Here is a 121,672-nt window from a genome sequence, read left to right on the forward strand (position 1 = left end):
ACCCTGCTCAGCCAGCCAGCAGCCCAGACAAATTGCTTTCCAAGCTGTGTAACACCAGGCTGAAACAGAGGAAAATGTGAGTACAGTACGTACAAACCTGACAGCAGAGCAAGAAAAGCATTAGACAATAGCCAGTTCCAAAATGATTAGGTGGCACCTCTGCTTGCCAGACATAGACAAACACACATGGAAATAGGAAAATAAACTTTGGGAAACATTTTGAACATCAGAATAAACCAATTGCACAGCTGCTCTTTTTTTTTCCCCCTCTAATTGGATGTCCTTGTAAAACTCTAACCTACAGGAAGATAACAAATAGGAAACAAGGAGAACTTGGAGATCAAGAGTCACCGCAGCCAGAGTCACCTTTAGACAAAGCAACTCTGGCTGGTTTCCTTTACCTGTGGGAAGGAGCTTTAGGCTCAGCCCATGGATTGAGTTTCCTGGGTATTTGTCATCAGAATGTGGCATATCTGGAGAAACCAAGTACTGGGAATCCTTCCAATGCCTCTCAATGGAAGGAACAGTTAATCTATGGGGGCATTGATTTTAAAACCCTGTGTACTCCATTACAGCCTCAACTAACCCACCTTAATGGGAAAATGATCACAGTTTATCCCTTGCTTATAGCTAATAGAACATAATAACTTGAACTGTTCATAGGATTATCCTTTGTTATAATGTCAAACTCAGAACCATTTACTACACTAAAATCTAAAAAAAGATGTACAGCCACAAAGAAGCAATTCTCTGTTCTCCAGTGCACTGACAAACTTGGTAATTTGGATTTACTAAAACTGCATACACACGCAGAGGCACAAATTGTTTCAGTTTAGCAATTTCAGATATCCAGTTCTTTGATAGAGATATAGAAAATATGTTTATATGTGAGGGAATCTTCTTAGGAGTTTAGTATTACACTGACTGTGGGTCAACACTGGATTTGGATGGCATTTGGTCTGTGCATGCTACCTGCTCTGGGCTTTCCTTTCTTTCCTGGTCTACACTTCACTAAAAATAAACAACACTAACATTCACTGAGGAGTGTTTTCATAAATCTGCACAAAGGAGTCATCTAAATCTCATACAAAGTAAAAGGAAAGCCTCACAGACTTCACAGCATCCCTGACCTTTCCCTCACACCTGCTCTCCTCCTCCTACGCATCCATGGATGCAGAGGCAGAAGATTTTCATGGCAGAAAAACAAAGGGAGGCATCCGAGTCCTTCATCCTGGGTCACATCCCTGCCTCAACAAGATACCATTTAACCTCAGCCTGAACCTGATTTCCATGGGCCATGGGAACAGTTACATAACAATGAACAGTCAAAACACAAATAGACAAAGACTTTACAAATCAAAGCAAAGGTAAATTGTTAACTGTTATTTTTTAAAAATTCCTTTTGTCAGTAGCTTATCTTGAACTAAATCTATAAAACCACAACTTTAGCATTACCATTAATCCATTAGTTCTGATACTGAGGAGATAAGTTCTTTAGTATCCTTTTATTCTAAATAATTTAAAAAGAATGAGTCTTGAGGAAAAGCTGCAGCCTTAAGAACATATCCCTGTAGTGTGGCTTTATACTTTGTAAAACTATCAGTATGTGCCCCTTGTACAGCTAGAGAATTCTCAGGTTTGACACTTGTCTGCAGGACACTGTTGCTATTTCATTTTCTTAATGCTGCAATTAAAGATTTTTCAAACTATTCCTGATAGCACAGTCAAATATACTGCAAAAGTTTTTTTACCTCTCTGAGTGAAAAACATCAGTATGATAATTGTAGGATGCTATATATTGAAGACAACCTAAAAATCTCAACATGTCAGATGTACTCCCTCCTCTTGTCCTTTTACAAATGCTTAAAATTCCCTCACATTCCAGCTCAGTTACATCTAAATGGAGCATTGCATTCTGTTTAGCAATATGTAAAATAAGATGATAACTCATAATGCAAAATCCAATCCCAACTTAATGTGGTGGTAAGAGAAAACTGCTTTTATTCCCTTCATCACATAAACATGCCATGTGCCTTCACAGTGTTACATGTGATGCAATTCTGCAGCTACAGATGAACCCAAATTCAATAGAAAATGTAAATCAGAAAGAAAACTTTTATGGTCTATGCAGTAATAAAGACTGACCCTGGTTCTTCATGAGGTTTTTTATAGACCTCCTCCCTGCAGAAGATATCCAATGGCAGGAGAGTTCTGAAACTCAGAGCCAATAAAGAGCACAGAGAAGTTGAATAATCCCTCTGTAACTGTGTTGGACCTTACGCAGCTTGAGAACTTTTTTCCCTATAAATTGACTCTCTTACTCATCTTATTCTATTTCAGTAAATCAAGGGATGACTCATAGAAAATCAGAATCCAGGCACAACAAAGATACCATATAACAAGTCATTTAGTTTATACTGAGAATGCTGGCAAATGTATATGTATACATGCTGACTGCTCCCCTGAGCAGTCACTGAAGCTTTTACTGCTGGATAATCTCATTTTACCTTAATCAATGGCACTGTGACATTAGATTTTAAAATAGGTGGGTTTGCCTATGGTAATAATGCTGTACAGCTGACTCAAGAATAATTATTAAGGATGAAATTGAAATTAAAGATACATGCCGACTGCCTAATTTACTTGTACTTCTTAAGAACTATTTATTACTCATTTAAAGAATATTTTCAGACAGATTAAATTAAAAACACCATTTCTTTCTATGCCAGGCATGTTCAGAAAAAAAACCCCTGCATTTTAGTTCTGAATCCAGCATTTGAATAAGCTGGGAGAAGCACTAAATTAAAAAATAAAAGTTGACAGGGCTCAGCTGTCACCTGGCTGACATCTCCTGTCCACATCATGACCACAAAGCTGAAATTGGTTTGGATTTCTTGTGTTGTTTATTGTCTGGTCCTGCTCAGATGTAACAGTGGCATTTCTGAGCAATAACCAAAAAACGGTATTACATGAGAATCTGGAGACATGGTGCAGTATATGGCAGAAGGTAAAACTGCTTCTGCTCGTGCTCTTCAGCATGTTACATATTAGTAAGATATAACAGAATTTATGTGAGCTTCATAGCACACAGTACATGATAATTGCACTCCAACCTGGCTTGTGAGTTTACACAAATGCTAAAGCCTCTCTCATTGTGTCAGTAGAGATCTTTGTGAAAGACAGCAGACAGGGTAACTTTCTGTTTTAAGCTGAATGTTTCATGTTCTTTCTCTCATATCAAAGTACAGTCCTAAACCCCTTGCAGCCCAGGCATTCCAGATTAAAGCCTGAAAGCCTGTAGCCCTTGGATGTTGCATCAAGTGGATCAAACATTCCAAACCAACCTCTGGACTTTGCAATGCATGAGTTCATTCTAGTTTGTCTTCCACTTTTCTATTCTATTCTGCTTAGAAAGTTCTTAAATTGGTCTTATAAACGCACCATCTGAGTACATTTCTGAATCATGTTCTATTTTTGCCCTGTTCCCTCAAAATAACTGATCCATGCTGTAGCTTTTGGTTTGGGGCTTTGGTTTATCTTAGAAAGAGTTGTTTGTACTTTGAGGTTCTATACTTACATCAGAAACCACAGAGATTTTTGACACTACAGTTTTGGTCTGAACTCCAAGAATTGTCAGTCTCTGCTCTCCCCAGGATTACAGGAAGGAGTGTTTAGGATCATACTCTCTGCTTCTGAGCTTGTGCCCTGAGCATTGGTATGATGCCCAACTTTTAGACTTGCCTTCTTAAAGGTATTCTCATTCCTCTTATTTTTTTCTAAGAGAAGGAATAAATGTCTTACATCTGTCACTAAAACACTCTGTGGTGGTTTTTGTCCACCTTATGAACAACTTTGCACATTATCAAATAGTTCTTATATGGGCAGAGAGCCCTTCCTTTTGGAAATGTTATAAAAGCAACTCAAGCCTGAATGCAGGTGGAAGGTTTCACAGAGTCCTTCCTCTTGAGCAGCAGTCAGAGAGCTGCTTCCCCTTTACTGACCACACTATTTCAAGTGTTAACGTGTCCAACATCACTGCCCTCTCTCCTGGTGGCCTGCCCCCTATACACAGACTGAAAGTGGGTCAAGGACCCATTGAAGAATTACAATTCTAATCAATGTTTGAGTCAAAAATCCAGAGCACTACTGAATATAGATGTCATTTGACACAGTAAATTACAGTTGATGTATAAACAAATAAATAAAATGCCCAAGTGTGTAACTGAATTTCCTGCTTTAGCACAGATAGGCCATGAGCAGAGTGAATTTCTAATTAAGAGAGAATTGCTATGGTAACCAGAGGTGGTCACAGATAATTGGGTGTGAAACCCCATGAGGCCTCATGACAGAGGTGTCTGCATATATTATCCAGCACACTTTCTGTTTCTTAAATAGAACTACATTGTCAGGTCAAACAATATGTTTTGTATTTTAGATGCCTTCTTTTTGAGCAACCAAAGTGCAGCTCATAAGGGGTCTCAGGTCTTCAAATGCTATCAGAACAGTCCCTATGCAAAGAGAAACTGGAGTGAGGATTCTTAGCCTTAAATTACTCTCAGTGGGGAGTTAAGAAGGTGTTTGACTCTGTTTGCTATGGGACAGAGAAGGGACATGGCTGCCTGTGTTGGCAGAGCAGGACAATCAGGGACAAAGGAACACTGCTCTTCACAGTGGGACTGTGCACACTGTCCAGCCCCATGATTGTCTTGATACTGCATTGTATTAGTTAAAACAATTATTATTTAAAGTTGATATTTTGTTATCACAATTCATGGGAAAGCAAAGGGATAATCACAGAAACTGAATTATTCTGTGCAACCCAGACCAGTCTGATCAGACCAGAGGGGATGCTTAAAACTCACATTGCATCAGCACAGTAACACCTGTATCAGCAACCAATTGTGATTAAACAAATTTACTTAAATTTACCGACTTAAGCACTTTCTTTCAGATAGTTTTGTGTTATCTTAGCTAATTAGATATCCATTATCTATGTAATAAATTGTATATTATCTGTCTAATTAGCCTTGATGAATATTAAAGGAAAATCTCATTATTTCAAATTGTTGTTCTGGCACAAGAATTCTAAGATTTGTATTTAAATCTGTTCTTGAACATGTGGATATGAATGAAAGGTCAGCTCTTTGCTTTGCAAATCCCCATTTCTCTGTACCAGCTCTACTTAAAGGGCACAGAGCTACTTCAGTGCATCCAGTGTCCCTCTGGTCTGGAGGAACTGTGTGAATTCTCAGGACAGGATGAATTCGGAAATGGGTAGGATAAATAGATCAACTCCTGCAGATTTCCAGTACTGCTGCAACTCAGAGAAGTTTTGAAACTCGCTTCTTCTGAGACCTTGAGCATCTTTTAATTTCCCATATATTGATGGTGGTTCCCAAGGTGCATTGGTGCATACAGTTTCTCTATAACCAAGGACTCAATTAACAAGCCATAACACATTTTCATGTCCCTGTTATCAGCAAAAACAAGATCATACCTGTTCTGCATCTTTAAATGAGGCAGTGGGTTATTAGTCTCTCTGCATATCTGAAAAGGCTGCTCAGCCACTCTGAAGGTGCAATGTGTAAACACAGTAGGGCATTAAAGCCATCAGGAATTATCTGACAGAAAAATTGTCAAAGGTAGTCAGAGCTCTTAGTCTGCAGTGATAGTGCCAATCTAGCTGTGTTCTGCTGTTTCTGCATGTCCAGATTTCCCATTAATTACACCTCAGCAGGAGTTCTGCATACAGCAGTGTGGTCAAAGACATTTTCAGTCCCTAAGGAGAAGCAGACTATCACAGTGTACCCTCTGTCACACAGGGAGGAGAGCCCTGCCCGTGCTGATTAAGTACAGCAGTTGACAGCAGATGTTATTTGTTAATTACTGACACATCCAAAGGGTCCTATGGCTTGACAGCCTTGGTAACAGATCCATTACCCACTTTGTTTTATCTCATTATGAAACATATGGTGGCAGTTTGATGTAGTACAATTTTAAACATTTTTTTAATGTATTCCTACCTTGAATTCCTCACTCACTTTTTTCATTTCTTTTTGATGGGTCAGAACATGTGCTTTCTTTTATTTTCCTTTTTTCTAGTATCCAATTACCTTGTGTTTTCAACTGCTCAGAGGTACTGATGTATCTCATCTGCCAATTAATTTTTTTTTCACCTTTGAAAAATATCAACCAAATGGTTTCCAAAAATGACAATTATATCTAATGCATTGTTTGAAATTAAAGTACCACTGCAAAAATGGCTCTCATGTTTTTAACTGCTTGAAGCCATACATGTATCACTTTGGGTGCACAAAGAACTGTGTGTTCCATCACTGCATTAGACAAAAGCCCACTGAGAATTTGAGCTGCTTCAAGATAAAACTGAGTGGAGTAGCTAAATTGTATGCTACAGAGTATTAGTGTGTATCTAAAGCTCAGATCTGAAAAGCAGATCCATCAAACTGCTCAGCAGCTCAAATATAAAGGACATTAGTTTTTTATTTAGTCTTACAGTTAAGAAATACACTTGCTTGTGTACTCCAGTGGGAACAAGGTCTGTCTCCAATGACAGACATCTGAGGTGTTACCTGCTTTGATTTGTAGCTAGAATGTTACTTAACTATATAAATTGTATTTGATTTTCTACTTCTCTATAACCTATCTTCTCTCTTTGGAAAGCACCTGAACATTTTCCTAGGAACAGCAAGGTCAGCAGGACCAGGGCAGTGACTGTCCCCCTGTCCCAGCACTGCTGAGGCCACACCTCAAGTCTGTGTCCAGTTCTGGGCCCCTCATGACAAGAACTGGGCATGGAGGTGCTGGGTCATGTCCAGGGAAAGAAACAGAGCTGGGGAGGAGCTGGAGCACCAGGGGCAGCTGAGGGAGCTGGGGGAGCTCAGGCTGCAGAAAAGGAGGCTCAGGAGGGACCTTCTCACTCTCCCCAGCTGCCTGGGAGGAGGGTGCAGCCTGGGGGGATTGGCCTCCCCAGGAACAGAAGGAGGGGAAATGGCCTCAAGTTGTCTCAAGGAAGATTTAGATTGGATATCAGGAATAATTGCCTCACCAAAAGGGTTGTCAAGTCCTGGCACAGTGCCCAGGGAACGGGCAGACTCACATCCCTGGAGGGATTTCAAAGTTGTGTGCAGGTGGTGCCTTGAGAAGGCTGCTCTAGAACAGAGGCTGGGCAGAGCTAAAGAATAAAGTAGGGATTAGTTAGGAGGCCTCAATGATACACCTTGGGCAGCACAAGAGCCCAGCCAGGGCTGCACCCAAGGTAAACCTAGAATGGTCACAAAATGGATGGCCAGTCACAGGGTCTCTCACTTTTGTAAGTTCTGGTCCATTTGCATATTGAAATTAATTGTCCAATTCCAGCTTTAGCCCATGGAGTCCCATCCTTGTTTTTCTCTCTTCAGTCCATGTTGTTTATGCTCTTGGGGGCCTGAGATCTGGATTGGCTGTCCTTGGTCCCAAGCTAGAGAAGGAATTGTTTTGTCTCCCTGCTCTGTGAAGAGAGCTCACCAACATTTAATATGAAGTTCAGAACTACACGCTAAAGCAGCACTAAAGAATCTGGAAAATATAAAAGCTAAAACTTAAGGCATCACATATGGCACTTAGGGACATGGGTTAATGAAGGACTTGGCAGTGCTGGGGGAACAGTTGGATTTGATGATCTTAGAGGTGTTTTTCAACCTGAATGATTCAATGATTCTATATAAAATTGGGAATGTTAATAAACATAATTTAATTTCCAACTAGAAACTGAAATATAGAAACTGTCAGTGTAATTGGCACATGTTGAAGCATCTTCCTTCATGGATGATTTAGCACTTGAAAAATAGGGAATAAAATTAAGAAAAAGCAAAATACTTATAAAAATTAGGCATTTAAAAGTAGTATTAACCTGATTAAATATTTTCTTGCTATATTCACTTAACCTGTAAATATTTTTCAGAGATTGAAGCTATGTAATAGCAATATGAAATCTATCCTATAATACAATAATTCCCAAAAAAAGGCATTGTTTCTGACAGCTCTGGTAGATATTAGTTGGAATTATTAAAAACAGGGTTTTTTCATGCAAAGTTCCACAGAATCACAGAATATTCAGAGTTGGAGGGAACCCACAGGGATCATGGAGTATGAAGTGAATGGCCCACACAGGGATCAAGGCCACAAAAAGTGTAGAACTCACTCTGAGTAAAACAAACCCTTGATGTACCTCAGCTGACTCTGAACAACACACAGCACCAGGAATAAAATTAATCATGAAAATATTCTTAATAGGAAAATTGACTAGTTAAAATCAGAGCTGAGCCCTATGCAAGGGAATTTGTCAGACACGAATTCTAGAAAACTGGGGAAGGGCAGATCTTAGTGATGCAATGGAGAATCCAAAAATATCACTAACTCAACACAAGCAGGTGTAAAAAGTGAATCTCCAAGCACACAAAAAGCTTCCCACAGAAAGACCAAGCCTGAGGTCCCACAGCTCAGTATTTTTAACAAGTGCAAGTGCAGAGGCTCACCCAGAGCACAACAGTTTGCTCAGCACCCAGCTCTGAAGGCAGGACATCTGTTAATGAGGGGCCCACGTGACTGAACCAATTACAAGCTGCATATGAGTAAGGCTAGAAGGTGACATTAAAAATAAAGACATTTAGCAATGACAGTGTAGGCATAAGGTAAATGCACTTGCTGAGCATCTTTAAAATACTGGGAAATAAGAAATATTGGAAATGACATGGATATTGTTGAATTGGAAATAAAGAAAAGTAAGTTATCACCATGGTTCTTAAACATCTCCCATAATAAAAGCCTGCTGTCCCAGTGCAGGTCAAAAAATGGCAAGAATAATTCAGAAAATAGGCATCACACACACACAGACACAATCTGCATGATGATTTTCTAGAACAAAATCAAGCACGACTTGCAATATATCAAAATGTCAGCTATCTATTTTAATTTTGGGAATACAGTAAGTTCACTACAATACTTAAAAGGTCATTCAGAAAGACTGAAGTGCAGTAGCAAAAATCTTACTCTAAACATTATCTTAAAAATATCTTTGCTCTTTCTTCTGACAGATCGTTTGTATGAAGAATTTTCCTTATAGCCTTAAAATTTTTAGGGAAATTAAAAAATATATAAATAAAAGCAGAAAACCCTCCAGAGGTCCTTTCCTGAAAAGAAAAACTTTAAACTCTCTAGGCCCATGCAGAAATGCCAAGCTGTTACAATTTTCCAAACACAGCCTGGAGCTTTGCCTGGATGCACAGAAAGATCAGTAGTCCCTTCCAGTGACCTTGTTCTTCCCAGGATTTTAGAGATGGCAACTAAGCAGCAGCATCCCAGCACCTGGACAAGGCAGTGGAACCCAGCACATAAAGGGTTACAGCCTCAACCCTGTGCTCTCCAGCCCAGGCCTGGGAATCTGCTTGTGTCTCCCCTAAAGATCAGATTTTACCCTTCCCAGGCAGTTCCAAGGCTCAGACTGCGCAGGAAATGAAGCTCCAGGGGCCAAGGAGCTGCCCCTGGGACCAGACACGTCTGCAGGGCTGAAACTCCACCCCTGGGGTCTCTCCAGCCCATACAGTCCCATCAACAGCCTGCAGCTATTTGTGCTCTAGTACCTCAAGCAGACAGAAAAGGAAAAAAAAACCCAAAAAACCCTTGCTTGAAACTATTAATTTAAAGTTAATAGCATAACTTTGCTTTATGATCCTAAGTAACAGATATGAAAAGCAAAAACAAAATCCTAAGGACTGCCAAGACTAATTAAAAGTTCTGTCATCTAACTTCCATAGTGACACCTAACCTGTACAGATTTTAAAAGATGGAGATAAACATCACTGTGAATTTTACAATAAGTGTCTGTCTTTTTTTAACATGAAGACTTCAGCTAATTAGATCACTCCAGAATGGCACTGGCTTGAAGAATTGTAATTTAATTAAGCAGCAGGTTATTCTGTGAGGATGAGGAATCTAGCAACACTTTATTTTTGTTAACCTACAGCTTTGTCTGCTGGAAATTGATTGAATGCATTTAATGCTTCCTTTCTAAAGGAAGCATTATATGCATTTAATCTTCTTTTTTCACATGATATGGAAGCATCCAGTTATGAAGTGGATATGAAAGTGCCAGTTACGACACAGTGATGAACTGGATGTGAATTGCCAGCTGTATCATGGTGCAATAAAAGGAAATCAAACATTCAGATGTGGACTCTGAATGTAAAAATGCCAAACCTCACAATTGTGGTGGCATTGCCTGGCATTGTTTGCCTTCCTGTTTGAGTGATTTATCTAACTTGATTATAAACTGAAATGTTTGAGATGATTTTCAATAAATACTACTTCTCATGTGAAGAAATAAGATTTGAACAAAGTCTGTTATGAGCATACATCATTCTAGAAATACACTGAAAAAATGAACATAAATCAAAGATGAAATTACAAAACAACTGAATAGGACAAATAGGATGTAGAAACACTCTGCTTCAAAGAAAAGATGTTATTTTTTTATTTTCTTCCTGGTAAAGTAGCATATTTTTACCTGGTTACAATAAAATTACCACAGGATATTAAAAAAAAAAACAAGAAAGTATTTAGAAAATTTTATATATATACACATTTGCTTAAAAATTCTATATGTAAACATTAGCATAGCAAGTTAAAATAATATTACAGCTTATTAATACATATGTGAATATTGTACATATATATGCTTAATTAATAATATATTTTCTACAGTTTAATAGCAACAACAAAAAAAATACCTCCCCTAGGTCAAGAAGGAATTTCAGCTTCTTCAGTTGCCAACAGGTTTGGTCCCAACTCCAAGACACTGAATTCTTCATCTCAGTGTTAACTAAGAAGGTAAAGCACAGCCTTTCAGAACTGTATTTTCAACCACACTTACATTTTTATAGTGTTTAGTGTCTTAAATGATTAACACTCAAAAAATCCACTTCCCACAGTTTAACTACTGTCATGGCATGGAGATGGTTTCTGAAATCTTGTTAAAAGAACTCATTCCCCTACAGGGAAGTGCAATAAATTCTGTTTTGATGTGATAAAAAACAGGTTTGTTTTTTTTAAGTCTGGTTATTTGCAGCAATTTGTAAATTTGGAAAAGTCACTCCTTTCTAAACATTTCAGTGCTGTTGTATAGAATAAATTCATGCCATTATGAATGAAAAACTAAGCCATCAATATTGATTAAACTATGCCCTCATAATTTTTGTAGAAGGAATTCATAAATAATCTAAGTTCTCTATAACTGGATCATAAAAATACAGTTAGTGTAGAGTGAGAAATAAATTGAAATGTACAATGTCACAGCACTGTAGAACAATAGGTTTATCTTGCATTCAAAATGTGAAACACAAGCAGGTTAATCAATAGTTTAAAATATATTTTGTATTTCATATAGATATTTTCCTATATTAAAGTGTTTCTTTGAATAAAGAATGCTGTGAAACTACCAAACTTCCAAAATAATAATCAAGTCAATATTCTATGTGATGCAGGGTGCTGACTGAAATACCCTAACCTATAGAAAATGAAGGAGGGAAATCCTTTACTTTCTAGAATTGCTTAATCACTTTTCCAGAAGTGACTCAAGATCCAGTTCAGAAGCATTACATTACTGTTGTTTCCAAGGAGAAAAATGTGTTTGTGTGTGGAACAGGTTTATTTTCATATACCCTAGAGTTCCAACTGGAGGAGCCTAAGGTTGCTTCCAAGATTTGCAAGGGTGTATAGCAGCAGGATTTGGTTAAAAAGTGGGATTTTTTCCTTTTAACCAGCTGTTCCACAGGTTTCTCACTGTCACTTCAAGCAGGTAACTGTATTTCTATCCACAGGTACATATTATCTCTTCCCACAATTCCAAGACATTGGATGAAAAATGTTTCGAGGTGGGGGGTTTGAACCTTTGAAATGGCACAAAACTTCTAGCAGATCTGAGATCCCTGCATTCTGTGAAGGAAAAATAATGACATCAATATCAGAAAGCACCAATTACTGATTCTGGTAATAAAATACCAGGTTCCTAATCATTAATATGTCCTGGCAGAAGCATCATTAGTTCACTGGGGATTCACCAAGTCTCATTTATTATTAGCTTGCTGCTCTGAGTCAGTCAACCCCATTGTTAGAGGGTTTGTATTAATTAATTTGACAGCTACCATGTAGATATTATTCTGTACAATAAAACATGACTGCTACAAAGAAACACCCCACCTTAGCAATAGGTCACAATTTTGAGCCAGTAATCTTTAATACCATTCTGTTCTTTCTCTAAATGCTTGTATTAATTCAATCACAATGGTTTATGACTTGCAGTAGATTCTGTAAGGTAGCATAATTTGATTACAACTATCACATCAACAATATATTCCATTTAAAAGACTGGCTTTGAAATTATTATCTTCCTAAGAATATGTGACTTAATGGACATATCAATTTAAGCCTTTATAGCTACGTCAATATCCTGCCTCATATGAACCTTGCAGATTTATTACTATTATTATTATTATTGAGAACTTTGATTTAATTTGCAAAAGCCAAGTCGACACATTGCATTCTCTATAATGAATGAGAGAATCTCTAAATAAATGAGATTCTGAAAAACCACAGTCAGTCTGTGAATACTGATGGAGACATCTGCAAAAGCTGGAAGAACTCTGCCTGCTCTGTGTTTCTCAGGGAAGGGTTCATGGTGGAGGTGACTGGACAGCAGCACTGCAGTAGAAATTGTGCCATTTTTTACAGTTTATTTTGAACAGTCACTAAAGGCTGCAGAGGAGAAGCCCTGATCTAAAGACAAAGCAGGAATGAAATGCTAACAAGACCACAAATTGCTCCAGGCTGGCTCTACCAGCCAGGAACAGCTCCAGGCCCAGCCTGTCCTGAGTCCTCATCCTGGGATTACAGCACTGGCCACTGGTGCCAGCAGGAAGGGTCAGTAATGAATTAATTAATAATTCATTAGTAATGAACCCAGCAGCTCATTGTGAGCTGCCCACTGAGCACAGACAGGGGCTGAAGAGCTGTGAGTCAGCCAAAGGAAGTTTAGAACTGTACAAAAATTGTAACTGGATGGAATTGGGTGAACAGGATAAGCTGATAAAATCACTCCACTGGCAGAATCATTGTTACAGGGATTTCAGATGAATAATGTACTTACTTGGGGTTCCTAATACCAACTGGTCAACTTTCTTCAAGAGGCTTTGCTGGTTCTGGTGAAGGAACAGAAGTGGGATTTCTAACAGATATACAGGACTCTCAGACAGAGCCTTTCAGAATGCCTTGAGGTGGTAAAAAATTGGGCATTCCTGTCAGCAGGCACTTACTGACACTCATGCAGGTACCTCTGTAGTCTTCTACATAACCAGGGATATAAAGTGGGAATGCCACCTTGTGAAGAAAGGCTTTCATTTGATTATTTGCTGGAATTTTAGCAGAGCTTTCGAAAGGATTAATAATGCACCCATGATGGTATCTTGTATCACCAAGTGAACATTGTTTGCAGACTGTCATCTTAGCAGCTGATACACAATTCAGCTAAAGTTAACAAAGAGCAATTTGTACATGGTAAACAAGTTTAGTATCTTTATGTGATCTACATACATACTCTAAAAATTACAAGAAGAAAGATAATCAGGAATGAAATAATTTTAAGAGCCAAATGCAGATACAAAAAAGTCCTTTTAAACAACTAAAAAGAAACTCAGTCTGCAGTAAATGAAATTCCTTACCATTTGCAGTTTGCTGAATAAGTACTTGAATCTGTGAATTATTTCTTGAAAATGAATACAGCTTCATGTAACAGATACACCACAAAGGTTTCCACACAGTGTTCTTTCAAATTTACTTGCAATTCAGTGTTAGTATATGTGCCATATTTCTACTAACCAAGTCTCCACTTTCTGAAAAATGAGTTAAAATTGTTTCAAAGTGGGACCATCATTACAGCTACTTCTCTTTCCAACAAAGACAAGTTAAATCATCAGCAGTGCATCAGGCTGAAGAGTTTGGAGAAGATACTTAACTGCCAATCTACTCACTTTCCTTTCTTCCTAAGTGAGTGTCCCACTGTAACTAACACAAAATACCAACAGTAATTAATTTGTCAATGAACACACAGCAGGAAGCTCCCAGGCTGGCCTTTGGGCTTTTCTCTTTGTCTGTGTGGTACCTGACATCTCTTACTGACTGGGAAATATTGGTTCATTTCTGTGATGTGGTTTTACTTAGTGGTATTTCACCTACTGAAATTTCTGACCTGGAGAGTGAATCCCACTCCTCTCTGCCACATTTTGCTGTTGAGTGCAGTCTGGAAGTTCCACATTTCAGTGCTGGGAACCCTGCTCGGGCAGCGCTGGTGCCACTCCCTGTGGGTAACAAAGCCTTTCTCACCTGAGAGGAGCCACTGGAAACAACTGAGCACTGACCTGCCCAAACAGCACTCACTGCTCACAGCACTGCAGAACACAAATTCCAGTTTGCTGGAACTTTATAAAGCACCGAGGTACAAAATCTGTTATTAATCATCAGCTTGGTTTTTTCCTGGAGAATAATATGTGAAAATTTAATATAATGAATGGATAGTAAAATGACAAGATACATCAATTTAAGTAACGTTATCCAAAAAAACTTCTGAGAGGAATGATGTTCTTACATAAAGGAAAACTAGAACACAATTAATAGAAAATGTGAACATACACTGCTTAAACTTAATGAAGAGAAGAAGATAGCTAAAACATAATTAACTGCCTATGGCAGTGCAGCTAATGGATGCTGAACTGGATTCCAGTTAATCCATTTCAGGACTTCCATCACTTGTAACAATTCTTGTCAATTTTTTAGTTACTCTTACAGTAGTAGCATTACAAATTACTTTTCAGAAAGAGGTGATGGGTAACAGGCACTTTCATTACAGGCAATTTTTAAGTATCACCATATGAAGGGTATTACAAAATCAGATTAAGAATTCCACCCCGCCCTGTTAATGACGGAGTGTTCTGTATCAGAAACCACAAATTAATAACAAAATATAATCCAAGACTTAAAAGCACTGTTTTGTACCACATTACTTTTGTGTATCCTTGTGGTGGTTTGTAGAAATGAATAATATGGCACCTGCCTTACAGCAAGACTGAAATTTCACTAAAAATAATTACATTCTCTGATTTTAAAGGATTACTTCCCTCAGATGAATGCTATTGAGACTATCTATCTAGAAATGTACAAAAGCTATTTTTCCACCTGTAATGTTTTTCTCATCATCTACACGGTGAAGTTTTTTTAAAAACCTTTGTGTGTCAGAGGTTGACAATAAAAAAAACCAAAACAACCCAGTCTTTCTATTTACAAAAGGTAATAAATTAGTGAGGTTCTTTTAAGTACATCCTTCTGACATATTAAGTAGAGATAATCATAAAGGTTCTTCTAAGGAGAAAAAAAATAGTCTTGACATGAAGCCCACATCTCTCTGGAACAGAAAACTGTACATGGAAAAGGGACAACATAATACAAACAAGGAATTCATTGTGACAGAAGGACTTCAGAGGAACAAAGGAGAATTTGTGCAGTGCAGCTTTACAAAACAAAGGAAACGCCGAGCAGTTTGCTGAGCTCTGGTGAAGAGCCCTCGTATTCTTTGAGAAAGTGATTGCTGCCTTCCAAAGTAGTTAATCAGGATATGACCCTTGGTAATGAATGTCTCTTTTCAGGATTTAAGTTGATGCAGCTGTAGTCTCTTCAGGAGCTTAAATTATAAATATAGGCTAGGAAGGGATGACAGAACCACTGCCAGTACGTGCTGCCCACGGTGCCAAGGGCAGCAGGGTCAGAGGTCCCCGCTCTGAGGCTCCAGGCTCCGGGACTCCCGGGGGTGGCCGCGGGACAGTTTGGGGAAGCGCGTGCTCACTCTGGAGCGATTGCTTTTGCTCACTGCTTCTCCAGAGGCTGGGATATCACTAGGGAGACAAAAAACAAACACAGAACAGCTCATTTATGTTCCATGGAAATTGTTGTGTAGTTACTTTCAACATGAAAAAAGCAGATGTGTTATGAGAGCCTGGCACATGACTGCAAAGTACAGCACACATCTTCAACACCACAGAATTGCATTCTTTCTACTGGTGTCTCAAGTGTGAATTACAGAATGGGCTCTTTCAGAAATGAGAACTAGTAGAACTTTCAATACTTTATGGAAGATTGCAAGTTACAGGATAAAAGCGGATCTCTATGAGTTGCAGATCAGAAATGGTGGGAAAAGCATTTTGAAGTGATAAAAGTACAAGCAAAATAGACGAGCTTGGATGATGCTCAATTAACGATCCTCTAATCATGGATGGATGTATCATTACACGATGAAGTACATTGGTAATACATCCCTGAATTCTTCAGTCTCTCCTGACCCACAACAGACTACAGTCTTACATGAATGAGCCTTTTGCAAAAGACTCTGAGAAGAAGTACATTAAGTTCAAAACCAAGCAGTAACAGAAAATTCCAGCTTACCTAGGTGACATTCAGGCTATAGACTCCTCGGAAAACTACAGTATAAAGGGATAGCATTGTACTTTTGCCATTCTTTTACACGACTCCACATGGTTTTTAATTAAACTACTTACACACAGACCAATAAATAAAACTAAGTTTTGGATTTAGCAACTCAGCTAAGCAATAAAATTACACAGCATACAAAGTCAAGCTTATTTTCCTAAGTGAAAAACCCCAACTTTATCATATCTATCTTCAGACTGTCATAACAAGTCCAGAAAGGAGAAATTGCTCATCTGCACTTCCAGTCATATTAAACAAACACAGACATATTTTAAAACAATCCCCAAAGTTCTCTGTGCAGTTTCTTTTCCTGCAGAGTGACGTTTCTCACAGACAGGCCAGTCCCTCCTGCCAGAGCCACAGGCACACTCACGCCCCACTGAGGCATTTGGAGCACACACATGGGAGAGATGTCAGCAAAGCAAAAGCCTTTACCAAGCCCTGGGATTGACTGGAAAATTCACTCACAGAGCACTTCTGCAAGAAGGGCAGCTATCCTGCCCTGCCTTTGGCTTCAGAACTACAGTGCACACACAGCTGCCCCCACAAAGGGAAGAGAAAAATACAGTATGGAAAAGTTATGTGCAGTTCAAATGCTAAGCAACAGAAAATAAATTTTTGTGGGTTTTTTTAATGGCAGAGTATTTAACTAGTCTAAATTTCTAAGCAGAAAACTCTGAAATAGCTTTAGTTAAAATAATAAAGGATTTTCTTAAAGCAAGATTCACCACATTCCTATTATAGTATTTAGTCTTCCAAGGTAACTTAGAAGTTCGTTGTGTGAAAAAATTCATAAAATACCTGTGACATACCTCCTCCTCTTCTTCAATAACCAGATTAATATGTTAGATCTTTAATTCCTTATTTTCCTTGTCACTAAAATAAAAAATCTAAAAATTAATTTAGCCTATGTTATTAATTCTTGGTAGCCAAGGATAATTGGACTTCCAACTGTGACCCTACAGTTTCTTACTCTGAAACTCAGCAATGCTATCTAAGTTGCTGTAGAGAATTCTGATCATGTGAATCCAATTTCAGCTGTGCTCATTACCATGGATTTCTTTTAGTAACATGAATATTATTACTCATAATTTTTATACTATTTATAAAATTGAGCAATGCAGTGTCGATACTGTAATTCTTGTAAAAGAGAGCATGTGACATTGACTTCAGAGGGTTGTGATTTTGTTTTAACACATGTATTTTTCAGAACATGTAAATGTAAAATAATCTAAATATCAAACATATAACGGAATAAAATGAAATGTTCACCTCACTGGGTTTTGCTCATCTAAAGTAGGTTAATTCCCCAGCACAGTGGCCACTGCTGACGGAGCTTTGGCTGTGTGAGGCACAGGGGATCCCTGGCAGGTACGAGGGGTTTACCTGGCAGCAGAGAGCACGAGTGGAGTGCAATTACTCTAATTTGGTGATTGCTTTATGGAAAGCACATTTTAATGCACAAGCTCCTCCTGCTGGCATGTCCCCAAAACGACATCAGTGCCAGCCCAGTGGAGCAAAGCTACTCAGAGGGAAAAGGGCAAAAGGGGCAGAAGGAGTTCCCCTAAAATGAAGAGAGATGAATTAATTTCAGTCTGGCAGGGCTGAGGTAATCAGGTCATTTAGGGTAATTACATGAACACCAATGTCTGTGAGCAAAGGACAGAAATTGCAAGTAATTCTGCTAATTTAAATGATGCTACTCCACAACATGATATATCTAATAACTAAATTAGAGATTAATTTATCTTAAATGTCTTAGTTAATTTTTATAATGGCAATCTAAGACACATCATTATCTAATGTAGGTTTACAGAAATCAATGTATAGCTGAGGAATTACAGCTTCATGCATCCAGCATGAAAAGAAAACTGGAGCTGAAATTGAATTGATCCACTTCCATGGAAACAGATGTTCTGTGGGGAAAAAGTTTCAAGTATTAAAAGAGCCATAAATTTAAAGAGTCTTTCAGCCCCCTTTTCATCCTCCCTTTTTCCAAACCTGATGGGAGAACCACCCATCTCACTTGCCTGCTTCAGCTCTGGCTTTCTTGCCAAAATGACCAACCCAAAACACAAGGTCAGCAAGTAGGAGGGAAAGAGTCATCTCCCCTCTGTTCTGTCTCCTGAGATTTAATAATTTAGTTCTGGCCTAGAGGTAGAACAATACTTTCACAGTCTCTGGCACTAACCAAGACACTTTCTAAATGCATTGACAGTTCAAGTGGTCAAATATCCCACCAACTCCTGGGCAGAAGCATGAAGACCTTAATGTGATTCTGTCCGTATTTCTGGCAAATGCACATGAAGATGGAATTGAGACAAATCTTTTTGCCACCCACTGTTTGGGATGAGGAAGGATGAATAAGCCATTACCTACCAGGTTTGCAGATCCTCTTGTTTGTCACACTCAGTAAAAATAGTCCCTAGGTTAGTCTGGGGGTGCTGAGTTAGCCTCTAGTTGATTGGTTTACTCACATTAAAATACAACTTCAAAATACCTAAATCTAAACCAGGGAGTAGCTGTGCTGCAGTAACTCTCCCAGCCCTGCTCCCCAAGTCCCTGAGGTAAGTTCACAACTTATCTAAGCCTACACCTGTCCCAGCTACACCTGTTTGGCTTTAATAAACATTCTGCTTTTCATTCTGTTCCTTCTGAGCCTCAGAAGCCTCAGCAGGGTCCAGGCAGAGAGGCTTGCCAGGCACTGCCCTGTTCAGCAGTGGAATGTCCACATATTAAAGGCTCAAGTTCTTTTCTACATTCTCACCTTGGCCCATTCTGAAGAAAACAGCAACCTGCTGAGGCAATCAAACCCCTCCTTCCCACGGGGTCATTGTTTAGCTTTTAAGCATTCCTGATTGATCTGCCCAGCGTTTGTTTGGCAAACGATTCAGTTTCATTGATTTTGTCTTGGTGTCAAGTTCTGCCTGAGGTGCATCTATAGAAAATAGCTTAAAATAACCGGTCCTTTTCATCAGCTGCTGGTTTATTCATACCTTTGATTTATTGCTCTCCCTGTATCCAAATGCAAACTGTATTTTGTGGGGTTTTTTTACATACTCGGTACATGGAACTGCAGCATTCTCTTGGCTGATGTTGTGAGTGCTTACATGAAGAAATTTATTTCCCATCTCAATGCCTATTCTTCAGGATAAAATTAGAGAGAGAAGTTTCTGATAAAAATAGGATAACGTATCTGCAATTGGAGATACTTTTGTATCAGCCAGAGATCAGAGAACAGAATAAGCACATCTTGGGAGTGCAACAAAGCTCAGGATCAGGCATTTCATGTATCTATCTATAGATCTATCTCACACGTAAATGCCTCCCTGGAGACATTCATAATTCTAGTTTTACTTCAGTTATGTTAAACACTTCATGAAAAAAGGCATTCACTGCCAGGTAAAGTTGGTGACTTTTGCCAGCTTCTTGTGTTAATAATTCTTTGTTAGTCATTATAATAATCTAATTCTGGTAATAACCTCAACAGTTAATGTGGTGCTCAGGCAGGCAGGTCCTCAAAAAGGTCCTGTTCAGCAACACCCATATCAGGAGATCCTTATTAGACAATTGAGAACTAATTCTGACTTGACAATGCAACATATCTCAGCACCTTCTGCCAATTAAAATCAGATAAGACACCTGTTTAGTGGCATTATTAACTAAGATTCTGAATTCATCAAATCATTTCAGATACTGTATTAACTCCTGCTTTGCAGTCAACTGAATAAAATCCTAGTTCCAGTTGGTGAAGTGTAAAAATAATTGGAGACACATTTTCTGCCACCGCTCCCAATTTTGTAGAAATTAAATATAATTATTAATGAGAAGCTGTGGTCTCCATTTATTAATATAAACGTCTGATTTGGATGTTTAAAGAGTCAGTTTTTAACAGAAGAGATAGAAAGACAATCCCTCTATAGCACACTTCAACACTGAAAATCCTGAAGACACTATTAGAGCAAAGTTGTCAGGTTACAAACTGAATAATCATTTCCCATCAAGATTAGATCTGAAATGAAATTTCAAAAAATGAAAAGCATTAATTCTAATACTCTGTCCAACCATTTGGTTAATCTACAGCTCCTTTACTTCCCCATACACACTTCTATACTCATGGTGTATTTGATCTCTTCTTGCAGTGAAATAATGACACATAATCATGTTTCTATTTGTTACAATTCAAATTACCCTGACTTGAACATTCACATGCTACAAATCACTTTCCATTTCAGCATGAAGACTTTCTTCATCAGCATCTTCACTGTCATTTGAATTTTCCTGTAAACCATGACACTGTACTTGACTCTCACAACACAACATTTTTCCCCACTAACTTCATTTTGAAGTTGGCATACTGAGATGGTTACTGTATCTAATAGTTCTGTGACTGAATAATATCTGTGTTCTACACTCTTTCACTCAGGAAAGGCTCAGAACCCTGCAAAGGTGACCTTTCATCACTTTCCATCTAAGCAATACTCAATATTCTCATTCCTGGGCTTTCCAGTGCACAATGGGAATGGTGACTCCCCAGGTTTTGTGATGCCTCAGACAGAATAAGGGAATGCATGGACACTGTGCTCTGCCAAACAACCCCTGCCCAGCTAACTAGGAAGTCAGAGACCACTACTCACATATTTACATTCATTTATAACTTAAATATTTCATTTCTGCATTCCTGTGCTTAGTTGAAAGGCAGGAAGTTTGGCTGTTCCATCCATTTCCATCTGGAAATCACCAACATTCAGCTCTACTCATTCTCCTCCTGTCAGGGGTGGCTCTGTGTGAGCAGCACATCCACCACCCCCATTTTGAAATCCTCAAAAGGGGATTTCATGAACAAGTGGTTCAGAAGCAGAACATGATCCAGGGTTGTTTATGTAATAACAAAAGGTGAGATTTGCTTTCAGAACAGTGTTCAGTTCCTGGATTTGGGGTTTCCTGCTAATAATTATCTTTAAGGAAAGCACAGACAGCTAGAATACATTGTTATTGAAAATACTGAGGAAACTGGAGACAGAAGACATGCATTAGGATTCACAATGCATCATACATGAAAATAAACTAAAACTTCTGTTTGGCAAGTAGCAATTTCCACGTGCTGAGGCAGCAGTACATTACCAGGCAGGCACTTCCTCCCTATAGTCACAAACTGTTTGCACACAATGGTTTTGACATGGAGGGCAGACAAATTTAATTACCAAATGAGCTTTTAAACAGCATATAATCAATACAATTGGCATTGGGCATAACAACAAGGTTTACAGCAAATGCCTTCTCAGACACCAGGACACCAGTAAAGCCAGTGGGGCCAGTAAAAGGAGTTAAGTATTAACACCCCTGAGCTCTCCACATCTAGTTTACACAGCACAAAAAATGAAAATAATTAATCATGTTCCATGCCAAGCATGGGGAAAAAAATGTTTATCATCTCCTCCAATTTGCTCAATTTTGCCAATATCACAGAGAGGAAAAATCTGAAAGCTTAAAATATTTCTTCTTATCTGTTCATCCCTATCATTTACTTGATCCTGAGCTCACTAATGTACTGAGACTAATGGCAGTAAAAAACTTGGTGCCTACTCCTGCCTTACTTTACCACATCAGACCTTCACCCCCTAATTTCAGCACCTGGGAAGAGCAGCAGTTCCCCAGTCTCCTGTTTTTCCATGGGCTGAGGAGCAAACAGCTCCTGGTGCTTGAGCTCTGCCTGGGCCATGGCCCTGCTGGAGCCAGCTGGCTGCTGTGTCCCTGCTCAGGGGCTCTGTCCCTCCACTCTCCCCAACCCTTTTCTAATTCCAATTTAGCCAGGCAGGAATATCTGCCCCAAAGCACTGGCAGGTGCAGCTTTCAGTGGGTTTAAACAGTCTCCAAAGGAATAATGTGCTCTTTGCTTGGGTTTTTCCAGTAAACTGCCCCTCATAAAAACCTGCACAATTACCATCACTCTTTTATTTTTAAGGACAAGCCCCTTCTTTTAAAATTACCAAATGGAAGCAAATGGAATGACAGAGAAAAGTTGTGATCAAAACATGTTGTTTTGATCTTCCAAGGAAGTGCTTCAGTTTTAATTGCTCCATCAAGTTAAGAGGTATCAGCTGCTTCTCTGAAGTATCTTCATTTCTCATGAAGATTACACATGATATTAACATGTGCAAAGGCAGGAGAGAGCTGTTGTGACCATTCTCAGAGACAGATCCAGATTTGAATCAACGTCACAATAACAGCTATGAATATAAAAAAATGAACAAACTTAGAAACTGCTCCAGGAATCATAATCATAACTTTTCTGGAAAATGTGGTGACAACAGTAACATGAAGAACACTGCTCTACAGCAATCACTCCTTCTGGGTTTTATTTTTTAAATACTAAGGGCATGTTATTGCATTCCAGCCATAAGCTTGATACTTATAGTGATCCATGACCTAAAAACCTCAAAAATATAGGCCATAATCTCAGCCCCTGGGAGCTTTTAAATTATTCTTCTTTTTAGCCTATTATTCAGTATTCCGAAGATAAAAAAAGAAATTCCCACTGACTTGGATAAGCCCATAGAAAAAAGTACATCTGCACCTGGCAAACATAATCACAGGGTTGAGACTTAGTATAGTGAAATTAGATCTGTGATCTCTAAATAAACAAAAGTAATCAGGATGGGGAAATATGTAAATAAATGAGTACCATCAACAGAATAACAAGGGAAATGCTGACTTTGTTCTTGGTAATGAAGACAGAAACTAATGTTTATATTTAATCCAAGACAGAAAAGGAAGCTCATGGAAGAATGACACTGCCTAGTAAATGACTACAGGAGCCAGCTTGGGATGCAACAATCCTGATGGATCAGACAGAAACTAAACAAGATCAGGCTGGCCAGCAAAAAGGTGACCACAGTAATCAGCAACCAAAATCACATTTTCTGTTTAATCATATTTTAATTATTTTCTCTGTAAAATGAAAATGTCTGTGATAAATGCAGCTCATCCTTTTTTTCATCTTGACTCCAAATTAGGTTAACAGGCAGCAAAATTTGCTACTGACTCCAGTGGGAGTTCAATGCACAGTGCATTGCTGGCCAGGAGCTCCTGGAATTTGGGGTCAGCTCTCCAGGTATCATTAGGTTCACAGCCTTTAAAATATGTATCATCTTGGTCCTTCTATAACTCAGAACTTTGACAGAGTTCAAAATAAAGATAAATCAGATTTGCAATAATATTTGCCAGAATATTAGAGAAGAATCAATTTAGGACAGCAGTGAGCAGCCATGGCTGTGTCACTGCTGGCAGCCACTGCAGTGCAGCTCCAGGGCTGCAGTGACATTGCTGCAGCTGGGAGCTGCTGAACCTTCTCAGTTCCAGCTCCTGGAGAAGCCTGGAAATGGCTGCTGCTGCCCAGAGAATCTGCTTCTGGAGGCCAGCTGAGTTTTGCCCCAGAAGGAAGCTAGCAAAGGATCACAGGATGACAGGCACTTCCCTCATTACCTATGAAATCCCCCTCTTGTTTCTTTGAGTTTTGTGGCTTTTGGCCACATGAAGATTTTGCTGTTAGGAAGAACAGCCAGCTTTGACAGAGGACACCTTACTGCTCCAAGTCCATTTTGAAGTAACCAGTGACTCCCTTTCCCTGCTCTGGCAGCTCAGTGAAGTCACTGGGCACTGTCACAGGTGCTCATGCCCAGCACCAGGCTGTGAGATGGAGCAGAATTTTCTCTCTGTTGGGGAAGCTCTGCTTTGCCAGCAGGAGCACAGCTCCAGCAGTCAGGAGGGGAGGTTTGTGCCTGCAGCTCCCCTGTGCTGGCCTGAGCAGCAGAGAGAGAGGCTCTTTGTGCCCTGCTCAGGTGACACAGCACCTGAGTGCAGTGACAGCTCCACGGGCAGACAGGAACCCTTCTCACCTTATCCCTGCCCTGTGCTCAGCAATGCTGGGCACTGGATTTGCTTGGAGTCTTTAGGATTTAGATGCATTTTGACTCAGCTGCAGCACTACCAGTAAAAATATGATAAAATATTCAGTCTGCAAACCAAGACCATTTTCTTACCTTTTGGTCATACCTGACAGTTCTCAATAGCTGATGCTTTAGGATTTATCTCTTTTATTATACAGGAGCCTTCTACTGAAAGGTTTCCAACAGAGTCAGACATTTAGAGCTGCTCAGTGTATATATATATGATTTACTGTATTATAACTAATAAATTAAATCTCTTATAAATAATTAACTTATGAGTCCTTAAAGATCAGAATAAAATTTGAGAAACAAGATTTCAGAGGTCAGATAGCCACAGAACAGTAAGAAATGGACTCTGCTGTTTGCAAGGCCCATATTTCTGACTTTCAGACCCAAAGATTAGCAGGTCTCTTTTTAACACATGAGTTTTACTAAACTCTTAAGTGTAATTGTGTTACACCTCTAAAATCTTAAACTAAAAATAAATCTTCATACTGCTGTTGGTAATCAAACTGTGAAGCAATGTGTAATTAATATGGGAAGATTTGGAGAAAAATTACTTTGGTCTGCTCTTGGAGATGGTGATCTCCCCATCCCAGCACAAATCCTTCCTGGAATTTGTTTAAAACCAGGTTATTTGAGCAAGAGGAAACTGCAGAAGGCTGTTTAGTGATACAGCAGATCTGCATTAGGAAATGAGCAGCTCCATCCTCCCAGAGCAGCAGAGCCTGGTGTCAGACTGAGGTTGTGAATACACAAAGTTCCCTCTGGGTGCTGTCCCTGGGCCATGCAGGGTCAGGGTGGATTCCTGAGCCATCCCTGCTGCTGCACATGGACCAGCACTGGCTCAGGATGCTGCCACTGCTGTTCTGCACAGACCTCAAGAGTTCAGGTCATTTGGCCTTTCTGAACTGACATTTGGCCTCCTTTGTATCTACAGAGCAGGTATTTGGAGACCTCTGAAACAGTCTAAAGTAAAAACAAACCAGCCAAAATCACCTTCTTTACCCACTGGGTAATGATGTGAAGGGCCATGGCAGGGAAGGAAGGCTGCATACTATGAATTTTTTGTTATTAATAGACAAGTACCTCTAATTACATCGAGTTATTCTAGGACATTTCAGCTAACTGCTCATGAATTCTGCTACCACCACACAAGTACCAAACATATTAAAAATATACCACAAAAATAGGATCTGTAATACAACAGAATTGAATGGATGATGTTTACAGCTGGCAGATAAGCAAAACCAGGGAACAAAGCTTCTGTAGGATGTTTTGAATTTCAGTGATGGCCTGTAGCTAATTCCTGCTGTTTTCACAGGAAAAACTGATGGCTGCTGCAATATTTCTCAATACAAGTTCAAATAAGGAAAAGAAATAACCCACCTCCTTTTGAAAAACTGTGCAGATGGGCATAAACAAGCTTGTTATGGTCTGGATTAAAGCCAAGTACATGCAAAGTACAAAGATACCTCCCTTATGAAGATTATTTGTTTTATTATTTGAAGGGATGCATCCATTTATCCATTACTGTCAGTGGTGCAGAGAAAGGAGCATGAATAAGCACTGGAAGACTGCAATATAAGATGTATAAACAGATTGCTCTAAACCACAGTTTCATGACTACTCCTTACTGCTTCATATGCCAAGAGAAAGGAATAAAGTTTATTTTCCATCCTCTGCATAGCCTCTTTCATTCCTCAAAATCTCTTCCACTGTGGAAAAGTAATTAAACTTAATCTTTTGTTTTATTCCCAGTGAAATAAGCACTACAGAATAATTTTTCTTGCAATACTCCAAATCTAACAGTTACATGAAGAGGAAAAAAAAGTCATGTTGTTTCATTAGCAAATTATTTTTTAAAAAATCATTCTACTAATTCTGCCATTCAAGCAATTATGTAAAATTTACATATGGGAATACATTTGCACACACTCATTCTGATTTAAAGAACAGTGCATTTTCAATAATTATTCCGCTTTTTTCCCCAGCATAACAGATTTCTCAAGGGCAATTGCTCTCAGATATTGACATTTCAGGGGATCTGGAGCAAACATCATAAACTCATGTCTGAGAGCTCAGCTGGCAATACCTCTGACAATGCATTACAGAAATCCACCATGCAGGCACTGTTTGCAAATGCCATCCTGTGCCAAGAGTGCTTGCAGATGTCACAGAGAAGCACCCAAGATGGAAAAGGCCCTTGGCTGAATGCAGAGCAGCTCCTGGTGCCCCAAGGCCTGGTGTGCAGGGGACAAACACCAGCAGTGCCCTGGGACGGTCACCAGGCAGGGACTTCCAGGGGCCATTCATTGGTTTTCTGCACCAGAAACCCTGGAAATGCCATTTTGCATTTCAGAGTGTCAGAAAGGCAGCTTGGTGACACAGCAAAGGCTGCTTGGGAACTGAAGAGAGAACAGAGCTGTGGCCTGACCACAAGGAAACAGAGCCAAGCTGGCAGGTCACAGAACTCAGACCCTGCTTCCCAAACAACAAATCCCCAAATCTGCTCTCCCTGCAGGTGCTGCCTTGGTGATCCAATGCACAAGTGCTGGTCTGGGAGTTCTTCTACTCTCCCACATTTCAGAAACTCCCACAAGAAAAGTGATTTTTCAATGGTCTGTGTTGTTGGCAAGCATCTCTATCAAGCTTCCCCTGTCAATAGAATTCAAGCTGAAAATGCCAAATTAAAGTCTTTCTCTTGAACATACACTCTGAATTTCCACAACTGGTTTGTACTCAAGTCATCTGTTATAAACTGTGTCTATCACTTTCATGACTCCTTGTAAGATTTTACTAAGTAGGGAATTAAACTCACAAATCTCCAGTCTGGGTTGTGCAGGTCACACTAGCATAGTTTAAGTAATATATTTTGCCATGCAGACTGGTTGAAGAGAGTAAGAAGCCCCTAAGTCCCCTTCAACCCATCAGAGAAAACCAGGAGTAGAAATAACTTCAGTTTTGTGAGAATAGCATGGCTTCAAAAACATCCAAGTGCCACAATTTCATGCTTTGCAACTTCTGAATATATTACAAATACAATATATATGATAAATACAGTATTATTTGGTTTGGTTTCTTTCAGTTCCATTAATCAGTTTCTATTCATTCTGTGAACATATATTTAAAGAAATATTTCCCTCTTCAGCTGTATATCTCAAATTCTAATTTCAGAAAACAGAACCAAAAGAGTAGTGGGCTATGAGAACTTACTGATGAGGGAGGCTCAGCATGCCATGTGCCCTGAGCCCTCCTGCCATCACACCTACCTGCACCCTGCTTCCAGCTGCATGGGGAATGGAACTTGAGCAATTTCTCCTCCCTTCAGCCCTGTGCCATTGCCACAGAGGGCTCAGCTGGGGATCCAGGCTGGCTGGGTGCAGGGGCTCAGCACATCCTGCCAGGGGAGCCCCCAGGGCCTTGTCCTGAGGAGCAGGAGAGGCAGCTCAGGGTTCTGGATCCCGGATCCATCTGCACTTGCACACAGACTGCTCTGGCTGGCCAGATGGCTTCTTACAAAACAACATGTTCACATCAACAGTGTTCAAAACACTTTCTGCTGGAAACTTGTTTTCTGTCAGGGACCTGCAGATGGTTCCCTTCCCCTACCTGTAAGTTCTCCAAAATACATCTCCTGAACTGGCTGTTATGCAATCTTCATATGCTGAGATTTGACTGTGAATATCTAAAGCTGGCAATTTTCTTAAAATAAGCTCCAGAAAGAGAAACTTAACAAGCAATTATAGATCAGCTAGTTTAAATGCAGCTGTAGAATAAATATTACAAACTGTTTTGCAGGATTTAGTAGGCCAAAAAGTAAGCTTTAAAAATTACAAATTCATTACAGGGAACTCATGCAGATTTGGGTAAGGCCAGGAAATTGGCTCAAGAAGGGCAAATATTGTGAAAAGAACATTACACAGCTCCACCAGAGGTGTCTGTGGGGTGTGCACGTGACACAGTGAGGCACCTGAGCCAGCCCTGAACAACTGTGCAGTAAATGGCTCCTACCATCCACATGTCCCATTATGCAGTCATACAGAGGCAATTTAGTGTACTCTCACCTGCTCAGCAGCTAAAAAAATACACCGAGAAAAAAATTATCTTCACACCAAATTAAAATATTCACTTTGATTTTTTTTTTGGCTCTTTGATGACCTGGATGCCACATCAAAATATGCATTACGATGCAACATAATTCTATATGTTTGTGGGTTTTTATATTGCAAATTCAGTGCCTATTTTAAAAGACTGCATTAATTTTGGGGGGTTTGATTGAAAAGGGACAAAAAGACCCAGTTTTGGTAGTTCAAAGTGTGGGAGGTCCCACATGCTGGAAGGCAGACCCTGTCATGCAGCAAAGACAGCAAGAACACAGAGGCATCTGCACTGGCTTCCACTCCCAGCATTTTAGCACATTCTCAGCTATTGATTGACCAAGTTGCAAACTCCTCTGTGCTCTCCTGCTCTGAAAAAGTCAATTCCACCAGAATAATGGAGCAAATTGTTACAGACAAAGAGGATAACTGGGAAATAAACTGCCCAGACATGTCTAGCCCTATTTACTAGAAAAATAAGGATAACACATAGAAAAAAAAGCTTTTTCATTAAATTAGGTGTATCACTGAAGCAATTTTTAACAAGAATCCTACTCAATCATGCCAGAAACTGGTTTACATAGTAAAAGGAAATAACTAGACAATTGCAAAGACATTAAAAGCTTACTTTTACTAGCTAGCTTCCTTTACAAATTATGCCTACTTGTTAATGAACAAAACAGAATATGAATCTCTAATAATTACTATTATTTGAAGGGAAGAAGAAACAAAATGCCCTGTTATATTTCTTAGCTTTTCAAGTAGAAATATGTTCAAACTTTCACCAGGAAAGTTTGTATCAATCTTGTAGAAATGTCAAACTCCTTCAAACATGAAAATCTTGATGTCAATATTCTACAGTTGTCAGTAATCAGGTGCAGACTGAGAGAGTAATGGAGAGCAGGTTTACACACATTGGTTTGTGTTTGACTGTTTTCATGGTTATGCTTTGCAACTCTTGACTCATTATTTTGCATGAGAACTAAAACATGCATTTGTTTTATCCCAGATTTAGGTACAACACCGTGGCACTGCTTTTGGAGACAAACACAGCACCAAGAGCTCTTTAACCCAGCACAGAGCTGCAGAACAGACAATCTGGGGAGTGGGGCTGCCACTGAGGCTCTGGGCAGGCCTGGCAGAGCTGCTCTGGCACAGACTGAGCAGCAGCCACAGCTGAAAGGCAAAACCACAAAGCCCAAGGTGCCAACGTGCTCCCAGCCAAGCACAGCCCTGCCCAGGAGGGACCCTGTCCTCTCCCAAGGCACAAGGACCTCCTGCCTACATCCTCCCACAGAGTTCATGCACAGCAACCTGACACAGACAATATCACAAATATCACATGGGCCTCCTGCCTACATCCTCCCACAGAGTTCATGCACAGCAACCTGACACAGACAATATCACAAATATCACATGGGCCTCCTGCCTACATTCTCCCACAGAGTTCATGCCTTAGGCCTGGACAATGAGCACAGTAAACTGACACAGACAATATCACAAATATCTGCATTGTAAGCATTATTAAAATTGCCACCTGGATTTGATTTTGTATTTGTGTGTGCCCCACACATGCACATTTCATAATTTCATGTATCTGCTAACACTCTCATGATACCAATGAACAGTTGTAGCAAAGTTTGAGAATTGCACAAAGAAATTGTTTCCTACTGAGGAAATCCAGATTCTAGGGTTTCAGGATGAGTAAAGTACATATACTGCTGAATAGAGAGGATCAACATATAAATTACCTCAGAATCTACTAAATGTTTACATGAGCAAAAAATTTATTTTAAAGTATGCAGACTTCATGAAGTTGAAGATAAAAGACCCTGTGCATTTTCCAGGTTTCCAGTACTTAAAAAAAAAAAAAATCATCCTGAATTATGCTGAAGGCACTTCACAAGAATATATTCAGGCTATGAAACAGAGAATGAAAGCTTACAGAGCTGAGGATTAAAGGATGAGGGGCAGTTTTGTCCCAGCACAGAGAACAGCACTGAATGCCCACCCAGCTGGTCAGATAACCCAAGCAGAGGGATCTCCCCTTGCCAGGCACTGACACTGCTCTGTACAGGGAGCAGCACTGAATGCAGAATGCTCACTGCACCAGACCTTCCCACCCCAGCATCCTGCATGGAGCTGCACCTTTATACACTGTGAGAATATTCCAAAATACCAGAATCACTCATATATATTTTTTCAAAGCTTTTTTCAGAAGACAAAATACCTTCCTACAGTAGTGTTTAAATAAAAATTCTGTGCCTATGGTGAACACCGTTGGTTGCTAGCTCAGCTACCATTGCTATTTCAAAAAAAGAAAAAAATCCCAATACCCTTCTAATGAAATGGCTTCTTCTATGTGTGCATAAAATACAGTAAAGTAAAATAAATCCTGTGTAAGTGCTCTCTATTTCTACATTCTTTTCCACCATTTTCCCTTTTTCACCTCATTTTAACATACATTCTCTTCAATCAATCCAAACTGTCTCACTCAGTCTCTCGTTCCCATTACATTTTACAGCACTCCTCTACTCTTATTCAACTCATTTACTCTTGCATTCCCTCCTTTCTCCAGTTTTCTTTCTATAATAATTCACACTGACAGCCACAAGACTGTCACCCACTAAAACCCAGCTATGGTTTGCTCCTGTTTATGCCCAGTTATTCTCTCAACAAACTCCTGAGCTAAGTTGTTTCTATGTTGGTGAGTCAAACCTCTGCTGTCCAGAAATCATCATTCCCACAGCTACCCATGGAAACCAATTCCCTCCTGCATTAACAACATCAAGTCATCCCTTTCCAATCAATTCACCTGCTCATGTTTCAGTTTGCCCTTGTTTCACATTTCCTTTATTACAATATAGGCCTCAAGTCCCTGTTGACTTACTCTGGTTTTCAGCCACCCAGACCTCAATCACAGTGTGACACTGCCCAAGCCCAGAAAATCCTGAGCAAATCCTACTCAGTATTTGACAATTTTTTATTCTATTGCTCTATCTTCCCAAATCTATTTTGTGAAAAAATCCAGTATTTTCAGTACACTCCTCCAGGCTGAAAATCTCATTTGAAAGTTGCTACTGAACAAGTCACTCCAGTTAAAAGAATGACTGGTGAACAACTGAACTGCTGCAGTCTGGACTTTTCCTGTTTTATGCACTGCTGTTAAATTAATTTAAACTAACATCTTGACACTGTGCTCTGCCCTTTAACATGTTATGATAATGACATTTTCTTGGGTTAAATTCTATTCCTGTATGTCATTAATTCAATATATTAACCAGTGCTGATAATCAGAAGGGAATAAAGTAAGAATATTGATAGAAACCGCAGTGCTTACAAGAAAGGTGCAGCAATTCTATATTTGAATGTCAGGTGCAGCTGTCATATGGCTCATCTGACAAGACCATCTTTATTCTTTTACTCACTTAGGACAGCCACACCACACTAAAAGAAAAGGTCTAAAGATGGCTGTCAACATAGCTGAAAGCAAAGAAAAAAAAGTAAACTGATTGTTCCATACTTTATCTCAGAGTAAAGTGCTTTCATGCTATCAAGAATGAGGACAGGACTTTGAAGTTCTGCACACTTAACTATATTAGCATTTCCAGCATTCCACTTTTCATAGCCCAGATGCAAAAATTTGTTCCAGATCCAAAAATGGCATAAGGAGCTTTAAAAAATATTGGATCCATTGTTTATGAGTTAGGTGGGAACAAAATAGAAGCAGGATTTTTCTGTGTGTTTAAAATTAGAAAGTTTCTGATTTAGCTCACCAAATCCACCTTGGCAACTCCCTGCCAGACACCAGTGTGCAGTAAATATGCTGACAGGAATGGTGTGCCCAACCTCCAAAGTGAAACTTTCTTTCCTGGCTCCAGAGCCCATTTTTTGCTACCAACTTCAGAAACACCTGCTCAGTGCAGAAACGCTTGAATGTATAAAGAATTCACTTTTTAACAGGGGAGTGCATGTGACTTGTAACCAAGGAAACAGGACCACTGCTGTAATGACACGAAACTTAACTGGCTCTGTGTTCTTTTATCAGAAAAATCTTACTATCTTCTTGCACTGCTACAAGTTCACAAACCTCAGAATTTAGAAACCCTGTCTTTTGCTAAGGACTTGCTGAGTTTGTTGGCAAGCAGCAAAGGAGCAAGGAAGGAGGATGTGCTGCTGAGAATCACAACTCATCCCTCGGAATGATCCTTCATTACAAAGCCTGTTGTTAACTCTGAGCAAAAAGGGTAGAAAGTAATGATAGAATTCATGGGGCCCAATGAAAAAAAAAATAAAAAACATTCTAAAACATCCTGATCCAGCCAGTTCCTTGCAAAAGGCAGATGGGAATTGAACATCACAAAATGCACAGCACAGTTAAAATCTCCTTTTGTAGAGCACTGAAGTTTGCTCTTACATTGACTATGGCTGTTTTCAACATACTCTGTTTGTTCCAGAGCTTTATAAATTGTGTGATTATAAAGGAAACCAATATTCACCAGTTAGCAACACACAAAGTGCTTGCTGTCAATCTACTTGCTTTCTATTTTTGTCCCATTTTTTCAACCAATGCAATGGAGAGCATGTCATGTACATTCCTACACATGGAAAAGAAATAATAGCATAGCCTTTCTGTCATTTTTTTCAGTAATTTTAAACATAATTCTTATTTTCTCAGGCAGCATTAAACAAAAGTTTATTCCAAGGTGACTGCAAAGATCACAAGCCCTCAAATGTTTCCAATGGTGACTGGGGACTATTCAATCCTTGTACAGTATGCACTAAATTATTCTTCTTATAAGCACTGTAAAGGTCACTCTGAATATAAAGAAGCATGATAAAAATCTAATTGATGGAAATATGCTCATAAACACCTATTTGTGAGGCCCGTTGAACAATTCATAGTAATTAACTCAGCAAAGCAAGTCTCACTGTCTTTATTGAGATGGTAATTGGTGTACGTCACACTATTTCAAAGTGAAGTGATTCTTTCTTTTTTTTTTATGGTAAGGCTCAACACTGGGGCAATAAATACAATACATAAACCCCTTCAGTGTTATGTAGGGGTTATGATGCTGCTGAAGGGCATCCCAGCTTTACTGAGCATCACATCAAGACAAAAATGCCAACACCTTTCCTTTGAGGTGTCTCAGTCCTGGAACACTGCAACACTGAGGTGCTTCATTAGGGTGAGCTTGGAGGGATGTGTTTCTGTAATACTCTCACTATTACCCACCCCTGCAGGACTAAGTCCTTGCAATTGTACTTGTGAATACCCAAACACTTCTGACTCGGTGGTGCAAGACTGAGAAAATGCAAGTGAGAGCAAGAAATGGTAGCAAAAGGAAGAAAACTTCAAGAGACATAAACAGATTCTTTCACCTGAATAAAACTTATTTGCATTGGGCACTGCTGGCAAATTTAATAAGACCACCTGCTGGAAAAGAAACAACCTATAGAAATGCAGCTGAGAGAAATAAAGAACTAAGAAAACCAAACATATTTTCTAGTCCTTTTTACTTTAACAATTGAGAAGAAAATCAGCAACTACAAAATCGTTTTAAAGATCTCAAAACATATATTCTGACTCCAAATTTTGACTTTTAGTTTTTATCTGACATGTAAAGGATTACAATGTTTTGATAAAAAAGGCATATCTTGGTTATTCTATAAGCCTCATGCAAATCAATAGGGACTATGCAAAATATTCTTCCTGAAAAAAAATGTCATTTAAATTCCAGGGAGCAGTAACTTGACTGGTAACTTCTGTAAAACTACCAACAGCAGAACCAAGTTGAAGTCAGAAAATATCATAAGTGCTGATGGTATTTGGAATATATTTCCATCTACAGCAACTGCCTGAAGATTGGGACTGCTATGAATGGTATTGACATGGTAACTACCCTTCCCCAGCTCAGGTCAAAGATTTCAGAACTTGTTCCAACCATTTAAAAAGACAAACCACTGGTAAGAACAAAATCAGAGGATGCAGGACAGCTCTTTACCCTGTGCAAAGCAGCAGCAGAGTTGCAGTAAATGCTCCCTAACACACTTGAATAATCAATGGGAATGTGTTTCAGTTTTTCATGTCTTATACAAAGCTTTAATTATTTCACAAATCACCTGTCAAAGCCCAGATAGATCCATTGTAAAATGAAAACCTCCAATCATATCATCTCCATATGTTTGGATAAAACCAGCCGTATAAGCCAAATGACTCCAGTAAGCCTGAAGTACCAGTGTTTATCCACAGGTACTTAGTGTTCTCAACCTCTCTTGCTTTTAACATCAGGGATCCCATGTCTCTTTATTCCTGCATTTTCTTGCCCACTTTATCACTCTTTCTATTCCTCCTGATGTATTTTTTTCTTTCCTCTTTTCCCTCTCAACTACGCAGAGCAGGGAAAGGAAAAATCTAAGACATTTGAAGAATGCCATGTAATACACATCTTCAAAATGTGCAAAACCACAGAACACAACAAGCAATTCTTGCAGAAGGGAAAGAGATGAAAGTTTGAATTTTCATATACTTTGACCAAACAATTTTTGCCCTACTTCTTCATATTTCACTTAGATCAAAACATGCATGATGCTTTTTTTAAGTCTGATGTCAAGCATCATAGGTTATGAAAGACTAAAACCAAAACTGTCAGTTACAGAGTGAGGAATGCAGAATCCAAGAATAACAGTGAGACAACTCTATGTTTGTTAAAAACAATCCACTCAAATTCAAGTATTTTAATTCTACCACCAACAAGAATTCCACAAAAGAATATCACATTTTTGCACTGAAACTTCCTGCATTATCTGAACACGATCATCAAACTTTAGATATCTAAGATATTTTTACTTCAACAATCATCAGTGCTTGGCAACACAGCTCAACTGAAAGATAAATATTGTGTAATGTCTCTACATTAGATCAATCAATTAATGTAGCAATAAATTAGTTTCATTAGCACGTTTCAGGCATTAGAAGGTGCTTTACTAATTAAAAGTCCCATATTTAAGCAAATGCTATTTCTAGTTTGCTCATGTAAATTTTATTCCAGAGTACCTATTCTATCAGAGAGGTGATTCCTGTTACACAGCACAGCTGGGTGTGCTGGGGGCACTGGAGCCAGGCACAGGCTGCCCCCCAGCACTGCAGGGTGACCCAGCTGAGGGCTGCCACTCATTCCAGTAAAGGCACAGATGTGCACCCTGATGGTTCACAGAATCACAGAATGATGAGGTTGGAAGAGACCTCTAAGATGAGAATCCAACCTATGCCCCAACACCTCAACTAGCCTATAGCACCAAGTGCCATGTCCAGTCTGTCTTTAAGCACATCCAGAGATGGTGATTCTACCACCTCCCTGGCAAGAGCATTCCAGTATTTTATTCTTCTTTCAGTGAAAAATTTTTTCCTAATATCCAACCTGTACCTTCCCTGACATAGCTTGAGACTGTGTCCTCTTGTTCTGTTTAAGAAGTGTTATGCCATCACCCACTCAGTTTTTGAGAAATCAACCAATTCAAAATTGTATTTAAAACTTCCTTACTTTGCTTCAATATTATTTTACAGAATTTCAGGCATTGCTTGTTTGCCTTTCACTTATTGTTTACCTGAAGATGCAATAACAGCACAACAGTCACACCTCTATCTTCATATGCAAATACATTCATGTCTGTGTATTCAAAAATCTTATTTTAACTAATATTCATGTTTCTGTGAAAAGGTTTATGTTGATTCTTCACACTAAAACTGTGCCACATCTGCTGTACATGACCTATCCCTTGTGGGGATGAAGTCATTGAGTGAAATATAATTGTTACACTAATCTGTACTTAACTTTGAGCAAATGTTTTTATCCCTCTAAAGCATCTCAAACCTAACTTTGAAAGGGTCAATTGTCAATTTCTTTAAAATGAACCCAGAAATACAACATTTACAGGTGCCTCACAGTAACTTTTCTAGAAGATTTATTTCATTTTTGCTTGGCAACAACATTTTAATACTTGTAATGGTATTGTAGAGAAGTTAATGTTCTTTTTATCTCCCATAATACCTCTAATATATACATTTAAATGTTCTCAATGACACACTGACAGGTGCAACTGAAACAGAGATGAGAAAACTGCCAAATCCAAACCAAACTAAAATTCTTCAATTCTTTGAGAACAAACATCTATTTGTCTACAGTATTTTAACTTCATTGTCTGCAAGACCAAAAGCAGATACTTGCCTTTTAACACAGTTTAGTGCTAAATAAATCTGAGAGGAGTATTCCCAGGATGACATCCTTGTTTGAGTTACTGATTGGCTGGCACTGAAGTTTGCCTATCAGTCTCTCTCCATCACATTTCTCATAACTTTACCTTCTAAGAGAGTGGAAACATTTTACAAAATGAGAAAGAGGTAGAAATAGTATTTTTTTTTCACTACCACTTAACTTGGTGACTCAAAGACAACTCACACAGAACACCTAAGAACACAACTTATGCTATCAAATATGCTCCTAGTAATGTCACCCAGGGGAAATGGAGACAACATATTTTTTTGAAAATTACAATCCTCTAATCATCACAAAGAACTGATGACTCTTTGGTGTTCAAAAACATCCTGCAGACAACAGAACCTGCTGGTGATTTACTGAGCAGACTCTGCTTTTGTTAAAGCATCTGAGCAGCTCCCACAAGGGAATAAATGTCCAGCTTTGCAGCTCAGCAGAACATAAAATTGTTATTTAGAAACCACTGTAGCATGTACCTGTGGCCTACAGTATGAGATAAAGTACTTAGCACAGCAATTCCTGAAAACATTCACCAAATTGTGTTTATACCATTCTTGCACGCATTTTTATCCAAACATTTGCACTGCCAATGCAAAAGAACCAGCAAAGTGGGATAATTCTCTGCACAGCTACCAAGTGGGGTCTGTGTTTAGGAGCTTCCCACGTTCAGACTTTGCTCACCGGTAACAAACATTGTGTGAGCAGCTGTAATTTAGCCAACGCTTCTTTGTGCAGGGTGGATGTAAAGCACAGCTCAGGTTAAGATTATATTCCAGATTTACAGAAGATTTGAGGTTGGAAGGCACCCATGGGGATCACTGAGCCAATCCCACAGGGCTGCCCAGGGCGGGGTCCTGCCAAATCCAAGCATGGAGTGTGAGCAGCCTCTGGGCAAACTGCTGGAGGGTTCCATCTCCCTCACAGTGGGGAAAAAAAGGGTTTTATTACTTTCCCTGCATTTCAGTTTGTGCCCATTATGAAGACGTTGGAAAGAAAATCTCTTCTACAAAATTAGGACAATTGATACAGAAACCAGAGCGACAGAAAATTGGACCATCACAGAACTTCAGAATTCTTTTTCCCAACTTTTTAAAGCTTTTAGCTTCTTACAGACTGGAAATATATAATCTATGTAAAGGTTTATATTGAAAGACTCAATAATTCAGTCCAAAGAAATGTGATTCTTGTTGCCAAAGATCCCTTCTGTTTTTATATATATTTACAGAGAGCTAAGAGTGTGTGATAATTTTTCATATTGATAAAAATGTGATTAAAACACAACTGCACTTGTTATAACCAGCTTTGTTTATCCATAGTGAACCAATAAGTGCAAATAAATGTTCATTTAGTAAGTATTAGCAGGAAGGCCTTCACCAGCCAGCAGATGTAGCAATCTAATTCAGCAGTGCCAATTCTTGATTTAGGTACTGCTCCACATGGACTGAAAATTTGTCTTCTGATGTCAATTTTATTACTGCAAAGAATTTTTTATTCAGCATGTAAACTGACAAATTAGCAGAGTCAGAATCTATTTTTTATATTAAGACATGAAAATGAACTCTAAGGGAAACTCTTTGACCAATCCTGTGACTGAGCCAACACAGAATCAAAACTGAAAAACATACAAACTGAGATTACAAGTGGTAGAGACTGACAAAAGAAAAAATACATCAATGACAGTTCACAGCACAAGGATTCAGAACAAGAGACACTTCCACAAGTCACAAGGAGCATTTGATACCACGATGGGAAGAAATGTAGCAAACCCATCACATCATTGTACTGCAAACTGTTACCTGAGTTTCAAAATAAAAAAACCTCTTTCCTCTGTAAGAGTGCCAGGCTGTTTCATACAGATCAATGTAAATGTTCTTCCTTGTCAGATCTGTGCCTGACTGTATGGAATCACTGCCCTTGAAAGGGAGGAATTCCAAAAGGAACAAACAAGAAAAATTTTAGGCAATATTCATTAACAGCGTATTCAGTCTTAGAGATATTAATCTTATGTTCTGCTCACCAAAATCATATTTTAGGATCACAATCAGGTCTTAAAAGTGATTAATTAAACTGACCCTATAATTTCTATCCATAGGACGCCTAATGAGACAAACTTCATGGGATTTTTCATTTGCACACTGAAGCCTGGTCACGTAATTTTGGAGTGAGAAGAAACTCTATAAGACCAAATAATTATTTTTATTTTACATTTCATTGCTTCCTAATGTCATCTTATTACAAAGCTCCCATACCTTCTTGGTGATTTCTCATGGGCAACTCCTCACAGCACTGACTCCTCCTTCCTCACAGCAGAGCCAAACTCCAACTCTCTCCTCACCCAGCTCACCCACTCTTTTATAGCACTCATCCTCATTGGACACAGCTGTGGCCTGTTCAGGGCAGGCCTGCTCCTAATCTTTGGTGATTAGTACAGCTGCAACTCCTCGGGAGAGATTACCTTCTCCTTCTGCACTATCTTCATTTTCTTACATTCTACCCCCTCACATCCTAACAGACAGATCTAATGCTCTGGAGATTTTTTATGCATATCAGGACTGTAATTTTTTTCCCCAGACTGAAGTACCACTACTGCCTACAGCACAGTCCTAGGACTAATAACTCAATGTTTTGTAATTACTCCTTCACTGATAAAGATGCAACTAACTGTACATACATTTGTGCTACAGAGAAAAATTAAATATATCAGAATTTCTGTATGTATTTACAGTGTTTTACAATAAAATATTATTAAACCTAACAGGATATAGTAATTGCAAGTACAGTACAAAGGTTACAATTGATTAAAGTAATAAACAATTCACAGACTCCAAGATATTTCAGATCTCCTGTTGATGAAGCTCAAAATCGATTATGGAAAGATAATACTGGAGAAGTTGGCAATCTGAAGTGGAACTGAAATGCATTTTCTTTCAGATGCTTTTTAAACCCCCAGAAGTGCCAGGTCATGACTCTCAGATAATAAAGGCCATGGAGAGTTCAAATAGTCTAGAAATGATGGCACTTTCAGACACTGACAGAAGGAGCACATTTTAGAAAGGTTCTTTTTATTAATTTAATGCTGCTGCTGTAGCTGCAGAAGAGTCTGATATCTCAGTAGTAAAATGCATTAAAAAGCCATTTTGTCTGCTGCTGTAGATGAAGAATGTAGTTATTTTGCTCAACAGCTGAATTTTTCCAGAATCCCACTAGTATTCCCTGAGAAAACTATCTACTCTAGCCAAGAGAGAATGCTGATACACATGTTATATAAGAAAAAGTTCTCAGGAAATAATTCACAGATACATGTAGGAACAGAATCTCTGCCATAATGTCCAGATATCACAGAACATTCCAATCCATTCTCTCATGCAATGTGTTAAGAATTATGAAATGGCCAAACTTTAAAAAAAACTTCCAAAAATAAAGGTTTTTTGCCACCTGTGGAACACCCACACCAGGGTTATCAGCAGTGCAGTGCATCACAGGGGTGTTTAGGAATGGGTGATAAATAGTGTTGGCCAATTTTTTTCAGCAAATCTCTCTCTTTAGAGATAACTGCATTATTTTGTAACACAATGCTTCACTAACTAAATTGTACCCATAGAATGTTGGAACTTAAATGTGCTCTCAATAAAACTGTGCTCTTTCTGTGAAATTGATTGACTCTCTCCCTACATTACATTTATTAGAAGAAATAGAGTTGGAGGGTTTTATAACAGGGACATGGTACTCACTCAAGACTTGTGCAGCAGTGGCAGAACCCATTACAGGAATTGTGATTTTAATCTGGTCCCGTGCAGGTCCCCATACCTGGCACTTCTTTTAATGAACAGAAACGTGAGATCTAAATTCTACTTACACACTTAGAAAAGAGATAAAACTAAGTATCAGAAAGCCATTGTTTAGGGCTGAGGAGTAAGAGGACACTTTTCTCCCCTCCTGCTTTAGACACAAGTGGCCAAGAGATTATAAATATACTGTTCTGGAAATGGAATTTGTCGGAACCAAAAAATAGTGTAATAAATTACTTTTCTAACAATAGTGTATTAAGATTTTTTAAAACCCACAAAAAGAGGAGTATAATGGCATTTACAATTTCACTTTACAATTGCAAATGTATTTGATATTTGCCCCTCTCTTCTTTAAAAAACAAAACCAATTACAACATGAAAGATAACTTATTTTAAATTGCTCCAAAAAAAGCTACACATGGGCACCTCAACTGGAACTTTAAACCATCTCCATCTCTCCATTTCTCAGCTCTTAGTCAAATTCTAGACAATAAGTTCTTAGGGAGCAAAAGACAAGTCTCTTAAGAAGTTTTCCCCACAAACATCACTTCACCATTTATAACACCATCAGCAAGATGTCTCATCAAATTGACTTCAAATCCACAGAAAAATTGGAAACTCATGAATGCCACAAAATGTATCTTGGCATTCTTCCACTCATCTATTACATTTTCTAATAAATAGAGCTTTCTTGAAATGCAATTTCAACTTGAAAATCTGACACACACTACAAAAGACCAGGCAATAATACAACTAAATATGTGTGCTGTGATGAAACATATTCATTTGAAATTGGTCTTGAAGCTGCAAATGAATCCACCCATGGGTTCACAGGCATGGATGCACAATCCCTGTGCAGAGGCGCCTGGACAGCAAATTTCACACGAGGACTTACTGTAAATGAGTGTTCAACCTATACATAATTTGTGCAGGTGTAGGACTGACGAACCATTACACTGAAAAATTACTAGTGAAAGAACACGATTTTCAAAAACAAATTTACATTAGTATTTTTTCCTAAATAGTTTTAAATATTTACAAATACATGAAGAAATGAGTTTAAAGGGAAAAGGGACAGCTTTACCAGATTATACGCCTTGTGTGATGGTACATCAAAGGTATATCAAAATTTAACAGACAACTGTTATTTCTGGACATATTTAACTTGAACATTAATGAAATCAAACATGCATCAGCAGACTGCAAAATTCAGCTAAAAAGAGCTCAACAGCTTGACTTTTTTATTTGGTTAGTAAGGACCTTAATACTGTTCTACCCCCATCCAAAACAAAGGTTAAAAAATAATAGAAACCCCACAGAAGCAAAAAAAAAAAAAAAAAACCACAAAACTAAGGAAGACCAAATAAAATAAATTGAAAATACCTAATGTTTAAAGAGCATGTATGGATGCAGATTTTAAAGTCATTAGCTATTTCTGAAAGCTTTACACTGTGACTTTCATTCAAAATCCCCATTTAAATAAACAAAAATAATACTGTTTCTCATATATTTCTTTAAATATAAAAAAAGCACCTGCAATCTGAACAGGAGCCTTCTATTTTCAAAAAAGCACTGATTTAAAGATTTTAGAGATGCTGGCATTATATTTTAAATTAATCTGTGATGAAAAAGCCTTAATATTTTCTTGAGTACTTGACAGATACTTACAGAAAAAAGGGCATCAGCTGAATAAGTGTCTCTTTTTTGGGATTGGCTGTGAATTCTGGCACAGTTTGAATAATTTTGTTCATTACATTCCTTAGGTAATTTTGTAGCTGCTTGCGTCGCTCTTCTACAAACTTTGCATCCTAAAAATAGAGAGGAAAAATATAAATGGCACAAAGAACATGTTTCTCAACTTCATCATATAACTAAACAGTCCTGGTAAGCCTAAAAATCTTTATTTTGAAGATCTCTGTTATTATGGCTATATAAATATGTTATGGCAATACGCAAAAATCCCTTGACTCTGACCTTAGAGATAAAGGAAAATCATGAATCCTAATAAAACCTGTGTCACAAAAACATCCACTGACAGGATGTCAGATCCTCTCCCTGGCAGAATCTGTCTTCTCTGGACCATAAACCACTGCAATCTTAGAGAGGCAGAGCAGCACAGCAGCACAGAGGCTGTGGCATAAAAATTTATGCCATGTTTTTTGATATCCAGAATCAACAGTCTTTGCAGGAGGAAATGCTGACTTACTCCCACAATGTCACCCCAATTCACACTTGTTAGATGTTGGGTTCACAAACTCCAGACTGGTCAAGTATTTGTCCAGTATTTTTATGTTATTAAATTGTAATTTTGTGATGATGTCTTCATATAGATTTTTTTAAATATTATATCACACCTCTCATTAAAATGTTTTACTGAAGTTTCTGTAGCATTTTACATCCAGGATATTATACTCTGTTGGCCCAAATAAATAGAATAGTTCTATAAACTTCACGTTCTGCTGATGGACCTAGAAGTGAAAAGTTTATCCCAACCAAGATGCCAGGCATCCCATAACTTCCATGTCATTGAAACCTTTTCCCTGTGAGGGATGACAATGACATGGACTATAATCTAAAGGTGCCACATTTCCCAGGAACAGGGAGCTCTCCCAGGTTCACACTGCCATCAGGGGCTGGATGCTTTATGCTCTGTCTCAGGCAGGCTGGCACAGCTCACCTGGTTAAATGGCACAGGATGTTCTTCAGGCACAAAGCCAAACCTATTATTAGACAGCTACAGCTCTCAAAAACAACCATTATCTAACAGATGTGTCTATCCAACCTGTATTATTTATGTCTGTAAGAAAAGGAATTGAAATTTATTCTTGTTTCTTGGGGGGGAAAAACCAAAGCCGCCAACAAAACACCATAAATACATTTGACAACACTGAATAAATTCATTGAATGGAAAAGGTTCAGCCCATGCTGCCATGCAGGGGATGCAAATCTGAAGGTTATTGCTTCCCTAGATAGAACAGAACAACACCATCAAAGCAGGGATCCTCCTTCAAGTTCAGGAGGAATTTGCTGTAGCATTCCTAGAACCTTCACTGACATTCTGTTCTTCCCTCTCATTAGAAGTTACCAGGAACAGGCATATTTTTAGGAATAACAAATCGGACATAATTGTAGGGACATAACAGAGTAAGATGTAAGAAACTGCTGAAGACATCCATACTTACAGACTTCAAAAACTTAAGCAGTGCTTACGATGTTTAATTAAATTCATTAAATTCCAAAACATATACAGATTAATTTTAATTTTGTTTTCTACATATCAACTTACACAGATGTCCAGTCCTGTTTTAACATTCCAGTTCTACATTAATACATTCATTCAATGTAGTAATGTAATGAAAAATTAATTAATGTATTCATTAATCAAATAAATTAATTCAATGGAGATCTAAGTGAAAATTAAAAAAAAACTATATATTATATACATTGCTATTTCATTTTTATCAGTCACATTCTTTCAGCAACATACACACCAGTTGTGTTGCAAGTGATTTGAAACTCATCCTCTATTAAACCAACAAAGTTGTGGTGATGGAAATGCCCCCAGGCCCCTCTGCAGGGTCGCCTGCCCAGCTCCCAGGGCTGAGAGCAGCTGCTGGGACAGAGCAGAGCAGAGCCTGCCCCCTGCCCTGCTGCAGGAGGACAAATCTGTGCAACTGAAGCTAGACAAGCTGTTGGGAACATTAAACCAAACATTTTAATTCATGATGTCACATAATATTACCACAAAATGGAACTATAATAATAAATAAATGTGTTCTTCAATGCTAATTAAACAATTAGCATTGAATAGCACCTATGTAACTACTTTTTTTTCTTTTCACTAAGATTTTAGTTCCCACTGGATTTTTTGGTGAGGCTCAAGGAACCCTTGTGTTCCCCTCTCTCCTCTCTGAGGATTTAAAGCCCCACTGAAAGGACACTCCTTTGCTGCCACCAGCTGCATGGGCATGAAGACAAGGCAGGGACTCATGGGAGATGTCTGGGAAGAAAACAAAGTTTGTGGAAGGGCTTTGGTTCTGGAAGCTTTAACCACGTGAGCAGAGGGGACATTTGGCACCTGAGCCCCCCTGCCCCAGGTGCTGCCAGGCTGTACCATGGGCAGGACAATCCTGCTTTGCTCCAGGAGCCACTCCCAGCTCAGAGCCCTCCCAGAGCTGCCTCACCCTCACTGCACTTGTTCATTCTGTTCCTTGGCTGCTCTCAGTTACGTTTTCACAATAAAAGCTCCATTGTTAAATACCACATTCCCAGCTTTTTCAGTTCTGAAGTTTTTTTGGTCACAAATCTTCCACAACAGTATTTTCAATTCTGAAATTATTTCAATTATGTTTAAGTTTTCTCTTAAGCAGAAGTTGCATTCCTTTAGTATTATTTCTGTACTGCAAATGTGTTTAACAAAAAACATCTTTCACAGGAAGGACTTTGTTATAGACATGGAGCCAAATGCTGAATGTAGGTACTTTCCATCCCTTATGTTACTCTAAAGAGTCTCCTTGACTACAGAAAACAAAGGACTTTTCTAATTAAGACTGCCAGGACATGCTTAGGGAAGGCACTTTTTGCTGTTTACAGCTGAACAAATTAATGCTCATAACATGGCTATTTTTCTGCCATTTGTCTAAGAAAAAGGCAAAACACCCCAGAAATAAAAACCCAGCCTGAAAACAGTTTAAAATGTTCTTTTACTCTGACATGAATTTGATCTGTAAAACAAACACCAAGCAATCTACCATGAAATTCTGTACCATGTACTAAGGCTCGTTGTCCTCACCAGAAGCAATGTAAAGCAAGGTCAAAATGATTCAGCTCCAGGTCTGCACTTTATCATTAAACGTGCATTTTGCAACAGCAGGTTGGCTACTCAGAGCAATGATTTTAGCACAGAGCTGTTACTGCCAAGCTGTTGCAGTAATAAAGAGGTTTTGTCACAATATAGTAAACAGAACAACTGGTAACAGAAAAACACAACTGGCTCAAAGCCTGGCCAATTTTTTCAGTCTTAAATTACAAAAAGGTACCTATAACCTTCTTTTCATTGGGCCCAATTATCCCCAGCAGAAATCTAGATAGTACTTTATACATTCCAACTTGTAAACAAACACCTACTTTTATTTACAAGCAAAAAATACAGGGAAATTTTTTGCTGTGGGTTTGTATCAGTGACTCCCACCTCCTACTTTTAGTATACATCTTTGGTGATTTTATGAGTTGATAGAAGCCTACATTTGCATTTGTACTCACACAGAAAACAGCAAAGATCTTCCCCTAAGGTTCAATAAACACATTTACATACACTTGACGTGAAATGTACTTTGAGGACAAAGTAATTTCGTTAAAATTATCAATATATTTGCAAGAAACCTTTGCATTTTCACATTATTAAAGGTTAGATTTCACACTTTCATTTTTAGGGAAACAAATACATACACAGAAAGATAAATTAGCAGTACTTAAATATTAAGACCCACTTTTTCACTGAAGTTTTCAGGCATATTTTCTAAAAAAATAAAGGTGCTACTGTTTCTGCACTAGAGTGAAAGTAATTTACTAACCTACAGTTCAAGAGCACATAGTTTTGATTAAGAGACCACAAAATTTCAGTTAACAAGCAAAAAACTTCTTCAGATTACAGAAGCATCAAAACACATCTGGTAAAATATTTTTAATCTGCAATTCATGTCTCCCAAAATGTTGTATGAGCTTCTTTTTGACTGATAATTTGCCACGTCTCTTCTGCCCATAGCAAAATCCTAGTATCAAATTACAAATATCTAAATATTGTAATAGATAATGGAAAAGTTATAGAGTCTCAACATATATTAGAAGATGCTGTTAAGGTGTAAAACCAAGAAGCAGAGTCTTGATGCACCATATTTTATATCATGTTCTTTTGCAGTTTTTCATTACAAGCCAAGTTCATTCCCACTTGCAGTTTAAATTGTTTCACACAACTGCTGGTCTTTTATACACACTGCTAGTATGGAACAGATGGTGAAACACTGATATTCTTCATTATTAATGGGACAGCTCGCTTAAGATGTTTCAAATATTTTCCAGGAGCTTTTGGAAATGCTATGATTGCCATGGTTACCTGCCATGATTTAGGGACAGATAAAACACTTTTAGATTCTGGGCTTGGTGCTGCTGCAATCAACATCAAACTTGCTGCTCCTGAGGTTCTAACCATCACTTAGCATTTAACCAACCTCCTGCTGGTAGCACAGGGGAAAAGACAACCCAAACAAAATCAAACAACAAAACAGCTGAGGGCTCAACCAAGCTCAATTAAGACAAAAGGAAATATGAAATAAAAGCAAATATGGCTTTAGGACTTTAATCAGCCTCTGATACCACACAATGCATCCCATCCTAAATGAAGCTGACAATAATGCTATTCAAAGTTGAACCTGCAAATGCAGAAATAAACTCAGGTTATTCTAATGTAGCCTAATCTTTTCCATCATTTTGGCCAACTAGTCTTAGCAAAATTATCATATCAGTTTTTATCTATTTATGAGGCACCAAATGCTAACCTCAAAATGAAGCTGGCAGTCAGAAGCTGAGATGGGAGCTAATTAAATATTCAATTGCTGAGTCATTCTCACTAGTTGTAATTAAAAGTTATATAGCAAATATTCACTTTACAGACTGACACCTTTTCACAGATCACAGTAAAATAAAACTTCAGTACATGTGTCCTTAAGTATCTATTAAACATAGCATCATAAAACTTTTAGGAAGGTACAGTTTCCAAACCTAAATATACCAGATGTCACAATATTACACAAAAATCATCTCAAAATTATTGAAACTATATAAACTTTAAATTTCCATCTTACTTGTATTGCCAGATTCTGTATGGCAGAACCAGACCAGCATTATACAACATAACAAAGGGATACAATACATGAAATTGTCATTTTCCCCATCCCAGTGTGAGATTTTTTTGTCCATTTACTGTTCAGTGGAACAAACAGCAATTTAAGAGAATGAGATACAAAGAAGAAATCAAGGAACTGTCAGTTTTGAAAAGAAATCTATTTTCCTTTAAACAGAGATTTAGTACATAATTGTAATTATTACTCTGTGTTTCTCTACTAAAATAGCTGATGCATTTCCATCTCCAGCTCTGGGTTCATTTCAATGGTACCAGAAAAGTGCTTTTAGATAAAGGAGTTTGAAAAAGGCATTGCTGCAAACCCAGCCAGCAGCAGACATGCTGAGTGTGAGCTACAGTCCTGCAATGCCCTCAGTCAAGCACCAATTTATTCAAAGCAGCATTTTAAATATGCCAACAGAAAAAAGAAAGCTTGAGAATAAATCTAAAACTGATCTCTTTTTACTGTTGTGGTTAATGCCACTGTCAGCAAAAGAACTTGGTAATGCTATGCTAATAAAATCCAGTGTCATCTAAATATTTTGTTATTTAAAGACATATGCCAACCACGTGTTAATTTGTCAACTGGTCAGGAATCAACTGTTAATTAAAATGCATCAATAAAAAACTGCAGCAAGACCCCTAGGGCTCATCTCTTGCTCAGCTATTGAATAGGGAAACACTCTGTTTTCTCCTCAGATAAAGTATTAGCAGTCTACCCTATAATTTTATTCAGGAGATTCTCCAAACTACAACACAACAGTTCATGAAACTGAGATCCATTTTTTCACTAGCCTATATTACAGTAATAACTATCAATATTAGTTAAAATGTGTCTCAGTTCAGTGCTTCTCTCCAACACTGCAGTTTTCTTTCCTAATTTCATTCTTTAATCTGGTTGAAAATGCCCTGAATACCAATAAAGACAGACTCTGAATTTAAAATAACAACAAAATAACCCGCCTCAAAATCCTTTAGAAACACGCTACATACACTGCTTACAATGTACAAGCTTCTATACACAGTAAGCTTACAGTGATGAAAAAAAATCAATAAATTGCTTTAAAAATCAATAATGAAACAAAAACTTAACTCTCATGTAAAATTCTAGATTCTTCTTTAACAAAACTCTCATTCATATACATTCTGATGGGATGGTTCTGTTTTCTAAAATACAAGTTGAATTAATGAGGAATATTGATATTAAGTGCCCATAATTTATTGTGCCTTCATGCAAAGATGTTTTAAATGATACAATGAAAAAAGCCAAATTTTTCATGCAGGAAGTGCCTACAGTATTTCACATGATCTGAAGTATTTAACAGTTTGTAGTCTTTTTAAAAAATTAACAATAAATATCTTTGGTACTAGCAACTACCCAAAAAGCTGCATAGCAACTAAGATTAAAATTTTCCAATATTTATAAAACAATACATTTTGGGAAGGAGAAGAGAGGTGAAATCAAGCACAACAATATGTAAGGAAAGGGAAAAATGTGGCTAAAATCTCAAATTCAAAAAAAAAGTATTACTTTTATTTTTGTAATTAGGTGTCCCTGTTAAGATTTCTCTGAAAGGAAGCTTATTAATCCAAGTAACTTGGTAATTTAGCATCACCACCACAATAAGAAATAAATATAGAAAATTTATTTTTATATTTTCATTTTATACCAGGAGGCTACTAGAATATCTAAATGACGCATGAGTTGTTATAAAACTGCCATATTTTTATCTAGCAGTTGTCCAAGCAGCATGTAAATTACTTTCCTTTTTTTCCCCATAATGTCATGATGCAAAGCAACACCATCTGAACTGTTTCTATGGGCTCTATATTCAATAATTTGTTAGAATAAATTGCTTCTCTTGATTATAGCATTACAAGACAGCAAGAATAAAAACATCTCTTGACAGGCAAAGTTTTGTTTTGTAGACCCTAAATAGTCTGCATTCCTTCTTCCTAAACTTCAACAGCAATTAGCAGGAAATTTTTCTAACTTGAAAAGAAAATGACTCAATTCACTATTTCATTGAAATGGTGCCCTTGAGCACCAAATGAACAGATTAATTCAGTGAGACATTCTGATGGAGATGGAGAAGCACGAGCTGGAGAACTGTTTACCTTTTAAATTAAAGCCCTGAAAATGAAATGTGCTGCTCTGCACTCTGCTCAATTTAACCTTCATGCCGAGTTTCAGGTAACCCAGACATTTCATGCCACACTATGGCAAGCATTTACTATAAAGTATTTGTCATATAAAAGCCAACCATTTCCTGCTGACTTATTTCTCTTCTCTTGGATACTGATATGACAAAAAAATGGAAATGAAGAAGAACTGAATGCTCTTTTCTAAGTGCTGTATACATAAAATATCAACTGCAGTCTTATGCAGTAGAAAACCCAGAGGATCTGGATTCAAAATCTGAAATACTCTGTATTCCCCCTTAGTGAGCAGGTGACAGTGTTAGGAAACAGGTGGGCTGTGACTAGAAATCTTAATGACTATGCCAGGAGTCACATTATTTTTATTTCCATTTGTATGGTACCACAACTAAGTTACATATTTGAAAACCAATTTGTATTCATTTAATCCCAATTGCTATTTTAAAGTTTCTTTGAGAATTGAACTTTTCAGCTACAAAGTAACACAGTGAACTTACAACCCAAAGTTTCTTTTGTGGCTTTAGAATGGCACAAAAACTGTGGTATATTATAGAATTATCACATACAACCATATATGAGATTAATTGGAGTTCCTTTCCCAGTTTGACCACAATACAAATGGGTCAATTTCTCTCCCTTTCACCCACACTATAGCATGAGCATATCTGTCAAATATATAAGCTACAGTTTTTCCTATAACCCACAAGGCAAAAGACTGTATGAAAATAAGTCAATACACTAGTTAAGCCCACTAAGAAGGTTGAAAATTAAAATCTACTTACTTTGAAAGTCAAGAATACAGAATTTAAGCTTCTATATTACAACATAGCTAAGTAGCATTAGTGAAAGCAATATTTAACTTCAAATTTTTAACATATAACTTGAGGATTTATATTTTCAAGGCTTTTCTCCTTTAATAAATGTATCCCAATTCTGAAACATCAGAGTCATAATTTTCTACCAATTCTACTAGAAGACTTTGGATATCAAAGCTTAGTACCAAGAAACATTATTTAGCCCCCTGTCCCACATGCATTAACAACAAGTTTTGCTTTCTTCTCAGCTCCCCCTGCCAGTCTGACTGACAAACTAATCTGATGAAAGATGGTTCCTGTGAGCTCCTAAATCTCATAGAGGACAAAAGCAGATATATCTGTACTCCTGATTCAATGCAAGCCAAACACATACTTAAATTTTAGGATGCCCTGAATTGTTTTGCTGAATTTTGACAGAAAAACAGCCAAATCTAAAATGAAATTGCTTCCTCCTCTAAGATTCTTCCTGCACCATCCTATTTCAAACATTCCATATGTCTTCTGTTGTTGTTTATGTACTAGTTAAACAGGAATTGTTATACTTCCCATTTTCAAATACCTATTTTATGTGGGAGCGGTGTGTGTGTTTCTTAAAAAACCTTGTTCCCCCATCATCTGGTCTAAAAGCAGCTTTAAGGGCATGCTGTCTGTGAATAGACAGGTCCTGCTCACCAAAAATGGCAATCAGCTTTTGCAGGAGAGAAATGGATGACAGAGGTTACACAGCAATAACACCATGTGAAACCCTTAACAGCAAAAATGCTAACACTCAAACTCTAATTTGAATGGCTTAAAATTTATTTTTATATAAACTTCATATTTATGTATTTCTTCATATATATATATATATATATACACACATAAAGCCAGACAACTCTACTTGACAAACTTCCTTAAAAATCAATAAACACTGTAAGCACAAGAGCAAGCTCTATTGTTTTCTTTTACTTGCAATAAAATCTTTACCTTTTCTTCTTTTTAATCCTAAAATAGTTATCCTGCAGCCTATCTTAAACTCTTCACTATCTTCAGCAACAGGCAAACAAACTCTGATAAAACTTTACTGTTGGGAACAAAAGAAAAGGAATCCATCTGCACTCTGTGAGCAAAGGCAAGTTTCCACAGACATAATGGGAGAAAGAGCTCCTGGGAGCAGAACTTGCAGAATCACAACACACATTCCTGAAGGCAACTTCATATAGATCCCAAATGGGGCCTGATGTTGCCACATGCATGCTCATGTATGTCAATATACCAATAGAATCTTTTTCAATACATGCACATGATATTTTTTAACTTTTTTAAATAGGGACATATACAAATTAATCTACATATTAGGTTAGCCACTGATGGGTGAAAAGTAGCTATTCGTTTTATTGAAGTGACATTTGAAACATTTATTTTAGAGTTCTGTATTGTTCCCCCAGTGCAACTGAGAAGTCACAGCAAAGTCACTCTTCTGATCCCAGCAAAGTGCTGTGTATCTTTTCCATGTGGGGTATCCAGTATTTTAAAGGAAAGCAGAGGATGTCATGCAGTCAAGTCAGCACTCAGGGCAAAGCTACCTGATTCAATTTCTCCTCACTTAGACAATCAGTGAATTCAGGTCTTCAGTGGAACCAAAGAACAATTTCTATTTTGATATGCCCTCTACTGGGACAACACTCTTGCAAGAGGATTCTTAATTAGATCTTTACTCAATTACTATAATCTGCCCAATGTAGAAGCAGCAACTGGGATTTTAAGGCTACTGCAATATTTAAAAAATTAGACTAGTCAGTCCAGTAAATATTCATGTATTAATATTTCATTATTATTTTGAGAGACACCAACTACAACACCAGCAAAGGTTCAGAAGCCAAATGTAAGCTAAATGTTATCTTAAATGAAAAAATTTAAATTGTACTTGTATGCAAAAACCTACAGAGAACCCTTTCCAATCAAGTGGTGATTGTACAGAGCTCCTCCTCACGTGCTCCCCAGAAGCAGGCACACTACATAGAAAATACTGAGCAAATCACAAACCAGGCTGATACATGGGGAACATGTTTTAAAATTACAAAACCTGAATAGTTCAAATGTTAACAATACAGCTGAAATTTGTAAGTTTTAAAGAAATTGATCTGCATGCTAAAAAATAATTAAAATATACGTTGAGTATATGACATGCCTTACACACGTAACACAAGGGAACAAATGTATTTCTTGTTTTACTCAAACAAGGCAATGAATTGAAAAAAGAACTCTTATTCTTGTCAGGATACTCATAAAAATGTTGACAACTATCTGCTACCAGCACTGAAAGATCTTTAGTTGAAAATACACAGCATAGGGACTAGTATATATGAAAATTAATACATGGACTCTTGCCAGCACAATTATTTTCCTTCAGTAAATATCTAACTTGATTCAAAGCAACATTTATAAAAGAAATTACTCTCATCCCTGCTTTATTTTAGTTCAAACTTTAGTTCAAACTAAATTTAAATGTTAAACTAATATGCTGAAAATGAGGTTACCAAGCTGAAAGGCAAATACACACTCTTCTTTGTAATTGCAAAAAGGTTACTTGTCCAAAGCAGTATTCTTTCCTCTTTTCAGCTATTTTTCAACTAATTGGTTTTCTGTTATTAAATGTAGGCTTCCTCAAGCATTAAAGCTAGTTTTTAATATTACACACATAATTTGTTGAAATACCATGAACATGAACTTTTAAGATAAATTGTCTCAACTGAAGGAAAATAAATGAAAGGCAAAAATACATTACAAACATAATGATCAAGATTTATATTATTATTATTAATGAGTTATAATTGTTAAATATTTTCAAATTCCACTGCTACTTGATGAAGACATATAAAACTTGATTTTCCAACTTTTTAAAATACTCATTCAGCTGAAATTCTGCTTTTTTTTTGCATTTTCCCAACATCAAACTCTGCAACTTAGCATTTGAATCTGACCTCCCTGTCTGCTACTGCAGTAATCAGGGAAAATATGTATGAAAATTAATATTTCTCTGTATTTTATTCTACATTTCTCTCTTCTAGTAAAGTTCCCTCCTCTGAGCTCCAATATTTTGCATAGCAAAGCACTGGACAGTATTGTATCCATCTGCAGGAGAGATTCCAGGACATTCTGCAGAATATGGTGTCCTCTTGTGTTCCTGGAGGTTCCTAAATCTGGGGAATGTAACTGAACATGAAATTCAGTGCTGGTTTCAATTACAGCAAGACCTTTGGATGCCTCTGACATCTACAAGAAGCAAATCACCTTCATTAACCCCACAGTACAGAGGGCACTGAAGGGATGCAGTGAATAAACTCATTCAGGGTATAAAAGCATCAATGCCATTTTCCAAAAGCTATAAAATGATCATTTTTAGCCATTTCCACATGGAAGACTGGTTTTTACCAATATGTTATTTGGGCATCTAACAACACTGAGAAGTTGCAATGGATATGAAAACCATAGACTGATATAAGAGATACTTTTGTTAGCAGAATTCAGCTACTGAACCTCTTCTTTAGGCATTGAGTTAAGATTGTATTGATTAATCTAGAAATGGAAAGACAGCTCTAATTCTATCAAAACCAGCAAAAGTAATATCATGAGAAAAAATATCTACTGAAAACTAACTGCATATTTAAAGGTAAATGGGCTGTGGTAGCCACTACATCTAAAAAGCAGCATTGAAAAAAGTAGTATTGGCAATATCTCTTCTAATGTTCATTACCAAACACTTCCATGTGTAACATCCTGCACAAATGCTCATCCTAAACTGAAAGTTCTGCAGAATTCCAAGACAAACATTCCTGTTGTCATCTTATTACAGAGGTTCCATACTTTTGTCTCCTTACCACAACAGTTCCATACCTTCTCGGTGTTTCTCATGGGCAACTCCTCGCAGCACTGACTCTTTCTTCTTCTCACAGCAGCCACTGACTCCAGTTCCCTTCTCACCCAGCCACCCCACTCTTTTATAGCATCGTCTTCTCATTGCTTACAGCTGTGGCCTGGTAAAGTCAGGCCTGTTCCTGATCTTTGATAATTGGCCCAGCTGCAACTCTTTAGGTGTGAGATTACTTCCTACACTATCTTTAGTTTCTTCTACTCTATCCCCCTACACATTCCCACATGAATTCATTAATTTTATACTAAATGTTTAAACCTTCAACTGGCCATGGAAAACAGGGCCATCTCAGAGCCTTTAACCCATCTCAGTCAGTCAGCACAGTTATTTTCCAAATGGTACAATTTCCAAAGGGGAACACATCCTGTGACACATAGAAAATAGCCCCACTAAAAGGACAAAAATCTGCCCGCACAATGTGCTGTACAAAACAACTCCAGTGTGACAGACTGAGTCTTGCACAACTGAGGTGACAATGTCACCCTGTGACTTGCCATGTCAAAACCACAGCACTGCCCCACATCTCATCACAGGAGACTTTCAGGAGTGCAATGGATGGCACCCACTTCTCACTGTAAAGAAAAAAACCCTTTCTCTGAGATCTGATAAGTGGTTGTGGGTTTATGCAAGATTAAGGTAGAATTTTGGCTCAAAGCTAAAGCACCATAAGAATAAGCAATGCAAATTTTTTAATGAGTTGCTCAACTGATAATTTTGTATGCATCAACTGTGCAACTGAAGTTGTAACTCAATTAGTATTTAAAGTAATTAAAGATGAAAGAGTATCCAAAAAAGCTTAAAAGGCGTCTTTTGTAATTTACTGAAGTGGCTGATACTCCATCACTTCAAAAAAAGGAGAATTAGTTACGTAACAAAGAAGAAAATGCCTGGGTTCCATTACAAACCCTTCCACTAAAAATTAAATGCAAAATTCATGATCTTCTAATAGATGAAAAAAAAAGCAGGAAAGCTCTTATAAGTACTTCCATTTCCTCAGTCAGCAGGCAATGAACCACAGTAACTGGACCTTATGCCAAGCAAACAGACACATGGATTTTATTGACACATTTCCTATATATATGTATCACCACCACCAGATTATGTGCATCACTGCCATTTCACATGTGCCAAACTTACCTACTCATTTTTACAAAATACCTGGGAAATCATTGGAAGTCAAAGTTACTATCTTTAAACATTCATAATCCACATTCACTGACATCTGAATGTCAGTAAGGAATTTCTAACTTTTTTCTATTTCTTTTTTAAAATTCATATTACTTCATACAAATTAGCAAAGATTGTTTTTCTAACACAGACAAAGGACAATTGTGGCATTTTAATAATATACCTTGTACTGTGATCATAAACCAAACACAGTGTCATGAAGATCTGAATTTTGCAGTCATTATGTCAGCTGTCTTTTGATGACTACAAGGATCACTATGGCTGGAGTTTCTAAAATATTTTATATAAGACCTCAGTGACACAAAGGTAAAAAAATAGTAAAAAGAGAAAGTCCTATGTAAAAGCTAAAAAATTTGCTTAACCTTAAAATCTCTAATTTAAGAACCCAGCAGTTTAGTAAAGATGTTTCAGTCATAAACACAATTTAAATCCCCAATATATTGGAGATTTTACTTGTGATAGCTAAAAAAACTTTTAGATAATTCCTACATTGCAAAGGAAAATTACTTCAATTACTTCTCAATCCTTACTGGACTTGCAGTGTACATTTCAAAGTGTATTTATGCTCTTGATCAGTTGGAAGTTTTGATGATTAGAGACTTTAATTACATGGCACTACATATTTACTACATACATACTACAATATTTACTGTTTCATTTCAAAATCCCTATATGACAGAAGAACACAAATTCCCATTTTAAAATGGCAGGGCTAAGACACAAAGACACAGATTACAGGAATTAAGTACCTATATGTCTTTAAAAAGCTGGTTTAAAGAACTGAAAGGTGTTGGTGAAGAGTGCAGGAATTCAAGGAATTTAGATTGATATGTTTTGAAATTTAGAGAAAGATTTGATTAATTACTCACCAGTGTTAATTGCTGGCATTTTTTTGGAGAGAAATGGAGAAGAGACTTCATTTTACATACAAGGCTGTCTAGCAGAGTGTTTGAGGGTTTGTGCATTTGTGTACTACACCAATATTCCATTCAATAAAACTTCTCAGTAAGTGGAAAAACCAATGCATTACCTACATCAGTCAATCTCCAGCTGGCAGGGGGAAAGTCTACGAAAATAGCAGCTACTAGCAGGTGTGAAAATATTCGAGTCACCTCATTTTTTGTGTATCCATAAGAGAGGTTTTCCCCCAACTTCTACTGATACTGTGAGTATAAGTACCTTGTTTCCAATAGCCTTTTTTGGTGGGAAGTTAAAAGTCCTCACTTGCTGGTACTTATTCTGTAATTTCTGATGCAAGCTTCTGAACTCTGCGTACCTTCGATAGACATTCCACTCATCATCCTTTATCCTGATATAAACCTGCAAAACACAGGGAAGGGAATCGTGTAAAGACAAGCAGGCCTGGTGTGTGTCCATCACTCCCAAAAGCCTCCTGGATCAGCACCTTCATATGAGACACCACAAGCTCCAGGACCCCACAGCCCCAGATCCATGGCTGAATGCATTTGCTGTTGCTGTCGTACACATCATGAACCTCATTCTATCCCTTCTCCCTTTTCCTCCTCTTTCTCTCTCTTTCTCCTATTTTAATCAAGACAAACACAGCTTGCTCATTTTAACATGACTCTGGGGCAACCATGGCAGCACTTCTTGTTACCATGGTTTCCAGCAGATTCTACTACACAGTGACCAAAGGGAAAAAATAATTTAATACCACTATGAAATTGATTTCTATGTCCTCAACACAGTTTTTCAACTTTGTAAATTAGCTTTGTAGCATCGGAATTGCAAAACCTAATTTTATCCAAAGTATGAAACTTAATTTACTTCTTAACAAAATTACATTGAAAACTAAACTAGAAATTTTATTGTTTGGAAAATAAACACAGTTCATTCTTTCAGCTTGTATAGGACATTAAGTATAATTTAACACAGCTGTAGTTTTTGTGATTCTGTTTTTGTTTGCTACTCATTATTTCATGAGCCTATTACCAATTACATGCTAAATATTCGCTTTCTCTAGGAAAATGTCATGCAGAAGTGAAATATACTTACAGAAAACTGAGATTTCACTCTTTCCTAGGGAATGGCACAGTTTAAAAGAATGCTGAAACAGCACAAGTCAGAAACTCTAAACCAAGCATCAGAAGTTAAGATCCAGAATGACCTTTCCCTCTGCTCCTTCAATGCAATCTGTAGTTTATTCATTCATGCATGCATGTGTGTGTGTATGTTAATAATCTCAGTATTTTACAACAGGAATTAAACTGGAACAGTACTGATGACGCTGCCTTGCAGCTCCAAAATCCCCCAGTAATTTAGTAGTAAATTGTAAGGCAAATATCAGGAGAACACTTATGTAAAAAAGCAACACCAACCACAGTCACACAGAGTGGGCAGTAACAACTGTATTTTTGTGGAAACTAGATAAAAATAAAATTTGGATTTTGATGTGGCCAATTTCAACACTGAATTGCAGCTTTTCCTGGTGACTGAGGTATGGTCCTTCTCTCTGAGATATTGCAAGTCCTCCAGAGAAAAAAATCAATTTTTCTAAGGATTGGAAGTATTTCAGAGATTAAGTTCTCCCACAAACATTGCCCATGCCTCTTTCTGAGGCTCTCTCTTCAGACACCTAGTTTCTCAAATTTATAGGAGGCTTCTTTGCAACACTGCAAATACACTGTATTATGCAGATACCATGCAAATTTTGTCAAATTAGAATATTTCAGTGTAGAAAACACTAATACATTTACTACAGGAAGGAATGCTATAATTCCAAAATTAGCACATCTAAATTGAAAAGATCCAGCGTATTGTGAATTACAAATGCATATGTAAACAAAAATTCAACTAGTTTTGGTAACAAGAATTCAGATACTGTAATGAGGGAACCACAATAGTAAGTCTGCAAGAACTATTCAGAATTCTTTTTCACTTTGAAAACAAAGCCAGAATAATTAAACACCTACAAGACTATCTGTTTTAACAATTGAGTACATCTTTGAAGGCAAATAAAGGAATACATGAAATGCAACTATTTTACATAATTCTAATCAAATCTATTTAATGTAGTAAAAATTATATTAAAATCTTTATTCACCCAGCTCTAAGGACTCTCCCTGCCTATTCTCACTTCAATCAGTATATATTATTTGTAATTCTGTATACATTCCCAAGATTCATGTCTCAATCTCCCTGCTGGGGGCAGGAATGACAAAAAAAAGGTTAAATTATTTTAAACTAAGTTATTTAATATGGAAATCCTAATTTAACTAAGCACTTATCTTTGCACATGTGATTTGATGAATCATGCAGTTTAACATTACCTGCTAAGCTGTAACCCATAGTTAACTAACTAAGGAATCTGTACACTGTAATTGAAATTTTTCAGGACTGCAAAAACATAGATTGATTTCTTAGATAAAACTATTGGAAAATTTCTTACTGCTCTTCTAGGTACATAGATATTGATTTCATTTAAACAGCAAGAAACAAAAATACAACATTTGGAGCCCCGTGCCATATTGAATTTATCGACAATCAACTAATAGACTGTGAAAGGTATATTAAAGCTCATGATGCAGCACACATTTAAACTTTTAGTATTCTAATAATATTCTCAGAGGGGAATACTATTCCCAAGCTACGGGATTGCTACACACTTAATGCACATTCACTTGGGAAATCAAACTAAGTAAACACTAAATGTAGAATTATTTGGATAAACTTATCCTAGTCTAGTCACTGAAGGCATATAGTTATCTTAGGGCCATGTTCTAGAAAGTTGAAATTACTACTTTTAAATTGATCTGAGAATAAACTTGAAAGTTTATTAAATAATTATATTTCCTTTCTGATTCCCCTGTTTTCCTAATATCATCCAATTCCTAACCTACTTAAATAATTTTCAGGGTAATGAAAATGTACATACTAAATCAAAATCACTGCTAGAATATTTACTTGTAGACAAAGGATTTCACTTTAATACCATCTTGAATATAAAAAATTAAGTAGTTTCTGTTTGTTAGTTAAGAGCACTTTCTGCTTGGGTCTCCTGCGCAAAGATTGATTGGTAACATTTCTGTAGCTATGAGCTATGGCAGCTCTACGAAAAATTTCAGTTAATAAGTATGTTTAATGAATTAGTCTGTTATTTTCTCATCACAAACATGTCTGAAGTCAGAGATTGGAGAGCAATAGCAATAACAGGTGTAATTTAATAGTGTTTGTCAGTCTACTACCTGCTCACATAATATTACTGAAATGCCAAACATCTTCAGAGAATCAATGTGAAAGCACAAGTTCAATGATTGCATACTTCAATGAAAAATCCTGCTCCCATGGTACTGGGGTTTGAGCCAGAAGTTTCTTAACAGGTTAAGAATCTTTAAGCAGTTCTGAGTCCAAAAGGCTGTTAGCAAGTCCTGGTAACAGCCTGCTACCAACTGACACAGCTCATCACCTCTTACATATAAAAGCCTGAGGAAAATAAAGGACAAAAGCCAAAATTCTAACTTGCTCCAGCTCCAGTGTACACAGACCAAATGCTGTAATCAACACTCATCCTTCTGATCTGCAGAAGTCCCAAGTGGGTGCTTCTCTTTTCTGATGCAAAATATTGTTTGGTATGTTGAGGATTCACTTTTTTCTCTCTCCAGTACAGCTGGCAGCAAGAGATACTGACTGAGATATTACAGACCCTTCTCCTGTTGCAGTGACATCCATGATGTAGAATTCCAGATTAAACATCAGGAAGAATATCCCCTACACAGTTACTTCTGAATCTTGCCTGCAAATGTGGCTCCCATTTCCTGGCAGGATGGACTGAATAGATAATGAAAAATGAATTCTAAGACAGAGAACTCTATTGATGGGAGCTCCACAAATACAAAAGTGCTGAAGCCAAAGTCCTTGTGAGTCCTAGTCCCATTCCAAAGGGAATGGAATAATATTAAAGGAAGGTGAGCAGTGAAAACTCTATTAAACCACATATAAAAATGGCACAAGATACAGGAGAACTCAGGACATTTCAGCAGCAGAACACTTCAAAGGACACAGAGAATACTGAGAATGTCTGTAAAGAATCAGTCCTAGGCTGGATAAGGTCAAAGTTTTGAGCACGGAAAAAAATGATGGAGAGCAAAAGGACTGCAAAAAGAAGCTACACTAAGGAAGCTCCTGTGACATTTACCAGCTAAGTAAGCATTAAAAGAAGGGGGGGGGGGGGGGGGAGGGATGATAGAAAAACTATTACTTCTGTATTACTGTAATTCTACTGTATTGATGTATTTCTGACTTCCCTTCCCTCACAAGATCCTCTTGTTTGTTACATACTTTCACATCAATGCCCAAGCATGGGGAAAAAAGGAAAATTAGCAACTGGTTTGGTAGGGACAACCCAATCAGCATGAACACAAAACCAGAACAAGCTAATTGGCACCACCATTTTTTGATGTTAACTCAGGTAATCTTGACTGGTGAATGTTTCCCTTACATTGCTTTTAAATAACACTACAAATCCTGGAGTATCATTAGTCCATAGTTTTACACTTTGGAAAATAAAGTTGTTTTTAATTGTTAAAACTCTGATTCAACTTTAATACACATCTCAATTATTCAGGAGCATGAAGAGAGATTTTGATCTCTTGAGTTTACTATTTAATAAATAATTGTTTTCAGGGAATTGAAATTATCTTTTTTCCTGTTAGAAAAGCAGACTATGAAATGGGAGTAATGTATTTCAATCTACTTAAGTTTTATCAAAATTATGTATTTCTGCACTCAAAGCATATAGAATAAGTAAAAAGTATTCATGAAAAAAAGTAAGAACCAGTTTCATTTTACTTCACTTCTGGACAATGGGATTCTGTTAAGAATACAAATTCAAGCTCAATTCTCCAAAGTTACCTCTGAAGTGTGAGAAATGAATACAAATGCAAGTTATATTTTGAGACAGCTGCAGGCCTGCATTTATGGTTAAGATCCCCCTTTGAAAATGATCCAATTTAAGAATTTTCTGCATAATGAAAAACAAATGGAACAATGAAACTTTTCAGCTGTGATAGGAGCAGCTTTTTGTGTGCCATAGAGACATAACAGGAATTAGAGTGAATAAGCTTTTATTTCAATATGTGCAAGTGGATAAAATGGTCAAAGACTACAAATACTTCAATATAATTTATGTTAAATCTTCAACTTTCTGTTATTCAGGTCATAAAAATGAACAATATAGTGTCAAATATATGACACATCAATATCAAAGCACGGACCTTAAAAACAGCCAATATTGTTCCACTAAAGAGAAAAATGTCACACATTTTAGGCTTATGCACTCAATTACAGACATGCAGAGTAATGATCACTGCTCCTGCAGTCACAGTCCTGCTTTATTCACCACAGCAGCACTCAAGTGACTGGCCACTAGAGAACAAAGGCAACACTGCCTCCACTTTTGCTAACATGGAATCAGTATTTTCTGTCTTTTTATATACAAATCAAATCAGCACAAAAAAAAAAAACACTCAACGGATAATAAGCTCATTTTGACAGTGAAATATGACTTATAATTACCCAAGATAATTAACGTCATTTCACAAACATGCACTTTGAACCACACAGTCATTGCAATGCATGACAACCACTGCAGGGAAAGAAGTTTCTGCAGAAGAGAAAATAGGTAAAATGACACTAGTGCTGCCCTTTTCTCCAAATAGAATACTGTGGGTGCTCAGGCAAGGGAAAGGAGGCTATCTCATGCATCAGATTCTAAAATACATAACATCACTAGTATTTAGTTTAGATATTTATTTATTACAAATTACTTGCTTCTTTCTGAAGTAGTTACAAAATAATCTGAAAATAGAAATTCTACTTTTACTTTCCTAGGATTTTTTGCATCCAGCACTTCAATAAACAAATCAATGTAGTAAGCTGTAATTCTGTTTTCTTTAGAAAAAGAAATAATTACAGAAGTCTCCAAGGACTGATCTCATCTTTCTATACCCCTTCCATATACCCAGTTATTTAAAAGTTTTTCTGCTTTATGCTTCCTCTTATGCTTCTTTGATGCATCCTTGGGTCCCACTGCAGAAAAAGTGAGATTTTCAACCTTTTTGGCTCACACACTCTCAAATCACTCTGAGATGCCATGAGCATAATCTTTCTTTCAAATTCTCCCTATCATTCCAGCTCATTTTCTTCTCTACTTGCCCTGAGCTGCACTGAAAGGGAATATGATTAGAAGGCTATTTATTTCTCCTTTTTGCCTGCTTAGCTCTGCAGCTGCTGAAGTCATCCAATTCATCGTGTGTCAGAAAAAATAAAATGCAACTTTGGGTTGAATTTTTTGGGTTTAGTTTGTTGCTTACCTTTCAACTCCTAATTGCCAGGCCATTGCCTTCCATTTTCAGCCTTCGAGGAAATACCCAAGCCGTGCTGCCTTGCAATTAAATTCAAGGTCAACAGGCCCAGCTGGCACATCCTGGACTGTGCTTTCCCTGTTTCATCTCTCACTCAAAGTATTTTCTGGGCACTGTCCTCCTCAAACCCTTTTGGGTATCAGACACTGTTCTCCTCCATCTCTTTGATGTTGTGTTTCTGTGAAAATCCTTCCCTCTGAGGCTGGAGCGTGTCCAGAGCAGGGAACGGAGCTGGGGAAGGGGCTGGAGCACAACTCCAGTGGGGAGCAGCTGGGGGGGCTCACCTGGAGCAAAGGAGGCTCAGGGGAAGCTCCCCACTCTGCACAACTCCCTGACAGGAGCCCGGAGCAGAGGCAGGGGCAGGCTCTGCCCCCAGGGAACAGGGACAGGACAAGGCTGTGCCAGGGGAGGTTTACACAGAATGATGGGGAAACTTCTCCATGGAAATGCTGCCCAGCACAGGCTGCCCCACCAGCAGGGGAGCCACCACACCTGCAGGAATTTAAAAGCCATGAGGATGTGGCTTCTGGGGACATGGGTTAGTGGTGGCCTTGGCAGTGCTGGACTCAATGATCTTAGCAGTTGGACTCAATGATCTTAGAGGTGTTTTCCAACCTAAATAATGCTGTGATAAAAGCCCTTTCATAGGAAAGTACACTGCTCTTCCTTCACAGAGGAAGTGCAGAGAAAAATAACAGGTTTTAAAACTTCATTTAGAGTAAAATAAAATGAATTATAAGCAAATATGTCAGCCAATACTAAACAGCAAGACTGAAGATAGTCAAAGAATAAAAAAATTGTAAGAAATGTTTATTGATTATAGTCTTAGGGTGTCCTATTCATATGCAAATAGTAGCAGTCTTGTCTGATTACCATATTAATCTTTGAACTTATTTGGTTTATAATGTAAAGTGTTCACTGCTCCGCAAACAAGGCGGATTTGCAAGAAGCCATTTAAATATTGATATCACTTTAGGAATCATAAAATCTCAGTTTCATTATCTTAAGTGTCAGGCATTGATAATTATAGCAACAAAAGGCATGACTAATGGCATTTGCTGTACACTTCACAGGAAAGTGGAACCCACATGTATATGAAAACAAGATACTCTACAGTTGAGAAATATGACAAAATAATATTACTGCAATAATCAACTTGCTTTACACACTAAAGAAATTGCATCTAACTATCACCATCTAGAGGTAAAATGAAAATGGCTTTTTTTTTTTAATTCTGATTTGGATTCTGTCTGTATGCCCATGAATATATTAGACAAGACATTATTTTCTAATGGCGAGCAATGTTTGCCACACAAAAGACATGGGCATCAAACTGCAGAGATCACATACAGCAGTCATCAGAAAGCAACCTAGAGAAACTAAATTGTTTCTATCTAACTAGAGAAAACAGTTTGTTTGGAAGAGAAGACTTGCCACCATGACCCTGGCTTTAAAAAGTTACCTAATATTTAAATTGTCTGTTTAAAGCCCAGACTGGGTTTCCTTAAGTGTGACTTGGTACAAAACAAATGAATTTCTCCATATATGGCTGTGTTCTGTAATGTTTATAACTAATCAGTCTGCCACCCAGTAATAGCCATCAGAAACTCTGTAAGAGAATGAACCTCTGAAGCTGCTTTTGGATAACTGCCTAATGCTCTTGCTGCAGAGATGGTTATGAGTGTCTAGTCTGAGCTCCTGTCACAGCCTGGATCATTTCATCCACTGAAGTCCAAACAATCCTTATGACTTGTTGCTTGGTAATAAAGACATCAATTGGTCATCTAATTATTTTTTCTACTCAGGTGCAAAATTAATTGTACTAGTAATCTGTCAGTGCTGATGAATGGCAAGACAGGAGTCAAGAACTAAACCTGAAGCAAAACAAACTTGAGCAAGTACAAATAGAGAGGATGTGCTCTGAAAACATTTAGAATGAGCTTGCCATGCACAAAAGATAAGAATTAGTTGGAAGGAAAGATATTTTGTCATCATACCTAATATATCTCCATTTTAGGACTAAATTAGTCATTATTAGCACAACATCCCAAAGGCAATTCATGTTTAATTAAAATCACCTCCAAGTTTTTTGCACCCTGCTCTTACAGCAAGGCACACTGATCTCAACAGTTCAGAAAATTCCTTAGAGAATTATGAAATGTATTTTATCCAGAACACTTAAATATAAACATAAGGTATAGCAGTATTTATTATTCCAAAATATCACTATCTAGGGATTTCCTTAGAAAGAAGTCACACCTTTGTGTTTGGATTGATTTTTCTTCAGTTTAATTAGCTCAATTATTTTCTAGTATTACCCCATAAACTTCCAGTATTACCCCATATTATACATTGTGGAGAAGACCACTGCCATGCACTTGTTTTGAAATTGCAAAGCAATAGTTTCAATGAATGCTCCAATTTGCATTTTGAAACAGTCAAAAACGTCTCCATATCCTTCATGATTTGAAAGATTGCCATTGTATTCTCCTCTCAGTTGCCTTTCTTGCAGGCTGAGAATTTCTAATATGCTCTGCCAGTGAAAAATCTTTTTTTTTCCACCCATATTATTTGGAGTTGATATATTTCTTTGGAGAGGAGTAGAATTGCACACAGATAAACCAGAGATTATACATAACATAATAGCATTTCATATTTGTCTATTCCTTTCCTAATAATTTGTAACTACTTGGTTTTTTTAGACCTCTTTAAATCCTTTTTAAAATTATGTCAGATTAGCTACTTTAAAATCTGGGGTATGCAAGCCAGAAGCTATTTATCAGTCACTTTTCAGCTATTTCACCTTTGAATTCCTGGTGCACTGCATGTGGAGATTTATGCTTTATTTATTCAAGAAGATCTGCTACTGGCATTTCATTTAAAACAGACAATCTGCTATTCTCCACAAGGAAAAATCCAGAATGAGAATAACCCATAACAACTCCATGGTGAACAGAGATTATAAAAATATGCATTTTTCTGTTACTATTTTATATTCTGAGAAAGCAAGTGAAAAAATATTTTTAATTGCACTCAATAACTGCACATGCAATTCTAAATTGCTTTCCCCCTAAAATTTATACCCCCTCTAATTGTTCTAACATCCACAGTTGAATGATACAGATCCCCAGCTCTGTTAATTTTTAAGACAGTAACAGATAGTGCTAAACTGGGGCACTGAATTATCTGCTGCTCACAACTGTCCCCTTGAACTCAACCATTCAAATTGAGCATGAAATTTGGCCACGTTTCCAGAGCTTGTTTTGAAATCCTCAAGATTCATAACCAGTTAATTCTGCCAGTTAAATATTACTGCAAGAGTGCAGTGTAACTCTACAAATACAGAGGTCTGATTGAAATTTCCACATCTAATAGGATTAATTATAAAATGCTGCTTGCTTTCAGAGTCCACAGTTTTATTTCTGAGCTTGTCCAGAATCCTTAATCCTCAGCAGAAATTAAAAAAACTATTTGATGGCTGAAACTATGTGACAAGTATGCTGGTGCTGGAAACTTTTCCTGCTATGTTTACTGAAGAGCAACATCTGGGTTTTTTTAAGGATGAAAAATGCACTGATTTTGAACATCCAAAACAGATGTGAACATGACACAAAAAGAAATGCTTTGAAATGCCCTTCAAAACAGCACTACAAATCCACATTAAATTTAAAAACATAAAATTAAATTTTAAAAGCAATCACAATAAGAAAACTCCTGCAGGAGTCTATTCTTATCCTGTCCAAGTCCGGCCTTCTTGATATGCAAATTAACAGGTCATTAATTTCTTTTTCTGGTTTAAGAAGCACAAGTGCAAAACTAGCATCGATTTCAAAGAGGCACAGAAACCCATATTTACTTCTCCTAGTTCTTATATTCTTTAGAAGCTTTTTGAAGTCCATGAAAACAGATAACAGACACTGTGGAACTGATAAGTTGATAATTTTCCAAACTAATTGAGATGCTCTGCAATTGTATCCACCCTCCTCTTGCATTCACCCACTCGTACAGCTACATCCAGTCAAACTTCATGACAAATACTGAACCCTTCAGTAACCTAATTTGATACAGAGTTACAGGTAAAACTTAAAACTCATTAAATTCTTCACAGAATTCACAGAATAGGTAAGGTTGGAAGGGACCACAATGGACCATCTGGTCTACCCCACCTGCTCAAGCAGGATGAAAAACAACACAGAGCAACTTAGGAAAGGAGCACTAGAAACCAGAGCTCTTCTGGTGGACATGGAGCTGCATCATCATTAGTATAACAGGTGGGGTGAGATCTCGATGCTTTTAAGAATTTCTGTGTTGGCAGACTTGTGTCTGGGTTTGAGAATCTGTAGCCAGTGACAGCAGAAATATGTGAAAGCCAGAAAGACAAAAATATTACACTTGTCAACAAGTTGGGTTTTCACACACCTGTGCATCTCTATTTGATTGATTATTCAGTGCTTTTGAACAAATTACTAACTGTTCCCATCCTGGTGGCTTTTCTTTCCATTACCTCAAGTCTTATTTTTCATTGTCTTGTACTGGCCAAAGGGTGGGTGTTTTCCTGTATTTTTCAACTACCTGCCAACACTTCATAAATGATTCAAAATTCTACAAAAAAAACATCATTCAGAGTGAGAGGAATGTTAACAAGCTTCAGCAATCTTGTTCAGAACTAAGTACGTGTGGCTGAAACAAAAGTGGAGAAATTTTGCAGCTGCTAACAATCCACACAAAGAAATGTAAATAGCCTAGGACAGCACATTAGTGTGTTTGAAGTTCACCCTGCCATTCTATCCATAGAGGGGTCACTGCTCTGAAAGCAGGAATCCAGCAATCAAGGAACAGTATAAAATTGCAATGCTTCAGCTACAAGTCAGGCTGGAGCACAAACCCCTAAATTCTGACCTGCCTGAGGCAGAACACAATGTGAACATGTTCAATAACACACAGTGTAGAATTGTTTCATTATTCAAGATGTTTTCAAGTGAGCTACTACAGTAAACCACATCTGTCTGTCAAGCAATGTTTCTGGTCATTGTTATCCCCAAAACTGAAGTAAAACATGTACATGCATACTGAAGAAGGCTTTACTGATTAATATTGAATTGTTAAACTCCCTGACCAATGGAGTCATCTTATTAGCATGCTTTTAAAGTATTAAACTACTACAAGTCAAGCCTCAAAATATGCTATTTGAATAATCAACACAATCCTATGGATGAATATATATGAAGTTACTGCTGCTGCTCATTAGCTGATCTCTAATGAAATTATACACAGAGATTTAAATTATTAAAATGTACTACTTCAGTCAGAAACTTCCAGACAAAATCCCTGTTCAGCTGCCTCACTCACCTGGTAAACATGGAATGCATTGGCAGCTTTGCCACGCAGGAAGACTGAGGGAATCCAAACATTAATGAGAGCACGATTGGATCTGAGGAGGAGAGAGAAAAACTTCAAACAGGGAATCATATTTATGTATAAGAATTGCAAAGCAACTACATGCAATGATTTAAATAATGATCAAAGTAATCAATAAAGCAACTTAAAATTTCAAATGAAGAAACAGAAAAATTGGAGTTCTGCCTGAACTTTTTTTTTTATGTTCTGAATCTAAAAACATTCCCTAAAATTAACCCAGCTGAAACAATTCTTTCTGCAGGATTTCTGGGGTTTGGGGCTTTTTTTTCACAGCATGCATTTGACAACATTTGATTATACACATGAAGCAAAAATTATTCACTTCAACAAATTCAACATTTTCAGCCACAAATCTCAGGTAAAGTTCATTAAATAACAGAATAGCAGTGCACAATTCTGCAGAAGCCATTTCCATCCATTCTTTGTCATCCATCTCTAAATTTCTACAATTCAAACACATCAGCTACATTTTCAACCCCTCATCCACAAAAGCAAGATTCATTACTTTGACTACTAAAGGCAAAATTCCAAATCAAAACACTCTCAAATGATCTGGGGTGGGCTCCTAGTGTGGGTTTTGGGGTTTTTTGAAGCATTGATTAGGAGCTATTCTGTAAATGAGGAAGTCCACCACATGATGAATAGCAACCAGCACCCTTCAAACCCAGAGCACTAAAAGCAGAAACTGCTCGGTGCTTTGGCAGAATACCAACACCTAGGGCATTTAAAAAGCACTCCAAGGGAATCTTGCTAAATCTAAACTCCTCGAGTTCAGCATTATTAACTACACTGTGGCATGGACTGTGCAGCTCTCCATGCTTTTTAACAATGGAACACCACAGCTAAGAATGCAGTTATTGGAAATAGAGGAAAAGCAAATTATTGTATCTCTGCTTATTCTCCTTTCCCAGAGATGGTATGAAGAGAAAAATTTGTGAATTATGAAACTTACATTTCAAAATCTGATAAACTCTGATCTTCAGATGTTTGACTTAAATCTCCAGGGACCTTTATTTACAAAACAGAAATAATTTCCAAACAGTGGCTATTATATTTTCAATTAAGAAAGCATAATATTATAAGGAAATTACAATTCAACATTCAATTCTATAAATGCCAATAAAAACTATTTCTGACAACCAATAAAAGAAAAACAAAATCCTTCAAGAAGATTGTGAACATGTCACCCTTGTGAGTCCTTTATGTTAGAATTTACTACAGTTTTGTAAAGAAACAAATTGGGGTTTGTAAAAGCAGTAGTAGTTTTGAAAGATATAGAAAATGCAGGCAAGAGCACCATTATTAGGGCTTTATGTGCAAAGGATGGTAAAACAAAGTACTTTGTGTGTATAAGCCATTTATGGGAAAATATGAAGCACATAAAACCTACTGATCACTTTCTTTTACAACCAATATTCTACCAAGGGAAGGACACAAGAACACTTTATTTCAGCTGTGCTCCTATAAAACATGATATAAGTACAAAAGTTCATAATGAAGCCATGATGGACTAATACCTGCAGAATCAAAGGAAGTAGCAGCTGTTAGAGAACCAGATTGCAAGAGCATTTAGAACAAAACAGAAGTATGTTTTTACCTTACTTTACAACTAGAATAAACATAAAAGTGTATTTTCTTTTCTTTAAAGGAAAATGTAAAATGTAAAGCATAATCTGGAATAGTTAAGAGGAAAGGAATTGTTCAAAGCCAATTCTTCATAGATCTGTTATTTCTTACAAGCTAATGGGTATTTCACCACGTGGAGCATGTCTGAGCTATTCCAGAGGGATATTCTGCAGTGCAATAAACAAATACTCACTGGCCCTCTCAGATCAATGAGCTCTTGTCTCATCTGGAACACCAGAGCTTCCTTGGCCATCAGAGCACGGTGCAGCCTCTCATTGAATTCAATCAGCTCCCCATGCATTTCAGCCACCTGAAAAGCAAAGCCAAAGGATAACTGTGATCTGAATTGAGGAAAAAAAATCCCACTATGTAATTTCTTACATGTATATCAATTTCTTTTTACTCTTCAAGTACTGCTAATGTGGTAGTCTGAACTGATCATTAAGAACAGACATTGCTGTAATTTTGATTCATGCTTTGAAATGTAGTTTTGATATTGAATAGGACAAAACGCAACTTCATGTCAAATTTTATTCTTATCACTCTAAATCACATGACAACTGATTCTAATAAAACACCCATTGACTTCTGTTCTCAGTTTAATTCTTTGATGAATGCAGCACTTAACAGGTACAAACTAATCACATTATTTTGAACAGGCAGTACTGCAAAATGCACAAACTGCATTAGACCTGGTCAATAATTCATAAGTGATGTATTCTTCACCCTTAGCTGGAGTTTTAATAGGAATGGACCTAGAAGTCAATCGCTCCAGGCAAATCTGTGACAGGTCAGAGGAGTCTAAATACCAGAGTCAAGCTGTGGCACAGGTTGCTCTCACAGGTAAACAGAGTGGCCTCTTTGGACACTGAGTGTGGCTGGGGCTGTGCTCTGCATTTTAAGTCAAGAGAGCAGGAAGAGATGCAGGATGTTGTGAGAGTGCCAGGGGCTGGGGCAGTGAGGGCGATGGAAAGTCCCAGCAGTCAGATGTGGGCACTGCTGGGCCCTCCCCTGGGCTGCCCCAGGAGCATGGTTAAACCTGCTCCTGGCTCCACGGCTAAACCTGCTCCTGGCTCCATGGCTAAACCTGCTCCTGGCTCCACGGCTAAAACCTGCTCCTGGCTCCATGGCTAAACCTGCTCCTGGCTCCATGGCTAAACCTGCTCCTGGCTCCATGGCTAAACCTGCTCCTGGCTCCACGGCTAAACCTGCTCCTGGCTCCACGGCTAAACCTGCTCCTGGCTCCATGGTTAAACCTGCTCCTGGCTCCACGGCTAAACCTGCTCCTGGCTCCAGCACCTCTTGGAATGCCTCCTTCTCCTCCTCATCCCCCACCCAGAGCTGGAGAACAGCAAAGGCAGCAGGGTAACAGCATGAGAGCACAGCTGAACAACATGAATTTCAATCCAGTCACCTCAACAATAGCACACAGACTTGAACTACTGCCAAATCTCTCAAGAGTTCATAGTTTCCCTCCTAGAAGCAGCTTGTTACTATCTGTGAATTTCACTATTTCCTTTTTCTCAATTACTCTGCCTTCTCCCTCTTCCCCAGGGAAGTTCCCCAAAATAGTTTAATTTAGTGCCTGCTTTTAATTTTGTGCTTTGTTCCACACAAACCTGCGTCCTTCACAGAATCAAAGCAAACAAAAAAAGCCTAAATTTGACAAGCCAGAATCTGACATCATTGATTATAAATAAAAAACAAAAATAATTTTCATGAGGTGAACTTCAAGCATTCTTTTCCAATTTCTTTTTGTATTAAAGGGAGTCCTTCAAACCCAGTAATTCATCACTGAAACATATATGCAAAAAAGAGCTAAACTACATGAACAATATACTAGAGAAAGCAATAATATAGTATTATTAATTCTACATAAATGATTTTCCATCCTAGCTTAACCACTAATTCCAATTTAATTTGGGTGGTGTAACATTTAAGAATACCAGGTTAATATTAACAGGTCACTGTTAATTCCACAGAGCCTGGGCTGTAAGGCAGAACTTCCTTGCATTTCAAGTACAGAGATACAGCAATGACTAGTTGCAAAATCACAGAGAAAAGCTGCAATACTGCTGGTTATCAAAAGCAACATAAAAATTTACAAGTGGATCTCACTAGTTTGCATATTTGAAAACATGTTTGGTTTTTCAGGGCCTGTCTATCAGAAGAACAAAATCCAGACTGATGTGTGACTATTTTGTCTCTCTGATTTGGATGTCCTTGAAATAACTTTCTACTTGCAGACTCAATTAACATGTAAATTCAACAACTCTCTCAAAACACTACAAATAATGCAAAAATCTGTAAGTATCCCTAGCAAAGTTAAATAATAAAAAGGAAATTTAACAGCAAATAAAACACCAAATCACTTGTTCTATATTATCAAAAGTACAACTGGCATTATTAGCAATTAACTGACTTCAATACTTTCCCTTGTCAAAGAAAAATGCATTACCATCACAGCAAATCAAAAGGAGCAATGAATAACAATATTAATTTAAGTTCCTTTAATTTTTCCTGCATCAAAGTCTGCTAAAACAACAAAGAGGTCTCCTTATAATTATATCCTTTCAGTTACATTTTCATAGAGTCACATCCTCCTTTACTCAATCCACATTGAAGCTTAAGCAATAAATTTCCCTGCTGGGACTTCAATCATCTTCACAGTTGTTTTTCTTCATAACAATATGCTCAAAGCAAAAAAATAAAGAATAAATAAGCTCAGTTTTCCTTGGACAGAGGATCATTTAGATTTGCTCCTTCCTATATGAGAAAACAGTTTAAAGAACCCAAACCCTTCTCAGGAAGGTGAAGTGAGGATAAAGTAAACACTTGAGGCTCCACACTAACTCAGCTCCTTACAGTTGTCAGAAGGATACCCAAGTGCCTGAGAGCACTACAGTTACACTGCCCAGCATGGCCACAGTTCAGAGCAGCCTCCAGGGAAAGGACAAAGAAGGTATTGCCTCATGTTTCACAGCAAAGGACCAAGCAGTTCACTAAAAACAGGCCAGGAATGTTTCACTAAGCATCTAACAACACAATCAATCTATCTTGGAAAGATATGCTTCTGGATATGCTTCAAAACCAATTAGCAGAAAATAAGCTGAAGTTTTCATCTCAAAATAAACTGGGAACTGTGCACATTCAGTGAAATTCTTACTCATGTTTGCAATAATTCCCAGTCTTGGTCAGTTGTGTCCAGTCCCACCAGCATTTACTGAGACTGACACTGCTTGCCATGCTCAGAGCCTTGGAGAAGGGCTGTCACAGGGGTTATGTCCTGTTTGGACTATGTGAGGATCCTGTTGGAGACTAGTAAGTGAAAGAGATGCAACCTCTCTCTTCCCAATATCACTGGTAAAAAAGCTTTTCTGTAGTTACACCCAGAGCTGCGTCACCACTGCCACAAACTCAGAAGTGCCAGCACCAAACTCCTGAGCACGCAGAACAAAGGTGGAACAACTGAGGAGGCTTCCACAGCACAGGGAGGTTTCACCTGGGTTCTTAATTAAGATATTTTCTTGATAGATAGGTACAGAACACAGGAAAGGAGTCAAAAGAACTCAAGCAAAGGTAAGCATTAGGGGAGAGAATTACTTTCATGTTGTCATCTTATTCCAGGGGTTCCACACTGCTGTCTCCTTATCACAACAGTTCCATACCTTCTTGGTGTTTCTCATGGGCAGCTCCTCACAGCACTGACTCTTTCTCCTTCCCAAAGCAGCCACTGACTCCAGTTCCCTTCTCACCCAGCCACCCCACTCTTTTATAGCATCTGCTTCTCATTGCTTACAGCTGTGGCCTGGTAAAGTCAGGCCTGCTCCTGATCTTTGCTAATTGGCCCAGCTGCAACTCCTTAGGGGTGAGATTACTTTCTACACTAGCTTTATTTTCTTATATTCTATCCCCCTACAGTTGCACATGGTCCTATGAGAAAAGGAGAACCAAGTATGCATGTTTTAGAAGAACTGTATGAAGCTCTTTGATCCATGACCTGCATTTTTAGTCATCTTCATATTAATCAGTTAATGTGGGAATCCAATTTCAGGGTATTTTGGGAAAGAGAAAGACATAGAGAATTCTTTTACTTCTTATAAAAATGTTCTTTTAATATTTAATAGCAGATATAGGTATTAGATACTACATTTCATTACATTTTTTTCTTAAAAATAATTTGTATTCAAATTTAGGATGAAACCCTAATCTATTTTTTTTCCCTTTAATGAATTTTATATTAATCTTAAAAGTAAATCTTGCCTTAGGAACTTTTTCTAACATGGTCATATCAACAGAAGTAGTAGCTTCTATCAGCCATTTCCTTACTGCAGTATTCAATAAGCAATACAAAAATGAAACATGGTTTGCAATCAGAAACCAGCATGAAAGCACAGAAAAAGCTACAGATTCCCCTATGATAGTAGATTAAGCTCAACTGCCAACACAGCCATGCCTGTAATTATGTATTGTAACTTACACAATACCTCAAATCTATGGTCTGGGATGATTTCAACTTCACCAGCAGTTAAAACCAACTTGCTTATTTAATAAAATGTTCATTTTTTTTACGCTGATATTCATTTTAATATCAGCGTATGAAAATGTACCCCTGTTAGGAAAAGTACTTTTAATTATCTATCTGAAGTTTTTTATTTCTGAAGAAAAAAAATCAGATTTATATTTTACATTCCTGAGGAAAAAATATATCAACTAAGTAAAAAACCTATTTAAGCTTCAGACCTTGTTCTACGATTAGGATTCCATAAAATCTGTGCAGTACAAACTTTACCTCAATCAATTTCCTTTCATAAGAACTGGCCAGTTCCTCATTGTTTTCTGCTTGCTTTTGCTCTGGAATTGTAAATTCACCATCAGTGCTCCAAATGTTTGGCAGAACTATAACAAAGAGATACCTCAGATTAAAAAGTAAAATTCCATAAATGTCCAGGATAACCTGTTTAGAAATAACATCTCCACAAGAAACAGTTATTAAAAACATGAGAACAGACCATAATATTAAGCACTATTACAAGTACTAAAATACAGATTCTGCAGGGACCTTTTTTGGTAAGAAATATTTAGACTGAGATTTTAACAGAGAAGAATGTAAACCAAAAGCATTTGGCTGTTGTGTGATACAGCTGTCTAATATATGTAGTACCTGCAGTTCCTGCCCCAAGCCTTCTAAAACTTATGTTTCTCTTTTAAGCCTTTTTTTTTTTACTGGGCTTCCAAAACAGCATTTTATATTACTTGTACAGACTGCTTACATATCAGAAAAATTACAGCAAACAGGGCTGAGAATGAACATTCCATACTTCATCCAGTAGTTCATGATTTTTCAGCAAGCAGAATCAGCTGGAGTTCTTCCACTCCTGATAGTAATTGTCTAATTTCTTCCTAAAGCCTTCCAAGAAGGGAGATATCAGCTTCCCTGTATAACCTATTTAAATGTAAGTGTTCTTCTCGCAAAGGTTTTCCTGATAGCTAATCAAACTTCCTTCACCTGCCATGGCAGCCCATTACTTCTTTTATCTGTAGTGAATGAAAATTACAGATTATTCTATTCCTGTTCCCAGCTATCATTTCAGTATTTGAAGATCACTTTAAGGCCTATTCTAAGTAAATTTCCTCCAAGTTACACAGAATCCAATTCCACTTTTCCTCATTGCTCATGAATTTCTAAGAAAATAAGTTAACACATAAAAGTAATACCTAATAGAAGAGGAGTTAAACAAATGCTTTCAACATTCTTCAAAATCTGAACTATATATACAACCACTATTAGGTAGATAGAAGAGACCATAATTTATCTGGCTAAATATTTTTGAGCCTGGGAACTGATTTTTGCTTTGAGGAAGAATTAGAAGTTTATTATTAAGTGAATTTGAAAGCTATTTTAAGATCTTTTTCTTGTAAATGTTGCTTCAAGTTCTTCAGCCAGACTTCTAAGATCAGCATTTTTATAGAAATATTCTATCTAAGCAGGTTTAAAAAATGGTACAGAGCCAACTCCTGCTGATGACTGAGAAATGAAGATGCTCATTTATTAAATATTTAAATACCAATATCCAACTGCTCAGGCTACAGCAGTGATCACTCATTTTGAAAGCTGATAGCTCTGACTTTTGGGTAATTTATTTATAATCACATTTGCTGAGTGAGGTTTTTGGCCTTTTTAAGTCTCCACAAGGCAAAATATCAAGCTGAGTTTCATTTATTATTTTAGGAAACTATTTAAAAGCCATATTCAATAGCATTTGATCTGATTATTGTAGAAAACATATAGAGTCTTCATTATTTATAGTAATAAAAATAACAGCAGAAACCCAATTTATTGACTCTTTCAAAACCGAGTCACAGAAAATCTGTGTTCTAAAATCTACAACCCATTTAAGACTTTTTTCATACCATTCAGAAGATTAATTATAATTAAAATTACTCATTACATAAACAAACCATGGGCGCAATTGTTTTATAAATCTGGTAAAAGAAAAAGCTCCTTTTGTTTCTCTTGTTTTTTGCAGCTAGTTCTCAGGGAATATTTACATGCTTATGTACTTTGAGTCAGAGACAAGAGTATTACTAAAATTTCACCTACATTTTCAATGGCAGCTAAGGAAAAAAAAGTTAGTTTTACAAAAATTCAACATGTAAAGTTACAATGCAAGAAAAATTTATTACAAATATTGTATGAAATACATTCCGGTCACTAGTGATAAATATTATAGATAATTACTGTGGATTGATTAAGTATCTTTCCAGCATAAAGCACACGTGTTCATTTTTAGAAATGTTGGTACTGTTCCATCCCCCCTTTTAATCTATAAAATCTGACCATCCTACTCAGTTTCTATTCTTATCACTCACTAATCTGCATAATTTTAACATGGTGGAATATAGCTAGCCTAGGAATATTTTTTTTTCTTTTCCTATAATTATACTCATCATGGAAACTGTCACTACCTAATGAAGCATAATTTCTGCTATTATAGGAAGCCTCAGCCATGGTTTTCATGAATAATTCTTAATATGAATCACTACACTGCAGCAAAGTCGGAAGTAAAAACATGTGTTCTCACTAACAAATATCCTTTTAGGGATGAATGAAGCTCTGAAACTCCAGATAAGTACAGTGGCTAACTCTGAAGAATAGCAGTATTCTCATTCATACAGCCACTTATATGACCAAAATATTCACAATTTTAAAAAATTAGATGGTGCCAATTTCTGAAAACCCATCCCAGCTGTCTGAACAGCTTCTGCAGCCAGTGGAAATCCAGGTCCCACCAGAAGATTCAGAATCAAAACATCAATTGAGCCCCTCATGGATGCTTCTATCACAGATCAAGGAAAACCAACAGGTAAAACTGCTGATAACTTCAATCATGCTCTTTCAGTTACAAAATCTGCTCATTACTACTCAGTACAGTGTCTATTTCAAAGAGTCTGCAAATACTGATTTCCAAAACAACAGTATAATCTAGAGATAATACTTTTATTTTTATATTCCAATATCACACAGATTTTTGTTTAAGCTAAATCAGCTTTTTCTAAAAAATTTCTTACAAAAAAAAAGTAAGACCACCTCATCTACCAGAAAACGCTCTGTAAAAATGAGTACAAAAATCAACATATGTATTTTTCTCAAAAGGAAAACAAATCAAATATGGAAGGTATATTGGAAGGTATTACTCCCTGAATGGCAGCACACAGAAAAACAAATCCTGTGCATGGATTCTTTCCCCCCCTTCATTTTATCCTTACCTTCCACTGTTTGACCTTCTCTTCTGAGCATTTGGACAGCTCCTACATACTTCTTAAGCTGCACTTTTAGCACCTCATTTTCTCTGTTGATAAAGAAAAACAGTAAATAAATATTGTTTCCCCAAAATAGATGAAAAGTCCTTTTCAGTGGAAACAAACAGACTCACTGTTATAATAAGCTTTACCTAAGTTGTGTCACCATGATGCAAGGAAAAAATTAAATAATGCATCAATAGCAGAGTAGCAGGAAAATTAGTTTTCCAGGATCTCATAAACACATCATTGAAACAGATTATCTCATAATCAAAACTTTTCCATTAATTGTTTAAATTCGATTTTCTGTACTATGCTACACTGATGGCAAACAAACTACAGAGTCTAAATCTAAATCAACAGTCAACTAAAACATAAGGATGGGATGCTACACAAGGAAATTCACAATGGCCAATGTAAAATGAAATCATTATTTTACTAATTTGCATCTAATTGCAAGCAAATAATAATTCAGCTTTAGAAACAGGCTTGATCATTGTAAGAAAATGGCAGCACTCCAGCAACAATATTCAAGGCAAAAGTTTCCACAAACCATTGCTAAATGAAAAGCATAAGACATGAAATTGAGGTAATCCCTTCAGCTGTCACACTTCAGTGCCTGTGCCTGTCTCATTTCTCTTATTCAAAGCAGGTACTACCATGGCTCCACTTAACAACATTAAGCACCTTAGTTCATATTTGGGGGGAAATAAAAAGAGCTCCAACTGATTGATTTTAAACAAAGCTGACAAATCACATGTCTGAAAATTCAATTATCTGTCTAAGCCCATTCAGTTAAGTGAGTACAACAGAAAAGTTTATATACCAAAGAAGCATAACTAAAATGTGTTGCCAGACTGTGAATTCAAACTACCTTTATTTTTCTTTAAGATAATCCTGAGGTAGAAGTATGTAGGTGCCACAACTGCAGCACAACACACAAGGACCCCACAAGTGTTAGAGAGAGGAGAGAATTTGGGCTGGCAAGGCAAAATTGTGCTCCAGGCACAAGAAAACCTGGACATGGAACACAGCACAGAAAGCTGCAAGTAGATGACACAACAAAGAAAAGGCATTTTATTCATGGAAATTTATTTAAGAATCAGAAATATTCAAAAAAACACACAAGTATGTTTGATGGTCCTTATCATACTAGATATACACACACACATAAAATACACATATTTTATATATATACACACTCAAATTGCTGCTATGAGCAATGCTACACTGCTCCTATAAGGAGCCTTGACTGGCACAATATTCCCATTCCTATGGATTTCAAGTCAGCTTGCTGAACTTTGTAACCTCAATTTTATTCAGCATTTTACTAGGAGGTTGCTAAATAATTGAGAAGCTATTGATTACTTGGCAATTGAATTTTAAGAGTCCTTGATGATTTTTTGCATTTGATGATGTTTTTCATTTCTGAGACTCCAAAGAACAAATCATTTTCTCCACCAGAGACAGACACTGATATTCAGAGTAAGGGTAAAAAGTATAAAAAAACCAGTTTAATCCTATATACAGTATTAAAACAAACTTAAATAACTGATTCACAAAAAAATTTCTATGACAACTAAACAAAAAGGTTTCTCACCAGAATTGTAAGAATGTCTGCATTAAAATAACTGTGTACAGTTACAATATATTAAGGAGTCTCATGAAATAACTCTGTATCACCTCATTTCTACCTAAGAGAATAGACTCAGTGCCTTCTAAAATTGACTTAAAGTTGATACAGTACAGATGAAGTTGAAAAAGACTTTAATTCATTTAAGGTTTTTGATACAAGACTGAAATTCAAAGCAGGATACTATGGCCCAGTCACAATTTTCTAATATGCCTCTATCAGGTTATTACTTATTCTTTGCGATCTCTGACTCATTATTATTATTTAGCTGATTCCAAAAAGGGCCCGTCCTGATGTATATGAATTTATATAGTTCTTTTAAACAGAGCATATTTAAAAAACATTTAGTAAGCACATGTTGAAAAGTCTTTAATGACTTCAAGAGGTATTTTATCAGATATATTCCTAACAAGCATTTCACAGGAAGATAAATTCCTGTCCAGGAGTTACAGGTCAGATCTGCAGACTGAAGGATGTTAAATACTTCTTTATGCAGGCCCTGCTGTGCTGCAATGTATCCAAACTGCAACACCCAACCTGAAGCAGAACTGTTCACCTGTTGTGAGCCCAGAGCTCAACACAATATTTTCAGTATCTTTAAAGTGCTCCAAACAGTTCCACGTTTAGTGCTGAAGAATGAGCAACAGGACTGTAAGTACAAGTTGAAAGGGATAGAGAGGAAAAGAAAAATTTAAAAATAAGGCTGAAATAGCCAACAAAACTAGGGCAGAACTGCATCACTAAAAGCACATCCTTCTCCAAAACCTCAATTGTACCAATCTTCCCTTTCTCCAAAAGCTCAATTGTACCAAACCTCCCTGCCTGATCACTTCTTCCATTTCATAAGCTGAAAGACAGATGGTATTATGTGCTGATATAGGGGAAAATGACAATGATAGAGGGTGACATTGTAGTATTCCCACAAATTACTCATTTGCTCAAATAGCAAAGCTGTAGTGAGTGTTATTGTTTAGGCTTCATAGCACATATATAGGAATGATCAATTATATAATGAGTGTTAGTTGTCAAATTCCCTGCCTAATTTTGAATGAAAAATAATTCCTCTCTATTTTATTATTTTAAAATTAGCATTTAAGGAAACCCTGTCTGAAAGAAAATCAAAACTTCAGCCAGAATGGTAAATTTTTTAGCAACAAAAAACAACCTCGTGTTTAAGAAGCACAGACTTGCCTGTTTTGCATTCAGTGAATGAACATAGAGTATACAGTTTTTGTTGCAGACAAAGAGGCCTTACAGGATTTATTTTCTTATACCTTAATAGAAAAAAAGAAAGAAACAAACCCAAATAAAACTCCACCACACATCTTGAAAACGATATAAAAATTCTCTAGGGCTTCTGTAAAACGAGCATGGTAAGAAAAGAATTTGAAAAAGAGTAATTTCTCTTGTATCTCAGTATAGTGGCCTGAATGTAATTAATTTTTGGCACAAATATCAGACTCTAGCAAGTGCTTTCTGTGAAGCTTACTCCAGAAAGGTGTCTCATTCCTAAATCCAGCATTGGGAAAAATGAAATAAAGCAAAACCAAACAAACTACAAGAATAAAACAGATGTCTATGTTTTGATAAAAAAGTTAAGGTTTTAAGGAAATACTATAAAGGTACCAAATATCCAAACAATAAAAGAACCTGCAGGAATTAAGAATGAATTTAAATAAACAATGTCCTGCAACATTATGTAGAGTCTGAAGCAGAGGCTGAGCCAGAGGACTTCCAGAGGTGCCTTCTAACCTGAATGATTCTACTATGAGGAGATGCAAGATCACAGTCAGTTGTCATCAAACACAATTAAATAAGGAAAATGAGAACTGTTGCTCATGGAAATAGAAGTTGAACTGTATACAATATAATGAGATTATATAACAAAACCAATCTCCAGACAAAAAACTTTAATGAGGAATGATGTGCTAAACTTAACTGCTTGTCCTGGGCTGGGGCTGCTCATGGGCCATCACTGAAAGGCTCCCTCAGAGATGGAGGCTGGGTGCTTTTCACCTTGTTTAGTTCTTCTCCTTCCTCCTCCTCATGCTACAGCTGCTTCTCCTCCTCCTGCCCCCACTGATGCCCTGCTGCCAAATATTCTTCCTCCTGCTCCCTCTGGGAAGCTCCTTTGTCCCTCACTATGGGCTGACTTCCAGTGGGTTTTTTCATGTCCAGGAGCCACTGATGACTTGTGACATGTCACCAACTAACTAAGCAGGAAGAAAAAGTCATTTAATATAGGAATATTCAAATTAGTTTTCACAAGCAGGAACAAGAGATATTTTTCCTCTCTCTAAGAGCTGCTAAAGGGAAGTGATGGAACCATTTCAAGATGTACCACACATGAGTTCACCCATCACTGAAGGGCTATGGCTGTGAAAGAAGTGCTGCAAAACAGAATAACAGAAAATGCCAAATCCAAAAGCAATGTGGTTTAAGTAACACAGACAGTAGGTAGAGGAGGCATATCAGGTTAAAGAATCTACAGCAAACAGGAGGTATGTAGAAGTGTAAGATGAAGTAGAGACAAATTCTCAGCCCCCATTTCCCCACACAGTGCATTTTCATCTTCTCTATCTGCTTTTCTTGCTACAAAGCCTGTCCTTTGTAATATGCTTTCCTCCAACATTGCTGAATATAGTCTAAGAATATGCAATCTGAGATTATCCAATTTCACAGTCAACTTCTATAAATTCCTTTGCCTTGCAAAGGGATGTAATAGTATTCCACACAGAAAAGAAGAATCTCAATTTAAAAACTTTAGTATTGCCAAGAAGCCACTGGCACAATATGTCCACACAATTTGAGAAAGGTTCATTGAAAAGAACAAAAAAACCCCAAAACAAACAAACAACAAAAAAAGGGGGGAAACCCCAAAACCCAAAAAAACATTATACTAGAGAGACTACTGAGTGTATTCTATCAGAAGACTAGCAAACAGATTGAACCTGAGCCTGCTCCTTTTGGAACAATACAGCAGCTGTTATGAAAGACTTTTTCAAGTATTTCTCATGGAACAATGAGATTACTTCTACTTGAAACTAAGCTCACCTAAGACTTCTTCCATTTCTCAAAGAGAAAGTGGGAAACTTGGGAAAATGTCTCTCAGTAAACTAGCATTTTATCTGGGAGGCCAGAGGCTCTTGGGAGGGTCCAGGAGAATAGCTGAATCACTGCAGATTTCCAGAAGCCATCATTTCAGCACTGACTGATGTGTCACTGAAATTTGTGTTCTCAAAGCCTTCAGGAAGCTATTTATGTCAAATTCTTCAAAAGAGCTTTGGGGACACACATAAATATCAGCTCTCATAATCTGAAAAATAGTCATTCATCAAATCACAACAGTCAGATTGTTACTGAATGATTTCCCTTGCCTTAAAATATTCAGAACATCACAACTGAAAATTTTCTACTCTGGTCATGTGATCAATTGTTTCCAAGGGAAATAGTGAGATTTCACTACTTCAAAATATCAAAAACTTGGTTTCCTATTACTCACCTAACATATTATGCAGCACTCAAAAAGCAATTCCAAACTTTCTGTTACTTCAATTCTTTAGATTATTCAGCTTGCTCAACTTCTTGGTTTAAAGTACTATTTATTTTAAAAATTTACTACTCTTATTACTGCAGCAGCATCACCTACAGCATACAAAGTGAACCAACAAAAATTTAGAAGAAAAACTTATATTCCAAAGAAACTACATGCAAAGTTTCTTGTGCTAGGATGTTAGAAAATGAGTTGCTATGAATCATTAAAGAAATGCCTCCCAAACCCAAAGTAACTGGTGACACATGAATTTATCATGCCTCAGCAGCTCCCAACACTGTTTTTATCACATGACAAGGCAAACTGACTTTCAGAAGAACAATCAGCACAACACATCCATATAGCAATAAGAGGAATTACACAGACTTATTTAAAAATACCTCATTAGTCTAAGTGAGCATCTCTTCAGGTCTGGTTATAAAAGCTCCTTATCTATTCTTTAAAGAGGTATGTGCATGACAAATATCTGATTCACCCATATGTCACTGCAAATTCTAAAATTGTGGGGGAAGTGAGTCAAAGAAATATGAATATACAACTCCTATAACCTGAAACATGAATATTAAATGATGAAGTATTTGCATTGTCTCTACTGCCTTACAGCACATGCATGTCAAACCCACTTATTCATATCTCTCCCTCCCTCAAAGCAAGTCGTTTGGTTTGATGTGTCATCAAAAGCAGAATTAGTAGTGTCCTAAATACCTTTATTTTTAAGAAAGCTTTATATTTATCACTTTCAAATAGGCAGTAAAAAGCTTAAAGAAATCTCAGCTGTGGTACTTTGTGATTGACACCAAACACACTCTGCTCGTGCATGCAGAAAACCAACACCTCTCTCTGGGTAAGGCAAATTATTTAACTCTTGGATTGTTTGTTGTTTACTATACACATGAATCACCCCCAAGATCTTGCACATCATGCTTACTCTAGAGTTTATTTTGAATTGTAAGAAGCAAATCACACTATTACAGCAGCATTTACCTTCAAAAGTCCTTCTGAAGCTGAATCCCAGTTAGACAAGGAGAGGGTTAAAATTCTTTATTTCACTGTAGCACAAAGTCAAGCTGGAGGCAACTCAATACTGGGGCCAATGCTGTTTAACACCTTAACATCACCTGGGCCAGAGCACACCCTCAGCAAGGTCACAAACACAAAACTGAGGAGCAGGGACACTGTGTGGCTGTGCTGCCACCCAGGGGGACAGGGACAGGCTGGAGAACTGGACTCAGAAAATGTCTGTGAAATTCAACAAGAGTAGATGCAGTCCTGCATCTGGGGAGAAATAGCTCAGGACAGCCAGACAATGCTGGAGGGCTGGAAAACAGCTCTGTGGAGGAGGATCTGGGAGCCCTGGGGGACAGGAGCTGAGCATGAGCCTGCAATACCCCCTCCATGGCAAAGCCAGCCAAGAGCAGCCTGGGCCCCACAGGAACAGCACTGCCAACAAGTCACTGCCAACAGTGCTGCCCAAAGGGACTCAGGAGTCTCCATCTGTGCAGATATTCAAAGCCTGACTGGAAATGGTCCTGAGAAACCTGTTCCAGCTGACCTTCCTGGAGCTGTGGGAAAAACAGCTGCACCACTTCAGAACTTTGTACTTGCTTGTTTATAATGTTTAGCAGGAGCTATTGCTTACCATGGGACTTTTAGTCCTAAATCACTTCTGTTCTTCTGCAAACTTAGCTACTTGAATATTATTTCCCTTCTATGCAGACTGTTATTCCCTTGTTCCCCTGCAGTTATTTCCCAAGACATTTGCAGCAGTTCTTACCGTGCCAAGGCCTGGACCTTGGTGGCATGTCTCTCCTCCTGCTCTGCCACCTTCCTCCTGCAGTTCTCCACCTCCAGCCTCAGAGCTGCAGAATGCTCCATCTCTGCATCCAGCAGGTTCCTCAGGGATCTGCAAGAGGGCAGCAGCCTCTCTTTAGGACACTGCACACACTATCTGCTAATTAGAGTATACTCCAAGAATCACAGAGGAGTGATACCACTGATGTCATCCAAAAATTTCATTAGTCAATTTAATAAATTCACCTGATTTGACTATACAGAGATGTTAAAAGCTAAAAGGAACAAAAGGTTGCAAATGTTCATTATTAACTTGTATTACTATCCTGTCAACAAGCCCAAAGCACAACTTAATGTGGGATCTACTGCATCAGTATGCAGAAAGAATTTGTTTTTTTAAAAAGTTGGTAAGCTGTTTTCAGTACTTCAGTGCAAGTCCATACATCTTGGGAATAATCTATAAGCAATATATTTATAGCAAGACAGGCAGGGCTCTTGTGTCTGCCAAGTGCACTGCCACAGACCTCTGTGTAAAAACCCTTGATGAGATAGCAAAGGTCAGCATGATGCATAATGGTAAAACCCAAAGCATCCTGGTCCTTCTGCCAAAAAAAAGCCCACAAAGCTGAATAAGGCAATAACTTGCAATTATGGGAGTGGGAAGAATAGGAGGAAGGAAAATGGGATCTGTTGGTAAGCTTAGCATTAAAAAACCCAAAATACCCTTACTAAAGCATTGAATGCATTTGTATTTTCATTCATCTAACAATGTGTTTCAATAAACTAAATAAATACAAAGTATGTTTGATGGCATTTTATATAAGCAACTGATCATTTCTACATTTACATCATCATTGTTCCCCAAGTGAACACAAAGACAGCCAGAAATGAAAGTCACTTTCAGCATTACATTGTGAGCCATCCTACATCACTTTTTCACCAGAAGGGAAAAAACAGAAATTTTCTGAATATTTGCATCAGGAGAAACTTTTGCTTATTTGGAAAGCTATCTTAACAGAGCTTCAGAATCTCCTGGCTACAAGGTTTGCTTTTGAAAAAACTAAAACTGCAAAGGTCCCAAGGTACAAAGAGTTACCTGACTCAAACTAAAAGCAAAAAGTTACCTTCAATACACTATTCTTCAGTATCAACATTTAAAAAGCGAATTATTAAGTTAACCTTTCAAGGAAAAAATAATATATACATCAAAAAGGTTACAGAAATATTATGCATAGCTTTACAGAAAGGACAGCTTGTATAAGAGAACAGTTTGTTTTTTTTAATTACAGTCCCTCTTGACTAAAAAACACAAACTACCTATTCTGTTCTTCCAGCTCATCCTTTCTATTCATCATGGCCACGATAGCTTGACGAAGTTCATCTAAAAAAGGAACAAAAAGGATTAATGTCTGTGTCCATTTTTGCTCATTTCAGATCTAGAAGTCATGCACACAGGCAGCACACTTAAGATGATGCCAACATAATTTGCTATTCAGGAAAGCACATAAAAATGCTCTTAATCTCATCACTAATTTGAGCAATCTTTCAAAAGCGGAGTTATTTAACACCACATCAGAAGTATTGATCAAATCAAATTAGTCTGCATCTGGCTTTAATACAAATGTTTACAAGTGTGCCTGTGGTTGCAGCTGTTTTGTTTTCACAGATGTAGGGCAGAAGCACCTTTTCACCACATGCCTATTAATGAGATACACTGTTACTTGCTCAGCTTCTCCAAATTGCTTCTTCTCCTGGCTGTAAATCCTGCCACAGGAAATAACTGCTACAGGGAGATGGGAGCAGAGATAATGGCATTGCTTCCTCATGGCATTGTTGCTCAAGTTCAGCCCTAAAGATGATGAGGCTTCTGAACCTCATCATTTCCTATTAAATCCTTTCTATCTTTTTACAAATACCATAAAAATACTTTCTGTCATTAAATCAAGAATTTTTTTTAAACAACCAACAGAAGTTTAGAATTTTTAAAGATTTCCTTTGGGTTAGGTTTAACATGATACCAGAACAGCCAAATACCATACTGAAAAGTGTCAGCTCCAACAATTTCATTAACAATTTCACATATATTAATCAATAATTTTATAAGTGCTACAAGGACAAAATTATATAAAACCATCCCTCCCAACATTTAAGTGAAATGTTTATATATAATAAATCAGCCAATTTTGTTCTGCAATTATTCAATGCAGATGCCAGTAAATTTCAGTGTGCTTTTACTGAAAACACACTAACAGAACTGGTATTACTTGAATTCTTCAAGCAAGCAAAACCACTGGACAACTTCTTTCCCCTTTACATTCAGTACACAGTATCTTTCACCTGTATCTTTCTTAATATTTTCTATAGTTACAGAAGGTTTTGCCCATTTAAAAAAAATAGCATTTTCCTATGGCCCCATGGAGTCTGACAAACTCTAGTAGTGGATAAAATGCAAAAGATTTTATTATATCAACCAGATGTTGACAGTCAGTGCTGCAGACATTATGATTCCAGTCTGGCCTTGGTAATCTGCAGATAAATCCCACCCTTGCAGGACTGCAGAGTTCAGCAGAGTTCTTGTGTCATTTGAAATCAGCCAACCAAAATTTCTTCATGCTAGATTTTTTTCCAAAACATTCCTGAGATTGTGGCCAGGAAGAAAGCAGATGATCAGTTTTCTGCCGACTCCATAATACCCATATTACACTTTAAGAGCTAAATGACATTAGCAAGAAACATTTCAGTAGGCCATTAGAGGGAGTTTGCACTTCATTAATTCAGCATAAAAAGGATAATTATTTTTCTACAGTAACTTAGCATATTTTATGCAACCCTAAAAAAAAAAATCCAAATCTTGTAGAAAAACCAAAAGTGAAACAGTGAAATTTCTGGGTATTAAATAGTACAAGGGACCACAATCCATCAGCCTACCTGTGAAATAAACAGTTGCTCTAGGGATGAGGAAAATGCAATAATCCAGTGTTAGAGCATCATACAAGTAAATAACAGAAGCAAAAGGATCCACAGCAAGCTTTCTGTACAGTATCACTCCATAACAAAACAACAATCTTGAACCATAATGTTGAATTCAGAATCCTCAAGGACATATCAAGCCGATGGCATTTTAAATATTTTAAGTGTGCCATTAAAATATGATAGTGCATGATCAACAAGTAGTTGTTGTTATGTCTCTAACTCTGAATAAATTAAAGCTGTTGCTGCTCAGACATGGCTCTGCACTTGCACAGGGCACCCACTCTGCAGTAATTGCCTCTCTGTGTACTCAGTCTTTTAATGTGTACTGATTTATTAACATTTATACAGCTAAACTATTATAAATTGGCTTCATTATTTCAATTTGCCAGCCTATTCAAACTGTAACCTTAACTTGCATAACAACTTAATCTTCTTTTCCTTATTCCATCCAGAATCTGCTGCATGAGTTGAGACCTGAAATTCCATCTTTTCTCACTCCCCTCTCCCACACACACACAAGCAGAGCACAAAAGCAAGATCCTGCTAAAGACCATGGTTTGCACAGAAGAGGAAGGAAAAAAAGCCTCTTGAAATAGAAGACTTCAAATTGCTTATTTATTTCCATTTGCCTCTTTTTTCTGAGAGTCATGGAATTGATAATACTACAGAGACACAACAAAGCAGAAATTCCAAATTTCATTATCACATACAGGGCAAAAATCGATGCTTAATTCAGGACCACAAATGCAAACACATTTCATACTCAGTATTTCTTGCTAATTTATCTCAATTACAGGTACCAGTGTAGGTGTGGATAAAAGCATCAACACAAACCACCAGTGAGGGATAAGAGACCAGAGTTCCAAGAAGGCTGGTCCAGCCCAGCAAGATTGCTCCATGGCTATAGCTCTGCTGATTCTTCTTGAATTGATGAGTATTAAGAAGTCATATTTTCTATAAATTACTCAAAACAAACAAAATAACTATACAGTTTATAATCAACACTTCTTTAGCCTCTCTATCCATAGTAAACACAAAAAAGTAAAACATTATTAGTGCAATTAAAAGAGCAAAAAATTACCAAGAAAAAAAATCCGAAACCTTAAAGTCATGATCTTTTGAAGCAAGGAACAGAGTAGAACTAAAAGGAAACCATCCTACTTAATTCAGACATAATATTTAAAACTTTCAAAAATTTTAATTTCTTACTTTCACTTACGCTTCCTGAAAAATTTCAGCAGCATGTCAGAGCAGTCAGCTGAATGCAAAGGAAATCCAGGATCATACACTGCAGCAGGTTCCCTTCAAACCTGCCAGAACATCCCCAGTTCATGAGCTTTTGTCTGTCTGCTACACTTGCCTCCAAGATGAGTGTATGATCATAACCTAATTTTTCCAGCAGTCTTATGTCTCATACATTGTGTGGGTTAGAAAAGGGAATAAATTTTAAAAAATGTCAGGGTTGTAGCAGCAACCATAAATTTGGCATTTTTTGACTTCTGAACTGTGCAACCTCAATCTTTCTCCCCTCCCCTTTTTTCTTCTCTTTTTTTAATAAAACAGTGGGAAGATGGCCAAGTATTCCTAGTTCACAAAAGTGTTTGATATTAGACTTTATGTCCTACTTCTGAGCTGTTTTGTGCTTGATAACATTTATGTTCTGTAAAGTATCATTAATGAAAGGCAATACACAACTGTTATTAAGGATCAGCAATCAACACCAACATATCTAAAAGTGAAGTGATAACCTGAGTTCCATAAAGACAGACATGATAACTAGTGAAGTTTTTCCTAAGAAGTAGTTTTGCAATGACTTCTTAAAAAAAGAATTTCCATGTACAAACAAATAATTCCAAACCATTCTTTATCCGCAAAAAAAGAAAATATAATATTAAAAAATCAAGGAATGTACTAAATAATTTTTTCATATTAAACCTCATTTTTTTGAACACTAGCAATATTCTTTCATTGCTGAAATTATTCTGTGGTGCCTAATTACTGATGAAGTGAGTATTTTCTCTGAAACATTTTTAATTCCATTCCATACTTCATGCAAAAATCTAGCTTCTAGAAAGCTTTCATAGGGTCAAAGAGCATGAAATATATAATGCTTTGAGGAACACCTGCCAGTTTCCAGCAACCTCCAGAAAATTCATAAGTTTCACAACTCTTGTGCTATTTAGCCAAAGATTGGAGCAGTATGATTTGCAATCACCTGTTGTGAAGAATGAGCTGTAAGTGAAATCATCCCTCAGAGTACACAAGGTCATGCAGCCTCCTCTGCAATCCTGCAGATAGAGTATCAGGGTGGGCTGGGAACAGTTTACAGGAATTTTTATTTTTTTTATTTTCATGAGTGAAAATTTACACAGATATTTTCAGAGACAAATAAGACTTCCAGCAGACTAGTTACATCTTAAATCAGAAGTGTGACCTTTAAAGACTTAAGCAGCCTGATGCTCCCTAAGCTGCCTACATGAACACTGTGTTTTAAGGCTTAATTTAGTGCTCAAAAACCTTGTAAATATTATCCTGTCATGTCACTATTCACAGGGCAAATTTTAGTAGGAAGCAAATTGTGTTGCCCTTCTACTGCATAGAAGAGTCCTGGAGAAAAGCAAGCCTGTAAAGTAAACTGCAGCTTTCCTCTCCCTGATAAAATACAAACACCCTCCCTTCACAGCTGTGCTTCCATGAAAAACAGGAATTTAGTACCTGCCAGTGACCTGGGGCAGCTGGGCCACAGAACAGGTCAGCAGCTATTCAGAGGACACCAAGTACAAAAACACCTTATTCACTTACACAACCAGGATAAAAATATAACATGGAGGTTTGATTACTCAGTAAAGCTCTTCAGTGATCACAAAAAGCTCAGGGATTTCTCAAGAATATATGAAAAAGTATGGAATGATGTACAATGTTGCAACCTTTCCTAACCTTTGTGGTGAAGCTCAATTTTAAAAACTGAAGAAAATGATAGTGAAAAGACTAAATTACCAATTACTTCCTAAAAATAGTACTATAATAAAAGAATCTTATAAACAAGAGGAGAAGTAGTGTCCTTCTAAAAAGAAAGTTTTGCAACTTATTCTTTTTTCTACTGAAAAGCAAAATGGAGAGACTTGTGCTGGTAGAAGAGATTGTTCTGGTGAAAAACAATGCTGAAAATATAATCCTCCCATAGCAACTCCTGAAACACTGTTGTTTGTGATTCAAGTACAATAGGAGAAAGACAACTTTTTTAAAAGCTGAAATTACATAGTAGAGTAGATGTATAAATAGAAAATTTCTGACCAGCTTAACTGTTCATAAACTTGGTTATGACAAAACAATCTGCACAGCTGGGCCAGTTCTCAAATTATGCCTGACATAAACAGCAAAGCTCTGTGGATTTCTCTTAAGTGATATTAGTATTTTTTGAGATCTATCTGTGGCTAGGTTAACCTATACCTTTACAAATGCACAGGACATAATTCAGGAAAATAATTTTAAATGGCAGAAATTTGAAATTACAGCTTCTCCTAACTTACTAGTTGCATATCAAAAAAAGTAAGAAAAGTTTAGTACTATCCTAATAGGTTAGAACAAAAGCAGGAAAATAATATAATTTTTTTAAAATCCATTTCAGGCTTTGTCTCCAAAAGTAAGAAATACAAAAATCCAGTCACTGGAGACTTCACAGCTTTTCTCACTGCACTACTGCATTCCATTTTTCTTGCCTGATGTGTTAGAATCAGTTGCTATGCAACCAAGCTATAAGCCTCAGCATTTAATAATTCTTCTGCTAATTGCAACAGAGAAAAGAGCTTCAGTGTCTGACTTTGTCATAGCACTGAATTCCTCCTGTAGAGAATCTACAACCAATAACAGCAAACTTGAAAAAAGCATTTTTATTCAACATAACCCAGGATCATCTATTATAAAGGTAATCACTAATTCTATAAATGTATAGTCAGCTGAATTTTAATTATAATTATGATTATTTACTCGGTGTTCTACTGGTTTTATAGACATGGGTTTGACATGCTTCCCACCCTTCCTTTCACCAAAGCCTTCTCTGAACTGGGAAACTAATGATAGTGTGCACACTTCTGTTGATCCTGTGTTTTCATTTCATTTACAAATTGCTAAGTGTTGAGAATTGAAAGCCTCCAGATTTTCTTTCTATTTTATAGCTCTTACCTACACTGGGAAATAACTGAGCAACTGAAGGAGACCAACTGCGGCCCCTGCTGGTAGCAGACTCCCCTACAAACAGCAGAATAACAGTGCAGGGGCACCAGAAAACGGCCCTGAGCAATTCTCTGAGAAACAAATAAGAACAAATGGATGTTGTAGGGATAACATTAGCAGAGGATATCAAGTGACCAAAGATCACGGTAGCTAATAACGGTAAATCCATTCCACACTTCAATCGTGGCTCCTAGAAGTCCCAAACTAGTTTGCCACTTGGTGACACTTTGTAAGAAAGGATTTTTCAGCTTTGTAAAGCTCAGTCAGCAGACAGTGCCAGAGCCTGAAACACTGCCCATTGAAAATGTTTGTTTTCTCTCCTTTAACAAAGGTTGATACAGCATTTGAATATAACTTTAGAAAATGATATTAGAATATCTTAAGATTTCACTCATTTTGATGATTGCATTAATCAATCGCAGAAAATAATCTTGGCTGCATAACTTCTAACTTCCCAAATGTCATAATTTAAAACTTGTACATATTGAAATTTAAAAGAAGAAACAAACACACACCCAAGAGCTTTAGGAGCAAAGCCTGTTCAGTTACAGAACATTCTGTACACTGAGGAACGTAAACACAAACTGGGTTACAAGCTTAGACATTCAGTTTAAGAACGAAATCTTTGTTCTACAAGTGTATGCAAAGAAAAAATATCAAATATGTGATAAACAAACTGCCTGTGCTTCTATTAATCTACCTCTGCAGCAAAGACTATTTCATCCTGTCTAGCTTTGCTCTTAATGCCACTGAAACATGACTGTCCTCCTTAATCTTAACTCAAGTTTTCGTGAAAGTCCACATTTATGTTTGGAGCAGATTTCCGTATCAAAACCACAGAAAGAGTGGGGTTTGTTTGTTTGTTTCTGACTAGCCATTAATGAAAACAGGCAAAATAAGCAAGACTACATCAGAACTAACACTCAGAACTTGAAGAAATTTAAAGATGCTAATCAAATCATTATTTTTCATTTAACTACTGAAGCCACATTTAATATAAGGACATATCAGCTGCAATGAAGCATAACCTGCCTATACAAACAGCATTTTAGAGCAGTTATTATAACATGACCAGCACATCAGAAATTAAGTGCTCCAAGACTCTCTAAGCAGATTTTATTGAAATAAAAATAGAAAGAGTTACAGGACTTTCAAAGTTATTTCTATCAATCTAGATACATCAAGGAAGTACTTACTAATTGTCATGGATTCTGGCACAGTGGCTGAAGGCAACATACTGCTTAAAGTATTCACTTGAGCTGGAGGACTGACTTCCACTCTAGTCAGAAAAGCACAGTAAAATCAATACGTGAAAACAAAATCCTGAATTCAAAACTTAAGAAAAAATATTCCAGAAACTAGAATTGTTGTCCTATTCACCCCTATTTAATAAAAATATGTTGAACAATCCTTTAATGTATCTCCTGGGAGTCTGATTTAAGCAGGCACACAAAAATTCCAAATTAAAAGGCCATGGAGAATATAGTAAAAAAATAACATAAAAACCAAGATAAAACCTATTTTCAAAACCAGGAAGCCAAGTCTGTTATTTGACACGAGTAAGTGACTTTCTCAAGATAATTAGGAAAGTTCAGTGTATGAAACTATGTTAAAAAGGCAATTGTAGGTTTTTTGCACTTGTCTTTCCAAACATATGCAGAAGTATCCTGATGAGCAGTTGGTTTTGCAGTACTAAGTGCATTAGTTAACAATAAGTTGGCAGCTACAGGATGAAGGTTTTTTCTTTCAGGACAAACATATTTGGCACATACCTGTAAGGAAGATCAGATCTCCTTGGAACCAGTTCTACCGGATGAACAGCATGTTCATGCCCCTCTCCATTCTCCAAGTTATCTAAAGCAGAATGCACAAGCATTAGCTTCCTTTGGGTTACACTACTCAAAAAATAAAATAAAAACATAAATCCAGAAGTTAGTTAGTTACCTTTCTAAACAGAAACACTCAACTTACTATAGCTTTTAAACACTTTTAATTCTGTCTCCAAAGCTGGTTCTGCAAATTGACCCTGAATGCCAGCAGGATTGTCAAGACTCTTAGGGAAAAAAAAAATCAAAGCATAGCACAATCCCTAAATTATACTTGATATGCACAGAGTAACACAGCCATGAGAAGACTTCTTCCTGAAGTTACTGTGCAAGCCCCCAGAGTTGAAGCGCCTCACGACACCTCATGCTCACTACAAATCTGGTTGTGACTTGCAGGAGAATTTGTGGTTAATCCCCAGCACGTGAAACCTTGCAAAGACATCAGTGCTTTCTGTATTCCCAACAGAGCACCATGGCTTTTCCCTGGCTCCTTACGTCCCTGTACCAACCATCAGGAATCAGACAGATGAGATATTGTTTAAAAAGCATGAATAACGTGCATCTGTCCACAGATCCACAGCTGTTGGCACCAAAACGTCCACATGACTGAGCCTGTCATGGAGGAAGCTCAGGTGGAAACAAACAAAACTCATATTTTATTGATGTGCTCTGCATCTCACAATGTAAGGGCTACGAAGATAATACAAGACAATCCTAAACAGAGCAGATTCCATTCTGATAGAATAGAAGCAGAAATTCTAGAAAATAAGTTAATGGGAAATAAAGTTATTATGGAGAAAATTATTTTTGAAGCCATAGAGATTACTGAAGCTCAGTTCCTAAAATACATAATCCATTTTTGTTCCAAACAACTGCATTTTGATGGAGGCTTTCTCATTTCTAGCTACCCAGAGATATGATATGCCCTGACACATCCCTGGAGCACTGCAACAGATTAATACTGAAAACACATATTAACATACAACACTATAGATAATGCTATCTCCAATATATATATGTGTGTGTATGTGTTATTTATTGGTATTAAAACCTCTAAACCAAAATATTGGGTTAAACTATATATTTTACAAGAGCTCATTAAGCATATTTTAACAAAAAATATCAGGATAATAATGAGCTCGTCAGTTAGTGGGCTGGACTGCCCTCAGAATAAGCTAATGCATGCTCCTTCTGACATCATTCACCCAGCACAAGTGCAACTCCCAGAGTCAAGCAAACAAGTGCCTAAGGCAGCTTTCAATCTCAGCAAACTGTCAGTGTGCCTGAGGAGAGGGTGCCTGGCTCCCTGTGTCCCTGACTGCTGGCACCTGGGTGTGCAATGGGCACTCGGTGCAGCCCTGCCTGCACCCTCCATCAGCTCCTCCTGGTCAGAGGTGAGAGCAGGAGAGCACACAGTGGGGTCTGGGGGGCTTTCCTAGCTCTGATCAACTGAGGCCCTTCACCAGCCCAATGCTGGATCACTCTCACTTGCATGACAGGTCACAAAGAGGGACTGAAGGAGGGCTAAAATATCTGTCCTGTGCCCAGAAGAGATCTGAATGGGCCTGTTGATCATCTCCAGTAGGCTGAGCATCGCATTCAAAACAGTTCTGAGATAAGCAACACAAAACAAGGGGCTTTGGTGTCTACTCAGTAAGGGTAAGCCCCTGGGACAGCTATGGATAAGATGCATACAAATATAAACAGATATTCCTCATCTGCCTCCAGAACTAAGTGTTGGCTTGCACTCCTGATTTTGGATTTCAGATCAAAACCCAGCTCATGCTCCTGACATCCACTGACAGCAACTGTTCCATTCCACACACACCCCCCACAGACAGATATGGATTTTTGTATTCCAGATTCCAACCTGTGGATGTTCCCCAACAATTTCTGGTTTGTATTGAAGAGATCACAATGCCACAAACTACTCAATGTTTTCTAAATCCATTCCTTTGTAAATTGAAAAATATGGCAGCAGAAAAAATAATTTTAAATGTCCTTTTTTTTTTAACCACTGGCATTTCTTATGAGGTACATATTTTAAAATACAGCAGAGGGCAGTGCAGCATTATTTTATGATTCACAGTTTTGTCACTGAACTTGCACAACTGAATTACACTTTTTCACAGGCCTTCAATCAACAATCCATTTAAACTCTTGGACATATAATGTGTATGTAAAAAATGAGAAATATATTACCATTAAAACAATATTTCAATACCACTGACAAGTATTTTTAAATGGTCACTGAAATGAGTACACCCAAAGTTCAGTGTTTTATGAACAGCTAGAAAAATATCAACAGGGTGAAGGGGAGGGCTGGTGGACTTTTTTCTTTGGTTTTGGTACTAATATAGATATTGTAAAAGCCCCAGGCCTTCTTTTCCATTCCTTAACCCATTTTTCTTGCTTGCTTCAAATGGTCCACATCATTCTGGAAGTGTCCCTCACTGCACACAGCTGCAGCTGAGGCCACAGCAGAGCCAGTGGAGCTCACACTTACAAATGACACTCATGCACAGCTCTGTTCATTCACTATCAGCTTGTAACCTGCTGAAAACCATTTGAGGATACTGGCACAGGAAAAATTAGATGTGAGCTGGCAAGTGGTGCTCACAACTCAGAAAGCCAGTCTTAGAATAAATGATCTCTGCAGATCCCCTCCAACCCAAATCATTCTACAATTTCCATATCCTTTTTTGAGCAAGTATTTCCTAGTCCATCATTCCTTACACTGTGTTTCAACAATTAACAGCTTCCACTAAACTGCTTCCAGCTCCTCTCTGGTATGTCAAGTTTAATTTGAATTCAAGTTCTCAAACACACTTGGAGCTTCTTGCAGCTTAGAGGTATCTAGAAAATGGATATGGACACTTTTAATACAACCATCCTAAACTTCAATGAAATAGAAGACCACAGCTTAATCCCAATGAAACTCTGGTTTATTTTGACATTGATAACTCCCCCTTAACTAAGTAACTACTCAAATGGAGAACTCTGATTCAGAACTAGAATAAATTTCAATTGAACTTTTTATCCCAGTTGTGCAGTACCTGCTGTGTCTGTACAATCCTGTTATTCTTACTATTGTCCCATGTTAGAATAAAGGTTGCTGGAATTCTGTGAATTCAAATGCCCACCTGTTTGGGAGTAAGAGCCAACAGCACTGACAGGAAACAGAACATCTGAGTCATCATTCAGGACCTGCAGAGGACTCCAACTGCACATCTGAGAATTGCATGTGACTATTTCACGAGGCCTATTTAGAACAAACAAACAAACAAACCAATCCATTTATACAGCCAGTATTACTGTTCATAATGCTTATGTTTCTTTCAGAGATACCACTGCAAGAAAAATCTTCATTTCAATCTGCCTGCCAATTTCTTGGTCAGCCTTATATTAATTGATTAAAGACCAGACATTCCAAACCAGAGGAGATAAGCAGAACTTGCCTTTTTCTCTAAACAAATTTCTGTCAGAAATAAAGAAAGCATATCAGTATCTAAAATTATTCTTTCTCTCTCAGTTTTGTCCTGCCTTTTTGAACTGTCTACACTCTGATGTAACAAGCTTACTCTGTTTAAAATACACATTTTTATTGTGAAGCCAAAATAGAATTGCTACCATACTAAGAATGAGGAAATATCAAGTAGGCCAGAACTATATCCTGGTTATATCATGCCAGAGTTTTAACAACTGAGAACTTCAAGGAGAACAAGAACTCTGATATCTCAAAATTTGGGGTTTCAGTGAAACTTAGAAGCAAAATATCATCACTGCAGTGGCATATATTGTTTAAACAGTAAAAAGAAAAAAAAAGAGGGGGGAAAAAAGGTAGGGGTGGAGAAAAATAGGGAGAGAAAAAAAAAAGAGAGAAAATCTACAGTTCAGTTCAACACATGAATTTCCAGTAGCCATAAAAAAAAGGGAAGGGGTGGAGGGGAAGCATGGAAAGTTTACCACTATCTCCTGCACCAATACTTACTTTTCAGAAGCTTCAGTTCCACCTTCTGTGCCTTTATTTCCTAATGATTTTCCATACAGCTCATCCTCATCTACATCTTCATCATCAATGCTCTTCACATCCAGTTTCTGGTATTCATACTCTCCATTCATGAATACTGAATTGTTCTTCCACGAATGGTTACTTTCACTCCCATTCAGGTTTTTTCCCAGAGTGCTTTCAGATGAAGACAATGCAAGAACTGAAGATCTGTCTACACTCTCCTCTGAACTTTCTCCTGTCATCAGAGTCTTTGTGCAATCCCCCAGATTTTGCTCATCTTCCTCTTCATCAAATGAGATAATATTAGTCACCCTCTTCTTCTTTTTTCGATCTTTTTTGTATTTCAAATCTAGTAGTAATACAAAGTTTTTACATAGTTTAGAAAAGAGAAATAATATATGAAAACTTTTTTTTTTCTTAAAAGAGCTCATATACTAACTTACTTAATAAAGAAAAAAACACTTAGATCTACATGGCATTCATTATCTTTCCATACACATGAGCTTTTAAATCTCTAGTTAACAGCTTTATTTTATAAGTCTTACATAATTCAGATTTTTAAAGATATTCTGGAGATGCATTCATAACATGATTCAATTGAAACTGGAAAAAAAGTTCCACAAACCCATGAAATTAAATTTAAAATAGTAAGTTAGCCTTCCTGTCATTTTCTCCTATGGACTACACCTAGTATACAATGCAGAGCAGGTCTGCACAACAAAGAAAACATGAAGCACTGAAAAGAACAAACCCACAACACGAACAAAATCCACAACCTGCAATCAAATAGTTTTGTCTATACTCTAAAAACTGAATAGTCAGCTTTCAGCTAATTAGCTCTTGGTCTAGAAATACACTGAAATTCTCTCTGATTACACCAGATGTATTCAGTGCCAGCACTTATTTTTACACTATTATCTATTCTCACTGAATCTGATGTGCACGTGGAGCTAAATGCAAAGCTGAAGCACTCCAAGAAATATCAGAAATCACTCACCAAGACACTCACACTGGGACCAAATTGCTTTGCTTAATTCAAGTCCAGCTGTTATATATCCACAAAGCACACTAACATACTTTTAAAAGGATGTTAAAACCCATTCTGGTTGCAAATAGAATTACAGCAAAGAACACAGACTTCAATGGAAACATCTGACTTGCTCTAATGTTCCACATGTAATTGCATTTAAACAAACTCAATTTTTTTTAAGTGGCATTTCTGTGGAAGTTGTACCTTTCATGTTCTGTATACACATGTGCTGTACACACCAGGTACATCATGTTGTGGATTATATGGCCAATTACTGCCTTTCATCTTGCAAGGCTATTCTGTACTAACAAAGTTATCCCAAGTCAAGTATCACATACAATTTTAATCTCATTTAAGTGCTATACAACAAAAGCTTTACCACAAATTTGCTCTAAAAACTGTATTTTAAGACAAAATCTATTTTGAATGCCAATAAAAACCAGATTTTATCTCAACTTCTGTTCCTACCAGATTCTCCTGTGGGGTTTGTGCTTTTTTCTCATAATCAAAACAATTTAGTGCCTAAATTCAAACCTTGTTTCTTAATTGAAAAGTGCATAAATCTTCCTGCTGTTTTGTACTTTTACAAACCAAAACAAACTTTTAGTTCAACTTCCAGAAACAGAGATGATAAAATATTACTTTGTTAGTTTTGGAACAAAAAATATATAACAAAAATCACATTTTCCTTGACTGATTTCAAACAATAAGAGATTAAGACTTTGAGTCTTTGTTAGTAACTAACATCATACAAGCTGCTTGTAACATTAAGAACTCTAAAGGTAAAGAGTGTATGAGTAAACCTTGATTTAGGCAATTATCTGCTTTGCATAGGAATTCAGTCTGTAAACAGAGTCACTACTTGAAGCAAATTATAAGCTCAGATTTGCATCTGATATTTAAGAAAATATATAAGTCACTGTATGTCTGACTGGCAAGGCGGCAAAAGACAACATTAAAAGTGAAAAATCATCACATCACAAACTTCAAAGCACAATTTTGTGAACAAGAAACTAAAACTCAGGTCACAAGAAAAGCTGTACCAATAAAACAGTTTAGCTTCCCTCTCACAATGATACAAGAATGCTGAAATACAGTTACCATCCAGTATTCACACCCCATATTTCCAATTTCATGCTTTTTAATTAGCCTCTCAAGTGGTTTGTATGCACAGCGCACTTATTTTAAGACTTCTGCTCTACAACAGTACATTAAAAGTAAATATAAAAGTTATTTAAACACACTTGAATAGTTCCTAAGTTTCTGAATGGCACTAACATTGACAGAGGCTTACCAGCATTGACATTCCTGGGCAGAACAGGCAGTGGGTCAGAGTCCTGCTCAGGTTTGATGAGAATGGAGACTGCAGAGGAGGCAGTGATCTCCCGCAGGAGGCTGCTGACACCCTGGGTGGACTCCTTCAATAAGGAAGTTACATTTTGTGTGGATTCCTTCAACAAATCTGACACAGTGGGTGTGCATTTGCTCTGCCCATTTAAATCCTTATTATCAATGTTGATAGCAAAAAGAATGGAGTTCAGACCTTCAGAAAAAAGAAAGGGGAAAAAGAGACCACAAATGCACCATATACTGCACATGCAGGTTATGAACATAGAAGCTAAGGATTAATGAAATTGTGACATGGAAAACATTTCTTCCAAAAAATTCCCACAGTTCCCAATGCATGAATTCTTATTCTTTCATGGACCATTCATTCCTTTCTAGATTATATTCAAGCTGATGCAATCAGTTCTGAATTCTTCTGGATGGCTGTTCAGCTGCACATTAAATAATCAAAAAGTACTCTGAACTCATTTATTTATAACCTTTTATTTAAACCAATTTAACTGCAACTTTACTGTTTGTGGGTTCCTGTACTCTATTAGCAAAAATGCACCAGAACCATGTCTGGCAGAATGAAGCATGTGACCATGTATCTGAAAAGAGGGATATAAAAAGGTAATAATGCATCATTTCTATGGATGAACTCTAGAAAAGTAAATTATTTGTTATCATTCCTTACTCTTACTCTCCTTATCTGTATTTACCTGTAATTTTGATGTTAATATAAATTCCATCATTACTCTTTTCTAATCGGGAATAACCCACTTTGCTTCTCTAAACTGCACTGGTTTTAAGTTAGCCTTGACTGCTGAAGAGTAAAAAAATTTATGTGGAAAATTTTTGAATTGTAGGAAAATCCAGGATTTTAATAATCCATCAATTCACAGCATAAATTGGCAAAATACCTTGACTGCTCACCCTGGCTGTGCCTCTGACACAAGTTCTCCACATAAATACAGTGTATTAGAGAAATTCCTCACAACCAGAACAGATGCAACATCCCAAAATGCATCAGTTTCCCAAGTGCAGTTATACTGAAGAGAAAGCCTTACCAGCTGCCATTGTAGGGATCATGCTAGAACGTTCTTCATCCATCATAAAAGACCAGTCTTCATAGAAGACACTGTAATTTAAAGGGGAAAAAAGGACATGCAGTGCTATAGTAATATATACTTCACTTCTGAAAGACAAAATCCCTCTGAAGAATAAGCAGGAGCTCCCCAAAGGATGAAATTTTATGTCACAGTAACTCCCTGTAGCTCTCTAATTCATAACTGTTCAGATGGCTCTAAAAAGACATGCTAAAGAGTATTTTTTTTCTTTAGTTTTAGCTCTGCACTTTTTTAGGGGAAAAAAGGTCTGGGGGTTTACACTGCACTAGCAATCACAGCATCTCTCTATACCTATTGCTACACATATTTTGTATAAGCTTAGAACACATGAACACAAACAAAACCAAAAATGTTCCTTTTACCTTAAGCAACCTCCCCTGGTGGAAGGGGTCCCTCCCCATGGCAGGAGGGCTGGATTACACAATCTGTAAGGGTCCTTTCTTAACCCAAATCCTAATATTCTATGGTTCTGTGACCTGTTTCAATATCCAAACCCACACCAATTACCCTAAATAGTTAGAGTGAACTATGAATTTGTATGTAAAAAAAACATCTTTTTCCACTGTGAACACATAAATTTAGTTGTGCTAAGCCTGGTTCTTTCTAGTAGCAGAATGCTGTATTTTTACTATCAACATTTAGTTAATTAAACAAAACAGATAGCAAGAAAACACTCAATCTATATATTAAACAACTCTGACAGGTTCATTTAAAAGTTTCCAAAACACATAACTGGGGATGTAAACTGATTCTATAAATCCCATTGGAATTTGGGTAACATTTAAGTCTTAAAAATTCTGGAATAAACATTTTAGAAACAGCATTACAATGCAGTGTGCTGATAATCCTGATACTGTCCAAGCATTGCTACAAACCTGAGAATAATTAGTGGCACAGCAATCCAAGACACTAATTTCCTAATGCTTTTCAGACCTTTTTAATTTCATTTGTCTTTATTTGATTTCTCCAAAATCTGTTTTGCAAGAAAGCTACAGATGACTGGAACAAACAAGAAATGAAAAGGAGATACTAATGAACTCAGTTCAGGCAATACTCTTATTCACTTCATCCATTAATCAATGCAAATGAATAAAATGCCTTTCTGCTGAATCCACTGGACTTGATCAAGTGGTTTGAGGAAGCTCAACAGTTATTGATTAAAAGATGAAAATGCCTCAAGTTTTCATAAAGAAAAGAAGTTGAAGCCAAATGAGAAAAAGGCAGGACTCAGTAATGAACCTAAGGGCACTTTGCACTTCCAAAGTACTCTAGGATTTCACAAGGTGTAGTAAGTTATTCTCAGTAACTGTAACGAAAGGTTCACAAACTGCTACCTAACCACTTCTGCAGCTGCAGCTCCCCACTGCTGCACTGCTGGAGCTCTGCAATTACAGGATCTCCAAAAGGCAATTACCACTGAAGAATTGAGATCAGACATGGCTGCAGTTGTGTACTATTTTAGTGGAATGAGAGAGGCACCTTAAAGTGTGGTGTCCAGGTTGCAGTGAGGAAAACTGCTGAAAGAGCAGGGAAGATATTTAGGGAAGAGCTCACATGTTGATATAGGCACAAGTTACTACCTTAATGGCTGACAAAAATTTTAAAAAGTTATTTTAAATTACTTGAGAGGCACAGCAATGAATATGGGGTACTACTACAGCTGTGGCTTTTGGTTGTTGCCTGGGTTTCAGACATTGCCAGCATTTCCTGCAGTACAAAGGTGTCAGACCCAGTACCTGAGGCGACCCTTATCTGCAAGCAGCATATGCACGTATCTTTCCAGGGAATGCTCGTTCAAAGCACAGCGCAGCCAGGCCCGCCCCCTGCCGATGTCACTCGTGATGGCCTTCAGGGAGTAGAAGCGCTGCAGCTCGTGCCTGTTCAGCACCTCCTTCACATAGTACCAGAACACTGGCTCTGCAATTGAGGATTAATAATAACAGTAATGACAACTACCCTACCAAGAAAACCACTAAGTTCATACCTGAATACATTTACAGGTAAATTTATAAAACTAACAGGTAACAATATAACTTTGAACAAAGGTGAATCATTTACTCTCCTCGTGCAACCCACCAGTTAAATAAGTTATTTATTCCCACAGAACTTGGGCTATTTAAGCACTTAGAACTTTTCACTTCATTGAAAAAGCCACACAAATTAAAGGATTTGATCTGATACTTTTACACAGAATTCACATTTAAAAGCATATTTTAGCTAGTATTTTATCCACAGGTTTATACATTCAACTGGAAACATATTATGGAAGGGAAAAGATTTCTTTAGAACTCTACGTTACTGCTGATGTGAAATGTTGGAAGGCAGGTCCAAAGGAACAGGTAGCTTCAGAATTTGCAGACATGCAAATAACAAATTCAGGTTACTTTAGAAAACAGAAGTGTTGGATTTAAACAGCAAAAATATCTTTCTCCACTATACACTTTCTGTGTGCTTTTCCCAAATATTGATAAAAACTGATCAGTATCTTAACATAGTTCTGATTAAAGAAAAGAGAAACAGGTGAAGAGAAAAATAAAGCAATCTATTCTTTGAATGTAATAAAAACCAACCCAATCAATACAAGCAATATAATTTTTCTTTCCAAAATCACATCCATAATTAGAAGTTAAACATATCTGACCTATATAGAACATGGCACTTAAAGAACTAAGACAACGTCAAGAATGAAAACGTTGTTTTAAAAACTGAACACCAAAATTACACAAGCCTGATCTCTGCCAGAATTCAAAATAAATTTGGCACTATACACGATGCAACAGTAGAAAGTGCAGATTTCCTAAGAGCAACATTTCTAGAGAAACTTGGAATGCAAGTTAAACTAGACAGAAGCAACAGTCATTTTCACTGCCACTTCTACAAATCAAGTGTGAAGTACCTACCAACAACCTGCAGTTTGGTGCCATGCTTCAAACTTCTTTTTGAAATTATATCACTTGACTGAACATAAGAACTAATTAAAACAAGATAGCTACAATGAGCAACCTACCTGTTTCAGTTCTGCTGGAGAAACCTGCTGCCTGTTTGATTGCTGCTGCTGTCAGTGCCAATCCCCGGCTCCTCCTCAGGCCATGCTGGAACACAGCTTCAAACTGAGCACACAAACAGGTCACTCTGCAACAGAAATTTTAATGAACTCATGTAAAAGGAACTATGAAAAAATCCTAGTGAAAATCAACTATGTATCTACAGAGCAACTTTATTGCAGATCTCTGAATAGGAAATGTAAAGTGAACCATTACCTTATAAGCAGTGAAAGATTCCCTCCTATGCAGTAATCTCATTATTTGCCAGCAGTATAATCTACTTATACCCACAGCCTCATCATAATGATTGAAAGCTGAGGCTCAGGTTACATTCAGAAGAATTGGCAATCAATTTGAGAAATCACCCTCACCTGCTAGAGGGGCTGTTAATCAAGTTATTTCAGCTTCAGATCACCTACCTTCAATGCAATGTAATTTTTTGAGCATGTCAAATATTTTGTGCCATATGTTTTATGTCATTATGATGCAAAATCTAAGCATGTAATTCTTAGACTATTTTACCTGCTATCTGAGTCTGAAGCAATTTCTTTTCTTCCTCCAAATCGTATTTGACACTGCAATAAACAGATTTTAAAACATTTTAAAAACTTTTTGTTACACTAAATAAATTCAGTTTTCTGCACTATTTCTGTACACATGAAAAAATCATATCAAAAAAAAGAAGCAGCACAAAATAGAGCATTGCAAAATACAGCCTGCATCCAAAAAGTGCTCTAGAGCATCATGTTACACTAATGGGCTGCTCTTGCAGTTCAAATAGATCCTTGCTAGCCAGAACAACACACCTGCAGCTCCCTCAGTAAACTGAAAACTGAGTGGAAATTACTACTTTTGAGTTTTAAATGTGCACCCACAAAACCAGACATTGCTCTTACCCAGCTCAGTGCTACAATCACAGAACCACTCTTTAAAAAGCATTTCACTGGCTTACTCGTGAGGAATTCTTTTGCCTCCCAAGCTCTCCCAAACTGACTCCAGTCTATGAAATTCTACTTGCTGAACTTCATATTGACACAAATATGGACATACATAAATCACGTCTTTACATGTATTTTAACCATTCACTAAAAATCTAGTGCAAAGAAAACAAACTGCTACTCTAAAATGTTAACTAAGTTAGACTTTGCAGTACACTGCAATTTAGTTCAGTCATATCAGGATTACAAGAACATATATTCCTAATATATATTGTATAGTATTATATATATTTAAAATAAATCTATTATAAATATAACCTGTCCAGAACAAGAATTTTAAATAAATACTGCATAGTAGTTCTTTGCTAGCAGACAAAAACTCAGTTGTACTATGAAAGCCACAATTTCTTCTTTGTATCCTTTTCTTCCTTTTCCTTCTCTTCATTAAAGAGAAAGCAAAGACAGTCCCTGCTAGTAGTGGCAGCTCTGAGTAAGGCACTGCAGAAATGTCTGTTGGATTTCTCACCTGTTTAACTGCATCCAGCAGCCGTTCTAGAAGAAATTGTCTCTTAGTGTCGTTGGTCTGTGAACCTGAAATCCAACAAAATCATATCATTTCAAAAGAAATTGGTTTTTAAAATGCATTTGGGCCAACACAAATGTCTTTCTTTTAGGCCCTGAAAACTTTCTTCCCAAGCCAATTATTCCACTAAATTAACTAATGTATTTTCTCTAAGTAAAATGATGCAGTATGAACTATGTTTTGAGGTTTCAAGTAGCCTTTCTCTAACAGGCAGCAATAATGTTTCAAATATCATCTTGATTCTTATTTTAGTAACATTTTGAAGATATATTTCACCAGTACCAAATACAGAATAATTATTCAAGCTGATGCACAGCTTGCCCATAGCTTCTTAGCACAACTACCAGAGTAGTACAGCATCACAGCACTAGAAAAGAATGGGAAACAAGAGTGAGACACCAGGAGTATCTTCTTACTGTCAAACCTTAGTGCAGAAAGAGCTTTAAGTCAGGTGAACAGAGAGCAACTGTTACAGTGAATCCCTTAAAATGTAACTACCAGCATAGTTCTTCTGATTAACACCTATAAAATCTATTTTGTTACTATATAAGGAACTATGCAAGACAATCTTTAACTTCTCAAGCTATTTCAACAATAACACAATACTTTGCTTTTTGGAATATCCTTTATAAACTCCCATGAATATGGTAAAATTTACTCTTTAAGATAACCTACATTGCCTCTGTAATTTCTTTATTCTCAGCTTGAGTTCAAAGCATTCATCAGAAACCTCTGTGATCTCTCTTGGGTTTAAGTCATTCTATTCTCCTTTCTCTCTCAAAGAACATACAACCAATGTACATATGGAGTGAAAGCCAATTACCCAAACTCTGCAGGAGCAAATTCCTCCCAACACTGAAAATCAAACACCACACACTAACAAACAGAGATGACATCAAAGATATGTGCTTCCTCTTGCTATCCAACAGTGTGAGGTCCAAACCCCAGAATTTCCTCTCTTTGTAATCCCATTCAAAACAGTTTGCTTTTAAACCAGCAGGACACAACAGAATTTGTTCAGTTGAAATGATTCTACCTTTAAATATGTATACTCATATAACATATAAATATCCATTATACTGATATAATGTTTTTTATATATTCATATTAATCTATATTAATAGAATTCTTATTCCTTATAGTTCCATATAGTCATTAAACAGAAGAAAACCCCCACAGTTTGCCAGAATAATGACAACAAGAGGAAAAACAAGCAAACATAGCTGCTAAGCAAGCTTCTCAATGCTTTTTTGCTGATTACAGGGCATTTTCAAGAAGTTGTGCTTCCCATTTTGAACTGTGACTCAAAGTGTGCAGACATGTGATGTGTGAGCTCTGGGGCTCTCAGGCAAGCACTCCAGTGCCCACAAACAAAGTTCAGAGCCAGTCCAGGACTGCAGGTTCAAACCCCACACCAAATGGTTTTAACTTCCAAACAGCTATGCCAGTTATGCCAGTGGGAAGATAAAGCTGAATTCATACAATCCCTACTATTCCACCTTGTGCTCCTTCAGGGATTACAGTTTATTAAACAATATTCAATGTTCCTACCACACATCCACTGCCAAAATGGACATGTATACATGCCTATGTATCCATTTGTTTTATAATAAATCACATCACCATAAAATAAGGAAAAAATCTCAACTTTCAGAGCAACCTCTCACATTCAGTAACACTGAATATACACAACTCTGCAGATTTTCTTTGTTGTTTCAAAACTCATTACTCTTAGTCTTACACTACCCACACACCTGCAAGAAGAGGCACAACACAATATTTCTCTTTATATTAATAGCATGAGACAACATCAGAACAAATGCATGCAATGAATAATTGCATGACCAGAAAAACATCTATCAAATGAAAATATTAGTAGGTGGGCCAAGCTTGTCTTCCAAATGCAATACATGATAGTTTTTAAATTCATCTTTGTTTGGACTCTTTGCGTCTATTTGGTAACAGAAATGGTTTGCAACTAGATTCCAAACCATGACAATATAAAAATCCATAAATACAGAATACATACTGATGTTCATTATACTAATTAATGTTCTAAACCACTAAAGCATGTGAGACCAAAAAACCTCAACTTTACAAAACTGAGTGCAATGTGTATTTTCTCCTTATTTTACTTGCAAATTTTCACTATTAACAATCATGACTGCAGGAGATTACAACCAGTAATTCCTGAAGTTCAGATCACCCTCACCATCAGCAGGGCTATAAGGCCATGTAATGTCTCTGCTGAGGGCTTAGCTGAGGTTTCTCTTCAATGCACATCCTAAATTCCTTTGCTTAACAGAAATTTTACAGGTATAAGGAAAAGAATACTCACTACATCTGTTTAAAAAAAAAAAAAAAACTGAAAGATTAGGTTGTGTCTCTTTTCATGCTGAGGGTATATTTTTCTTTGTAACAAGTCTAGAAAATATGGTACTATTTAAATATGGCACTATTTCGTGATGGTTTTGTTTCCAGTAGGTGGAAGGTAAAAATACATTTCCACTAACTCTGTTGAAGATTTAGTTCTTCCACATTTTCATTTTCTAAACTAAGTTTTCAGGGGAAAAAAAAAAGGCATCTTTTTAGACAAGAGCACCAATTAAGTGCGATCAACTCCAGCTGACTTTAAGTCTAAGAGTGTATTACAAACTGACTAAACTACCCTTCTCTTTATTCAGAACAGCAGTAAAAACTACAGCAACACACATACAAAACACAGAATATATAAAAACACCATTACTCAGAAAAATGCTGTATTTAGACTATTGCCATAAAAAAGGAAGTTCATACTGGACTCTAAAAATAATTGTGAAAACATAAGTATAAGGTTGAAAAACTAACTTCAAGAGACTTCTCCTACCAACATCTACTCAGTCAAAAAGGGTTTAACATAGGCTCAGGTACTGCACCTGCCTCTGTGACCCTCTTCATTTTCTGTTGTTCAAGGTCATGCTTTCCTATTTTTAAAACAAACTTCTCTCCACACTCTGACACAAACATCCACACCTACAGCAGCAGCAAACTGCATCTAAGTAAAGGAAAGCTGGATTTTCATCCAGTTCTTCCTAGGTAAAGCCCTCTGCAGCACCACATGCAGCATATAAGTAAAATAAATAAATCTCATATTGCTCTTATATAACTTGCACTTATGTCCTGAATGCAACATTTCAGACTGCAATCCCTCTTGCTTGCTCTAATGCAGGTTCTGATGGCACGAGTTTAAAATAAAACAAACACAGACCTAATTTAAATGCTACTTTATACTACATTATTATGATTCTACTGCTCTACTCCCCCCACCACAAGCTGCATTTTGAAGTTTTTTGAAACTGTCATTAAACAAATGACAACATCCCCAATTCTTGACAAGCACATAAATCTTGTATCCTTGTATTATTTGCCTTTAAAGTTTAGCCTACTCAGCACTGTAGAATAAAATATGAGTATGTAATTAGTAAGCAGCATTAGTAATATTAAGGTGAGACTTACATCAACAGGAATTTACCTTCACATCCACTAGAAATACACTGTAGCTAAAGAAAATAAACATTAACCATAATTATAGTCACGAAGAAGTTCTTCCATCTATATTTTAGGAACACCTCTGTTAATTAAAAGGGCTAAAACTGGGCATAGAAGTACATAGAGGCAGTGCTGTTACAGGCACTAAAAGAAGGATATGGTTAAAATTTATGAGAGGTTAACATCAGCTATCTCCCTTATCTGAAACAAGCATGATAATGATATCTCAGATATTTCTCTGTTTTGATCAGTTTGACTTATATTATTCTAGAAAAATACTGTACAGCACTGTGTAACAGTAATGTTTGTCAAAGTGCAACATTAGGGGGGTTTTTGTTACCTTGCTAATTGAAATTGTTGGAAAACCCCCACAATTCTTGGCAGGGGCTATGCATGAGTGGCTACTATGCAATTGAACCACTATTGTTAGTGTCACCCTAGGCATTACTCTATTTTAAGTAATGAAATGTTTCTTTTCTCATAAACATGTATCTCTTTGTTGTCTTAAAAAAATATTAAAGGTAACAAAAATAACTACCCGATAAAGCTTTAGGCCACAGGAGGTGTTACCTTGCCTTTTGAGTCACAGAATCCAAACAGAGCTCTCAAAGATTAGTCTCCTAGGAAGATTTAGGCTCTAATTTGCATATATTTGCACAAGGCTATTCCCAGTTTGAATTTGAAGGTCTGAGGTTTTCCATATGAAAATGATGACTCTTACAAATTTTGTAATTAGGATTTAGTCTATATTGTGTCAAGATCTGAAACATTTGAGAAACTTTCTTTTCCCATGCTTTGAAAGATTTCACTGTTACTTGCATTTTCCACAAGCAGTTTCCCCATTTTAATCTCTTTTTTTGCCTCATCTCTCCCACAAAAATCTTCAACTTTCTTCCTACCATAAAGGTCAGAACAAAACAGAGAAAAATACAAGTGGTTTTATTTTTCAGTTCACTTTCAGAAATGTCTGCTCCCCACAAAACAGGTAGCATTTAGTTACTCCAGTTAACTCCTCAGTTTATTTCTCATTGCCTTTGGCAACAAAGACCACCATGCATTAGACCAGGGTGGGAGATCAATGTGTGATCCAGTCCTCAGGTGCAGAGTGCTGTCTGCAACTTCCATTGCTGATGATGGACAAACAAACCCATCAAAGTTTTTACTAAAGCACCTCCCTTCTCAAAAAGCCCCAAACAAGTCCTTGCCAATGTATTTTAATACATATTAAATAAATACCACTTATCCTTTACATCTACAAGTGTATAAGAAATTTTATGTCTATCCTAACAAATATCTCCATGCTTGCTCATTCAAGCAAATCTGCTTCCTCCAGTCCTGTAGTTTATGGGTCATAATTCTCATGCAAAGCTTCGAGTATTTCCTTGACAAACACGTCAAAAAGCTCAGGATTTAGCACACTTTTACCCTCAAGATTTAACACACCCCCGGCACCGCTCCCCTTTACCACAGAAATTACCGCATCCAGATATCCTCACCAGACTCAGGGGTACAGCAACAGGGCCCTTTCTCCACAAGCCGTGGTTCTCACCTCTCCCACCGACTGCATGCTCCTGAGCTCATATTTTTAATTTTTTTAAACTCCTATTTTCTCTTGGTCATTTATTTCCTCAGGAGTATTTCCTATGAGGTTTCATAGCTGAGGCAACACAGATGCCCGAGCCCAGCATCACTTGTGCTGCGAGGCTGTGAGCCAGTGTCACGCTCAAGGGCAAGACTTAGGATTTAAAACGGGGTAAAAAACCACTTCGGGGAGCCGGAACGAGGAACGGGGTGTGGAGATAAGAGACCCAAGTGTCCTGTGCCTCAGCACGGCACCAGGGAGAAGCGGAGGGGAACGAGGGCAGTGTCACTCCCGCCCGGGCCCCCCGGGCACCTCTGCCCGCGCCAGCCCCCACAGCGCCCGGCGGGCCCGGGCGGAGGGGCCAGCCCGGCCGCACTCACCGCTCATGGTGCCCGCGGGGCTCCGTCCGCCGGAGCCGCCGCTCTCCCGCACAGCCACGGCCGGGCCGGCAGCCACCGCCCGCCCCGGAACCCGCCCGGCGCCCCGGAAGGTAAACACGGCCCCGGGAGCGCCGCGGAGCGCGTCCGATCCGGGGCTCCTCAGCGCGGCCCCGCGCCCTCAGCGCGCCCCGGCCCCGGAGCCGCCCGGCCCCAGGCGGGCAGAGCCGTCCTGAGGGGCAGGAACGCGGCACCGCCAAAGGAACGGTGAGAAAAGTGGAGATAACCCCGCAAGTGCTGTGCGGGGTGGAAGCTCGGAAAGGCTTGTTAAATAAAACCAAAAAGATGATAATAACAAATTTCTTAAGTCTCTAGGCCTATTTGAGAGGTGTTGGCCCTGTGTGGCCAAAACCACACAGAGCGCCTAACTCCCAACTCACCCCAAACCTTGTGTCAGTCTCCTAATGTTGCTGTAACCGATCATTTGTAGATTTCAAGCAATGAAATACTTCAATTCCTCATTCATGCAGGAACCTGAAGTAGAATGTTAGCTACAAATAAAGATGATTGTTGTTGTGGTTGTTGCACTTTTCCAGGAATAAAATTGTGGCCTAATATTGGGAAAGTAACATTAATGCTTGCAAAGCAAGGTGACAGAAATATATTCCTAATTTTAGGCCACAGAGTGGTCTAGTACGACTAATCACCCATCCTTGTAAATGTAACAAGGGTAAGTAAAAAAAATGAATGAAAGAGAAATAAATCTCAGTCTGAAAACACTTGGCTCTGAAAGGAAAGCCTGCAGGAAATACATGGGATTGCAGGGGTTGCAGTGAAGGCCAGGAGCTGGACATCAGTGACCCTTGTGGGTTCCTTCTGACTCAGGACATTCTGTGATTCTGTGATCTGTGCTCCCCAGCACCACCAGCATCCCTTAGGGTGACCCAGGGACATCTTCTGAACCCAGGGGCCTCCATACTCTACAGGGTATCCATCTTTAGAACATTCCTATTTCAAGTGCTGAAATTACTCAAGAGTTGGGATGTACTGTAGGTCTTCATTTCTGCCTATTGGAAGAGTCCTGTGTAACATCAAGTAGTTTTTGGCACAAGATCTGAGTCTAACATGAACATACATATTTGCAAACTTATTTATTTTGTATATATGTGCTGTAAGTAGGTATAATCTCTAAAGGCAGAAAAAGCTGTCCTATGTAAGGACTTTCTGAAATTAAAAATTCCAATAACTAGTTGAGTGTCTGAGGTTACTGTAGAAATACTTGACTAATGAAATACTAGAATTAGAAATAATGGCAATATTAATGCAAGCACAATGGGAGATCTCCAAGGATGATGCAAGTATTCTTCATTCTCCACTGACTGCAAGTATTAAGGTTTACAGCTATACTGGAATAACTCATTTATTATTACTCAGTACAAATACATTTCTCTCCCAGTCATCCAACACCCAGAACATAGTTGTAATAATCAAAAGATTTGGTAGTAACTAGAACAGTAGCTCGTTCTTCAGTAGCTGGTAATGGAAATGAAGTTTCACAGCCAGTCTGAGGTTTCACCAAGCCACAGTCACTGCAAGTGCATTCTTCCACTGAATACATTAATGTTTCACTTGGAGGTGTGTGTCTGATTTCTTCTGTGTTCACACTGCTTTCAGTATTAGCCTTGAGAATGTTGTTTGGCTCCACAGAGGAGTCTGTAATATACAGAAGTTAATTTAGTACATACATCATGCTATACTGAACAAAGAGCTGTTAAATGTCCAGATTTCATTATGGTCCGACTATGTTCCAACCTCAGTGAAATTTTTAGATATAGTGAAAGTTTTAAGATGTACATATAATAATCTTTTGTTCTATGACAACACAACCTTCTACTTCAGAATAAACATTGAAATAATTCAACACATTTTCTAATCAGTTATTATTTATTGTCTGAAAACTCACAAATACAGTATTTGCAAAATGGAAAAAACCTTTTTTCACCTTCACAAAATGTACCACATATGCTTCTCACAGACTACAATATTAAATAAAATTATTTAAAGTCTTATAAAATGAAAAGCTAATATTGAATGTGTATCCTCTGCCTGGGAACACTTCCTTTTCCATTCAGTGAGGGTGAAACCCTTATGAAGTTTTTTGCTTTTAAGTTTTCATAAATGATTTCTCAAACAGCAGTAAGCTAGGTATGAATATACAACACAATCCTCACAAGATCCAGAGCCAACAAAGAGAAATTGCTGCTTTTGCAAGTCAACATCTGGATATTTATTCCCTAATAACTATGAGAATTTCGTGGAGACTGTTTGAGGAATACCAAACAATCCAACAAAGACCAAACAACCCAACAAAGACAGTCCTGAGAATCTGGAATATATACAATGGTTTTACATGTTAAGAGTAGCTAAAATGTACAATGATCTAAAATTATTTGATTAAGAATGTATTCACCTGTGTTTTGCAGTTTTTGTTGCTTTAGGTGCTTCCATTTAAACAAGACCATTAAGGTAAACAGAGTGAGTATTAAAATCAACCCTGTGCCCAAACAAATCCAAAGGATTCCGCTCGAATCGGTACCTTGTGAAACAAAAGAGATGCATTACATTAATCATAAACAACAACTCATGTGCAGTAAACATGTCCAACACATCAAACCTGAGTGTAAAACACAAGATGAAGATGCCCAGCACAGGCACAGAGGATTGCAGAAGTTTACTTACTCTTCTCACAGTAGTTTTCACAGGAGGGCGGGGGTGCGCTGGAACACCGCAGGTGACAAGGAGTACAAGAGAGCAGCAAATTATCAAAGTATTCATTTTTGGGGCACTGTGCCATCAGGAGCAGTAATTATGGAACTACAAAGCCACAGAAATTGTAAAAGAGTGAGGATCGTCTACAGAAGGCTTCTGAGTTCTCAGTTTGAGCAACTCTAAGAACAGCTAGCAGTAATAATGGACTTCCATCACAGCTCCACTACATGGGATCATGTTACAGAAAAAGGATTTAACTCTGAGGTCCCCAAGGAATGACTGTTCCTTTTTTGGCAATTCACAATCTTAGAAAAACTGAGCAGCTGCACCAAGATAGTTTTCAATGTAAATTTTGTCTGAAACAGAAAATGGTTATTTATAGAAGATGTTTCTAGAGCAGGTGCTAAGTACTACAAACTGTAGAGGAGAAAGATCTCCAAGCAGGAGCTCATAATAATTGTTCTTGTCTCTAAAACGGGGGGTTTTTTTCATGGTGATTGCTTCTCAATTCTGAATTAGCCTCATTTATCACCTAATAGGACTTGATTGGCATTTTTGCTTACTTCATTTTGGGGGTTTTAGCTTTTTTTTTTTTTTTTTTGCTTATAACCACATTTCTATGCAAATTTAATATTATTACATTCTAATCATGAAAGAAGTGCTATATTAATATTTTACAATTTTGATTCAAAACATCATCTGCATTTTTCACTTCTTTTTCCATAATACAGAACTGTCCTTGGGCTAAAACTGGAGTACCCAACACAGAAAAGTAAGTTTATAGGACATCTTCTTCCCAGCCAGGTAGAGGTATATACAGTGAATATAACATTTGTGAAAATGCATTTGGTCTCCTCACAGAAAAAATAAAAATCTTGTACTACAATCTGTCACAATGAAAGTAGCTTACACAGCTAACTTGTATCTTGATATTTTATTCTAAGAGAATTTATTTTAAATACAAAGTTAACTAATTTCTAGCAATTAGCAGTGTTAGAAATTAGTTAATTTCTAGCAAGTAGCAATAACTGCCTCTATCCAGTATCACTGCCACAGACAGATCAGAATTACAGGCTCTCTTTCTTTATCATATTTAAGTTAATTGCCTTTTTCACTACAGAAATATAAAAGGAAAACATTGTATAAGGAGCTGTAATTTCAAATCACATTACTATGAGACTCATTTTCCCACAAAATGCACCATGTGGAAATACACAAACTGTTTTTAGTGGAGCAGTCTAACAGATCTGTATTCCGGTCTCTGGCAGATGGAAATGCTTATTGTGGCTTCTGCACTTGTTTCCATGGGCCAGGTGCACAGCTCAAGGCTTTCTATCACAGGCTTTTCTCCCTCTTCAAGATTAGTGGATAAACAGGAATTGATGAACTCTGATTTAGGTGTGACAGAAGAAAATAAGGGTAGAGACTGGGTTATGCCAGAACTTTCTCTAGGAAGTCAGTGCTGGTGCTGAAGTCATAAAACTGGTTCTGCCTTGCTCCATACAATCACACTGTAGGGGAAGAAACCTCAGTTATGGCTGCAATATCATTCTTGGTTCTGATGAAGCACCATTTGGTACTTTATGCACAGAGTAATTTCAGGTTTTGCTTTTAAGATGCTGTTTAGCCTTTTCAGCCATGGAGAGGACAATCACATTCTCATCAGTGATCTCAAGAAAGCAGATACTCATGAAACCTCTTCATGATACTCATGAAACCACTTCATGATACTCATGACACCACTTCATGGTACCCACAGGTACAGTAAGTGATTTTCAGGACAGACACGCTGATCCAACTCTTTAAGCTTTTATCTACTGACTTCTGTGAAAGATGCCAGCCTTTGCTGCACTCCTGGGTTGCTGTTTCAGGGATGCAACACCTTGCATTTGTCTGTTGGACTTTGTAATGCACTCCTGCTCCACGTGTTGCTGTGATGTATCCTACAACTGATATCTGCTCAATATGATATTGGTACTATTCATAAAAACTGTAAAGGGACTTTGCAAGAGAAATGTTGATCTAAAAGCAAGGAAAGAAATAACAAAATGAGCCTGTGTCTGGAGGTCACCAAAGATATGGTTAGATTATATACAGATAAGCTGATTAAATGTCTTAGTGTTAGTGAAAGGGATAGTCCTGCTCTTCACTCTGTATACTCTGAAACGTGAGGAAGGGCTGGAGGGTTTACCTGACCACATGGCAAACAGCTTGAAATTCATTAATCCAGCCAGTTCATGGAGTTTTACATCCTAGGCCCTGGAAAAAAGGCCAGAAACAACACAGAAAAAGAATATATATATATAAACAGCTGATCACCTACTGGCAACATGCAACTAAGTCCACCAGAGTAATCCACATTTGGTGAACTAATGCACCAATGTCTTTATTTGAAAAGTCCTGTCAAACTCTAAGTACAAATACAAACTCTAAGTAGAAATTCATTTATGCCTAATTATTTGAGATTGTATATATAGGATAATAAGATATTGTGGCAGAAATGCTTTCTCTCCCAGTTGGCCAGAAATTTTTCCTATATGCCTGGTTAGAGTTCAAACATATTTCTTGTAAGACACAAAGTAAACACAAAGTAGTCTCATGTTTTCAGTCAAACTCTAGGAAACTTCCCCCCAAGTAAAAGGCACAGTACAGCTCATTTCATCAGAGCTCTGGAGAATGATGCTGTCTCTTACAGCAATAATTCTCCCTCTACAGTTGGACCGCTATTTCCCAAAGCTTACAGCCTCTAAGGATAAACTAATTTTTTTGACAGTTGTGCCCCAAACCCCAAATCCTTGCTAATTAAGCAATACATTTTTCACACATTGGAAACTGGGGAGCAATGACAGTAAAGGGTCTCTACTGTGTCATTCCTTTAAGCTGCCACCACTCAAGTCCCAGCCTTTTCCCCTTAGCTGTACACAGTGCCAGTGATGTATGCAATGACAAAACACAGGCAACAAATGGTTCAAAAAACTGTGAGGAATTATGGTTGTCACGGCCTGCTGCCCTTGGTCCCTGCACATGCTAACATTCAGAAGTTCCTCTCCTCAAGGGCATAAAGCAAGCATGTAATCAATTGATCTTGATAAGCAATAGATCCCACTGACAGATCCCACTACACATCTAAAGCACACATTATTTCAAAATCTATGTCCAGGAGTAAGAAAGACATTTTCTACCTTAACAGGGTTTTTGTGCAACCTTCAGTTTTGAGTAATTTTGATAGCAAGGAGCTAATATTAAAAAAAAAAAAAAAAAAAAAAAACAAAAACAAAAAACCAAACAAACAACCCTTTAAGCACTTTTTTGGGAGAAGTGTACTTTAATATGAGATGCTTTATACCTGAATTGAGAAGCTGTTTATAAAGTAAAGTATTGGATTCAGCCAACAAATGAAACAAAAACCAGAAGCATTAAGAATAAATTCATTAAGTGACATTAAGGTTATTGTTACTTAGAAACTGTAGTTATGTTATGTTAATAATTGTTCCACTGCCTTGTACAATACACATTAAGTCCTCTAAGCAGAACACCAATTTGTTTTATGTAGACTATGCAAACACACATAAAAATGTAAAAATGAGATGATGGTATGGAATGATGGTTCTCCTACAGTGATATTTACCTTTAGAGAATAATAAATATATGCCTTACTTACCAGTAAAGTTACATTTCAGCTCTTGTTCAGTTATGGGACTTAGAGAGCTTGCACTGTCTTTCCAAACAATTACATGTTGATGCTAATAAATGCTCTCTTCTTTTAATTTGATTTTCCTTCAAAAGGATGGCAGAAATTAGCAGAGTTGGACAAAATAAGAAAGGATTTATCAACTACAATAATCATTTAACCATTTAATCATTAATACAATAAATCACAAAGTATTGCCAGGGAAGTATTTCTGTAGTTCTATTACTGAAATTCAAAAACTCCCCAAGACATCCTCTAAGAATAATTCAGACAAGTTAAGTTGGCCTGCTGGAGTTGGCATCCTTACAGAGAGCAATGGGAAAAAATGCAAGAAGAGAAGTATCAACTGCAGAAACAACAGGAAGAAAAAAGAGAAAAGGAAAACCAATTCTCAGATTTGTTTCTAAAATGTTTCTGTCTGACTCAGGAGTGACATCTGGGGACAATTTATAAAGACCAGTATAAATTATATTTTCTGATTGTTGTTTAGAAGAATGGTTTTAGTACTGACAGTTCTAGTAGGTTATCAAATTGCTGAACAGGATTTCAAAAAATCAAATCACTTTTACTAGTGAAGAGAGTATAGGTGAAGGGAGCCCAGCAGAGCAGGAGCTTTGGAGCTGAAATTCCCATTGCAGTTGTACAGACATACACAAATTCCCATTGCAGTTGTACAGACATACACAAATTCCCATTGCAGTTGTACAGACATACACAAATTCTCACTGGAGCTGTACATAGACATACACAAATGTTTCAGCAGGACACCTCCAGTTCCATGTTGCTCTGGCAGAAATGGGCACAGCAAGCACTGAACATCCAGCCAGAGCATTTCCTGCCATGAACCCAAACTTGACTGTTAGTTTTGTTAAACATCTGAAGAAACTCAAGAGTTCCAGAAATCCTTGTCAGTTCTTATTTGTGACATTTAAATTGATATTACGTGACTGAAATCAGTCAAGAAAAAATTTATCTTTCACTATTTAATTTGAAAAAAGCTATTGTGTCTAAGCCAATATAATAAAATGAGAACTTTGGATGGAAAATCAAAGTAAGTAATATCATCCTGTCAATGATTAAAGATTGAAATTCATCTTTCACAGAACAATAACTTGAGATCTGTTTACCACACATAACTTAAACAACAAAGTTTTGTTCTGGCATTGCTTCAGGGTTTCTCTGTTGAAGCTTGTGCCAATTTTTTGCCTGACTGTACTTCAGAAATTCTGCTGGCACAATTACATAGCACTTACGAAGAGAAAGAGGGTTTTCTGCTAGGACTATAACATTCCCTTCACAAACAGCATTAGCTAGGCTGACAAAGGAATTCTTCTGGTTGTATAGTTGCTTCTACATTGATGGCTTTGTGCTGGCACAGCTCTTTTTTTCCCACTCACTAAGGCCACTGACCTACACTGTCAAATCTTACATTACAGGCTTGTTCTGATCCTCTCCAATTCTCTAAAGCTATTTACAGAATAAATCCCCAAAAAAAGTCTTATAAATCACCTCACCTCAACAGTCCTAAAAATCTGTAAGACCAATGTACATACCAAAAAACATCAGTTTTTCTTCTCAAAAGTTATTACACTTCAAGGAACAGCAGTCTTATAGACAGTCATCTCCTAAAACAGTGTTAAACTTTCTGAAACAGTTCTTTTCAGAAATCCATCTTTGTGATGTGCATGCTTTGACTGTATGGCTGGGAGGAAATAAGCTGTTCTAGGAATGGGGTACACACTGCTAGTAAATAAAAGAATGGAGCTATTAAAGGGTTCATCATGTTCATTAACTTTTACAAGCTGCACAGAACAATGCTGCTCTTAGACAAAATATTGTTTAATGTCATTTGCACACAGAGCAAAAACAAGAACAATGTGGATTTTGCCTGTTTGGTTCAGCACATTTTAATTAGACCACAGCTTTGAAACGAGTGATGTTGCTGGTGCTACAATGAGTATTTCCAAAATGGATTAAAGAGCAAAACAACAGAAGAGAAAATGTTCGTTTAAAATAGTGATTAAAATAACAATAGTATAAACACAGTCAATTAAATCACAGACAGCTTCTGTGTCCCCCACTGTGTTCAAAGCTGACTTAGCTAGGAACCAGCTCATGGAACAGAGGAAGTGCACAGCCCAGGAAAGCAGTCCTAATAGCCTGCAAACCCTTGGGACAAAGAAGACACCATTTCATTTTTCTGACATCCCACATGTGCCAGAATAGTTATGTAACCACTAAGGACAATGCATAAAAAAGGAATTGTGCAAGCAAGTTTGGATTAAGCCAATGCTTGTTAGAATGCCAGTGACATTTTTGTGTTGGTACAACAGTTTTTACAAAATGCAAATATAATTTATTTCTTCACGTAAACACATTTTGTGTTAGAAAAATAATTTCTTATGTGCTGCTATTTTAGTGATTTTGCAGGTGGACAAAATAAACTGAAAATCATCAGCAGTATAATGCCAACAGGAGTACTGGAGTTACAACAAAAATAAATGTGCAGGAACAATTATGAATTATGTGAAGTGTTCGGCATACACTAAAGTCTAACATAAATATTTGTTCTGGTAATTTTAGCCAAATTCTCTAGCTATTCAGAGATTTGAGTAATGTACATTCATTTTTTTCAAATTCTCATGTACAGCATCACAGCGTCAATGTGTGCTCTCTCTCAAGACAGGAGGGAAATTGTAATTGATTCAGCCACCACTACTCCAGAATAATTCCCCATGCAAATTGCTGTCTCTGGAATAAGAATACTGGCACAGAACACTTTTAGAGTAATTAAGCTTATTTAGAAACAAGCTCACTATTTCATTCTCACAATTCCATAATGAAGTAATTATTTTCTGCAACAATGTTAACATGTTAACTAGCCATAGAAGAGCAGCTTTAAAAATCCCATGATGCTGTTATTCTTCCTTCATAACAATAATGCCATTCTGCTTTAGTCATTTCTGAAACTAAAATCTTAAGGGATCTCTAATGGACAACATGCTCCCTCAACTGGAATTCCAGAGAATTAGAAAGTTGAAGAGAAAGCACATGAAAATCCCACATGGAACCAGTTCTCTATTTCCCCCTCCCTTGAGACAGACAGCGTGTAAAACTGTCCATATAAAACTTAAGTGTTACAAAACTCTTTATATTTATAAAGCAGGAGATCTGGCCTGGAGTTACTACAGCATCCAGCAGCTCCTCCATGTCAGGGAGTCCCTGCATGTCAGAAAGGGAATAAAGAGTGTGTTAATAATCCCAGCCACTCCTCAGCACACCTGTGCTCCAGCCCCTTCCCCAGCTCTGCTCCTTTCTCTGACATGACCCAGCACCTCCATGTCCAGTTCTTGTCATGAGAGCTGGACACAGCACTCAAGGTGTGGCCTCAGCAGTGACTGTGCTGGTCCTGCTGGCCATGCTGCTTCTAAGGAAGCAAAAGGTGAATTTTCTAATCAAAATATTGCTGATCTAAAAGAAAGCATAAGAACATAAAAACAGAGGTCTGGATTGTGCTTCACAAGATTTCTTTTCAGCTGCTTCAGTATTTTGATTGACATGATGCCTCCTCCCACCAAGACTACACCTGGCTTTCAGATCTCTGAAACCACAATCTCTGCCTTTCTTCCAAATAGATTCCTGTCTGTAACCTTCCTAGCCCCAGGTCAGCCACTGTTTACATCACTGAAGTGATCTCACCCTTCCCTTCCTTGGATGTGCGTTCTTTGCTCAGCACATTCCTTCCACATTAAG

The 121,672-nt window shown here is 37.4% G+C and overlaps 2 protein-coding genes across 3 annotated transcripts; both read right to left on the minus strand.

Annotated features, from left to right (window-relative positions):
• Positions 1-10,552: 10,552 nt before the first annotated feature.
• On the minus strand, positions 10,553-111,553 carry SNX29 (sorting nexin 29). The gene is made up of 21 exons (XM_058815770.1): positions 111,463-111,553; positions 105,916-105,980; positions 104,974-105,026; positions 104,415-104,539; positions 103,144-103,324; positions 101,348-101,418; positions 100,246-100,494; positions 97,901-98,270; positions 97,053-97,171; positions 93,856-93,937; positions 93,280-93,362; positions 86,195-86,258; positions 84,861-84,989; positions 77,868-77,950; positions 74,890-74,996; positions 70,291-70,407; positions 69,424-69,479; positions 68,403-68,484; positions 56,851-56,991; positions 42,366-42,505; positions 10,553-15,992 (listed from the first exon to the last, which is right to left on the minus strand). Exons 1-21 carry the CDS (start codon positions 111,467-111,469, stop codon positions 15,863-15,865), a joined length of 2,454 nt encoding a protein of 817 aa, XP_058671753.1. The 5' UTR covers positions 111,470-111,553; the 3' UTR covers positions 10,553-15,862.
• A 1,341-nt stretch (positions 111,554-112,894) lies between these two features.
• On the minus strand, positions 112,895-116,469 carry TNFRSF17 (TNF receptor superfamily member 17). Of its 2 annotated transcripts, none has more exons than XM_058816307.1 (3): positions 116,420-116,469; positions 113,930-114,055; positions 112,895-113,172 (listed from the first exon to the last, which is right to left on the minus strand). In XM_058816307.1, exons 1-3 carry the CDS (start codon positions 116,448-116,450, stop codon positions 112,916-112,918), a joined length of 414 nt encoding a protein of 137 aa, XP_058672290.1. In that variant the 5' UTR covers positions 116,451-116,469; the 3' UTR covers positions 112,895-112,915. The 2 variants fall into 2 exon arrangements, with proteins under 2 accessions (XP_058672290.1, XP_058672289.1); XM_058816306.1 differs by lacking the exon at positions 116,420-116,469 and adding an exon at positions 114,199-114,469.
• Between the last annotated feature and the right edge of the window lie 5,203 nt (positions 116,470-121,672).

The sequence above is a fragment of the Ammospiza caudacuta genome, chromosome 17, assembly GCF_027887145.1.
Source record: "Ammospiza caudacuta isolate bAmmCau1 chromosome 17, bAmmCau1.pri, whole genome shotgun sequence".
Lineage (NCBI taxonomy): Eukaryota > Metazoa > Chordata > Aves > Passeriformes > Passerellidae > Ammospiza > Ammospiza caudacuta.

Bases quoted from the DNA above. Each gene is read 5' to 3' on its own strand.
- TNFRSF17 (XM_058816306.1), bottom strand. From the start codon at position 114,313: ATGGCACAGTGCCCCAAAAATGAATACTTTGATAATTTGCTGCTCTCT. The intron at 114,056-114,198 runs GTAAGTAAACTT...TTGTTTCACAAG, and splicing joins TGAAAACTACTGTGAGAAGA to GTACCGATTCGAGCGGAATC. The intron at 113,173-113,929 runs GTGAATACATTC...TGTATATTACAG, and splicing joins ACAAAAACTGCAAAACACAG to ACTCCTCTGTGGAGCCAAAC.
- SNX29 (XM_058815770.1), bottom strand. The intron at 77,951-84,860 runs GTAAGAACTGCT...CTTTATCAACAG, and splicing joins AAGGTCCAGGCCTTGGCACG to AGAAAATGAGGTGCTAAAAG. The intron at 56,992-68,402 runs GTGAGTGAGGCA...TGTGTTTTGCAG, and splicing joins ATGCATTCCATGTTTACCAG to GTTTATATCAGGATAAAGGA.